At 42.1% G+C, this 126192-nt stretch overlaps 7 protein-coding genes across 14 annotated transcripts in view; 3 read left to right on the top strand and 4 right to left on the bottom strand.

The window, feature by feature from the left end:
• Nucleotides 1-4519: 4519 nt before the first annotated feature.
• Nucleotides 4520-25384, bottom strand: atg9a (autophagy related 9A). Of its 4 annotated transcripts, none has more exons than XM_062967271.1 (15): nucleotides 25256-25384; nucleotides 23888-24003; nucleotides 20432-20574; nucleotides 19046-19988; nucleotides 18394-18555; nucleotides 18013-18154; nucleotides 16092-16840; nucleotides 14517-14670; nucleotides 12462-12641; nucleotides 11359-11604; nucleotides 10132-10346; nucleotides 9546-9663; nucleotides 8564-8789; nucleotides 7782-7924; nucleotides 4520-7151 (listed from the first exon to the last, which is right to left on the bottom strand). In XM_062967271.1, the coding sequence occupies exons 4-15, from the start codon at nucleotides 19072-19074 to the stop codon at nucleotides 7146-7148; spliced, it is 2370 nt and encodes a 789-aa protein (XP_062823341.1). In that variant the 5' UTR covers nucleotides 19075-19988; nucleotides 20432-20574; nucleotides 23888-24003; nucleotides 25256-25384; the 3' UTR covers nucleotides 4520-7145. The 4 variants fall into 4 exon arrangements, with proteins under 4 accessions (XP_062823341.1, XP_062823342.1, XP_062823343.1 ...); XM_062967272.1 differs by having other exon boundaries at nucleotides 23888-24023; nucleotides 25256-25373; XM_062967273.1 differs by lacking the exon at nucleotides 25256-25384 and adding an exon at nucleotides 24219-24539 and having other exon boundaries at nucleotides 23888-24023.
• A 61-nt stretch (nucleotides 25385-25445) lies between these two features.
• On the top strand, nucleotides 25446-51980 carry ankzf1 (ankyrin repeat and zinc finger peptidyl tRNA hydrolase 1). Of its 3 annotated transcripts, none has more exons than XM_062967276.1 (17): nucleotides 25446-25586; nucleotides 29727-29844; nucleotides 31366-31463; nucleotides 31818-31920; nucleotides 32651-32856; nucleotides 33576-33691; nucleotides 34318-34465; nucleotides 34929-35151; nucleotides 37632-37730; nucleotides 38119-38283; nucleotides 38826-38945; nucleotides 39951-40206; nucleotides 40637-40748; nucleotides 42334-42501; nucleotides 43070-43140; nucleotides 43217-43356; nucleotides 50249-51980. In XM_062967276.1, exons 2-16 carry the CDS (start codon nucleotides 29730-29732, stop codon nucleotides 43335-43337), a joined length of 2121 nt encoding a protein of 706 aa, XP_062823346.1. In that variant the 5' UTR covers nucleotides 25446-25586; nucleotides 29727-29729; the 3' UTR covers nucleotides 43338-43356; nucleotides 50249-51980. The 3 variants fall into 3 exon arrangements, with proteins under 3 accessions (XP_062823346.1, XP_008110329.1, XP_008110324.1); XM_008112122.2 differs by lacking the exon at nucleotides 50249-51980 and adding an exon at nucleotides 43683-43832; XM_008112117.2 differs by lacking the exon at nucleotides 50249-51980 and having other exon boundaries at nucleotides 43217-43832.
• Nucleotides 43983-64645, bottom strand: glb1l (galactosidase beta 1 like). Of its 2 annotated transcripts, XM_062967277.1 has the most exons (17): nucleotides 64502-64644; nucleotides 61371-61529; nucleotides 59934-60106; nucleotides 59195-59345; nucleotides 57504-57564; nucleotides 54990-55084; nucleotides 52342-52522; nucleotides 52193-52251; nucleotides 51096-51217; nucleotides 50715-50755; nucleotides 48415-48536; nucleotides 47611-47685; nucleotides 47204-47293; nucleotides 46964-47077; nucleotides 46659-46790; nucleotides 45455-45658; nucleotides 43983-44471 (listed from the first exon to the last, which is right to left on the bottom strand). In XM_062967277.1, exons 2-17 carry the CDS (start codon nucleotides 61470-61472, stop codon nucleotides 44241-44243), a joined length of 1953 nt encoding a protein of 650 aa, XP_062823347.1. In that variant the 5' UTR covers nucleotides 61473-61529; nucleotides 64502-64644; the 3' UTR covers nucleotides 43983-44240. The 2 variants fall into 2 exon arrangements, with proteins under 2 accessions (XP_062823347.1, XP_016850300.1); XM_016994811.2 differs by lacking the exons at nucleotides 52193-52251; nucleotides 54990-55084 and having other exon boundaries at nucleotides 52342-52526; nucleotides 64502-64645.
• A 3262-nt stretch (nucleotides 64646-67907) lies between these two features.
• Nucleotides 67908-81682, top strand: LOC100561740 (serine/threonine-protein kinase 16). Its single transcript, XM_003214988.4, has 8 exons — nucleotides 67908-68034; nucleotides 73950-74062; nucleotides 76266-76485; nucleotides 77650-77783; nucleotides 78073-78193; nucleotides 80659-80754; nucleotides 80910-81031; nucleotides 81115-81682. Exons 2-8 carry the CDS (start codon nucleotides 73977-73979, stop codon nucleotides 81251-81253), a joined length of 918 nt encoding a protein of 305 aa, XP_003215036.1. The 5' UTR covers nucleotides 67908-68034; nucleotides 73950-73976; the 3' UTR covers nucleotides 81254-81682.
• Nucleotides 81683-83860: 2178 nt separating this feature from the next.
• Nucleotides 83861-93561, bottom strand: LOC100561212 (tubulin alpha-4A chain). Its single transcript, XM_003214985.3, has 4 exons — nucleotides 93405-93561; nucleotides 86901-87123; nucleotides 86252-86400; nucleotides 83861-84892 (listed from the first exon to the last, which is right to left on the bottom strand). Exons 1-4 carry the CDS (start codon nucleotides 93405-93407, stop codon nucleotides 83921-83923), a joined length of 1347 nt encoding a protein of 448 aa, XP_003215033.2. The 5' UTR covers nucleotides 93408-93561; the 3' UTR covers nucleotides 83861-83920.
• A 7990-nt stretch (nucleotides 93562-101551) lies between these two features.
• LOC134295290 (serine/threonine-protein kinase 16-like) lies at nucleotides 101552-110836 on the top strand. The gene is made up of 7 exons (XM_062967270.1): nucleotides 101552-101692; nucleotides 104764-104983; nucleotides 106804-106937; nucleotides 107227-107347; nucleotides 109813-109908; nucleotides 110064-110185; nucleotides 110269-110836. The coding sequence occupies exons 1-7, from the start codon at nucleotides 101607-101609 to the stop codon at nucleotides 110405-110407; spliced, it is 918 nt and encodes a 305-aa protein (XP_062823340.1). The 5' UTR covers nucleotides 101552-101606; the 3' UTR covers nucleotides 110408-110836.
• Nucleotides 110837-113253: 2417 nt separating this feature from the next.
• Nucleotides 113254-126192, bottom strand: part of LOC100561542 (tubulin alpha-4A chain) — an 18761-nt gene continuing 5822 nt past the window's right edge. Inside the window, exons 1-4 of one of the 2 annotated variants that reach the window (XM_003214987.3) lie at nucleotides 122931-123088; nucleotides 116295-116517; nucleotides 115645-115793; nucleotides 113254-114285 (exon numbers count right to left, since the gene is read on the bottom strand). In XM_003214987.3, the coding sequence (XP_003215035.2) occupies nucleotides 113314-114285; nucleotides 115645-115793; nucleotides 116295-116517; nucleotides 122931-122933 (1347 nt within the window). In that variant the 5' untranslated portion in view covers nucleotides 122934-123088 and the 3' untranslated portion in view covers nucleotides 113254-113313. Of the gene's footprint in view, nucleotides 114286-115644; nucleotides 115794-116294; nucleotides 116518-122930; nucleotides 123089-126192 lie in introns of those variants that run through there. The other variant, XM_062967269.1, reaches the window with a different exon arrangement.

Raw genomic sequence — 126192 nt, 5'->3', positions numbered from 1 at the left:
TACACATTATTAAACAAAGTTAAATAATACAATTATAACAATAAATCACACATGACCAGATAAAGGGGACGGGAACCATAAATCCAATATATTAAAATGTATCATTTTAGGCTAGGGAAATCTTATGCAATATATTCAGGCTCAGAAATCGGCGGTAGTCCAATGTAATTACTCAAAAACCTGCCGACACCACCAGGTCTTCAGTTCCTTACGGAAATTGGATAATGTAGGGGATTGCCTGATCTCTTTTGGCAATGCATTCCAGAGCCGGGGGACCACTGCCGAGAAGGCTTGTTCTTCAAATGCCTGCGTACATAGCCAGGTCTTCAGGTTTTTTTCTGAACCCCAAAAGGGATGGGGCCTGCCGAATGTCACTGGGGAGGGAGTTCCACAGCCAGGGAGCCACCACCGAGAAGGCCCTGTCTCTCGTCCCCACCAGCCGTGCCTGTGAGGCAGGTGGGACCGAGAGCAGGGCCTCTCCAGATGATCTTAAGGTTTTCGTGGGCTCATAGGGGAAGATACGTTCGGACAGGTAAATTGGACCAGAACCGTTTAGGGCTTTGTAGGCCAAGACCAGCACTTTGAATTGGGCTCAGTAGCATATTGGCAACCAGTGGAGCTGGCTTAACAAGGGAGTAGTACGCTCCCTGTAAGCCGCCCCAGTTAACAATCTGGCTGCCTCCCGTTGTACTAGTTGGAGCTTCCGGGCCATCTTCAAAGGTAGCCCCACATAGAGCGCGTTGCAGTAATCCAACCGGGATGTGACCAGAGCATGGACCACCGTGGCCAAGTCAGACTTCCCAAGGTACAGGCGCAGCTGGCACACAAGTCTGAGTTGTGCGAAGGCTCCCCTGGCCACCGCTGAGACCTGGGGTTCCAGACTCAGCAATGAGTCCAGGAGAACACCAGACTGCGAACCTGTGTCTTCAGGGGGAGTGTGACCCCGTCCAACACAGGCTGTAACCCTATACCCTGTTCAGCCTTACGACTGACCAGGAGGACCTCTGTCTTGTCTGGATTCAATTTCAATTTGTTAGCCCTCATCCAGTCCGACACAGCGGCCAGACACCGGTTCAGGACCTGAACAGCCTCCTTAGTGACAGGTGGGAAGGAGTGACAGAGCTGGACATCATCTGCGTACAGTTAATACGCAGATGATGTCAGTTCCTCATATTGTGGTGACCCCCCCCCCAACCATAAAATTATTTTCGTTGCTACTTCATAACTATAATTTTGCTACTGTTATGAATCATAATGTAAATATCTGATATGCAGGACCAGGTGTATTTTCATCCACTGGACCAAATTTGGCACACATACCCAATACGCCCAAATTTGAATACTGGTGCGGTTGGGGGCGGGGGATATTGATTTTGTCATTTGGGAGTTGTAGTTGCTGGGATTTATAGCTCACCTGCAATCAAAGAGCATTCTGAACTCCACCAATGATGGAATTTAACCAAACTTGGCAAACAGAACTAGTGGACCAAAAGCGAATACAGATAGGTGGCTATATTTTGGATAGTGGCTCATCTAAGTGCTAGCCAGGGCTCGCTCAACTTAGCTTTCAAAATCAGACAGGATCTGGTGGCTTTAAGGCATTTACCAACAGTTTATTCTCCTTTATCTGGGATTATGTGAGCCAGAGTTTGAAATAGATTTTATAAGATTTCAGTGGGTCTTATAAGGTTTGTAATGACTTTTAGTAAAATACAATAAATGATTTACTTTGAAGATTTTAAAAAATGAGGCAGAATTTGCATGCTTTGTATCATTGTACCTAAAGTGAATATGTCATGAAGTTTTTCTAGACAAGGTTTGTTTAAAGGAAGTTTGTCATTGCTTTCCTTTGTGGCCGAGTGTGATTTGCACAAGGTCATTTAATCAGTTTCCATGGCTAAGATGGGACTCAAGTCCTGTTCTCCTAGACTCCTCGTCTGAAACAGTTATATCATGATGTTCTAATAACTGCTTTTCAAAGTACTTGCCACCCTGTTCTCTTTGATGGGGCTATTTTTGTATTGGAAAAAACAGTACAATATTCCCATAGGTCAGAGGTAGCTCCCCAGAGGATGTAGCTTCAAGAGTCCCCCCCCCCCTCCCATTTATTAAACCGAATTGGGCTGGTGCTAGTTGCATTCTAAGAACATCTGTTGGGCCACATGACTCCAATCCCCATCACAGATAAAAACTGTAATATTACATAACTGGACTTATATAACTGAATATGATCCTACTCATGATGACACACTTCACTGATCAAAGCGGACACATTTCATAATTCTCCTGAGGGTACAAATTGTATGGCACCATTTTGATCCACTCCAGCAAGCCACTTTAATGCATAGAATCATTTTTCAAATGTAGCTTGTGGTTGTGTGACCCTGTTCAGGAGAAATACATAGATGGTGGCTGGAGCAGGAAGAATGGATGGCAACACTAAAGTAACATACGCTGTTCACTGGGATAGGCAATTTGTGATCCTACAGATGTAGATGGATTGTATCAGCCCTCAACATTAGCTATGGGGATGACAGGAGGAGTTGCAATCTTTGACCCATATCTGCAAGGTCAGAAGATACTCACTCTGATATAAGAAGATGGCAGAGCAAAGGAAGTATAATAATCAATACCTGTTGTACAGCTGTGCATTTGCAAAAACAACCCCTTTCCCTTTTCTAAACACCACCAAAACAAAAGCATGCTCAATTTGGAATGTGAATCTGGCGTAGAATATAGTGGGATGATTGCTTCCCTTGTCTTGGAAGCTATAATTCTAATAATATAGGCTGAAATATTTTTGCCTTGTTTACTTTGGTGCAAATGTGTTTCAAAAATCTATATGGAGTGGTATTTCAATATTTATTAATTATAGATATTAGTAAAAGAGAAAGAGGACATTTGGGTCAGATGTCTAAGAACTGTGACCATGGCCTATGTGAATGCTTTTGACTGATCTTCTTGATCCCCAGTGCCATTCTTAATCTGAACGATCAGCCTGCCTTTTTGGTGAAAGGTTACAGTTCAGACTTAGCTATGTAGGGGAAGGGATATAATAATTAGTTGTGTCTAGAAATAATGCCTTGTGATGTTCTCCTGATTGTCACAGAACTTTGGCTTCTAGTGAATTTAAAGCAGAATATAGTTCATCTAGATTCTAAAATACTAGTAGTTTTGAGTCCTGGAGACTTCATTTTAGGAAAGATATAAACAAGTTGGAACAGATTCAGACAGGGACAACAAAGATGATAAAAGGTATAGAACAAGGCTTCTTAAATGTTTCCCCTTGGGACCCTTTTTGGCAATGAGAAATTTTTATGTGACTCTAGTATATAGGTACATAAAATAAGTATATAAATCAAACATTTACTCATAACAAACTATTTGCAAGGCTTCCTTTATATGAAGTACAGCTGAAACATCTCCTGCAGAGTCTAGTGTAAACACTGCACAACATATTTGTGTAAAAGTTTAAAACAGCTACTAGGTGATGTTCAGAAATCTTTTACTGTTGCCAATTTTTTTGGGAACCTAACACTAAACTGAGCGGACCTCATTTAGAGTCGAGACCCACAGTTTAAGCGGTGGTATAGATGACAAAATGCTATGAAGCAAGGTTGAAGGAGCTTGGCATGTTCAACATGGTTAAAAGAAGACAGAGAGGTAGAATAATTATACTATTATAAATATCTAAAGGGCTGTTACAGAAGGAATGGTACAAGTTTGTTCTCTGCTGCTCCAGAGAATAGGAGGTCTAAGTTACAGGAGAATAGATTTTGACTGAACATTAGAAAGAACATAGTGACAGTTAAGAGCAATTTGGCAATTGAACTAATTGCCTTGGGAGTAAGAGGTCTCTTTCTTTGGACATCTTCAAGAAGCAAGACAAAAACCTATTAGAGGTGTTCTAGCTGGTTTTGCTGCACTGAGCAGGCATTGGACATGACAAGTTATGGGGCTTCTTTCAACTCTAATACAATCAGTACTGCTCAACACAGTGAGAGTTGGAATTGTTATTTGACTGAATGGAATTACGAACTCTAGTTCCAGCTTGGCTCTGAAAATATTGTTTACACTTAGTATTCTGAGATCTTGGAAAAGTTACTTTTTGGACTACGATACACAAAAACCCTGGCCTGCATTCTCAGTCAGTCCACAAAAATAAAATTTCTAAAATTCTGAGTATCCCAAATCAGTGATATACTGAAAGAAAGAAAACAGCCCAAAGTGAATGTTTTCTTCTTGATCCCAAAACTATAAGCCCAAAAGCCTCTTTTGTTCTCAGAAGTCACACATCAACTTTTCAAATTTAAATTACAGTATTTTCTTCCTCTAGGTTTTAATAGACAATGTAATGATACTCACTCCAGTGCTTTAACACAGATACTCTAATACAGCAATGCCACAAGCACTGTGGTGATGCCAGTGTCATTGGAGATATTGCTGGATTAAGTGTGTGTGTGTGGCAAGAAGGACACTCTACAGAAACACACAAAAGGACACACAAGACACAGAGTCATCAAAGAATTAAACACTTCTCTTTATTCAGTAGAAAGACAGTACTGCACAGGATGCCAGGCATAAGCTCTGTTTTACAAACCACTTGTAGTGCTCCACACACTCGCAGCCTAGCCTCTCATGTGCCATAAATAAAACAAGAGGCAGCAGGTGGCTGTACCATGCACATGGAGATGGGGCAAAGACAAGCATAATATGTGGCTGCAAGCACTCCCTCGCCATCTCAGTGGTTTGGCTAAAAATACTCCCTTTATCCTTAGCCAGACTGCCAATACTTCACTGAGAAGGAAGCGGGGCCAGGATAGATGCTTTGGAGCTGATGCCTGGCTGGCAGAGTTCAACGCTGCAAATTATGAACCACTTGCGCTTTACACAGTCTATTGGATATTGTAAAACAGCAAATCAATACTGGGCCACTCACTGCAATCTTTAAAATATGATGAGTAAGAGTACGCAGCCCTATCCATACTTCCAAATCTGCTGTCCCTCCAGATTAAAATGTACATCATCCTCAGCCAGAAGCCACCATGCTAACTGGTGATGATGGTCATCCTATACCTGCAGACAAGAGGAGGTAGTCTAGTGTCTATAGATGGGAGCAGAGGCCTCTTCTATACTTTTGACAGAAAGTGCTTTGAAGCAGTAGCTGACTTCCCTTTTGATACTTAGCCCCAAAGAATATTGATGCTCCCTTTATGAAACTAGCATGAGAGGAGATGGCACTGTTCCTTGCAGTGGAATCCCCAACAAGAAGTGGTAAACCAGCAGATGAAACAATCCTTTGGTTGTTGAGGGCATATAATCTTATTCCTAAAGCAGGGAGAAATAGTTCCAGGATTCTGGGCTCCTTAATCAGTTTCAAAGGCAGCCCATAAGAATAATGGGGATGTATGGACACTGTAGTTCGAACCCAGAAAAAGTAACTGCATGTTTTATATTTGACATCAAACCTCATCACAATTTCACAAATTAAGTAGTGGCTTTGGCAAGTGGCTGTTGGAGGCTACAGTAGGTATTGTAAAACAGCAATAGAAGTATTCTACTTTGGCCCCAGAGTCAATTTAGGTTACACTATAGTTTGATTGAGGCATGTGGGAGACCTAAGATTCTTAAAGTGGGTTAACATTAACCCATGCAATGATTGGCTAGATTCTATGAACTTTCTCGGGATGCTTTTTACCAGCTGACCAGAAAGGATTGTTTGTGGCATAAACTGTGCAAGCCACAAGATTTCCTACTTTGTCCTGGGGCCAGAGAGCAATTGGAAAAGGCAAGTAGAGCAGGTGTAGGAGAGGAGAGAATGGGGATCTTTAATGTGAGGAACTACTAGAGTCAGCAGGACTTCTACAGCCAAGGCTCAAGAGCACCTTGTCAAACAGGGTAGGAAGTCTAACTCTTTCTGTAAGAACCCAAGCTGGGCCCTCCCCATATAATTAAGATACTGTCGGGTTTTATTTTACTTTATTTTGACATGTAGCAACCCATTTCTTACTGGAACTTCCATGACAGCTGGAGACTTACCATCAAGGCACCTGTATAAAAAGCAGATATAACAAGTGGACAGCACCAGTTTGTAAAAGAACCCAAGCAGGGGCCAAGGATCTAAGAATTATTTAAATACATGATGCTGGAGAAATAAATACTGCCCTCCTCTATCCATTCCTCATGCACACACATGCACAGTATGTGGTGCACAGTCTCCTTTTCAGTATTAAGTCTAGCAGGACGAACAAGATGCGAGCAAAGGGCTTCCTCAGAACAAAGCCATATCCCCGGGGATGGAGGCTTTCAGCCATGGCATTAGTTGGTAAGTGGGACAACAAATTATGTCACTTCAGATATTGGCTCAAGTAAACTTCTGATTAGGGTCTGGATAGACTGTGCTTTAAATTGCAAGAAGGAGAGGAAAGAAAGGTATCCCTATGCAATGTGGTTGTGCCCACAAGAAGGCAGATTCTGCCATAATGGTGATGTTGGCACTGCAGGGAAAACTCCTTCTGGCTTGGCTTTGAAGTTCATGAGTGAATGGTGAAGTGGAATGGAAGTTATGATGTGGAAAGTATCATTTGAGTCAGGCTCGGTCACTGGAGGAAGCCTGTGCCCCATTCTTCTTACAAAAATAATCTCTCACAGCCCTTCTTTTCCTGAGTCCAGGTCTATCTCTTGATTGCATCTTTATTCATGTAACAAGTCTGGAGAGTGGAATAGCTTTCCTGCCTCTCAACAAGGTCAAGACAGCAGGTCTTCCTCCCATTCTGGAAAATGTCAGGCTGGGGAGAGCATCCGCCAGCCTCTCTGCTCTCCTGCGTGCTCCGTGGCGTTCTGTCTGGGTCTCAGATGATTCTCCAATATGGACGACACTTATGCAGACACGGACAAATATATGTAATCACACACATATCCAGCCTATGCACAGCTAGGATGCCACTGGGCATGATGCATGTCTGGATAGAGTTCTGCCTTCCACAAAGGCATGGCTGACCTCATACCTTCTTCCCTCTGATCCTGATGCCCAGCACATGAACACCTGAGTCAACCCATACCTTGCAGAGCAGGGTGATCCAGGGTCCCATTGGCCAAGGCAGGCCCAGAATTTGGAACCTTCACTGGATCTTCAGCCTTCACAGCTACACCTGTGGGAGATGGGGAACGTTATCTACGTGGATATAAGACTAATGTGTCCAAAAGGAGTAAAGCTATAAAACTCAATTCTAAATTGGGTGACAAAAAATCTGCATAATGAAAGTCTCATTATTTTTAAACAACATTTTATATTTTGTGAATGTAAGCAAGAATAGCTGAAGTTCAGAATGAATAGATGTAGAGAAAAATAAGCTTCTTCTGCCTTTCAGCTCTATATGGAAGAAATGTTTGCTCGTAGCAAGAAATGCATATATTGTTAGTGTATCTTTTAAGCTGAAGCTTTAAAAACATGGTTTTGCTACTGAAGCTTTAGAAACAAATAAAAATATCTCCTTCTAGATTTCTGTCCATCTTTCTTCTTCTTTGAACACTTTAGTAAAATGTGATTGTAATGTTTGATATGTCTGTTTGTGAACAGGTAATTAAGTGTCAAACTAAATAAGCTGAAGCATGCCTTTTCAAACACAGAATTAACTAATTTATGGACCAATTTTTGGACAGTATAATTTTGGTAATATATAGTAGTGCACACCAGCCAGTGAGGGGCTAAAGAATCTCTCACATTCCATGGTTCACGCAGCAAATCTATTGCCAGTGTTTCAATGTGAATCAGACTATACCTTGTGTATCTGAGGTGGCAAGTCATCTTCTGAGGGCTCTTCTGGGACAGGCTCTGGGTGCCGAGCAGTTTGGCCATCCTCAGCCCAGCCTCCAAGGGGCAGCCGAGCAAAGTGTGATGGGGCTCTGTTCACTATACCAGGATCTATGTAAGGATAAAGATAAAAAGTAGTAGGTGGTCACAGTAGAAGCCACATAATGTTAAATGAAAAAATCTTTTTGCAAGTTTGTTTGAGGTTTCCCATCTGCCTGTCACTTCTACCCAACAGAGATACAGTAGTGCAGTGCCATCAGAAATAAATAATAGCAGTGCATTAGAAATAAAAAAAATCTTGCAGATAATATTTACTTCTGAACTTCCTACCTGCACACACATTTATTCCTCTAAGATCATGCAATAGGATATATGTCATCTTTGGCTTTTGCCCTGATAACTTTCTAATAAAATAAAATTCAGTACAAATCACAATGTAAACAGAGCCTTCCTCTATAACACATACTGGCAGTTTGGGCAACACTACAATACTTAAAACTAATATGCCACATGTAACAATTCCCACTTACTCTTACTTCTGCTAAGCATCAATGTGTGAAACAGAGAGCATAGCAAAGAGCCTTGGGACGGCCTCTGGGAAGTATCAGTCTCCATATGCAATGCACTTTTTAAAATATAAAGATCCACCAAACGGTAATGCAACATTTTAGCACCCGAACCCATACACAAGACAACATTTGGCAAGGCTTTTCCTGACCAAGAACAGAGAACCATGACTCTTATACCCACCTGAGACTCCGCCATACCGGCGCTGGAACCCTGCTTGCAGAGCAGCAGTTTCATCTCCGGCTTGGCGAGGCGAAGCCAAGGGATAGCTGGCTGAACGAGGAATTGCGCTGCCAGGGGTGCTTCGCTGAACTTCTGGCTCATCTTGAGCACTCTCTCCACTTTCATCACTCTCCTGCCGGTGCCATAGGTGCCGCTCAAGGTCCAACTGGGCATGCTGTTTGTGCAACTGTGTGAATGACAGGGTAAGCTAATGAGATACTTCAGTTCCAACCTCAGGTAATTCATTCTATGTGCCACCAATGTGTTTCATGTTACCCGAGTTTAGCTCTGGAGATAAATATACATTGCAGGAGCCTCCGGTGGTGCCGGCAGGACTGCTGACAGATAAGTTGGTGGTTTGAATCCAGGGAGAGTGGTTGAGCTCCCTTATGTCAGCTCCAGCTCCCAATGCCGGGACATGAGAGAAGCATCCCACAGGATGGTAAAACATCAAACATCCGGGCGTCCCCTGGGCAACGTTCTTACAGATGGCCAATTCTCTCACACCAGAAGCAACTTGCAGTTTCTCAAGTCACTCCTGACATGAAAAAAAAATTGCACCTGCTTCCTCTTCTCCTGTGCCTTATGCAGGCACCTACAACTTTCCACCTGCAGCTATGAAAATCTTAGTTAAATCTTGATAGTTCAAATGTAAATTCATATCATATAATCATAGAGTTGGAAGAGACCACATGGGTCATCTAGTCCAACCCCCTGCCATGCAGGAAAAGCACAGTCAAAGTACCCCTGACAAGATGGCCATCCAGATTCTGTTTAAAAGCCTCCAAAGGAGCCTCCACCACACTCCTAGGCAGAAAGTTTGGTTTCTCATCAGAGTAGGCAGATCTGCATTTTCTATGCTAGGCTCTCATTTCCTTGGTGCTATTAATCAATCTCCATGATTCAGTATCAAGGTCAGTATGATTCTCTGGGCTTGACTCACCTCATGCATGTAGAGAGCATGCAGACTCATTTCAGTAGAGGCGTATTCTGACAGGATCAGGCTCTGGAGTTGACCCTCCCAAGCACTACTTCCAGAGCTAGCAGTCCTGGCATCAGCCCTGCAGCCAGAATGGAGAAAAGATTATAGATTGCAGGGTTAGAAAAGGTTCCCTCAGTATTCAGAAAGACTAACTACCTGGCCCTACCCCCACATGCTGAATACAAAGGCTTTTTATAAAGTAGGAAGAACACTAGCCACAGCTCCCAGATGAGCTAGAGGAAGGGACTCCAGAATTCACAGCAGGTTTTTGTGAAATTCTGCAAAACCGGATAACCTCAGAACTCTAGCAAGAAATGTATGCACTCATAAGACTGCAGGAGGAATTGAGGTAATAAAGGCCTTAGAGAGTCTCACTGTTGCTTTTTAAAAGTAACTGATAGACTGCTTCCCTCGAACACTAATGTATGCCTTTTTTTGAAAAAAGCATTACAAATGCAGCATAATCCTCAAAGATAGTAAGCCCAAAGCACAAGATGTTTAATCCTTGGCCTCTTTCTTGGGTTTTGTACAGCAAGCAACCTCTTACCCAGAGCCCATCATTGTGCCAGGGCCTCGAAGCTGGGAACCTTCAGCATGGGAACTCCCATGGGCTGTGTGAGTAGACTGGAGAGGGGAGAAAGAACGCAGGGCAGAGGCCACCTCAGATACAGCAGACAGATGCCGCGAGGTCTGGGCATCACGGACTGCCTGGTAGCCCAGGGCCGAGGAGCCTGCAATCACGTTGGCAATCAGGCTGTGAGGCTGCAGGGAGAGAAGAGAGAAGGGCACATAACTCAGGGAGGTATATACAAGTCCTGTTCATCACAGGTTCCAATACTGTTCCACCAGAAGCCATCTACACTACATTTTTACCCTGTAATTAATGTTTCAAATATCCTCCACATCCCCAAAGCAAGTTTGTCTATTTTCAGCCCAAATCTTTCTAAATGCCAGAAAGGATGTTATCTGTCTCCGGAAAGAAAAGATAAATGGATAATCTGGATATTCTGAGGATGTCAGGTTTATAGTTCCAGTCAAGTTACTACAGTAGAGTCTCACTTATCCAAGCCTTGCTTATCCAAGTTTCTGGATTATCCAAGCCATTTTTGTAGTCAATGTTTTCAATATATTGTGATATTTTGATGCTAAATTTGTAAATACAGTAATTACAACATAACATTACTGCGTATTGAACTGTTTTTCTGTCAAATTTGTTGTAAAACATGATGTTTTGGTGCTTAATTTTAAAATCATAACCTAATTTGATGTTTAATAGGCTTTTCCTTAATCCCTCCTTATTATCCAAGATATTCGCTTGTCCGAGCTTCTGCCGGCCCGTTTAGCTTGGATAAGTGAGACTCTACTGTATTTAGATACTGATGGCACCCAACTTCCCCTGAATATCAACCAGTAAGCATGACAAATATTCAAGAAAGATGGGAGCTGTAAGTCAGCAACAATTCTCCACTCCTGCTTTAAATGAATGCAACTGAGTGTTGACAAGAAGAGACAAGGTAGCAGCAGCAAGTTTGTGGCGGCAAAACAAAAACAAAAAATTGTCCATGCTTTTCATAATCTTCCCTAGGTACTCAAATGACTCTATGACTTGACAGCCTGTGCAGAGACATCAATACCCTCCTTTCTCATGGCACGACACACCAGGAAATAGGCACACCACAAAACTAGCTCAGCACCTGGCTTCTCTTCCCCACAACAGGCCAGGATCAAGTCTATTTTGCCATTTGCCAACTCCCTTCGCCTTCTGGGGAAGTACCTCAGATTCTGACTGCAAGGACTGGATGGAAGTGAAGAGAGTATTGTCAGGGAGGACGGCCTGCTGGGCCAATGCCAGGCTGCTGTCGCGATGCACACGTTCCTTAAGCAAGCCAATGAAGGCCGTGCTCTCCCGAGGGGGCTGCCAATGTGGGTTGGTGATTGCAAAGTGCATGAGGGACAGCTCTGTCTTGCCATCTTCAGCCTGCTGGTAAATGGAAGCCTCTGTCTTCCCAGCTGACATCCACTAAAAAAACACAAAAGATGTATCAGAATTTCCATCAACGTGCTCCCTCCATGAAATGCATCCAGCCATTTGTATCTGTTTAACTATATGGAAAAAATACGAAAAGGGAAAGGGCAACAAACACGCTAAGATTCACACAGTTCTCCACATTACTGTGAACAATATAGGCTAACAGATCCTCACCAGGCGCCCACAATGCTCCAGTAAGAGATTGAAGGTTAAGTGAGAACAGAATTTAATAAAAATATTTACTTAAAGCTAGGATCTAAACAGATTTGTTCAATCTTTCTCTACTAAAACCAGCGATTGGGCTCTAAAACCTGTATAATGGCTAAACCCCTGAAAGTATAGCCAGGGGATGAAAAGAGAAAAATTCATTTCTCTGAAGAGGTCATGACTGGCAAAGGACTCTGGTATATGCCAATACAAATAATATCATGGTTTCTCATTTAATTTCAGCCACTGATTTTCATTACAATATGTTATTTTATATAAGGAGTGAAGATTGCAAATAAGAGAATCCATGATGTCAAAATGAATTCCCACCCTGGAAAGACTTCATCTAAAACAAACAAACAAACAAACAGGCAACTGTTCAATGCTATAATGAAGAAAATGGTATCCCACTCCCTACAGAAAACTAAAGTAAAATGTGAAGAAAATTATCCATGCAACACCTCAAATAAACCAATTATTACTGACCGATTTCTTCAAGTCTATGCCCTATCACTGGATATATTGTGGCCACTATCTATTTGACATCATTTTATGGAAAATATGACATTCGCATTACGTCAAACAGACATCTGTTCTAAAATCCTCTCTTCCATAAGTGTCCCAGTTTTGCTGTGACCTACTGCAGGGTGTCCATGCTGGCGCACATCCATCTGGGCAAAAGAGCAGGTGTCTCCCACCCCCACCACCTCCACTGTGAAGTTGCGGAAGAAATCAATGATCTCCAGGGCTTTGGGCCTCAGGCAGAAGATGAGGATCAAGGGGGTCACAATGGGGCTAAGCAGTTCCTCAAGAATGAACACCTGGAGTAAGAGAGACAAAGACACACAATTCAAGAAACTCCCTCATTGCAAGAGCTCTACTCGCTTCCAATCTGTTTCCAGGCACAATTCAAAGTGCTGGTTTTGACTTTTAAAGTCCTATACAGCTTGAATCCAGGTTACTTGAAGGGCTGTATCTCCCAGTATGAGCCCAGCAGAATTTATTTATTTATTTATTTTTCAAACTTATATGCCACCACTCCCCTGGGGCTCGGGGCGGCTTACAAGAACCAGCTAAAATCAACAATTTAAAAACATCTTTAAAACATCTTTAAAAAAAACCTCTTAAAAACATCCTAAAAGCACCTTTTAAAACATTAATAACAGAACTCAAAAGCCTGTCGAAACAGGCGTGTCTTACATGCCCTGTGGAAGGCCGACAAGTCCTGCAAGGCACGGACTTCAGGTGGCAAGGTGTTCCAGAGAGATGGCGCCACTGCTGAAAAGGCTCTGCGTCTAGTTGCTGTTAGATGCAAGGTCTTAAAACTGGGGACTTCCAACAGGTCTTGGTCCTCAGAATGGAGGGATCTCTGGGGTTTGTAGGGAGTGAGGCGGTCCCTCAGGTACATCGGCCCTAGACCATGTAAGGCCTTAAAGGTAAGTACCATCACTTTGAAAGTGATCCGGTGCTCAATTGTTAACCAGTGCAGCTGCAGTAAGATTGGTGTTATGTGGCATCTCATCGGGACTCCCGCAAGGAGCCGGGCAGCTGCATTTTGCATCAATTTGAGCTTCCGGATCACCGACACAGGAAGGCCAATGTAAAGGGCATTACAGTAGTCCAGTCTCGAGATGACCGTAGCCTGGATCACCGTAGCCAGGTTGTCCCTAGACAGATAGGGGGCTAGCCGTTTAGCCTGCCGAAGATGAAAAAAGGCGGTTTTGCTAACGGCGGAGACCTGGGCCTCCATCGTCAGTGAAGGGTCCAAGAGGACTCCCAGACTCTTTACTAGTGAAGACGGGCGTAGCGCTTCGCCATCCAGGGTTGGCAACTGGATATCCCCACTGCCCGGTCGGCCCAGCCATAGGGTCTCTGTCTTTGCTGGATTCACCCTCAACTTACTGGAACGCAACCATCCAATAATGGCCTTGAGGCACTTAAGAATTCTTAAGATTCTCTAGAGAGGCCCTTCTTTCTGACCCATCTCAGGTTCATTTAGTTAAAACAAGGGCAAGATCCTTCTCATTGGCTGTTTCCAAATTTTTGAACTCTTCCCTAGGAAGACAGGGTCAAAATATTTTTGTGCTGACTTTTAATGCTGTACAGTGCTGTTTTAAAATATCATTCTAGGGGTTGTTTATACTCCTTTAATGATTTTCACTATTTTTATGTTTACACTTATACATTGTTTTTTTTAAAATCCCATATTTACACTTATATTCTGACTTTTGTATTACTTATTATTATATTTTTAAATACAGTACAATTCCCATATCTTCAGAACATATGTTTTTGAACTTTGTGTGGATATTAGCAAACTCTATTATTTTCAATGGAACAAATGAAGGAGATATCGAGAAGAGGGTATAGCTTTCCTACTTCTCAAGTTAATATATGAGAAAGTGAAACCATATATTGGATATGGGTGCCGCAATAAATATTGTTGTCTGCCTTGAGTCTCATTATTGGGTAAAAGGTGGGATATAAATGATGGTGATAGTAATTAGAAATTAACTGCCACACTACTATAACAGGACTTCAGATGCTGCCTTTCTTCCAAGTGACGTGTGATCAGGGAAACTTCGTAACTTCCAAAGAAGAAAATATATTTTGAGATGTAGTCAAGATCTCTGTCTAAGCCCAAAATAGCACTGATGCCATTTTTTGTCTTCCCACCCTGCCCAGCCCCACCTCACCGCCTTGTATTGGAAGAGCTGGGCGAACTCATCTCGGGTCTCATAGCGGTGGGCATTGCCTTGCCAGTGGTCAGGCATGTAGTGGATATGTGCCAAAATCACTCGAAGCAGCTGCTCTGGACAGAATACCAAGTGCTGATCTGGGATGAAGGATCTGCAGCCGAGAGAGGACACAAAAACACGTCAAGAGATCTGCATCCCTTGGAAACAGTAAGCAAATGAAAAAGCAGTGTCTTGAGAAATGCTGCATGACCTCATGATCTAGGTTACAAAATAGTGGAAGATCTCCACTGGAGGCTTATCAAACACAACATTTTGTACCTGCAGTAGCTAACCAGATCCTCTGGAAAGGCTGTAAGCATGACATTAGTGAATAGTACCTTTCTAATTATGTTCATCAGGAACTATTCTACTGAAGATTCTGGATTCTTTTTCCAATACTGGAGATAACAGAGAGCCAATGTAACTGGTAGCCATATCCTCCTTGAATGTGCCCAAATTAACAACCTCAGAACTTTTTAAAAGAAAAAACCGCTATACAGACATCTTTATGGAGAGAAACTCTTAACGGTTCTGAATGTGTAATTATTTTAACCAAAATAATTCACTTTAGTGGGGACAAATCTATTTTACATTTTTGTTTATGTGCTGCTTTGGAATATACAAGTCACTAGCAGATTATACAACTGTTTGATAAAAAATAAAATGCAAAATATAATTTTGTTTATCTAAGAGAATCTTGAAACAATTCCTCACAGACCCAGCAACATTCCTAGATTCTGGATTCTAATATCTCTATCAAGCTGCATATTTTCAGTGGCATGAAGCCAGCAGCAAGTTATACTATTTGAAAATAATGTCAGCAACAATATTACTTGCATTTTGAAAATGATAAAATCTCAGATTTTCACAACTAAATTTCAAAAATAAGTAATTTAAACAGCAAACACTCAGTTGTACCATTCCCATCATTGCTTTATTTGTGTTCTTTATGTTGTACAATCAGCCCTCCATATTGATGGATCTAACCTTTTGTGAATTTGATTATTTGTGATTTTGATTAATATGGACTCTCTTGGAATCTCAAAAGTCCACCATTTCAGCTCTACAGCCAACTTCTGCCAGAGGTTGTGCTGAAGAACTTTGAAATTCTTAAGAGGGTTTTTTTCCACTTTCATGGGGGTCTTGTACCCTTAACTCCAATGAGTGTGGAGAGCTCACTATATTTCAGTTTTTCTCCCCAATTTCAATGTGGACTATATTTTTGAAGCTGGTTGTGCACATCTGAATTTTAATGCCACATGCCACAAAATTTAATGCCACAAAATTAAAAATACACACATTTGGTAACAGTAAGCAACCACTGTTTCATATTCTGTAACCAAGCACCATGTTTCAGTATCTTCTACATATGATTGGCTTTGCTGTAGTGGCCTGCCATTCATCTACATGGCACCAAATATGATAACACTGGGGAAATGGGCTATGGTGGCTGTAAAAATAGATGGTCCAACAAAACAGAAAGCACTGGTCTCAAAAGCACAGCAAGGCTTCTGCTGATATGGCCCTGCTCACCTGCAGACAGTGACACCCACGCCCAGGATGGTGACAGTAGTGAGGACATGTTCCACGGCCAGCACATCCTCATCATAAATTGTAAGGGCAATGAGGACAGCTAGGATGGAGCCAGCAAAGAAGGCCACATTCTTGGCCACAATGGTGAGCAAAGGTGAAATGAAGCAGTTCATATACTTGGAAGCTGGCTTGTAGCCTTTGCTGAGCCGTGACTGTAACTCATGGTCCAGCTCGTTGAAGTGCCGCAGGTAGCAGCGGCCGTAAAGGGACCAACAGCGAGCTCCCAGGCTGCCTGGTTCTCGCTTGAGAATCTCTGTGTAGCTGAAGAAAGCATAGAGGATCTGCCAGATGAGGATAAGTGGGCAGAGCAGAAAGTTGGCAATGCCAATCCAAAGGATGCGGGTGCCTAATTTATCAGCCAGTTCCAGGCGGTTGCTGCCTCGCTTGTACTCTGCCTTAAGGCTCCACTCATTTTCAAAGAGGGAGCCTGGCCCCCAAAAAAAGATCAGCTCAAAGTTGTACTTGAGGCCACGTGTAAAGAAGACTGTGTCACCCAGCAGAGGAAGGTGGAAGCGCACAGGCAGAAGTGACTTGTTCACCATGGCCACCATGTAGTTCTTGAAACGTAGGATGCGATGGTAGACGTCCAACTCGGTCAGCTCCTTCTTATGGATGCAGATCTGGTGTTCCTTCTGGATTTGCACAATCCGTGCCTGCACCTCTTGCCATGTATAATAGGGCAAATTGGACTGTAGATAGAAAGAAGGGTGGTGAGATTATCAAGGTGACAAAGTCACTGTAATACAAACCTCTCTCATTACTTGCTGGAACGTATGTCATCCTTAAAGTCACAGTAATAATAGTAAACTATGTTCAGTAAAGTCTTTGCACTCTATCATGTTATCAGTCTTTCTTCTGGTTTTCCTTACACTATCTCTCCATGCAACATTTCACATTGATTATATAGTGCATCTCCATAGGGGTTCACATGAACCTCTGCTCTTCTTCTCACTTCTCCCCCATTTTCCACTTAGTTTCAAAAAAGGTTGAGAGGGGAAAAAAAGTTCAAATATGAAAAGTGTGTTGTAAAAAAACAACAACAACAGTAACTAGGACCAGATCAGGCCTACATAATAAAAGCTTTGTTTTCAAGAGATGTTTTTACATTTGTGTGAGTTTTCAGACTGGGGGATGACTTCAAGAGTCAAATATAAAATGAAACAGAAATATGCACAGGTAGGGCTAAATCTGTTGACCTATATTGCACAGCAAGAGAAAGACATACATAGCTTTCCTGTTCTGCAAACTATTATTGCTTTTTTGTTGGTCTTATAATTTCCTTTCAATGGAACTAAATCTCCCCTACTTCTAGAGGGCAAGGGGATTTGTAACACGGAGTCTCTAACACTCTTGGCCAAGAACCCAGGAGAAGGTCCTGGAAAACCCAGACAGGACAGCTGCACAGCATACCAGCCCTGCCACTCAACCAAGGAGGACCTATGAGGGTCCGAGTGAGCATCTGTAGGATTAGCACTAGACTGGAGAAATCAGCAGCACTGCATATCGATGCAAGAAAGTCAAGAAGGGACAAAAAACAAACAAATAAACAAAGAATTTGTGGAGAGGAGGAAAATTAGTAAGCAAAAGTTCTTATCTACTGTTTTCTCAGTGCTTTGAAAAGAATGTAAGAACTGCATTGCTGGATAAATGCAGCAAGTCCTTTTAGTTCAGCATTCTATTTCCAAAATCGGTCATCATGCACATGTTCCCATACATTTAGCAAAGAGTATCATGATTATTAACTGCAAATCCTCTAGTATTGTCCTCAAATGTGATGTTTCACTCTGGTCTCAATTTTTTTATTTGCATGGAATACTGATACACTCATGCACACATAACTCCCCTAATTCCAAAATCTTACCATAGGAATCTTGAGAGCACTGATGTAAAAAGAGTGGATCTCCCAATAGCAACAAATATTGTAGATGAATTTGATCAGCCGATGGATCCAGAAGACCCCCGCAATCACAAGGATGGAGAGCAGAAAGCCATTGGTCTGAATCCTAAGAGGGAGATGGGTTCACAGCAAGGATGGAAAAGCTTTCACCTTATGCTTTTAACAGGTTTTGTAAAAACATCTCTACCCCCAATTTCCCTTATTACCATAATTTATGGCCACATGCCCCTTCTGTTCCCAAGCAGAGGATGCTCCATATTTAAAAGGTCCCTTGGATTTTAAACCTCTCCAAGATAGGCAAAGACTGAACTGAAGTTAGTCAGGGATGGTGATAATGAACTTTACCTAGCACTGCACTCATTGGGAGGCAGGAAAGCATCTGGCAAGGTCACCTTGACTGGATCACTGGAATGCTGGCTGTGATTCACCAGCTTATTGGCAAAGAGGATGTCATAGTCAACACAACTGACAAGGAATGTGGTGAAGGCCACAACAAAAATGAATTGCCTGTGAGAAGAAAGGATATATATTATGAAGCAGAATGAAAGCTGAGATGCTTTGCTATCTTCCACCTTTAAACAATCAAATCCAGGCTATTTGAGTGCTTTACACCGAAGACATTCTGCATTTGGTTAGAATATCTAAAAATATACAGGAGACTAGAATTGACTTTTAAATTTTATTTATTTATTTATTTATTTTTCAAACTTATATGCCGCCACTCCCCTAGGGCTCGGAGTGGCTTACAAGAACCAGCTAAAATCAACAATTTTAAAAAATCTTAAAAACATCTTTAAAAACATCTTAAAAACATCCTAAAAGCACCTTTTAAAACATCAAAAATTAACTTGAGTGTCATGGAATTAACTGAATGTCAAGGGAGGCTCATCAGCCACCATGAAAAACCAACTCCTTTTGCTGCTCTGACAAGGTGCTCATGGGAAAAGCCATAATACAGACCCTAATTGCAGATAAGTGGGATGGTGTTTATACTCACATTAACTCAAAGATCTCACTGATGAGCATACAGGTGAAGCCATTCTTCTGGTGCAGGTTATAGACGTGAAGTCACAGTCAAGGAAAACAGCTTGAACTACTAGCTGTAGAACACACTGCAGCTTCATCTCAAATTTACAGAGAAGGCCTTTTCCCCTAGTTCAACCTGTCATGCCATTAGTACTGAGCAGCAATGTTAGATATAAAGATGTTATCCAAGTTATATTCCACTGGGAAGGTAAAGAACAAACCTCCTTGCAGTGTTTTTGTTATCATCTTCTCAGTAAAGCCTATGCATATTCCATGGTTTCTAGATGTGGAGGGAGCCCTAATTTCACTCCTTCCATAACATCTATTTTGTGCATTCTTCATCTAGTTTTGAGAAGTTGGGGAGGGAGTTGAGAAGTTCAGAGGGAGTGGAAAAGCTAAAATGCCACATTTGTGGGCATTTTATTTATTTATTTATTTATTTATAGCATTTATATACTGTCTTCCTCCCCTAGGGGACAGACGGTGGTTTTGGGTCAGATAGTGGGCAAAAAGGTCCTACCCAGAGATTAAATTATTCTTTTTAAAAATTGGATGTTCAGGAGATCTCTTGGGATGGTTACAAAAGTGGGGTTCAGGACAGACTGTGCCTTGTGTGACACATATTCATCATATCCGAACAAGAAGCTCTCTTCACAAATGTATATGGAAAACAATTATGCTTTTCCATGCATCCATTACATTTCTAAGTAAAAAGACTTATTTCGTGTGGTAGTTTTTGCATTGAGGTGAAGGTGAAGGTGAGCTGAGCTGAAGGTTTTACTAAGAAACATTATAGGGGATTCCCACTTTAGCTGCAACGAACCACTGCTGGCATGCCAGCACTAGTTTCCTTTCACCAAGTAAGGATATACGAGAGAAAAAGAGATCCAAATTCTCAATGTGATGCCAGGGAGCTATAACACAAGAGATAAGCAAGAGCAGATAAACAAACAAAGACATTATATAATTCAGCACAGAAGTCTTATAAGACAAAATGAAACATCCAAATAACTCTGTGAGATAGTCAATTAGCACGACAGAACTGAAGTTATTACTTTCAGTTAGATTTAATATGTGTTACTTTCTGGCCTTTGGGATCAACTTTGATGAACAACAGTTAACATTCCTACAGAAGCTGACTGTCCCAAGAGAATTAAAAACTGTACTCCTAAATATACTTGTTTTAAAGAAAATAGTAAATTTACAAGGATTTACATTTGGACAAAGTTACTTAGGATCATGCTAGAGAAAAAATACACGATTTTTCAATACAGAATTTCATTTTCTTAATTGGACTAGCTTTTCACCAAGCACAGGCAACCTTAGCAGTATTTTCTAGGAGCTTGACTGAACTCACATTTACTGCCCTCTGCAACATGAACCATCAAGTCTTCTTCTCCTGGGGGAGAGTCATTGTATGAGCCTTCCAGCCGTTGATACTCTGTATCAAAGTGAGCCATTCTGTCCCTGCGGCAGGTGTCATCCAGTGTCACATGGGCTCTGAGGGAAGACATTATAAAAAACAGAGTACAGAACAATTAGAAGACATCAGCAAGATTGGCATACTCAAGGGCATGCTGCAATACTTCTTTTCAGCCTTACTAGAAAATCACAACCTTTTGATGTGGACAGAAGGCCAAGAAGCAAGGAAAAACAAAGATTAAGGGCTATAAGAAAATAAAGACGTCAAATGAGCAGTAAAAATGAAAAATCAGGAAATAGTGGGATAACATCCTCCTCCTTCCTGTTCCCTCCTTTTCCTGTTAGCTTTGCAAGTTTCCTCTGAGGATGGAACAACAATAGAGGAAATCACTGACACAGCAATAAAGGAAATCACCTCCTAGTCACAAGAAGTCTTGAGCTCTGCTCTGGGGTTTGAATGTTTGCCTGATTTTTTCCCCATATTTATAATCCACTGTCTGTAAAAAAAAAGTTATAAATCTACAAAAAGAGACAAATTCTATTTTTGTAAGCTGAAGAAGTGCAGGTTTGATGCATGTTGTTATGAGAACATCAGTCATTTCTTTCTTACAAAGGAAAGTATGCTTCAAGTCAACTCACTTTCATCTTTGCAACAATAGTACACACTAACTAAAGCACATTTTAATGGAAGGAATATTAATAATTTCAACTATGTACCAAATATAATATTTTGAAATTGCATCATGCTGGCAAGAGAATGCCATGTAAAAGACAAAGCAAAAAGAAATGAATTTGACAAACAGTATATATTTGAACATTGATTCCCAACAGGGCTTCAATTGTACATTCAACCTACTTCATTCAAAGATTACAGAAGCTCTAGGAACTGTTGTTTTCTGTAGTTTTTGACAACTTGTGTCATCTTTTTTCTTTTCACACAAAACACCATTAAAGGGAGAAAGAGAGAATAGCTACACCATTTCTTTCAACTGGAACAGCTAGTAGTCATTCATCTGGAAGTATCCCACATCATCTTTGGATATCAAGTTTCCAAAATGTGGCAAGTCTTGAGTTATAAGGTATACTCACATATGTCAAATGCAAATACACGCACACACTATCAAATCGAATTAACCAATAATTGGTATAGTATTGAAAAAAATTATGATCTATTTGCAAGGGCTGGGTGAACATAAAAAAGAACCTTAATGTTTGATCAGAATAACACTTATCCAGTCCAGTACTCTTTCCACATCAAAAGGTGGTCAATCAGTTAATTCTGAGGCCCCTTCTACACTGCCAGATAATCCAGGTTATCAAAGCAGAAAATCCACATTATCTGATATGAACTGGATTATTTTAGTCTACACTGCCATATAATCCAGTTCAAAGCAGATAAAGCTGTGTAAGAGGAGCTTGAGAAAGTCAAATTCAAGACATGGGAGGGGGGGGAAATGCAACTTTCACTTTTGATACACTGGCGATATAGTAACCTTTTCCCAATCCTTTCTAGGAGCTTATCTTAGAAGATAATGTTATTCTAAGATAGGCAGCTACACATTTGAGTCCATTAACAACTGTCAGTGACATATTACTAGGATCTGGTAATTTGTTAAATTTTCATTTGTCAACAAAGCCTAAAATATGACATGCCTTAATTTTTCAGACTCCATTTTGAACAAGTGAATTCAGGCATGGGTATTTGTTCTATAGTCTTCATTTAAAAAACAAACACAAGAATTCATTCTGTTCAAACTTCCTTGTCCTCTAACAATCCAATATTGCATGATGTTTAGCCATTTTCTACTTCTAATGTATTTTTAAAAAATTATTGTTGAACCTAATATTTGTAGCAGTCAGTCCTCAAATTTCTCTCACACACACTTTTCCATCCCTTATTGCTTGCTTGCAGTTTCCCCCATTTTGTTTGTGGAAGGATTATTTTCATGTCTCCCAGCCTGACTTTGCTTTTTAACAATGTTGATATCTATTTTGGGCTGGTTGTAACTTTTGTGATCTGCAGAATATATGACAGCTCAACTTGTGATACCACTCAAGATCATGATTCCCTCTATAAACTTTTTTACTAATTCTCTAATTCTTATCAGTTTTGTCTTTGACCATGATTGCTTTAACATGTGTCTACTTCTTCATACATATGCTGAACATGAAAAACAGTAGTCACTCTTTCTAAATGATTCAAAAATTCTCACACCTTTTCAGATTATGTCAAGAATAACTTTCTTTTGTTGATTTCCAAGACCAACTCTTCTAATGAAGAATCCTTCAGGCATCTACAGATCGTACCTTCTTAGTCATGACTAGCATGTGAGATAGTTTTATGTATATTGTATTCCACCTTTCCCGAAATCATTGCGGTCTAGCAATATTGAACAAAAAAAGGATTCATACTCGGAGATCTTTCAAGAGGCATAAGCAATCTTAGGCCCCTTCCACACAATTGAACGGGATTATATGGCAGTGTGGACTCAGATAATCCGGTTCAAAGCAGATATTGTGGATTATCTGCCTTGATATTCTAAGTTATATGGCTGTGTGGAAGGGCCCTCTATAAGGTGATCTCATCTATCTTCTCTTTCCTATGACATGTCTTCCTAGATGAGCAAAAATGTTGTGTAGCTTGGCATTCTTTTAAAGAATTATATCAACCAGCAGTTTTCAATGATTTACTGCAGGGGTCATCAAATCTTTTAAGCAGATGAATGGTTCATGGTCCCTCAGACTGTTAGGGGATGGAATATAGTTTGGAAAAATGAATTCCTATGCACACTGCAGATATCTTATGTGTAGTGAAAAAGACATGAAAGAACAATACAGTATTTTAAATGAAGAATAATTTTAACCAACATAAACGTACACCAGTGTTTTCCAGTGGGAAGTGTGGGTCTGCTTTTGGCTGATAAGGGTGTCAAGTTAATTTGGATTGTTGTTGTTGTGTGCCTTCAAGTCATTTCAGACTGAGGGTGACCCTAAGTCTAAAGTTTAGGGTGGGGAGCCGGGTCAATAACCTTGGAGGGCTGCATCTGTCCCCACAGGACGTGGTTTGGGGACCTCTGGTCTACTGGAAATCAGCTTTTATCAACCTTCTGTCCACCTCTATATTAAGAATCCCTATACTACAACATGACACACAATCTCCCTTATGCAAAACAAGAATATTATTGCCATTTTAAAAAATAAAAACAACCACACCCATAACTGAGATTTTCTCCTTGTTTGTTTAAGGGCAAGCCCTATGCTTTGGCTGAGATTTAAACAGAGACCAAAGGTGGAGGGGCACGCCTAATTTACCTGATGTACAACTACCGCAGTGTAGCCAATAACAGAACAACAAAGGAACCCCACCCCACACCAAAACAGAGCCACTCACCTGCTCCATCCCCTCCTAATACCACAGGAAAGTGTGACTAGTGCTGTGACCTGGGCTCAGTTGCATGGTGGCTTCTCAGTTCTTCACTGCGCTTCCTCCTCCTTCTAGGGTTGCGTCTGGAAGAAAAAGGCATGGCCTACAATGGAAACATTCACAGAGAGTTGATCATAGTCAGCCCTCCACATTTTCTGGAGTTTAGGGGCAGAGGACCCCTGTGAAGGTGGAAAGCAGCAAATAAAGATATTGCTGTGGGGTTTTTTTGGGTTTTTTTAATGTGAGAGAACATCCCTCTAGGAATTTCTAGGTCTTCCAGTATGACTCTATGGTCTACCTCTGATGGAAGCCAACACAGAGAATCCTAAAGAGGTCTTGTCGAAGGCTTTCATGGCCAAAATCACTGAGTTGCTGTGAACTCTCCAGGCTGTATGGCCACGTTCCAGAAGCATTTTCTTCTGACGTTTCACCGGCATCTATGGCAGACATCCTCAGAGGTTGTGAAGTATGTTGGAAACTATGCAAGTGGGGTTTATATATCTGTAAAATATTATGGGTGGGAGAAAGAACTCTTGTATGTTTGAGGCACGTGTGAATGTTACAACTGATCACTTTGATTAGCCTTTCAGATTCAAGGTCTGGCTGTTTACTGCCTGGAGGAATCCTTTGTTTTTTAAAAAAAAACTCTAAAACCAGGACAATAAATAAAGAACACAACTCAGAAAACAGAGGAATTCCAGACATGAATCAATCAGAGCTAGCTAACACATCTAAACAAAGGATTCCCGCACGCAAGAAGCAGCCAGGCTTTGAAACTGAAAGGCTATTCAATGCTAATCAAAGTGATCAATTGCGACATTCACACCTTAGAATAACACTGAAGGGTGTTGAGACTCCTAGAATGAATATATTTAATCAAAACCATAAAAAAATCTGCTGAAGTAAAAATTACAAACGTGGAGGGCCAACTGTATAATCCGCAAAAGGGTTTAACACAGTGGCTCCCAAGCCTGAGGGCCTTCAGGTTTTGGGACTTCAACTCCCAGAAGTATCACACAGCTTGTCTAATTGTTAGGAATTCTGGGAGTTGCAGTCCATAACACCCGGAGGCCCGCATAAACTAGCTACAAATAGCCTTTGAAGGCAGGACAGGACTGGACTCTCCTGTTTATGATGCAACAGGCTCCCTGGCTCACTCGTAGCCTCTTTCCCCTTGACTTGGAGGGAGAGTGGGGCCTCCCGGGCCTCCCTCCTGGTTGTTTACACTGGGAAAGAGAAAGAAAGGAAGGCCCGCCGGAAAATGGCAGAGCGCCGAAAGAGGGAGTCTTTTCTTCCCCATTCCCTGCTTGCTCCCTCGCTTCATCCGGGGCTCACCTGTTCGGTCGTCCCTGGCAACCGGACCCGGAGCTCGTCCGCCGCCGCGACTTCCAGGGCTGCTGTCACTCATAGTCTCCCCGCCCCATCCCGCGCCGGGGCTGACCGCCGCCTCCACCAATCAGAAGCCGAGAAGGACTGAAGTGGAGGAATCAGCGTGGGCCAATGGGAAAGCGCCGGTGGGGAGGCAAGGGCGGCGTCCTAGGAGAAATCTGTGACGGGCGGAAGTGACGTAATTGCAAGTGTGAGGGACATTTTTGTATTACGATAAAGTGTTGTGGTCTCGAGGAGTGCCAACCCATCAACCAGTGGCTTCTCCATTCTGGGAGCGGTAAGCAGTCTCCTTTGCTGGAGGGGCTTCTTCAGGTGCTGGGCTTGCTATTGCTTTAGGGCAGCCATTCTTAGGGCCCTTCCACACAGCCCTATATCCCAGAATATCAAGGCAGAAAATCCAACAATATCTGCTTTGAACTGTGTTATCTGAGTCCACACTCAGATAATGTGGGATTTTCTGCCTTGATATTCTAGGATATAGGGGAGTTGAATAAAATCCCACATTTTCTGCTTTGAATTGAGATATATAGCAGTGTGGACTCAGATAATCCGGTTCAATGCAGATATTGTGGGATTTTTCTGCCCTGATATTCTGGGTTATATGGTTGTGTGGAAGGGTCCTCAGTCTTTGGCTTCCCATTGTTGGACTGGCATTCCTACCATCCCCCAAGAGCGTGGCTCATGGTCTTCCATGGCAAGAGTGTTGTAGTCCAGCATGGGGTTGGATATGAAGGCTGTATCTACACTGCAAAATGAATGTAGCTCCACACCACTTTACCTGCCCTGGCTCAATGCTGTAGAACAGGGGTTCCCAAACTAAGGCCCGTGGGCCGGATGCAGCCCTCCAAGATCATTTACCTGGCCCCCACCCTCAGTTTTAGACTTAGGCTCACCCAAAGTCTGAAATGACCTGAAGGCACACAACAACAACAATCCTAATTAACTTGACTATCTCATTGCCCAGAAGCAGGCCCACACTTCCCACTGAAATCCTAATAGATTTATGTTGGTTAAAATTGTTTTTATTTTTAAATATTGTATTGTTCTTTCATTGTTGTTGATTTTTTTTTTGCACTACAAATAAGACATGTGCAGTGTGCATAGGAATTTGTTCGGGTTTTTTTTCCCCAAAGAATAATTCGGTCCCTCAACAGTCTGAAGGATTATGGACTGGCCCTCTGCTTAAAATGTTTGACGACCCCTGCTGTAGAATCATGGGAGTTGGGGTTTTGTAAGGCCTTCAGCCTTCTTTAGAATAGAATCATAGAATTGGAAGAGACCTCACAGGCCATCCAGCCAACCCTCTGCCAAGAAGCAGGAAAATCGCATTCAAAGGGTAGCAGAAAACAAGCTTGCTCTCTCCTCCCTATTACTTCCCCTCACATATTTATACATAGCTATCATGTTTCCTCTCAGCCTTCTCTTCTGCAGGCTAAACGTGCCCAACTCTTTAAGCCGCTCCTCATAGGGCCTGTACTCCAGACCCTTGATCATTTTAGTCGCCTTCCTCTGGACACTTTCCGGTTTGTCGACATCTCCCTTAGAATAATAGAGTTGGAAGAAACCTCATGGGCCATCCAGTCAAACCCCCTGCCAAGAAACAGGAAATCGCATTCAAAACACCCCTGACAAATGGCCATCCAGCCTCTGCTTAAAAGCCTCCAAAGAAGAAGCCTCCACCACACTTTGGGGCAGAGAGTTCCACTGCTGAACAGCTCTCACAGTTAGGAAGTTCTTCCTGATGTTCAGGTGGAATCTCCTTTCCTGTAGTTTAAAGCCATTGTTCCATGTCCTAGTCTCCAAGGCAGCAGAAAACAATCCTCCTCCCTCCTCCCTATGACTTCCCCTCACATATTTATACATGGTCATCATGTCTCCTCTCAGCCTTCTCTTCTTCAGGCTAAACATGCCCAGCTTTTTAAGCCCCTCCTCGTAGAGCTTGTTCTCCAAATACTTGATCATTTTAGTCTCCCTCCTCTGGACACATTCCAGCTTGTCAACATCTCCCCTCAATTGCAGTGCCCAGAATTGGACACAGTGTTCCAGGTGTGGTCTGACCAAGGCAGAATAGACGGGTAGCATGACTTCCCTGGATCTAGACACTATACTCCTATTGATGCAGGCCAAAATCCCATTGGCTTTTTTAGCTGGCACATCATATTGTTGGCTCATGTTTAACTTGTTGTCCGCAAGGACTTCCAAGATCTTTTTCACATGTACTGCTGTCGAGCCAGGCATCTCCCATTCTGTATCTTTGCATTTCATTTTTTCTGCCAAAGTGAAGTATCTTGCATTTATCCCTGTTGAACTTCATTTTGTTAGTTTCGACCCATCTCGTCAATTGCGGTGCCCAGAATTGGATTCAGTAACCCAGGTGTTGTTTGACCAAAGCAGAATAGAGGGGTAGCCTCAATTCTGAATATACTGCAGAAGACTTATCTAGCCTGAAATGATTTATTTTAATATATTGGGTTTATGGTTCCCGTCCCCTTGATCAGGTTGTGTAATTGTTATTTATTGCTATTTAATTGTATAGTTTTATTTTGTTTAATAATGTGTTATTACGCTGTAATGTAATGTATGTGTTGTCTTTATGATTGGAGACCGCCCCGAGTCCCATCCGGGAGATAGAGCTGTATATAAATAAATTATTATTATTATTATAGCCAGAGACTGCCAGTTCCTCGCCAAATTACTAATCTCAAGATCCCATAGGATTGAGCCCTGGCAGTTAAAGTGGTGTTAAATTGCATTCATTCTATAATGTAGATACACAGCGTATTATGTTGTGCAATGTCTGTGTACATTGAACCATAAGAAAGCAAAGCTGCCACTCACTCAGTCCCTTCTATGGACAATTTTGGAATGTTTCAGATTTTGTAATTCCAGATAAGGGATAATCAAGCTGTGCTTGGATAGGAGGCTATCGACTAATGCCAGATGCCCTAGTACACTATCATTCAGAGGCAGGAACTGGCAAAACCACCTCTGAGTATTTGTTGCTTAAGAAAACCTTATGAAATCCATGGGTTCACCTTAAGCTGACAGGCAACTTTGAGGCACACACAAACAAGTATTGTAAAATGTGTTTTCAAAGGCTTTCATGGCCGGAATCACTGGGTTGCTGTGAGTTTTTAGGGGCTGTATGGCCATGTTTCAGAAGCATTCTCTCCTGACTTTTTGCCCACATCTATGGCAGGCATCCTCAGAGGTTGTGGGGTCTGTTGGAAACTAGGCTAGTGAGGTTTATATATCTGTGGAAGGTCCAGGGTGGGAGAAAGAACTCTTGTCTGCTTGAGACAGGTGTGAATATTGCAATTTGCCACCTTGATTAGCATTTAATGGTCTTACAGTTTCAAGGCCTGACTGGTTGCTACTTGGGGGATCCTTTGTTGGGAGGTGTTAGCTGGCCCTGATTCTTGTCTGGAAGCTCCCTGTATTCTGAATTTTTTTCTTTATTTACTGTCCTGATTTTAGAGTTTTTAATACTGGTAGCCAGATTTTGTCCATTTTCATTGTTTCTTCCTTTCTGTTGAAATTGTCCACATTCTTGTGGATTTCAATGGCTTCTCTGTGTAGTTTGACATGGTAGGTGTTAGAGTGGTCCAGAATTTCTATGTTCATCAGATGTCCAGGTTGGTTCATCAGGTGCTCTGTTATGGCTGACTTCTCTGGTTAAATCAGTCTGCAGTGCCTTTCATGTTCCTTGATTTGTGTTTGAACAATTCTGCATTTGGTGGTCCCTATGTAGTTTTGTCCACAGCTGCATGGTATACGGTAGACTCTTGCAGAGGTGAGAGGATCCCTCATGTCCTTCACTAAACGTAGCATTTGCTGGATTTTCTTAGTAGGTCTTTAGATTGTTTGTGTGATGTGTTTCTTCATCAGCTTCCCTATACGGTCAGTGGTTCCCTTGAAGTATGGTAAAAACAGTGCAGAAAAATTCCTGTCTAGATCCCTGCAATCCACAGGTGTTGTGCTTTGATGGGTGAGAGAGAAGACAGTGGCCAAAATTATGGGGATTAAGCCTTTACAGACCACCAACTGCTTGTCAGGATGCCAGGTGCTTCTTCTATTACCAGCTTTCTGTGGCACCGTTTCTGTGGCTTTTTCTTAAAGCGTAGGAACTTCAAATTTCAGTTGTCCTAATTATCTGAGAATGTCTGCCAAGAGAGAGTTCACACACCTCTGAGGGTGCCTGCCACAGATGTGGGTGAAAAGTCAGGAGGGAAAGCTTCTGGAATATGGCCACACAGCCCAAAAGACTCACAGCAACCCAGTGATTCCGGTCATGAAAGCCTTCGACAATACAAAGAGAGAGTTGTCAATTTCTCTATTAAATCTGGAGGCTTACAACCATGAAGAAAGGTCTTCTTGCTCCATTTAAGACTTGTTGGTTCTTTTTTCCTCTACTCAGATCATGAAGCCTGCTGAGACGTTGTCCGTGTTTGAGGCTGCTCAGAACATGCTTTTAATGGATGGACTTCGACTTGTCACTGAGTCAGCAGAAGATGTCACCTCTGTTACAGTTCCAGGTTAATATTTTCTAAGGACTAAACAACTGAGTAATGTTCTGCTCTAGGCCAGTGGTAAACACAAGTGTTTTGGTCTACAACTCCCAGAAATCCTAGCAAGTTTACCAGCTGTTAGGATTTCTAGGAGTTTAAGGCCAAAACATCTCACTGGTTTAACAGATTTGGGGGTTCTTTATTCTTGAATTCTCTAGTATATATAGTATTTTACTTTGTAAGGGGTTTATATCTCAGTTTTAGTGGAATGAAGGGGTATAAATGTAAATAATTGCCTCATTGCAGACAGTTGGAACTAATCAAAGAGGCCAGATCCAAAAGTACGCAAGAGCTGCTGTTTTCCCAGAATAAGAATGAGCTATTTCTAATCAGCTCATTCTCCATGCCAAAGAAGTGTTTCACTGGAATCAGAAGATAATTTTTCTAAACTTTTGTCTCAGTACATTTTTATCAAATGGAAAGCTGTACTTCAGTTTATTATATCTGTGGTACATAATATTATTGGTATAAAGTGCACCAAAATTCCATTTTAGATGTTATGATGAATAATGGTTTCTGATCTTTGTCTTCCCCTTTCTCTTTCTTGAGACGGTCATGGAGAGCTGTAACTTTTACTTTAAAAAAATCACAGTTCTCTCTGATGTCTGAACTCAAAGAAAAAGCTTGTTTGAGGACATCTAAGAGGAGCAGGTTGTCACTGCTGAATGATTTCTTCTGTAGAAATATCATGATGTAAAAATCCTGTCATATGTTCTCAGATGAAACTAGTTAGAGTGATCAAGCCACAATGAGCCTACAGTTTCACATTCAGGCTTATTCTTAATTTAAATCAGGGCCTGAGAACCTAAAGATTCTAGAAGTTGTTAATCTCCCAACTTGGATGTAGCCTGCCTTTTCAATATGAATAACCATGGGAGTAATAATTTATCAATATTTTGGGGACCAGAGCTTCTCCAACTCTAGTGTGAACAAATAACTGCTTCAGATGCCATAGAAACCCTGGTTCATCTAAAATCAAAACCAAAAGTGTTTTTGTTTTCTCATTACTACTACTACTATATATATATATATATATATATATATATATATATATATATATATATATAGCACCATTCATGTTCAGACATGGCATCTCAAGCAAGAACGTAGCAAAAAGTCATGTCTGGACTAGGTCATAATTTAATATTACATACTAATGATATCATATAGTGATATCATTAGTATGCAACTTTAGTACATTGACATCTTGATGTACTGGAGTTCAAACCAGTTTGTAGTTCTCTCAAAATCTGGTTTTCTCTTCTGGATGTTAACATATTCCACCTGGAATACACATTCTTTTCCCAGATTCTGTTTTCATGTACTAATCTTTGTATGCTGCTTTCATAAAATGATAATGGCATTCTTGAGACATTCTGAAAGAATGTGCATCTCATATTGTGCTTGTGAATTAAATTAGGTTTCCATCACTTACATGTAAAATTTGTATTTATTCCTGTATTCTGGCTAATCTTCTGTTGTCCACAGTAACTAAAAGTCCGGATCAATCTAGCATGGTCTTGGAAGTGTCTGACCGGATGTATTGCTCTGCCTGTTCAAGGAGTTTTGACAGTCGAGAAGAGCAGGTAGGCACTGATGGATTATATCTTTTGAAAAGAGGGTTTTTTTGTACAAAAAATTAATAAAAATCCTGTCATATCCTATTCTCAGATTAAATTCAAGAACCTCTTGTCCTAACCTTCACTGCAAATATAGGTCACTATATGATAAAAATTGTAATTCTGTAATCAAAGGACAGATAAGTGACATGTTTTTGGGGCTGACCATGGTGCTGTTTGTTCTTACTCAAGTATTAGGTGCTCTGACCTTATTGCAGAGAGATTAATTTGCCTAGTTCAATTTGGTATATATAGCCAAACATTGAACCAATTACTATTGTCTCCTACATGTGGCTTCTGTCATTTCTCTTTTCTACTTAGACTGAGCATTATCGCCTAGATTGGCACCGCTTCAACTTAAAGCAGCGACTCCTGGGCCGACAGATGCTCACAGTTGAAGAATTTGAAGTGAAGACCCAGGCAGGTATATTGTTTGGATTTGCTATTGCTTAAGCATTTTTTGCATGTGTTGATTCTCATGATAAACTATTGCCCTGGCCTAAACAAAAGGTGGAAGTTAAGTGTGGAAGTTAAGATAACCCAAATGCATGTCTCTTTTTGACTGCGACACAAGAATGTGCTTCATACAACATCTGCTTTTCAGTGGGAAGGGCAGGGATGAGAGAGGCAAACCAGATGAAGAAAATGCAGCTGCTTTGTGCTCCCAGAGAATCGTGCACACCCCTATTTCTTACTCTTCCAAATGTAGACGAGCTGTTTTTTTCATGGCCTCTATGCAACATCATTCAGTAGTAGCCAATCCCAGAATTTGACTGCTGCTGGGGCTAGGAGTGGGATACAGAACCATGCAAGTGGAGCATTGTACTTTATCTGATAGAATCTCAGTAAAAGACTCCAAGTCGCTCTAGAGTCATTCATTTAGATGGATGGAGTGACTACCTAGTCCCTGATGCCTGCTTTTACACTTAATTTTACTCTGTGTGAGGAATTCATGTAATTATTTCTTATTATAGAAATTCTTGCACCTTTTCCATTTAACACTGGTAGAGATATTGAATGCAATATGCAATAAGTTTTCCGTTCTTCCTAATTTGGGCAATTTTCCTTGTGCAGGAACAGTTTTTCCCCTCTGACTAAAAAGTAAAATTTGAGCAGCACAATTTGTGATCTTCTGTCGCTGTGTTGGTACACAGGTGATGTTTCCAGCATCTCTGGCTCGGATTCCAGTGACTGTGACTCAGACGGTGAATCTGATCCTGCAGCTTACCAGAACAATGAAGACAAAGGGAAAAGAAATCAAAACCTCTCAACATATCTTCCACGGTCTCAGCGAGTTCTGTTCAGAAATTCCCAGTGCCAACTTATAGCAGTCTATCGCTGTGTGCTGTGCACTACAAAGGCATGTTGCAAAGCAAAGAACTTACTGAGCATCATTCCTTTCCTAGGTTTCTTCATCTTCATACTGTAGTTACCAGTTGCCTGTGATGATCCCAACAGAGGATGACACTATAGCCAGGTTTCAAAAAGCTGCTTGTCTGTGTTGCAGCATAGCTTTACTCCTACACTGCTTACATCTCTTGCCCTCCTTCCTGCTTTACTTGCTAATATTCCCCTTCCAAAGTATTCTGAGTCTTAGTATGATATTGTGATTTCAGCTAGTTGGGGCTGTTCCTGAGCTCTTGGTCTTGTTGCTGTTAATCTATGAGGCCAATCCCTGGTTGCCCTACTCACCTGGCTTTGACCTTTCCCTAACTATCCAGTTGTAATGCCACACTGGTTCTTCCTCTCCTGTATTTGCTGTTTCCTGGAAGGTTGGGACTATGTGAAACGTATAAAGATAAACATATCTCTGCTTTCAAAATTTTTCTGGGGAGGAACAGTCCTTTTCAATTCTTATCCTTGACCTTAATTGTACAATTTTTTAAAAGGGATCTCATTGGAACCCTTGGCAAGCAATACAGGCTGCAAAACAGGTTTTTTTTTTTTTACAGTACTGTCAACTGTCTTCTGCAGGCCCATATATCACTCTGCCCATTTCTGTATAACAGCTAGGTTTAAAATGTCCCATCACACATTCTGTTTCTCTTCCTTATGTGATAAGTAACTGTGTATCTCCAGGACATCGTGGAACATCCTGCAGAGTTAGTGGCATCCCTACAGAGACAAAACCCCAAGATCACCTGGGTTATTTTGATGGCTGGTGGGGGACATTTTGCTGGAGCAGTATTTAAAGGGTAAGAATGCTGGCTGTCATGGAGAGCCTTGCTGAGTTGTATAATCTCCAGTAGAGTGTGGCCAGCTGAAAGATACTATGATTTGAGGTATTATTAAGGAAATTAAGAACCTAGGGGTGAATCAGGCCTTATGGTATTCTGGATTGGCTTTCTAGAGTCTCCAGATGGCCAAATTCTTCTTTCCATGACACCATTGTTTCCTGGTTTCTTAGCTTTGAAATGAGGTTTCGCCCATTCTGAAAGACTGAGTACCTTTCCTAAGGTTTAACTGCTATCAGAGCATTTACCTAAAATATGCTGGTCTTTTTGGTCCTACCTTTTGGGCTTTTGCATTGCTAGAATTCCCTGAGAATTTCTTGGAAACTGAATTTGCTCTTAAAGCTGCTAAAGATTCCTCAGCCTGTTCTTGAGTAGCTCATCACAGTTCATGTAGAGGTTAAGATTGGTGAGGTAGGAAAGGATGTGTATGTTACACATATTTACATAGAGGATGGGTCCCACTTGTCTATGTACTACTGGACCACATTCAAGTTCTAGATAAATCCTGAGTCCTTCTGAGAGTATAGCATTCCTAAGTAATGTGGGTATTGGCTTTTGCTGTATGCTTATCTTCACTTTGTTCCTAGGAATGAAGTACTGGAACACAAGACTTTCCATCGGTACACAGTGCGAGCCCGCAGGGGTACAGCCCAAGGAGTGAGGGATGCTCAAGGCTCCATGCCTAAATCAGCTGGGGCTTCATTGCGGCGCTATAATGAGGCTGCTCTGCTCAAGGTGAGAAATGTCCCTTGACCAACCAAGTGAGGGCAGGAGAGACTTTATTGCTCATACGTTTTCTAGCCACCTTTTGTCTTTTAGAGTGAGATTGCATAGACATAATCTGCCTTCATAAAGGAAAGACACAGTTAATTTCCTTTTGCCAATTCATATTGATTATTATCAATAGCATTTACATCAGGGTAATGCACAGAAAATAAAGGAGGCAGGCTGTTACAGTTCTAGCAGGATAGATTCTCCTTTTTCTTGTCAAAACATGCATGTCAAGGAACATGATTCCTCACCATGCATAAAATGAGGATTTCATGTGGGAAAGACATCTGTCACAGAAGTCTCTCAGACAATTAACCAGATGTTGCATTGAGGCCAAGCATCACTTTCATTGTATTCCTGCCACAGGGGCATACACTGAGATAGAAACTTTGTGCATGAAAGGGTTAACCATTCTCTTTTCCTGCAGGATATTCAGGAGTTGTTGGTCAATTGGGCAAGGCATTTACAAGAAGCAGAGCGTATCTTCCTTCGTGCCCCTCGCACCAACAGGGCTCAGTTTTTTGGCAGCAAAAATGGCCCTCTTCAACGAAATGATCCCCGGATTCGGGGCATTCCTTTTAGCACTCGGAGAGCAACCTTCCATGAAGTGCAGAGAGTGCATGGGGTCCTGAGCAGTCTGCAAGTATACGGTGAGCATACCTTTTTCAACACTTTTGGCAGAGGGGGTCGTTTTTAGCAGTTATGGATATCTGTACTTCCTATACAGTAATACAGGGGTCCCCAAACTAAGGCCCGGGGGCCGGATGCGGCCCTCCAAGGTCTTTTACCTGGCCCCCACCCTCAGTTTTATAATATAATATTTTTATATCAGTTTTAATAATATAATATATTGTATATACATATAATATTGATAATAATCTTATGTTATACAATATAATACTAATAGTTATACCATATAATAATATTAATTATATGTTATATATTACATATTATATAATAGTATAGTGGTATACTTCAATATAGTAATATATAATGCTAATATTGTGCTATGCTAATAATATAATATATTGTATGTACATACAGCTGCTCTGAGTCCCCTTTGGGGTGAGAAGGGTGAGATATAAATGTAATAAATAAATGTAGTAAATGAATAAATAAATAATTTTAGACTTACGCACGCCCAAAGTCTGAAATGACTTGAAGGCACACAACAACAACAATCCTAATTAACTTGACTATCTCATTGGCCAGAAGCAGGCCCACACTTTCCATTGAAATCCTAATAGGGTTATGTTGGTTAAAATTGTTTTCATTTTTAAATATTGTATTGTTCTTTCGTCGTTGTCGTTGTTGTTGTTGCACTGCAAATAAGACATGTGCAGTATGCATAGGAATTTGTTTGTATTTTTTTTTCAAATGATAATTCGGCCCCTCAACAGTCTGAAGGATTGTGGACCGGCCCTCTGCTTAAAAAGTTTGGGGACCCCTGCAGTAATACATTTGAGGGTTTGCTAGTCAGAGGACTAAGTTTTCCTTGGAACTCTTTTTGATCCTAAAGAACTCCTTTTTGAAAGTTTCATATACATTTTCCAAATCCTCAACTGCTCACGGACCTGGTTACTTTTGTCCTTTTTACTGAAATCAGAGCCAGCTCTGCCTTTAGGCTATGTAAAATTGTTGCCTTGGGTGGTGGGATGGTAGGAAGTACAAATTTGCTGCTCTCTCCTCTGCAGGGTCCCTGCTATCCTACAAAGCTATTTAATGAAGCTGCTTCTGCTCACCCTTCCCAAAAACCCAGAAAGCCACCATTGTCTGTTGTCTCCATCATTGCAAAAAGAGAAAGAGCAGGGCAACAGCCGATTTGCTACCGAGCACAATTCAAAATGCTGGCTTTAGCCTATAAAGCCCTAAACGGTTCTGGCCCAGCTTGCTTGTCCAAACATATCTCCCTTTATGAACCATCTCGGAGTTTAAGAACATCTGGAGAGGCTCTGCTGTCGACTCCGCCTTCTTCGCAGGCATGATTGGCAGAGATGAGAGACAGAGCCTTCTCAGTTGTGGCCCCTTGGCTATGGAACTCTCTCCCCAGAGAGATAGGATCAGTTTCCTCCTTCCTGACCTTCCACAAAAAAGTGAAGACATGGCTCTTTGACCAAACCTTCGAAAATCTAGTGCAACAATTAGATACGAAAGATGTGTAATTGACTTATGGAATGGCCCCGGACTATGCCTATAAATCCCATGATTTAACTTGTTGTATGGATTCAAATGCTTTTAATTGTTTTAATGGTGTGGTTGTTTTTATTGTACTATGTTTTTAAAGGCATTGCCTATACTGTGAAGACGCCTTGAGTCTCCTCCAGGGTTGAGAAAGGTGGGATAAAAGAGCCGTAAATAAACAAAAAAATAAACAGTCTCTACTGCACCATTGGAAAATGATGCAGTGGCAGCTTTTGTGCCCCCTACAAAGAAAAAAGCTTTGCTGCCTCCCCTTCTTGAGGCAGAGGTCAAGAGTGGTGTCCCAGGTCCTCTATCACACAAAAGGGGCATTAAAGAAGTCATTAATCTTGTAGAAAATCTATAGAAGAACAATAGGGTGCAATAGGGTTGCAGAAGTATTGCAGTCACATTCTCTGAGGGAATCACCATTTTTGTCTTCTCTCTTCCTTCAGGGCACAAAAGTAGCCACTGCATCTGTGTCCGACAGCATGAGGCATAGACTATAATACCACCTTTCCTTCTTGCATCATTCTCCCATTCTTTTTGAAGCTATCAGGGGAAACAGTGGCCACTTTATTCAGAGCTAGCATTGCAAGTGTCATATTTTCTCTGGTGAGGAGTTTGTATTAACATACTGCCTCATCTTCCTCCTTCTCGAGAACAGGATTTTCCCTTACCTCCCCCCCAAGTGGATAGGTAAGGATTCCACCACTTCAGTTTCTACCTTAATAATTCATATAATTTTAGCTGCCCTGGTTGAAGTTTTTTCATTGTGACTTGTGAGCTGGAGATGTGACATTGGGATACTCTTGGCAGTGGAGTATATTGTGTGTAATCCCAATTGGGTATTTTTAATTACAGTGTGAAACCAAGAAGACTTTGTTAATGAAAATGTTGATGAGGGTTCTGGACTCTTAAGTGGTTTTTCCACATTCTGCTTTTTTGACAGAAAAAGACACAGCAGTAACAGATCTCATTGGTTCTCCTCGAAAGAGTTGGAAAAAGGTTGTTCATCAGGATGAAGCCTTTTCACAGGATCAAGATACTAGTGAGTTGAAGATCTTTTTCTTGAAAAAAAGGAATGTAGAACTCTCTGAGCCTTTTTGTCTGAAGGACAGGATGTAAATCCTCTAAGTAAAGGTCCCTGCCTTGCTATCCCTTGCCTTCTAGCCAATGCCTGTGCTTTCTTAGTTTTTCCAATCCAGCTCTTAGGCCACTGAGTAGAAAGAAGGCACCAAGGCTTCAGGCATTCTCCCTGCATTTGGAAAATGGTTTAGTAAGGAGTTCCTGGAAAAAGACTGGGCACAAAGACCTTCAAATGGGGATAGAGGCTGGTAATATGAAGGATGTGATAACAGTCATGGTTGTAGTAAGAATACGACTTTTGTTCATTTGGCAGTAAGGATAGACTGATCCATGTCTCCTTTTTCTTATAGTCTCACCAGCAAAGACAGAGGAAGAGGAGGAAGAAAATGAAGAGCAAAGCCTGAATCAGCTAGAAATGGTGGAGATGACACTGACTACACTGGAACTGCGTGAAATGGAAGTGGCACCAAAACGAAACCACAAGAAAAAAAGGAAGAAACCAAAAACTTTCAGAGGTGGGTGGCTGAGATAATGGAACTGTTCCTGGATAGAAATAATTCATTTTTGGCCCATTTTTACTGACCATTTTATATTTTAAACAACACATTCTATTTTAAAAAGCATCAAAGGATATGCTGTTAAGAAGACTGTCCATTAATTACAGTTTTTGTATGCCTATACTTTGTTAAGTGGCAAGGTCTGTTGTAATGAATAGTTTGGGCACTATAATGTTACCATCAGCTTGAAAGAAATTCTGAACTGAGAGGTATATCACTGGTATTTACCATACTAGTGATGTACCTCTCGCCATAGTTCCCTTAATTGTATAAGCTAAAAAGGAGAGGGGTTACTTTCTCCTCATTCTACAGCCGATTCCTGGGGCTCTTTCTGTGCAAGGTGGAGAAGGGTCAACTTCTAGAAACATCATTTGAGTATTCACATCCATTTCTGGGTTGTACTGAGACAGCTCAAAAGTGTGTTGAATAAGAATGGTACTGCGACACTAACGAGTTGCCAAAAGTACACCTTTTAACATTTGGTCTTTCTTTTGAAATAGAGTCTTCCAGAGAAACTTCAATAGGGGCTGAAGCATCTGAGGCTTTATTGTCTAAAAGTGAGAAATCATCTGAGTCCCAAAAAGAACTGGAAGATCAAGATGAGTCTAAGGTTGAAATGTGTGAGTATATGTGTACATATGTGTGCACACATACACACAGAGACATATGCTAAAGTATGCACAGAGATATTGTAGCAGAGACTAACTGAAAGATTGTTGTATGCTTTCCGGGCTGTATGGCCGTGTTCTAGAAGTATTCTCTCCTGACATTTCGCCCACATCTATGGCAGTCATCCTCAGAGGTTGTGAGGTATGGAGAAACTAAGCAAGGAAGGTTTATATATATCTGTGGGAAGTCCAGGGTGAGGGAAGAACTCTTGTCAGTTGGAGGCCAGCGTAAATGTTGCAGATAATCACCCTAATTTGCATTGAATGGCTACATCTACTAGCTACTTTCTGCCTGGGGGCATTCTTTGTTAACTGCTCCTAGTTCCCATGTCTCAGTTTTGCTTCTTATTTACTGTTCTGATTTTTGAGTTTTTTAATACTGGTAGCCAGATTTTGTTCATTTTCATGGTTTCCTCCTTTCTGTTGAAGTTGTCCACATGCTTGTGGATTTCAGTGGCTTCTCTGTGTAGTCTGACATGATAGTTGTTGGAGTGGTCAAGCATTTCTGTGTTCTCAAATAATATACTGTGTCCAGGTTAGTTCATCAGGTGCTCTTCTATGGCTGATTTCTCTAGTTGGGTTAGTCTGCAGTGCCTTTCATGTTCTTTGACTTGTGTTTGGGCGCTGCGTTTGGTGGTCCCTATGTAGACTTGTTGACAGCTGCATGGTACACGGTAGACTCCTGCAGAGGTGAGAGGATCCCTCTTGTCCTTCGCTGACAAGAGGGATCCTCTCACCTCTGTTTTTTTGACCAGATAAGGATTGCCATCCCAGAGCCCCGCTCTATCCCTCTTCAGTCTCCTCTCATGTTTCTGAAGGAGTCTACCGTATACCATGCTATTCTATGATTCCAAGTTCAGCAGTCAGCAGTTCAACCCACTGCACCACCAGGGACGTGGGTGTATATACTCAGGTATTAATTACTTGGCTCATGTAAGAATTTCCTCTCCCTTCCAGATGCTCCCAGTGTATCTCTGCTGGATACCTTGTTCACCGCCTGTAAGGCAGGAGACCTAGGAGCACTGCAACATCTTCTGGGAATAACTGACAGCACAGAAGAGGAACAAGATGAATGTAATGGTTCAGCCTCACAACACTTGCTCAACACACCCTTAGATGAGAGTGGCTGGACCCTTTTGCATGTGGCTGCGGCAGCAGGAAGGAGTGGAGTTGTGCGGCTGTTGTTGGAGATTGGAGCTGATCCTGCCCTCAGGTAAGGCCTACTGTGAGAGTGACTTTCTGCTCTGTAACCTCCAGATAAGGCTTTTGATTCACACTTACTTTCTGTATGGATCCAGTATTTCTGTCCTGCATTTGGTTAGCAGCTGCTCTTGGAGACCATAATACCTGTATCAGTGGACACACGATTCACAGTACACTCTGAGTCCAGGTCCCTCAGCAATATTAGAAATTAATTGGACTAAAGGAGCCATATTGCTTAGCAATATAGAAAGCTGTGCAACGAATCAGGCTGGATTACTTCCAGGAACAAAAGTAAAACTTGTTGATCCCCTGGATTGACTTAGCATCCTTTTCTTGGCATAGCCACATTGCTTCATCTATCAACCACAAGTTAGCATCTGTAGTGCTTCTAAAACCCCTGGATCCTCATTTATGTGGCACAATCACATTTCCCATTGCAGGGACAAGCAAGAACAACCTCCATACTGTGTATCTGCAGATAAAAAAACTCGTGCTGAATTCCGCAGGTTCATGGGTGAACATCCTGAGAAATACGACTACCTCAGGGCTCAGGTGAGTGGGAATGGAGTCCTGGATGTCTGCGCTGATAAATGCTTTTTTCTACAATATTTATTCAGTGGATATTAATATACTAAGTAGATATCATGTTTATATCTGTATGGAAGGCAGCTTTGGATGTTTTAGTCACCTACAATTGGAATCAAGTGAGGAGAAAAATAATTCGGATAATATATATTAGGGCTAAACAAAAGTCCTAGTGGTTCAGTTTTGTGGCCTTTAAATCCCTCATGTCCAACCTCATTTCATTTTAAAAAATCTCAGTGCAACTTTCAGGCAATTTTTGTCAACTTATAATGCCCCCAAATGAATTAAAACTGCAAAAAGTTCACCCACAAACACCTCAGAGCCCTATAATATCCCAAAAATTATTTTCTCCTACAGCCATTTTCAAAATGGCAACGGGAAGAGAAGCATCTTCACCATTTCCAGAGTAGCTGCAGGGGAAAAAAATGTCAGCCTTGAGTCCTGGGGGGAAGACTGGCCCCCAGCCCTCACATAATTGCCCACTTACAAAGGAAGTGTGCACCTGGTAGCAGAGTATAAACGTGTTTCCAAGACAAGTAGGTGACTTGAGAGTTATTTTTCAGAACTGTTCATAGAATCATAGAATCATAAAATAGTAGAGTTGGAAGAGAACTCCTGGGCCATCTAGTCCAACTCCCCCACTAAGAAGCAGGAAATCTCATTCAAAGCACCCCCGACAGATGGCCATCCAGCCTCTGCTTAAAAGCCTCCAAAGAAGGAAGCTCCACCACAGCCCGGGGAGAGAGTTCCATTGCCAAACAGCCCTCACAGTGAGGAAGTTCTTCCTGATGTTCAGATTCCTGAAAGGTGGAATCTCCTTTCCTGTAGTTTGAAGCCATTGTTCCGCGTCCCAGTCTGCAGGGCAACAGAAAACAAGCTTGCTCCCTCCTCCCTATGACTTCCCCTCACATATTTGTACATGGCTATCATGTCTCCTCTCAGCCTTCTCTTCTGCAGGCTAAACATGCCCAGCTCTTTAAGCCGCTCCTCATAGGGCTTATTCTCCAGACCCTTAATCATTTTAGTTGCCCTCCTCTGGACGCTTTCCAGCTTGTCAACATCTCCCTTCAACTGCGGTGCCCAAAATTGGACACAGTATTCCAGGTGTGGTCTGACCAAGGCAGAATAGACGGGTAGCATGACTTCCCTGGATCTAGACGCTATTCCCCTATTGATGCAGGCCAGAATCCCGTTGGCTTTTTTCGCTGCCGCATCACATTGTAGGCTCATGTTTAACTTGTTGTCCACGAGGACTCCAAGGTCTTTTTCACACACACTGCTGTCAAGCCAGGCGTCCCCCATTCTGTATCTTTGATTTCCATTTTTTCTGCCGAAGTGAAGTATCTTGCATTTGTCCCTGTTGAACTTCATTTTGTTAGTTTCGGCCCATCTCTCTAGTCTGTCAAGATCGTTTCTGCTCCTGTCTTCTGGAGTGTTAGCTATCCCTCCCAGTTTGGTGTCGTCTGCAAACTTGATGATCATGCCTTCTAGGTCATTTTCTCTTGGAACTTTCTCTTGTTGTCTTTGATCTCCATTTCAAGTCTGACCACAGGTACCTGGACCCTTAACAGCTGAAATGGAAGCCAGACAAGCCGAACGCCGACGCACCCAAAAGGCACAACGGAAGCAGCGTGAAAAGGAGGAACGTGAGGCATTACAGGCGCAGAACCAAGAAGAGGATGAGAAAAAGCGTTTTGCTCTCCTGAGTGACCGTGAAAAGGTGAGGATGTTGCAGTTCTAAGGAGAGACAGGGTAACTTGACAGAGGTTGTCACTAGTGGGAGAGCAATACATTACACAGGGAATGTAGAAGAGGGCCATCTCTGCTGTGGTGCTATATCTATGGAATGTCATCCTTTTGGAGGCCCAATTAGCACCAGTGCTGGTTTCTTTTAGATGTTAAATTAAAGCAGAGCATTTTATTAAAGCATTTGGAAGCCTAATCTTATTTTTTCAAATGTGCATGTGCATAGTTTCCACTGTTTTAGCCCTTTCTACATTTTAACAAATTTTAATGAATTGTTTAGCTTTGACTGTTCTAAACATCAAGCAGCTCATGTGGAAAATACATTCACTTTGTTTGACATATTGGCAGATTCTTTTCATGTAGTTTGACCCACCTCTGGGATATCGCTACGCAATCATCTGCCCAAAGTAACTTAACCAAAACCTCGTACGCTTACTTTAACCAGAGCTCTGTAGAAAGAAATCAATCCCTTTTTCTATATTGACTCTGCTAGCAAGTTGTTTCCCTTTCCTAATGGCATGTTTGTTTGTTTGTTCTTTTAGCGAGCCCTGGCGGCTGAGAGGAGACTTGTTTCTCAGTTGAAGGACTCCAGTGTATCTTTGTCCAATACCAGGTATGTTAGGATATGATGCCTCCTTTTGATGTACTTTAGTTGAGTCTACATGATGTTGTTTCTTTTGTATCTTCAGGCGCTGCTGGCTTTGTGGGGAGTCGCTCCTGGGACATATTCCTTTCCATTACCTCGACTTTTCCTTTTGTTCTACAAAATGTCTCCAAGCTCACCGTCAAGGGAAAGCTGCCCCATCCTAGCTGTGCATTTTTTGCATAGGTATGAGTAGTCTATGTCTATAAGAATCTGAATGGAGATCCTGCTCTGTGGTTGTGAACACTTAGGTGGTGTAAGAAGATACAGTGTTTTTAAAAGAGGCATAGACATAGAGCAGGAGCAATTAGGTTGTCACTGGAAATGGTAACCTTTTCTGAAGTTACCTTTCCTTTTGAAAGACAAGTTTGATGTGCAGGAAATAATAAAATGTCACATTTGGAAATGAGCCTCATCTCCTATCATAATATTGAATATATCAAAGCTGAGAAAATATTGCCAGCAAGGTCAAGGAGAAACAGTATCTGATCAACTAATGTTTCTTTACACAGAATGATGGCTGCAGCAACATGAATCGTCTGTGAGTTTGTTGACTGTTGCTTCAGAAGGTGTGAAAGATGGTTGAAGGGCCATAATAAAACCCTTGTCCTTAATGTGCAATGTTCTATTGGTGAATAAAGGTGTTTCTGCTTGCTACAAAATGCTCATTTTTATGTGTCCAACACACATATAGTAAACCCATATTTAATGTCTTTCCATTGCCTGCTTAGCTTCCAACTAAAACCATGACATTTTGTTCTCTCTTCATTTTCTGTTCACGGCCCTTGACTGTGTTGTGAATTACAGCCATACCAGATTTGTCTATTTATTTTGGAGGGAATTTTATAAAATACTGAATTTAGACATGAAGCTTTTGTTCATGTTGAAAACCTGTTTGCAACATGAGGTGTGAACAATAATTATGTTTCTTTTTTCTACATAACTTATAGTTCCCTTGGATAGTTCTTGTCTTAAATCACTACTGGACATATCTTTATCTGAAGAGTTCTCTGTATTTGTTTAATTCCATGGCAGCTTTAGGGCAAGGGTTTCTCTTTTCTTTCTTCTTTTTAGAGCCATATCTGCATTTGGTTCTTGTGGGTGGAGATCTGGGTACCATTGAGAAGGGGCCGGTCAAGGAAGAGCAACTTGGGCTTCTCCGGAGCATTTTGCAGCTCCAGAACTACAACAGTGTTGATAGTTGAAGAACTGAGGATGGACCCAGGCACAAAAAGAGTTTGCTGAGGTCCACGGGTTGGCCAGAACCGCCCCAGGTTAAAGCCGTTAATCCAAATCTGGCCCTGGGTGAAAAAAGAAAAACAGTATTAAGGATTCTATAAGGCAACATTTCTGTTAACTAGCATATTTCACCCAATGTAAGGTGCCATCAAATGTAAACTTCAAGTTTAGGAACAAACTATTTTCTTAGAATTTCTTTTAGAATTTGCTCTACATGCATAATACCATTTTTGTTTGTTTCTTTGTTTCAATATGGCTTTGCAGTGCAACCTTTCCTGTGGAGTGAGGAGGGAATGTAAAGAGACCCACAAGTCATCTGTCTGCATGAATCTATAAAGTAATAAGTCTATGGGCCTGTTGGGGAGACAGCAGAAGCAGGAAGTGGTGCTTAGCAAAAGTATCAGTAAACAGCCATCTAGCTGGGGCTCAGAACAAAATGGTGGGGATGTGACAGTGCTGCTTGGGACTGGGGCTGTTTCTCCTCCTTCTCCCTCTTGAAAGATAGCTTTGCAGGAAAAATATGGTGAATTGAAGGTGCCAGTGAAATCAAGTCGCACCCTGTTGCTGAAGCCCCTTAAATGAGAAAAAGTGCACCTTAGATTCAGTGAAATATGGTCTTGCTGCCTCTCCCAAAGAGTAAGTAATCTGCAGTGCCAGAGGAAAAAGAAAATGCCCCAACATATTTTCTTTGGTGACAAGTGTATTCTTTCAAAAATAGTTCCACTGTATCTTGCTAGAGTTAAATGGTCTTGGAGTGCATTCCTGTCCATGCTCATAGAGCACAATCTGTTGAGTACTGATAATACTGATAGTATAGCTGATAAGGAAAGGAATAATTTACTTGGAGACTTTCCCCTTCAGTCCTCTGCACTTTGATTATCTAATGTCAATGTGGCGTAAGATCTGCAGTTTACTCAACAGGGACATCCCTCTCTTCAAAACTAGAGCTGAAGAGGAAAGGGATGCTAAGAATCTGGGGAAGTAATATGGCTGCCAGATGGAAAATAAGGCTTAGTTATATTGGCCATCTTGAGATATGCAGTACCTTGTTCCAACCTGGGAACTTCACAAAGGAGTCCTGTGCGATGCCAAGTGTTGTGAAGAATCCAGTGTAGAAAGCAGGCCCTGTCCCATTGCTGAGTGGGGCCACTGGGGGCCATGAATGAGACACAGCTTTGTCAATGCCCAGGGGATAGATGAGCCAGTCAGTGACTATGTTGGAGCCCAGTGTGAGATTCTTGACCAAACCCTGGACAGGAAGGTAAGGGAAAAGAGAACAGTCAGCTGCAACTAGGAGTGGGGCAATTATAGTTCAGTTATGGTTATTATATATACTCATGTATAAGTCTAGACATTTTCATCAAAACATGTCCCCAAAAACCTGGGTCAGATATCCACGAATCAATGTAAATACTGTACCTTACCTCTTTTTTTTTTAAAAAAGGAACAATTTCATTCTCTTGAGTAGAATGTCAAAAGGCAAGAGCTTAGTCTGTTCTGGGAGAAGTATGGTTCCGCTCTACTTTTTTCACTGCAATGTCACTTCCAGCTTTATTCCCAGGCGGAAAAATTGCAGCAGCGGCAGCCAGGAAGACTGCGCTGGCATTTCCCCCTCTCTGCAGAATGGGCCACATCAATATCCATAATTCTGGCCCTTGCCCTCAATGAATACACAAGCATAAAAAGTATTTTAATTCAAATTTGCAAATAGTACCATAATTCTCCATTACCTGTGCATATCCAGTCTCTTCCTATTTGATTTTGAAATATCATTGCAAGGTCTAATCTTATTTCTCTGCATTATTTGAATTTCTGGGAAGAGCAGAGCTATGTATAGATCTAGCAAGAAACCAGTTTTGCTAGGCTCCCCTACTTTAAGGGCCAAGGTAGCTTTCTGGTCCTTTCCGAGTTAAAAAAAGATGAAAAACAGAGCTACACATAACTCTACTCCTCAGCCTGCAAGACTGCTCTGTGCTAAAGAAATGCCTAAGGCTTTCTTTGGGGGTGCATCTGCAGTATAGAATTAAAGCAGTCTGACCGCACTTCAGCTGCCATGGGTAAGTGCTAGGTCTAATTTCTGCCAAAGAATGGTGGTGCTCAGCAAATTGCAATCCCCAAGATTCCATAACATTGAGCCATGGCAGTTAAAGTGGAGTCAAAGGAAATTCATTCTATAGTGTAGATGCATCCTTATTGACACAGAAAGAATTCAGAGCACAAAGCTGGCATAGGGCCCTTTCAAGATGTACCTTAAAGTCACTCTCATTGGCTCCAAAGTTGATATGGCCCATGCTCTCCACCAGCAGATCCAAAGTGTCCCCTAACTGGCCAGATATATTGATTCCATTTATTTTGTTCCGTTCCAGTGTCCCTTTATATACCTGATGTAGTAAAGGGAGAAATAAGTTCAGAAGGTGTTTTAGCTAAGGAGTCATTCATTCTTCTGCAGCCTTTTCCCATCCCAGTAAATGTCTGGGTGATGTGACAGTCTGCAGTTAACTTCAGTGAAGGCTCAGCTTCCCTATACAAGGAAGATTCCAACTTTCCCTCTTACTCCATTAAGCAGAATGTAGGCAAGATCATGGATTCCATCCTCGGGGGCACTGAGCACAACTGGCTCCAGGATGTCATGTGGGAGAAATGTCCGATACAGCATGAAGCCACTGGGCTGCAATATAAAATAGAAACCACTTCATGGAAATGAATCTAGGTGATAACAGGAGAAGTTAAAGCTTATTGGGCTTTCTCAGCACTGCTAATGGAAATAGCTACAGATTCCTGTTCCCGTTCTTACCTGCTTGAGGGCCTCAAAGGTGGCTGGGAAGGAGGAATAGAATGGCAGGGATGGTGAAAGAAGGCCTAGAATATCCAGTAGGGCCACACACTATAGAAGAAAAAGATATGATATATCCTGCTTTTTAAATAACTTTTGACAAAGTTGTTTACATCTCTGAAATTAAGCATACAGGCACATAATAAAGTCAGAAAACACAGTGATAAAATGATTTAATCTTTTTTTAAATCTAAAAATGAAAAAAGGAGTCTCCGGGGAGCACTGAAATCTTCATAATGGTTATACGATTGTAAAAAGTCCAATGGAAAGTGTTTCCTATATCATAAGTATTTAAGGAGCAGCAGGAGGGAGGCAGGGCCAGTCAAAGACATTAACTTATGAAGGAATGTTTTCCAGCTCTGACTCACCTGTGGTAGGAATACATATCCATATGCAAACTTCGGTGTAGGGGGTGGCATTGGTCCTGCAGGAAGCACCTGAAACTGGGTTTTTTTAAAACAACAGATGTTAAGGGGGCCAACCACACTTTGCAGGTGAGGACAATACCTGAAGTACCAATATACAAATTACCCTTTTGATCTAACATACCTTAATATAAAGTGGGTTGGGGTGAACCCTGTAAATCACTCATATTTCCTTGGTAGAATAAACAATGAAAATTAGTGCACCTCATGCTATTCTGTTCCAAGGGAACACTGACAGGTATCCAAACAATGTAAGCACGGGATGAATTAAATGGGACTTTTATATGACAATGCAGTGCTATTAAAACATACACACCTTTCTGCTCTTCTCCAAGCCAGCTGGATACTATGTAATGTGTGCACAATTTGAAATAGAAGAGACAGTGGATGAGCTATAGATTGGGACAGCTGCTAGAATGATTTGCCACCCACAAACTAGTTTGCCACTATGCTTCCCAGTTAGCTACCTAAAACTGATGACTTTATGCTGAGACAATCCAATAGCATGAGTCCGTGTCCTGAACTAGTACACATTATATTGTTCCATTCTCAACAACTGAATTGAGCTGTAAGTTCTGATTTTTACAAGTAGTATGTTATGGAACTGACTCCAGTGCAGATCTAAACGTTTAAGTCATATCCTGACTGTGTATTAGAATACACACTTTAATATTACTGCAGGTTCAGTGATAAATAGCTCCTTTTTCAATAAGGTTTTGCACTGTCTTCCAGCTGGTGGACTGCTACCTTGCCAATGACTGTCCGAATAGCGTACAGCTTGTCAGTTGGGTCTCCAGCTTCTGAAAGAGGTGCATCATAATCATAACTAGTAGTGATGGGATTGTAGATGCCATTGTTGTAATCAGCACCTGCACAGAAAAGAAAAAAAAATATGGCAACCTAGACCTTTTACCACCCCTGAAATGACCTTTTCCTCCTTCATGGTCAGCTGCGAAATACGCACATATGGTATCCCTCAGCCTATGCTGACAGTTCACAGAATCTTCTAGAGCTCTCCCGGCGGAAGCCCCGCCCACTCTACCCCATAACCTATATATAGCCAGTCTGGGGCTGCCACCCAGTTCCCTTTTTTCCGCTTGACAGTTGAGAGAATCCTTTCTCTGCTCTCCACTTAAAAGAGTAAATTTTGACTAATGGCATCAACTACTGCCTTTAAAAGATGTACCTCTTGCAGAGAAAAATTACCAGACACTGATGGGCACACAATGTGCCTTCTCTGCCTAGGAGAAGGGCACATAGTGCAATCCTGTGCCATCTGTCAGGCATTTACCCCCCAGGCAAGAAGAAATAGAGAATCGCATCTAAAAGTGATGCTCTATGAACAAGCATTGCTGCCTTCCTCAATTTTGGAAAGTCAAAACACCTTATCTGAAGTTTGCCAAAATCCTGCAGTTCCTGAGAGAAAAAAATCCAATTTTCTGATCAGAAGTGAGGCCTCCCTAATGGCAGCAGTCCAAAGGTCAGAAACTATTAGTAAAAAATTATAGTAAACCAACAGATAAGAATTCAGTCCTACATTTTTTCCAGTTTTCATTATCCTCTTAAATCTAATTTACCATTCTCTCAGTTCCTAAGATTGAAACGTAATTCTAGCACTCAAGAGGACTTTGATTCTACGGCAGGTATCCTGAAAAAATAACTCCGAAAGAGAGGATACCCTAATAGGATACTCAACACAGCCATGAGTAAGGCTAACTACAACAACAGAAGTGAGCTACTACAGGAACGCCCTAGGAAGCATAATAACCGCATAATTTGGCCTCTAACTCTGACACAATATTCATCTAAAATCTCTAAGATTATTTCAAAACACTGGCATTTATTAGAAGACATTCCTGGATGCCAAAACAAACCAATAATTGCTCATAAAAGATCCAGAAATTTAAGAGATCTTATGATCCATTCAGAATACAACTCTCCTACTACATCCCATAAACTTACCACTAAGGGTCACACTAGCTGTGGCCACTGCAACTGTTGTCAGCAATCGCTTAAGGGCAAAATATACTCTCATCCAACACTTAATATCACATTGCAACATTTGACAACATGTTCTACTGATAATGTAGTTTACCTAATACAATGCCCCTGTAAACTGTTATATATCGGAAAGACCACCAGACCCCTTAAAACTAGGATAAACGAACATCATTCATGCATAAGGAATGGGTCCACTGACTCTTCACTGTATATACATTTTAATGAAAAAGCCCATACGTACTATAGCTTTAAATTTTGTGCTTTGGAAAAAGTATTGCCCAGACCAAATGCAGATGTGAAAAAACTTCTACAAAGAGAATCTTTTTGGATTTTCAAACTACAAACACTATTTCCTCTGGGGATAAATGATAGAATTGAATACACCTGTTTTCAGTAACATGTAACCTTACTTAAGAGGCATCCTGGAAATCTTTCATTTGCTCGTTATAGAGCTACAAATAAGAGTGTAAGTAGAGAAGAGTGTTTTTTACTATTATTTTTAAAAAAACCTTTCCATAGCAATATTAATATGGGAGTTTCATATATCTATTGTGTATGTTATTTTTACTCCTTTATCTAGCGCACTAAGTACAACATAATTAAAACAGACACAACACCCGAGGAAGTGATAACGAAACAAGGGGAACAACCCGGGAGACCTTGTTGTGTACCAGTTCTTGGCGTTGCGAATCAAACGAAGAATTCCTTTGAATATAGAAACTATTATTTTGGAGACTGAATATCTTTACTACAATTGACATTGGCCCAAGATTCCACGCACTCCAGGAATAATATGGACTTGGTTGTCTCTTTATGTCTGTTATTTACTCCTTAAATAGTATACTTTGTTAGATTATGACATGGAAATTGTACCTTTGTTGATGATATCTTGAAAGCTATTTTATTATATGCAATATAATTTGAAGAGAAGTACTCTAATATAGAGTTGTAGAAACCTGATTTGTATTACATTTTTGGGAGTTTTACAAGAGTGTATATACACATACATTTTTGTTCTGTAGCAGTCCAAAGAAGCCAAAACTTACCACTCCAGTAACCAAAGTTGGTACCACCCTGAAACATATACCTGTAAGAAAGTCAGATATCACAATAAGAATCCCCCTCCCTTCAAAATAACAAAGCAGTGATTGATAGGAAAACAAAATATAAATTGGGAAAGGACCAATAGCAATAGGTCCTTGTTCTGTATGAAACTTATATCAGCTATTCAGACAGCTAAAGATACTGTATTTCTGAGATGTCTTGATTTATGCACATAGTTCCTAAGGGCAACTTAAGAATTGTGGTAAAGAAGGTGAAGCAAAGGCACAGCTTCTATCCTCAAGGGGGTCCCTGCTTTTTCATCAAGTAATCTGACCCATTGCTTCTGTCTCACAGCCCACACTCCCCTATGGTCTCACGGTTACATGTTGACGTTGGCTCCCAACTCTAGCATCTTCTCTAGGCCACGAGCCACGTCCTCAGCACTTTTTGTAGAATGTGGTTCACCCCAATAATCCAGCCAGCCTGTGTAGTACTCTGAATTCACCTGGGAGGAAAGGAGAATTTGCACACTAATGGAGAAGTAGTAGAAGAAGCTTCCAATGAAGCATCTGGAGGTCAGATGTACCAATTTTGCTCTCTTTCCTGTATTGGAAGCTCCTTGAACATGATTAATATCTTGCACCTGCAATGGCAGAGCAGTCTGTATATTGTGAAAATGTTTTATGTACGAAAAATATGTATCTTCTGGCTATTTTGTCTGATAAGGACCCCAGAAGCAGGTGCCAAAAGGCAAGATTGCCCTAGATCACTGCTTCTTAAATTGTGAGTCCCAACTTTAAATGATTCCCCTTAACACAAGGTTGGGGTCCTGAAAAATTTAGCAACACTAAAAAATTTTCTGAACTTTTGGCTTTTTCAGACATTTACATGAATCTGTTGTGCAGTGTTTGCTGTGGACTCTGCATAAGATGCTTGGACTGTACTTTATAAAAAGGAAAAACAACTTGTTTAGCAAGCCTTGCAAATGCTGATTTGTTATCTGTAAATGTTTGATTTTTTACCTATTTTACATACCCAGGGTCACATAAAAATTTCTCAGGCCAAACGGGGTCACAAGTGGAAAACGTTTAAGAAGCCCTGCCCTCTGGTATCATTAGTAGGGGATCTAGTCAGGGGATGCTATGGTTTTTTAATTTTGAATATGTTTTGATGGTTTTTAACTGAATTTTTTAAATGTTGTCTGTGTTTAATTCTGTTTTAATGTTTATATATTTGTATATTTTAAATTGGATACCAATGCTTTTATATCAAGTTGCTTTGAGTCTGCTTTGGGGAGATAAAATGAGGTATAAATAAATAAATATAATAATAATAATAATAATAATAATAATAATAATAATAATAATAATAATAATAATGGGTAAACATTCAGAGTGACTAGGCAGAGGGAACAAAATTATAGCTTAAAGCACTGAATTGCAAGCTTCATGGCCTCAGCACCAGATAAGTAGCCTCTCACCAGTGGACCATTCGGCTCATGTATGCGCTGCTTCTCAAATGCCTCTGTCACATTTTCTTCTGTTAAAGGACAGAGAATTGAACAAATCAAAACAAGATTCCTTCCTGGCTCCTGCCAACCCCATCATTGTTCACCCAGTCTTAAACTACCTGGCCCAAAGTCCACAGTTGTATAAAGACCGTGCAGTGTCCCACATAGCAGTTCAGACTCTTTGGTGCCATCGGTGGTGAAGAGCACAACTTTTTTGCCCAGGTAGGAACGAAAGACAGCCTCCAGGTGGCGCAGATAGTCGTAGTCACAGGCATAGTAGCTCCCATATTCATTCTCCACCTGCCTGGAGAACAGAAAGTGTTAGAGAGTGGTGACTCAGAATCTGCACCCTACTCCTATTTAAAGTTGTTTTAATAAGCCTTTGTCCGGACTTCATCTGTGAAACAGTAAGAGCAGCATTGTGTAGTGGTTAGAATCCATGCTCAGTCTTGAAACTCACTAAGTGACCATATACTACTCTATCTAAGCCACAGAAGAAAGCAAAAGGAAACCCCCTCTAAACAAATTTGCCACAAAGCCTCATATTAGAGTCACCATAAGTTGGAAATAACTTAGGAAAGAGACAAATACCTAGGCTCTCCATGTGTCTGAAGGACTTTAGTTTTAACAGTGCTCCTTATGTTTGACAGTGAATGACAGATGTGAAGCAATGATTTCAGAATGTGACTCCTATCTGGTAGTCCCTGGTACCTCCCAAGCTTTCTCTACACACAATCAATGCTCTTCTACCATTTGTAATAGTGTTTCCTAGGGAATGTTGCCAAAGCCAAAGATTAAGCATGTCCTTGTTGTCTATTCCTTCAGTCACTTCCAATTCTTTGTGACCTCATGGACTAACCCATGGCAGAGCTCCCTGTCAGCTCCCGCCAACCCCCAGTTCCTTCAAGGTCAAGCCATTCACTTCAAGAATAACATCCATCCATCTTGCCCTTGGTCTTCCTCTTTCCTTCCATTTTCCCCAGCATCATTATTTTCTTCAAGCTTTCCTGTCTTCTCATTATGTGGCCAAAGTATTTCATCTTTGCCTCTAATATCCTTCCCTCCAGTGAGCAGTCAGGCATTATTTCCTGGAGTATGAACTGGTTTGATCTTCTCACAGTCCAAGGCACTCTCCAACACCACAGTTCAAAAGTGCCTGTCATCCTTCACTCAGCCTTCCTTATGGTCCAGCTCTCACATCCATAGGTTACTACGGGGAATACCATTGCTTTAACTATGTGGACCTTTGTTGCCAATGTGATGTCTCTACTCTTAACTATTTTATCGAGATTGATCATTGCTCTCCTTCCAAGAAGTAAATGTCTTTTGATTCCCTGGCTGCAGTCTGTGTCTGTAGTAATCTTCTCATTTAGAAATACAAAGTCTGTCACTGCTTCCAAGTTTTCTCCCTCTATTTGCCAGTTATCAATCAGTCTGGTTGCCATCATCTTGGGTTTTTTTATGTTTAACTGCAAGCCAGCTTTTGCACTTTCTTCTTTGACCTTAGTTATAAGGCTCCTCAACTCCTCCTTGCTTTCAGCCATCAGAGTGGTATCATCTGCATGTCTAAGGTTGCTAATGTTTCTTCCAACAATTTAACTCCAGCCTTGGATTCATCAAGCATGCCTACCCATTGCTATTTCCATGGCTATATTCAGGAAGTTGGGGCCTTGAAGCAGTTCACATATGACTGCCATTCTAGAAGTGGTGGCATAGAAATTAAATAGAGTAGTGACACAAAAATCTTTGTATGCGAACTCATTTTTAGCCCTGCAACTACAGCGAAACAACAGCTTGATTCTGTACATAGTTTTTAAAGTTATACACAAAATGTTCATGGTAATAGAAATGCTGGGAGGTTCAGGATGCAACTGGAGAAGATACTATTTTTTTCCTTCAACACTTGACTCATAGGAAGTGAGAGGCCTGGAGCAACTTCACCTTTAAATATTTAGCCCAGGTCAGTTCAGTTACACTGTATTGTCACTACCATATTTCTCTAGGGAAACAGAAGCCACAAAGGTAAAGGTAAAGGTTTCCCCTGACGTTAAGTCCAGTCATGTCTGACTCTGGGGGTTGGTGCTCATCTCCATTTCTAAGCTGAATAGCCGGCGTTGTCCATAGACACCTCCAAAGTCATGTGGCCGGCATGACTGCATGGAGCGCTATTACCTTCCCGCCGGAGCGGTACCTATTGATCTACTCACATTGGCATGTTTTCAAACTGCTAGGTTGGCAGAAGCTGGAGCAACAGCGGGCGCTCACTCCGCTCCTGGGATTTGAACCTGGGACCTTTCGGTCTGCAAGTTCAGCAGCTCAGTGCTTTAACACACTTCGCCACCGGGGCTCCACAAAGACAGTATATCACTAAAATCCAAAGTGCTCAGGTAGTGGCAGTGATATGCTACTTGGTTTGTCCATCCCTTTCATATACATCCTGTTGATGGCAACATGGGGTTAATAATGCTGAAAACAGAAGGAGACTGCCACTCTGTCTTTTTAGCTTTACTCAAGTAGATACTGTATTCCTATGTAGTCCAGCACATCTCTAGTTTGCTCCTTGATCTGGTACATGCTTCATGTTAGGGACACCCTATAGCAGAGAGGGCAATTCCAACTCCTGTCAGCCACAGCCAACATAGGCAGTCATCATGGACTATGGGGAGTCAGAGTGAACAACCTCTAGAAGCCATTGCTTGCCTCGCCCTGCTTTAGAGTTATGGCTAGGGACAATGTGTTACAGAAAGAGGGTTTGCGCTGGACGCACCTGGACACTGATGATGTTCCCTCCATTGATGTAGAGATGGGGCTTGATCTTGGGCAGGAGTACACTAAACCATTTGTCCACAGCTTGCAGGAAATCTGAGAGCAAAAATCAACTAACTTAGTCAAAACTGGGGCTCCTCTCTGCAGTTTAAAACAAAATGATAGGACAGTTGTTGGAGACTGTGAAATCTGAAAGGAACCTTTGATCCATACGCAGTATTTATTCATAGGGGTTTATGTTTATATAAGATACAGTGGGGAAACAAGTATTTAGTCAGATACCAATTGTACAAGTTCTCCCACTTAAAAAAGATGAGAGGGGCCTGTAACTGACATCATAGGTAGACCTCAACTATGAGAGACAACATGAGAAAACACATCCAGAAAATCACATTGCCTGATTTTTCACGAATTTATTTGCAAATTATGGTTGAAAATAAGTATTTGATCACCTACAAACAAGCAATATTTCTGATTCTCACAGACCTGTAACTTCTTTTTCAAGAGGCTCCTTTGTCCTCCACTCATTACCTGTAGTAATGGCACCTATTTGAACTTGTTATCAGTCTAAAAGACACCTGTCCACAACCTAAAACAGTCACACTCCAAACTCCACTATGGTGAAGACCAAAGAGCAGTCGAAGGACACCAGAAACAAAATTGTAGCCCTGCACCAGACTGGGAAGACTGAATCTGCAATAGGTAAGCAGCTTGGTGTGAAGAAATCAACTGTGGGAGCAATCATTAGAAAATGGAAGGGATACAAGACTACTGATAATCTCCCTTGATCTGGGGCTCCATGCAAGATCTCACCCCGTGGAGTCAAAATGATCACAAGAACAGTGAGCAAAAATCCCAGAACCATACGGGGGGACTTAGTGAATGATCTGGGACCAACATAACAAAGGCTACCATCAGTAACACACTACGCCACCAGAGTGACAATCCATCGATTGTCACCTTGACGTGGTGAGGGGGCTTGCGTGTTCCAATGAACCTGTGGGCACAACCACGGGAGTCACACACTCGCAGGAGTGGCCACAGGGGAGAATCCAGACCAAGAACAATCCGAAGACCCAAAGACCCCAACAGCGGAGCAGGCGGAGGATAACATGGTACATGTTACAACGGCTGTGAAGGCGAAAGAAGGCTGCAACAGACTGAGAAGCCACTCTCATTGTGTTAAGCACACCACTGCTAGGACCTCAATCTGTGAAGACTGTGTGTTGACCGGCTGTGCACCGGCCTCCACACACAAAAAAAAATCACGCACAGGCATCTTCCAAGAAATGGAGGACCATCATCCTCGAACTACGGGGAATCGTCTAAGTAAGTATGCCACCAGGGACTCAGATCCTGCAGTGCCAGACATGTCCCCCTGCTTAAGCCAGGACATGTCCAGGACTGACTGAAGTTTGCTAGAAAGCATTTGGATGATCCAGAAGAGTATTGGGAGAATGTCATATGGTCAGAGGAAATCAAAATAGAACTGCTTGGCAGAAACAACTCGTGTTTGAAGGCGAAAGAATGCTGAGTTGCATCCAAAGAACACCATACCTACTGTGAAGCATGGGGGAGGATACATCATGCTTTGGGCTGTTTCTCTGCAAAGGGACTAGGGTGACTGATCCGTATGCATGAAAGAATGAATGGGGCCATGTATCAAGAGATTTTGAGTGCAAACCTTACATCAGCAAGGGCACTGAAGATGAAACGTGGCTGGGTCTTTCAGCATGACAATGATCCCAAGCACATTGCCAGGGCAACAAAGGAGTGGCTTCGTAAGAAGCATTTCAAGGTCCTGGAGTGGCCTAGGCAGTCTCAGATCTCAACCCTATAGAAAACCTTTGGAGGGAGTTGAAAGTTTGTGTTGCCCAGCGACAGCCCCAAAACATCACTGCTCTTGAGGAGATCTGCATGGAGGAATGGGCCAAGAGACCAGCGTGTGCCAACCTTGTGAGGACTTACAGAAAACATTTGACCTCTGTCGTTGCCAATAAAGGATATATAACAAAGTATTGAGATGAACTTTTGTTATGGACCAAATACTTATTTTCCACCATAATTTGCAAACTAATTCGTGAAAAATCAGACAATGTGATTTTCTGGATGTGTTTTCTCATGTTGTCTCTCATAGTTGAGGTCTACCTATGATGTCAATTACAGGCCTCTCTCATCTAAGGGGGAGAACTTGTACAATTGGTATCTGACTAAATACTTCCCACCCACCCCACTGTATGTGAAAGTTGGGAAGCCCAGATGACCAGCCTTCTAAAACCTTGCTGTAATCAAAACAAAACTGCAGTACCAATACCAGAGCTGCAGTCCAGCAGCACCCCAGGTAGTGTTGAACTGCAACTGCCATAATCCCCGACTATAGGCTTTGCTGGTGGGACTGTTGGGAGTTCTGAATTCCAAAAATATCTGAAGAGTCATGGGTTCTCCACTCCCATTTCATGGAAACTGCTCCCGGAATCCAGGGGCAAGGTCTCTGCTCTGAGATATCCCATCTTACCTGGATCAGATGTGCGCAGGATAATATTTGGCTTTGCTAAGAGCCAGGATGGAATGCCACCCTAGGAAAGAAAGAAAACTAAGAAACCAGCATTGCAAATACAATTCTGAGCGTATATGTGCCAATAAGCAAGAAATAGTAGATCTACAAAAGCATGTTTGAAATGTGTATAGAGGTAGTTACTGAAGCATTATAACAAATGCCAGAATCCACAAAAATATGTAAAGTAATCCTGTGCGCAGGCCTACCAATTAAATTTGGAGAACGAAACAGTGATTTAAATCTCATCCCAATTTGCATAGGATCAGTCCAGACCCTAATCTAAATCAAGATATAAGAATTTAGATTGGAAGTCCTTTCCCATTGGAAAACCAACAGCTATTTAAAAATATGTACATGTCTGCATACATCCAATGGTAATTCATCTACGAGATGGTATAGCCAGGAATCTAAAGAGTAGACTCACTCTATAAAAATGTATGCTACAAACTTATTTTCTTCAGTACTCTCAAAGGTGCCCTTTGCATACTTCAACAGACTAACACAACTGTGTCTTTAAGTCTGCATAAAGATGAAGACACGGGGCACTCTAAAGAGGGAATTAAACCTCCTTGTTTGTAAAAGCCGTTGTGTACTGTCCTGTCTCGAGAGTTTGTTCCATATTGCTTTTGCCTTGACATTGCCCTTCTAAAAGATCAGTAAGGTACAACTGTTTGTGCTGTATCTGATTTTCCTACATCTCCTCAAGGCATTAAGGGAAATGGGAAACTTCCCTCTCATAAGTTCATACTCTCCCCATCCCTTCCAAAGCTGCTAACCCAATCTTCTTGCAGAGGCAAGGAGATAGAGAATTTCTGTTGACACCACCCTTTGTTCCTGCCTTACAAGTCTGTCCCACTGTCTGGCATTTCTTTACTTCTGCCCCAAGCAAGACTGCTTGGTGCTGTTTCTTAAGGTGTGTAGCAGTCATTTACCCTAGTCCCCACAGTGACACCATAGAACAACACTGGGATCCTCTCTTATCTCAATATTGTTACAGACAATGCTTTGCTTTTTTTTTCTTCCTTTTTTTGCAGTAACTTAAATTGCCTGCTTCCATCAAACACTAGGGACAATGGGCACAGGAGGAATAAGTGTTACTACCTAAAACAAATGGAAATTACAAAAGAAAATTTAAAAAGACTCAGTGAGACCAAAAACATTCCACCCCTCACAACAGGCCTTTCATAGTCTGCTACTAATTGAAAGTGAAGAACCAGGGGAGGAGAATGATTATACAATAACTTCAATGCCCATGCATAATCCCTCTGCATAAAATGTCTAATTGGAGACTGTTAGTGAGATTCATGCCTCTCATTATACTCATTGTTATCAGAGCTCCTACTCTCCTCATTACATTTCCATATCTTCTTTATATGGCACACATTGAATGGGTTCTCTCCATTCATTTATGAGGTTCAGATCTATGGATCAGTTTGAAGTGCTTTGGACCTTATCACTTTGGAAATGAATTTGGCCAATCCAGTAAACTAAAATAGTTCAATGACTAATAAACACAGAATAACAGAAGTCCTGTGTAGAGGAGATTCATGAAAGAGCAGCAAACATTAATGTGAAAGGTTTATATTAATGTAGCATTCAGATGCTGAAAATAAGTCTCCATCCATCTGAATCTTTTACAAATCCCTTACCATCTCCCATTCAGCACAGATGTAGGGGCCAGGTCGCAAAATCACCAACAAGTCAAAATTGGCAGCCAGATCCAGGAATCCTTCCAAGTCTCTGTCACCATCAAAATTATAGACACCCGACAATGGCTCATGGTAGTTCCAGGGTATATAGCTAAGGGAGTAAAAGTACACATTTCAGTCTGGAACATTTAGAGAAAATCTGGAACATAAAGAATACTCCCTGAGAAATATCTATGGATACACAAAGCAGGAGTGTTTTGTTAATAGTTTCCTTGACACAACCTGGTGTTTTGGGGTTTTATCATAGTTTGCCTTAAATCTTTCATTTTTCATTCTCAGGCCAATATGTCAATTAGTGTAGTGTGATACAGGACCCATGTATTTGTCCCCGCCCCCAGCCTTAAAGTGAGGATCAAGACCAAAATTTATTTCCCCAGTCATCAAGAAAAGGGAAATAGTAACATGCAGAAGACAGGCCTGTATAGGACTTGTATCCTGTTGCATTTGGGCACCAGTCTAGAGTGTTCTACATTTTGGTGATATCATGTGATACGTACAACGGTTTCGGTTATTTTAGACAGCTTCATTATCTCTGATCTTGAGCATTGGGTGCTGAAGAGCCTAGTTTTTCTAATGTGTAAGCTCAGTATTAGAAGGCTGGACCTCTTAGGGGTAGCCTTCAGTCTCCAGGCTCTACTGCACCAAATAATTTTCCCCATTTCCACTTCCAGTCACTTACATCTGCACAGCATTAAGACCACTCATGTACATCTTAAGAAGTCGATCCTTCCAATAGGCACGTGGGATACGGAAGTAATGGATACTGCCTGAGATATAGCGAAACTTAACGCCATCCTTGAGGAAGCATTTATCTGTGTAATCAATGCTGAAGGAAGGGGCTGCTGCTGAAGGCTGGCATCCAGGATGAGAGGGAAAAGACAACAACCATTATTTTAATACAGAACTGCAACCCGCTGCCACATCTCTAGCTAAGAGGATCAGTTAGGCCCCAACACTATCTAGGAGGACCATACTCATCTTCCACAGAATCAGTAGCAAGATTGATATTTGATTTTTCTTTGGGAATATTTCTGTAATGAGGATGATTACCAGAGAAGCCTTGATGCTTACTACACACATAATGTAATGTGTCATTATCTAGACACAGAATACAATCCAGAAGTCATGTATGTAGTTATGTGGTGCACCTTAAAAGTGCATGTCACCACCTGTTTGTTTTCTCCTGTCCCACTCCAAACTCTGCAAACCCAAACCTAATGTTCCACTCAATATTTGCTTCTCGGGTCCAGGTGAGGAGCAAAAAGCCAAGGCATATCCCATATATAGCTGAATGATTCAACTAAGATTCATTTGTTGAATCTATCAGATTTTGCACACATTTTCTTGTCCTGTCCCAAAACTACTTTTGCTATAGATCAGGTATGGGCAAATTTCAGCCCTCCAGGTGTTTTGGACTTCAACTCCCACAATTCCTAACAGCTGGGAGTTGGAGTCGAAAACCTGGAGGGCTGAAGTTTGCCAATGCCTGCTATAGATTGTTCTTCATTGTTGCCTTAGTGTCTGGACACACGGCTATTCTCCCCCTTTCAGAATGAAGGAACAGCTACTATAGGTGCATCACTGAGCAATGTATTTTCAAACCGACATTGAAGAAGGTGGTTTCACTATACAGATGATTACATAGAAAATCCTGGAACTGAATTGAAGCCTTGACAGTGATTACTGATTAACACTGGTGTGCATTCAGTGCTTTCTTTCGCACACTTCTGTGGATGTTTGCTGTTTCGCTGCCACAGTTTGAAGCTAGCTTCAAACTGCATTCAACACTTTGAAATGGTCAATGTAGATGAGGACTGTTTTAGTGCTACCAGAAATATTCAATACACAGCATGGATAAACTTCATTGGGGGGAACTTTCAGATAATTATATCACTTAGGAACCCAGTTCCACAACACAGCAGTAGTCCCATGGACAACAGGCAGAATAATAAGAGGGACAGAAAGGAAGGACAGGATAACAAGATCTAAGGGGGAAAATATGTTTAACTACATGGAGAGTGGAGGCATCACAAGCAAAAGAATCTCTAACTTTTCCTTGGATGCAATGAGACAGCTTTTAGGAAAGTGCCCTCCCGCTCTCCTCTGTCTCCCTTACCTGGAGCCGCAGGCCCCTCAGCACCAACACCAGCACACACAGCCAGAGCCCCATCTCTTTGGTTGTAACTTCAGCCTGGGCCAAGGAGCTGTAGGAATTCATCACATGACCAGCTAGTGGGCTGGCTCTGGTGCTTCCTCCAAAGTCTGTGGACAGTGTCTGTAAGAGGAAGTAAGGACATACATGAGTGATTTTTAAAAAAAAGAAAAGAAAAGAAAGGAGGCAGTCATAGTAAACCAGCGGAAGAAAGCACAATTCACCAAGTTCGTTCTGAAATGAGAAAGGAGAGAATAAAGAATTAACACAGAGCAAACGCTACAGAGCTTTGTGGAAAGAGGTTACAAGGTAGCAGAGCAGAATTGTCTTTGTACTGCAGGGTTGTTCACCGCAGAGGTGTGACTTACTTTACTAAATAGAATAGCATCATTAATTCAATCCAATCTTACTCTTTAAGGCTTTTAATTTACCTTGATATTAAGCAATACTAGAGCAGTTTCCAGAGGTCTGCAATGAGACAGTTAACATTGAGTGATTAAACAGGATCCAAATGGAACATACCCATCTAATTGAGGGAAGCAAAAGGATCAGTGATAGTATCTAGTCTGATTCCCCTTAGATGTCCTTCTCTTAATATTGTATATGCTATCACATTACATTTAACCAAATAATCTCTTTGTTTTGTTCAGAAGACTGTGACTAATGGAAAACTCATCTTCCTTCTGTCTACCAGACCCCCCCCCCCCACCGCAAATGATTAATCTGATTCGTTTAGTAAATTGTGAAAAATCACTTCTAACATGAACCAACCTGGACCCAGCATATCATTTGAGAACACAAAGATGTTGGACCACTCTCACAACCACCATGTCAGACTATGCATAAAAGCCATTGAAATCTATAAGCATGTGGACAATTTCAACAGGAAGGAGGAAAGCATGAAAGTGAGCAAAATCTGGCTATCAGTATTTAAAAATTGTAAAATCAGGACAGTAAATAAAGAACAACACTCTGAAAATGGGAATTTCAGACATGAAACAACCAGGGCCAGCTAACACCTCGCAACAAAGAATTCCCTAAGGCATGAAGTAGCCAGGCCTTGAAGCTGCAAGGCTTTTCAATGCTAATCCTTGATTAATTGCAACATTCACACTTGCCTCAAACAGACAAGAGTTCTTTCTCCCAACCTGGACTTTCCACAGATATATAAACCTCCCTTGCCTAGTTTCCAATATACCTCACAACCTCTGAGGATGCCTGTCATAGATGTGGGTGAAACATCAGGAGAGAATGCTTCTGGAACATGGCCACACAGCCTGGAAAACTCACTGCAACACATTCTAATTTTGACTTCCAGCTGTTTAATTAAATTGCATTTTGATATGAAATCTGCCATAATTAATTAGTGATTTGTTTTCCACTCAAATAAGATGGAAGATTGTTCTCTTTTAACCTCCAATGTATTTCAGCATCTAATTGTGTATATACTGGTACTACAAAACATAGTACCCTTTGGATATAGACTTATCCTTGTTGCTTTGTAACTTCCTCTCTGAGGTTTTTAGGAATTGCAATGCAACCCCTGTATCCACAGGAGAAACGTTCTAGGACTTTGCAAGGATAATAGTGTACCTTAATGAAATAAAGGACTTTTGACCCAAGAATACAATAGAGTTGTACCAAAGGGCCTGGGAAAATACCTAGAAGGGATATATTTTGTCAGACATGGATAAATGAAACTGGATATTGGACCTGGACTTGAAGAGTACTGACATGCAAAACAGGAAAGATTTCCTTACCAAAACTAACTAAAAGCTTATATTTGGACAGCCTCAACCACAGTGTTACACAAACATTAGAAAATACCTTCTAGTGAATCTCACTACAGATATGCACAGCCTAAATAGTCATAGAATCATAGTCTATTCTGTAGTGCTCCATCACTCCAGACTGAAGTTTTTCTTAGCTCTGGTTCTTGAAAATCCTTTTAACCAGAGGGTCTAGGAATGAAACCAGGGAGCTTATATGGGCAAAGCTGGGTCCCCATGAAAGGGCCCTATAATGTAGGGATTTCTAAAAATCCACCTTCTAAGATATGTCCCTCAAAAAGATAATGACACATCAAAATATAAAAAAGAAATATTATAAATAAAGATGTTAGCTCCGCAATAAAAGAAAGGTGACATATCTATATGTATGTACAGTATATAATAAAAGTGAAAGTATCTACCTATCATCTATCTATCTATCTATCTATCTATCTATCTATCTATCTATCTATCTATCTATCTATGTTTGTATGTATTTTCCAAGATGGTTACCATATCCAGAGAGCCCTCTGAACCCCACCAACAATGGATCTGGACCAAACCTGGCACACAGATGCCCCATGACCAACATATAATATTGGTGGTGTTTGGGAGGGGATTTGGGGGTGGGGGTGGACTTGGGATAAAATTAGTTGCAGTCCACCCACATCTATGGATGATTGTGACCCTCACCAATGATGGCTATTAAAAAAACATGGCACACATACCCACCATGATCAACTTTAACTACTGCTGGTGTTTGAGAGGTCGGGGTAGACCTGGAACAATTGGAGTTGCAGGTCTCCCACAGTCAAAGAGCATTGTGAATCTCAGCTATAATGACTCTAGACCAAACTTGGCATACATACCCATCCTGACCAGCTGTAACTGATGGTATTGAGGGGAGATGGACCTGGGATGATGGAGTAGTAGTTTATGCATTTTCTAATGAAACTATTCATAAATTCTAATATGAGTGTACCTAATTGATCATCACCCGGTACCAAAACTAGTAAAGAAATAGGTTTTAAATCCAATTCTAGCACAATAAAAATAATTTTTAAAACAAGTTTTGAATCAACACATTGGCTTGTTAGTTTTTGTAAACAATTCAAAGCAAGCTATGTTCTTATTATCATCACAGAATTTAAAACCTTGGTAAAACGTGATGCTCAGACAGACATTTTTTTAAAGACTGGATATAGTTTCATTTAAGTAATTGATACATGTAATTGCTAAACTGTAATTATTTTACAGTTTCACTGTTTAATTTTACACATTTGCTCTTTTGGTTGGCATTGGAAAAATTAATATTGTGATGCACACCTAAATCAGTTTTATCCAACATTCAGCAACTTATCTGTGGCAGTTACTGTGCCCATTCAGCAACAGGAACCTTTTGTTTCCACCCAAAGTGATCTCTGTGCAGCGTGCACCATGCCAAGACCACACCATCACTGGCATCACTGCATTCTGCACCATCTCACAATAGGAAAGAATGTTCTGCATAATATGGACTTCGCCAGCCTCACTGAATGGTGCTATTGATTTAAAAATTGTCAAATTCTCAGCATAGAGGGGGTTTACTTGGTCAGTATTTGAACATCTCACCATTCTAATATTCATATTTGAGAAGATAAAAATATTAATATTAATTATCAAGTTTCCATAACACTAGTCAAGTTCATTTTTCTTTTTGGTGTTTTTCCCCCCTTTCTTTTTGATGCCTTCAGTGCTTGAATTTCAGAGAGGTGAAACCTGCCTCCAATTCCTGACACAAACAGAAAATAAACTGACAGCTCTAGAGACTACTGCACAGGGTTTTTTTTTTTGTAAAAATAAAGCTGAAAGTGCAGAGAGACAATATGCATATTGAGGTCCTTGAGAAAAGTGCCTTTGTTGTTATTGTGTGACTTCAAGTCACTTCTGGCTTATGACAATCATATGTTGAGCCTATGATGGGTTTTTCTGTGGCTTAAAGAGTGTGCTTCATCCAAGGTCACCCAAGGGGTTTCCATGGCCAAGAGGGGATTAAAACATAGTCTCCAAACACATGGTGATGTCGTACACAGACTTCCCACTCCATGTCAAACTATTAGTTACCTCAAACAGAACCATGGCAGAGCATTCTGCAGATGACCACGGCTGTTTATTTGGATCAGTTAGCTATATGAATGTTTACATCACTGAAGGAGCCTGGTAGCAGCTAACGGTGCACAGGATACCTTCCTTGAAACAATCTTTCCCTTTTAGTTATATTGTTCCCTAACCCTAGAATAAATATACTACTTTGTGTCTCTTTCTGCCTCCCTAAGCCTATTCCTTCTATTTTTGCCTCCAACAGCTGACCCCGGTGGCCTTCCACAGCCCTTGGAGCGGGGCTTATTTTCTCCCTCTCCCCATCAACCACCCTTTTGTCTCCCTGAACCCCTTCATCGTCTTCTCTCCCCCGTGGGTGCCCCAGTTCCCTTGATGGGAGCCCCCAGTAGCCACAGATTCCTATTTTTCCTATTTAATGTGCATATTTTATATTTCTACTAGCTTGGGGACCTGGCGGTGCCCGGGTATTTTGAGAAACTTGTGTGACAAGTTTGGTCCAGATCTGAAGTCGGGTGGGTTCAGTGCTATCTGTATAAGGGTGAACTACAACTCCCAGAGCCAAAGGACAATCACCCCGAAACCCTGCCTGTATGCTCAGTTGGGCATGATGAGGCAGTGTGCTAAGTTTGGTCCAGATCCGAAGTCGGCTGGGTTCAGTGCTGTCTGTATAAGGGTGAACTACAACTCCGAGAGCCAAAGGACAATCACCTCGAAACCCTGCCTATGTGCTCAGTTGGGCATGATGAGACAGTGTGCCCAGTTTGGTCCAGATCCGAAGTTGGCTGAGTTCAGTGCTGTCTGTATAAGGGTGAACTACAACTCCCAGAGCAAGAAGTGAGTGAAGCTACTTGGTTCATCCTCCCCCAAGGATGAGATTTTCATTTGGTGAGATTTTCATTTGGTAACATTGGGCTAGCTTCTTAGTCTTGCTAAGTGCATGGATTCACAGACGGCGTGCAGCTGGTACCAGTTATCCGCTTTTCGGAACTCGGTATCCGCTCTTCAGGTTTCAGTATCCGCGGCCTGGATCTCTCTATCCATGGCTGTTTTAAATTGCTCTATTTCAATAGTCCAACGCCCAAACCGCAACACTGTACTGGCTCTCAAACTGCATTTACTTAGAACTTTATTCTACCAGGGGCCCAGCAGAAAAAAGGTCCTCACTCTATCCTGTCTCTGATGTGGCCTCAGAAGATGAGACAATATCTGCTGATCTGCTGTCACTTTTTTCTTTTGTGTCAGTCTTAATTATTATCAGTTTATTAAAGTTTCCAACACAATGAAGACCAACCGGCAATGACATCATTAAGAATAAAGCTTTTCAATTTGCCTTCAATCCATCTGTGCTTCATCCGGCCTTCTGGGAAGCTTGACATACCAGGCCCCGAACCCATTGTTCTTGGAGAAGCTGAAATTCACATAATATTAGGGTGCATCTGAGGGGGATGTGGGTTTAAAAAGAGAATTTTCAAAGATATTTCTAATGACTACAAGTCCCATATGTTTTGCTTGACCTAAGTTGCAAAAGGCCTATGTTTGCGGAAAGCCTATATTTGAAAGAAAATGCTGATGTTTGGAAAAAGAGTTGTTCCAGAGAAAAAGAAGATACTTTCAATAATAACAATACATCAAGTCAGAACCGGTTAACCACTACTCCCTAGGATTCACATACGGTTTCGAACCTATACTTGCAACAAGAGAAAGATAAGCAGGTACTGAGATCAGGGTCAATAACATGAAAAGCACCATTGTCTAAAGAGTCACATGTTGTTACAGCATAGAAAACCAATGGAATTGCATGATGGTTAAGATGCTTGTGATGTAGCCAACATTAGACGAATGGGGAAAATTATCTTTGTAAGCCAATAAGGATATGCTTACTACTTTCTGTAGAAGTGATAAAAAACCTTTGCAACCATTTTCAAGAGTGACAAATCCTTTGATTGCATGTATGCATGTTTTTGTTGTTATTGCTAAGCTCACAATAAATAGTTTTTTTGCAGTTTGAAGATCCAACTTTCGTGGTGTCCTTCCTCGCCCTCTCCACAGAAAAGGGGCCTCCTGCTTTTGACTTTAGATTAAGAGGAGTATTTTTGTATCTTTTACATCTTTGCCCCTTCACATCTACACCCGGCATGACAAACTTGGGCCCTCCCTCCAGGTGTTTTGGAGTTCAACTCCCACCATTCCTAAAAGCCTCAGGCCCCTTCCTTTCCCCCCTCAGCCGCTTAAGCTTAACAGCTAATGCAGTTTGACACACTTGAACTGCCCTGGCTCAGTGCTATGGAATCATGGGAGCTGTAGTTTGGTGAGGCTCCAGCATTCTATGGCAGAGAAGGATTGAAGTCCTTGTAAATCCACAATTCCATAGCATTGAGACGGGACAGTTCAAGTGGTGTCAGGCCACGTACATTCCACTGTGTACGTGTTCCCTGAAATTGTAGCCCTGAGGTCAGGGAAATATTTAGGTGTTCTTAGATAAACGATAAGAACAACTGAGCCGCACTGATGTGATCAAAGACTTCTGAATGTTAAAAAAAATGCAGGGGACCAGAATGAGCTGAGCTCACTGCTGGCCTGTCTTCTCACCCTCTCATCATCCTCCGCCCCCCGCCCTCGAGAACGGTTGCTAGGCAACCTCCGCCAGGAAGGCTGGCAGCAGCGCAGAAGGCGCAGGGTAATGACGTTGCGGGGCAGAATGGACGGCTGACGTCGCACTCTATGTGCGTAGGCACCCTCCGCGCTCTGGACTGGACCCGGTGAGTGGATGGCCGCCTGCTCTTTTCCCTCCCGCCGGGCCTTGCCGGGGGGCGGGGCATCGGGAAAGGCCAAACATGGGGCTTCCGTGCTTCCTGTCTCCCGGGCGCCTGAGGGCCGGCAAAAAAGGCCTCGGGGATTCCTTAGCAATAGGGGGTTCTTTCTTCCCATTTCCTCTGAGCCAGATATAGGATGGGTGACACCTAGCATGGCAGCGTTGTGTGCCAAAGGGAATGTAGGGTGCATTCGCACTGCAGAATTAATTCGGTTTCCGGGCTGTATGGCCATGTTCCAGAAGCATTCTCTCCTGACGTTTCGCCTATATCCATGGCAGGCACTCTCAAAGGTTGTGAGGTCTATGTATTGTCGAAGACTTTGATGGCTGGAATCACTGGGTTGCTGTGAGTCTTTCGGGCTGTATGGACATATTCCAGAAGCATTTTCTCCTGACTTTTTGCCTTCATCTATGGCAGGCATCCTCAGAGGTGATCCATTGCAACATTCACACTTGCCTCAAACAGACAAGAGTTATTTCTCCTACACGGAATATTTCACAGATATATAAAACCCACCTGACTAATAATAATAATAATTATTATTATTATTATTTTATTTTTATACTCCGCCACCATCTCCCCAGAGGGACTCAGGGCAGCTCACAGATATAAAATAAGCATACAGTGGTATCAAATACAAAAACAACAACAAATAAAATTAAAATAAAATCACAGTCATTATAAAACACATGATAACACACAGCAATAAAATCATACAATGGACTGGGCAAAGTGCACTGAGTGAAACTTGTAAACATGAAGGAAGTTAAGGTGCTATAAGATCATGGGGAGAACCTTAAACTGGGGTGAACTCTGTGCCTATGTCAAGGAGTTAACCAACAGGTACAACTGGTCAGAAGTAACCGCTAGTATAAGGGTTTAGCGTACAGTGGGTGGTACTTATTCAAAAGCCTGTGTGAAGAGCCAGGTTTTCAGGCTCTTCCTGAACACTTCCAAGGTGACAGCTTGCCTAATTTCCCCCGGGAGCGTGTTCCAGAGCCGGGGGGCTGCCACGAAGAAGGCCCTCTCCCTCATCCCCACCAACCGCACTTGTGACGGAGGCGGAAGCGAGAGGAGGGCCTCCCCCGACGAATGAAGGGATCGTGCAGGTTCATAAGGGGAGATGTGGTCAGAAAGGTAAGTGGGTCCCAAACCATTCAGGGCTTTGTAGGTCAACACCTGCACCTTGAATTGGGTCTGGAAAATAAACGGCAGCCAGTGGAGCTCCTTAAACAGGACTAGTTTCCAACAGACCTCACAACCTCTGAGGATGCCTGCCACAGATGTGGGTGTAACATCAGGAGAAAAAGCTTCTGGAGCATGGCCACACAGCCCGGAAAACTCACAGCAACCCAGCAATTCCAGCCATGAAAGCTTTTGAAAACAGAATTAACTCTGTTTGGCATTTCTTTAACTGCCATGGCTCGGTGCTGTGGAATCATAGGAGTTGTAGTTTGGTGAGCACCAGCTCACTTGGGAAGAGAGGGATGATAAAGGCTTTGTAAAACTGCAGCTACTAGGATTTCATAGCATTGAACCACAACAGTCCAAGTGGTACCAAACAGTGTAGGTGCACCCTTTAACAGACTGGGGAGCAGAGCTCAAAGCAACGCAATGAAATTCAACAGGGACAAGTGTGAGGTTCTGCATTTAGGCAATAAAATGGAATGCACAGATATAAAAGGGGTGACACTTGGCTTGACATCAGTCCATGTGAAAGGGATCTAGGAGTGTCAGAGGAACCACAAGTGCAAGTCAGCAGTGTGGTGCAGTAGCTAAAAGCGCCAATGTGATTCTAGGCTGCATCAATAGGAGTATAATGTCAAGATCGAGAGAAGTTGTAGTCCTACTCTATTCTGCTTTGGTCAGACCTCACCGGGAATATTGTGTCCATTTCTGGGCACCACAATTCAAGAAGGAAGCATGACAAGCTGGAACATTTTAAAGAAATTATCAAAGGTTTGGAAACCAAGCCCTATGAGAAGCAGCTTAGGGAGCAGGGGATGTTCAGCTTGGAGAAGAGAAGACAGAGGGGACATCATGGCCATGTTTAAATATTTGAAAGGATGTCATAAGGAAGAGGGAGCAGACTTGTCTTCTGGAGACTAGGACACAGAGCAATGGAATCAAATTGCAGGAAAAGAGATTCCACCTAAATATTAGAAAGAACTTCCTTATAGTAAGAGCTGTATGGCAGTGGAGTATGCTGCCTCAGAGTGTGGTGGTCTCTCCTCCTCTGGAGGTTTTTAAGCAGAAGCTGAATGGCCATCTATTGAGGGTGTTTTAATGCCTGCATGGCAGGGGGTTGGACTGGATGGCCCTTGTGGTCTCTTCTAACTCTATGATTCTATCTGTTTCTAGAGTGCTTTCACTTTATTTCGTAATGATCAGTCTTAGTTTACTGAAATGGTGTCTCTCTTTTTCAAGAATGAGTTATTAACAGTTAATTTTTTGTATTTCTTATGGTTCTAGGGACTTCATATACACTATACACACACATATACAGGCAGTCCCCAAGTTACGAACTAGATAGGTTCTGTAGGTTTGTTCTTAAGTTGAATTTATAACTCCAGCGAAATATGCATGTGTATATGATCTAGAGAGCATAGGGAAGAGTTAACACCGCTGTCTTGTTTGGTTTGCTGTCTGTGACCCTGTTCATAAGACTTCAAGTCACTTTCTGTCCCTGTGATAATTGGATTTGAAAGATTTGGCTTGCTGTGGCAAAAAGGATTGGCGATAAAACTTCAGTGGAGACCCCTTTTCCTCATAATAACTCTTTCAGGAGTGAATTTCCCTTCCTAGGGGTAGATTTCTCTCACTTCCTGTTGCTTCACCCCTGTTCCTAACTATGAGTTGTATGTAAGTTGGATGTTTGTAATTTGCAGACTGCCTCTATATATGTGTGTGTGTGTATGTGTGTGTGCTATATATAGTGACATACACATTTATAAAATTAAAATCAGAATGTACATGGGGGGAAGCCTGCTTATAGAGAGAAAGGAGTGGGGAGAGCATAGAGCAGTGGATCTCAACCTGGAGTCCCCAGATGTTTTTAGCCTACAACTCCCAGAAATCCCAGCTAGTTTACCAGCTGTTAGGATTTCTGGGAGTTGAAGGCCAAAACCATTTGGGGACCCCAAGTTGAGAACCACTGGCATGAGCACAGAAAAGGGAGGCTACTTTCATGCCAAACACCTCACTCAGTGTTCTTTTAACATTACAAGCTATAGTGTGTGTGTCTTTTTGTTCTGTACATGAATGCAGCAATAAATCTGTAAAAAAATCCAAAGCATAATTATTATTTTCATAGGTAAGTCAATATGTTTGTATGAAAAAAATTACAAAAGATTATCAGCCGCAAGAAAATTAATGTCAGGTGACAGGATATTCTTGCATATTCTCACCAAATACCCTGTTTCCCCGAAAATAAGACATCCCCAGAAAATAAGACCTAGTAGAAATTTTGCTGAATTGCTAAATATAAGGCCTCCCCTGAAAGTAAGACCTAGCAAAGTTTTTGTTTGGAAGCATGCCTGCCAAACAGAACACCAGAGCATGCAGGATTGGTAAATATACGTACCATAGATTGCTGTACATGAAAATAATGGTAGTAACAAGAAATTCTTGATATGATTCACAGTTTGTCTCGTTATGCTGGTTTGTGATGATATCTACTGTACAGTATATAATAAATGTTCTTTTTTTTGTTCAACAATAAAAGTGAATTTTTCTTCATGGAAAAATAAGACATCCCCTGAAAATAAGACCTAGCACATCTTTGGGAACAAAAATTAATATAAGACACTGTCTTATTTTCGGGGAAACACGGTACATGCCATGAAGTTGAACATTTAAGTTACCCTGAATTCAGTGCAGATTAGTCAAATCAATTTGTTCTTTAATTTTTATCTTTTATGGATGCCATGTTTTTGGAAGCTTGTTAAGGCCTTTTAGGCTTCCTCTATGTAAATAGAGTTCATTTTTTAATAATAAGAATTATATGTCATGGGCGGGGGGCATCAGGATTTAAGATATGCTTAGGTGGGGCATGGCCAAAAAAAGATTGGGAACCACTGACTTAGATAAGGCATTGTTGGAAACCATGTTTTACAAGTGCACACTGTAATAGGATGCCTGGCTTCTGTCCACCAGTGTTTGAAAAGCATCCTGAAATTCAATTTCCCCTCTTTCTTTGCAAGTTGTTAATATGTGTGAATATCCACTGCATACTGGTGAGGCTGTTTTCTTCTGATGGATTGAAGCCAAATATGTATCACAATAGGAATGTTGCAGCAAAGTATGCATAGTATGCCTATGCTGGGAGTAAACAGAAGGGGTTTGGAAGTAGTTGCATTTTGTCTGCTGCAATATTTCCCAATATTGATAATTATAGGAGTGACATTTTGTTCAGTTGGCACATTACTTGCAAATAATTCCTTCTAATTATCTGGTTCCAATCTTTAGTATGAATCATTCGCATTGAATTGAATTGTAATAGCTAATTTATTTTGGATTTTGTGTCTGTGATTTTTCCCCCTTTCCCCATAACTGTAATCTATCTGTTGAAATAAAATTTAAAACAACAATAAATACAACAGAAGTGTTTTACTTACGTACTTCCCTGTTCAAATAAATACTGGTGTTTCACTTTCCTTGGGCTGTGCAGAGGATTGCCGAAACTACAGACTCTGTTCTATGTAACCAGGATGTTTCCTTTTAGAAAATGAGTAAACATTTCTTCTCGCATTGCATATCTAAGTGCCATTTATGGCTTTGGAATTCACCCTCCCCCTCCTGATCTGCTCTGAGAATTTGCTAGTGATAGCTTGAAAGATAGAGAGTCCTTCCCCAAAACATCTGACTTGAGTCAGTTGCTGGAGTAGTCTGAGCTTATTTGATTATTGTGGATTGTTAACTTTAAAAGTGAATGAACTGCCGGGAAGGGGAAGCTGGTTGGTAGATAATCCCATTTGTGGCCAACAGATTAGAATTGTGTTCCTTTCCAACTGTATAACCTATTTGAAGAATGATTGGTCCCAATAAAAAGTCTCTTATTAATATCCTATCAATATATAAAATGTGATTGGTATCGTTGAGGGTCTTCTCAGTGGCTATACAATGTTCCCTCACTTATCGCGGGGGTTACGTTCCAGGACCACCCGCAATAAGTGAAAATCCGCGAAATAGGGACGCTATATAGGGACACTCCCGCTGCTGCCGCTGCCTTATGAGGCAAAAACAAAGCTGCTTCAGCCTCCTTTTCTCTCCCTTCGGCTTCTCCTTCCTTCCTTCCTTCCTTAGGCTTCTCCTTAGGAAGGAAGTAGAAAGAGGGATTTATAATATTATTTTAGTGTTTATAAAAAAATGCGAAACAGCAAGTTTGCGAAAAGTGAACTGCAAAGTAGTGAGGGAACACTGTATTTGGATTTTGAATCTTCCTTCCAAGGATGACTCATCATATCAGGGATAGACAAAGGGCAACTTGCCTTATGTTGGTGGACTCACACTATTCTCCACCAGTGGCTATATAGCTAGGACTGATGGGTGCTACAGTCCAATAATATCTGAGTGGTTGCACTTAGCCTATCCCCAATGTACATACTTCAGAAACAGCTGTTCACCTCCAGACAAATAATTGCTTCAGTTGGCTGAATCTTACCCATACTATTTTTATTTTGACTGCTGTCATTTTGTCTCTCTTTGTTGCATTTATTATATTTTTCTATGTTTGCATGTTTGGGGATTTTAATATTGTTGGCTGCCATGGATATTTACATATGAAATAGCAGGATGATGATAATAATACTAATAACAATAAATAGATTAAATATGATTTTGTGTTACCTTATCCTCTGTAGAGCCAGAAGGATGTTGGAGTGACCATCATGGGCCATGCCCTATGTATCTGTTCAAGGGGGACCATCACTATCAATAACAAACGTTACCTTTCAATTCATAGGCTCGGAGAAGGGTGAGTATAACACAGAAAAATCTGGGTTTTTGCATAACTGATTGTACACACCAAGTATGGCCACTTTATGCAACTGATGGAATTTGAAATTTATCTCATGTAGGATGGAGAAATGTTATCCCTCTATCCCTTTTTGTTGAATTGCAACTCCCACGAGTCTTAATAATCAGTCAGTTGTGTGGATTGCTGGGAGCTACAGTCCAAAAAGTCTGGAGAGTCACACTTTGCCTATCCCAGCTTAGTCCAACCCATTGGATTAGAGGTATTTGCAAAGTATGATAGACTTGTTGTAACCCACTCCCCATCATTTTCAAGCTTCTTTAAAATAGAGATGGGGAATATTGAACTCCCCATATGTTTTTATTTAGAATTCCCTTTTGTCCCACCCAGCATGGCCAATGATAAAGCACTGAGTGCTGTAGTCCAAACCACTGGCAGTGAGGGCAGAGGTTCTAAACCTCTGGCATAATGTTACAATCTTGTTCATGTTTGATGTGGGTTTATGCTCATTTGAGCTTACTGCTGAATAAAAGTATTGAGCTGGAAATCCCGTTAGAGAACATTACACCACAATCCCCCTAAGGCCACTCATTCCATTGCCTAGTCATTCATTACAGTTGGAAAGTTTAATCCTGGTATGTAACCAAAGTCTGCCTTGCTGTAACTTGAACCCGTGCTTGTCTTCGCTCAGTAGACTTGATAAATAGGCCATCTCCCTCCTGTTTATGTAATTTCTTAGCTATCTAAGGCACACTGAACTATTTGGTTGTCAAACCAACAATGTTTCTAGTTCTGTTTTGTATCTGACAATGGAAAATGTCTTGTCTCAGAAGAAACTGTGGAATTCAGAATGTGGAGTGAGCTGTCCCTGTTTATACCCAGTGGGTTAGAGATATTTGCAAAGTAGGTTATGGATTAGAATATTGTTATGCCTCTTTGCACTACTTGTCAAAGCTCTGATAAGTGGAAATAAGGAGCCACAGTAATAAGGAACCTGCATGCTTGTGCCATGGCATGCAGGTTGTCCCTCGTCTGGGGGCTGGAAGAGGAAAGGAGATGAACCTTCCTTTATAGTCCTCTCTTCTCTCAGTTTTCTCTAGGTCTGTGATGAAGGAATGCACATCTTGGGTTTTTTATTCAAGAGTTTGGGAACTCTGTGGGTCATGTACAGCCCCCAGTTCAGCCAAAGCTTCCAGTATGCCTTCAAAATTATGTGTTGGTGGGGAGGGGGGGGAGAGAAGACCCCAAAAGTTCAGTTAACACTGATTTTTATTTGGATTTATTTTACACACTAATCCATACCCAGATCCAGAAGTTGCACTAGAAATTCTAGAAATTAATTCTAGTTGTAATTTTTAGTGAAGACTCTTCTTCCGGAGCATTTGCTCACTGGTGTTCTGTGTCATCCCTAGTTTGTGCCACCTTTCCCTCTTGATTGTCAATGTTACGTCAAGCAGCAAAATATGGGATATGATTTTTTCATGTCAGGAGCAACTTGAGAAGCTGCAAGAGAATTGACTGTCTGCAAGGACGTTGCCCAGGGGACACCCGGATATTTGACGTTTTACCATCCTAGTGGGAGGCTTCTCTCATGTCCCCGCATGGATATGAATGGGAACCTAGGACTTTATCACACAAAGTTGCTTAAGTGCAATTATGCGAAGATAATAGCACCTTTTGATTGGGCTTATTGCATTTTGCTGTGGTTGTCCCATAGTTGCATTGTATCTGAATCAAGATTGTTTCTTTTCACTGATGGGAAGAATCCGTAAAGAAATCCGGTATTACTGTTGTTCCATCACTTTTCTTTGTATAATAATGTCCTTCCGCTGCAGTCCCAATCTTGTGAAGTGGAGGAAAGTTTTGCAAAAGAATGGGGGTGGGTATGGGGGGGGGGAAGCATTGCATATGCACTAGGTAGGGCAGACATGGATCGGAAGTGAGGCTGTGCAGAAAACTCAAAGTAGGATATTCACAACTAAGTACCAGCATTTGCACAATTGTGTTGAGGTGTAATATATATTGTTCCAATAACAATGTTTCCATATGTTTACATAATGTCATTGTGATAAGACAACAGGCTAGTGTGATAAAGTCCTTAGTATGCAGACAGCAGGAGAAGCAGAAAATAATCTCAGCGTAGTATGAGCTTCTTTCCATTACCAACCCACTCTGTTCTTGACCCAATTCCTCTCTGACCCAGTGGCTTCAGCTATGTAGATCTTGTAGAGGGGCTGCATGATGGACGCTTCTATGCACTGAAACGCATCGTATGCCATGACAAGGATGATCGCCAGGAAGCCATGCATGAGATTGAGATGCATCAGCTCTTTGATCACCCAAATATCTTGCCCCTATGTGCACATGCTGTTGTGGAGAAAGGATCCAAACACGAGGCCTGGCTGCTACTACCTTTCCTCAAGGTGAGAGATAAGTGGCTTCATACCTAGTGTTTCTGTTTGAGATACATATGGGTTCTGCTTAGCATGCAGAGGAATGTGTATTTGTGGATTCACACAAGCATGACTGAGATGTGCACAGTATACTGAGATGCCAATAATAGAGGCTAATACCTTCTGACAGTGGCTCAGCCTCCTGGGTTCTGTGTTTTTTTTTTTGTCTTGCATGGGCTTGTGACTAAGATGAATACAGAAAACAGTTTTCTAATATCAAAACAGAATCAAAACAAGAACCAACTGAAACAAAATTCCTGACAAAATAAGTCAGTCTAAAAGCTTTAACTAGATTACTGAAATATAAACGCGATGGAAGAAACAAAATTCCTAGGATATGCTGTTTTGCTTTCCATCATCCTGCTACAATTGAGAAATTCTAATAGTTTCTTTTGCAAATAAAGACTCTGGTGAAGATGTCAACTAGTGTGGGAAAAGATGGCTATTCATTGTTCTGGTTCCAAGCTATTTGGGGATTTACAGGCAATAAGCAGCACAATTTGAAAAAAACTGTGCTTGGAAATAAATTGACATGATGAACAAAATAAGAATTTATATGCTGTGAAAAAGAAGTCCAAACAAAAGCCTGATGGCTTTAGTTATTAATAGCAGAAGTATTCAAAAATGCTTTTCATACCATGCATTATCATACCATGCATGATAATACTCTAGGTGTAACCTATGTGTTTGTTATATTAGAGATACCTGCTTTTTCCAAGGAACAGTGTTGATGGGGTACCAGCCAAAAGTACTCACAGCTATTATTGCCACGTAAACATTACTACTTATCATGCCTCATTCTTGGTCAGACTGTCTAGGACTGATGGCAGCTAGGGTTCTGGGATGGACAAAACATCTCTCAGGCTTGCTTTGGTTGCTTCTTCTTGTTTGGGGATATGGAGCATGTGACTCTCCAAGTGGTAGACTAACTCCATTAATCTCCCCTGTATATGCTGATTTGTGCTGATGGAAGTTGTTGTTTTGCAATATTTAAAAGACCTCATCCCATTCTGGAGTGTATTCGGACAGAAGCAATGAGGGTACTCAAGGATAAATAATCTAAACCTCACGTAGTAAATTTGAAAAAAATATACCTGATTCAAATCACCAGAGTTGCTGTCCTTTTCTTTGTAGAGAGGAACTCTTTGGCAGGAAGTTGAAGCTCTGAAAGACAAAGGTGCCTTCATGCCTGAGGAGCGGATCCTTGCCATTCTTCATGGTCTTTGCCGAGGGCTGCAGGCCATTCATAATAAGGGTTATGCACACAGGTGAGAAACTGGTTCTAAAGCAGAGATTGTTAGCAATGATATTGTGGGACAAGCCATGTGTAGGCTGGGGTGGGGGAGCCATAGAGTGAAGATACACAAGTGCCATTAAGAGCACAGTGAAGGAGTGAATAGAAGTAAGAAACTGCATGCTGGTGTGAAGCATCCCTGGCAGTATTGTCAATAGGAAGAAATCTGAGGTTGAGAAATCAGGAGATTAAAAGATAACTTCAAGTAAGAAACAGAGGGCCGTGACTGGACAATTCTGGAGATTCCATTCTGCTTCTTTCAGAGACCTGAAACCAACAAATGTGCTTCTGGATGACGATGACCAACCATTGTTGATGGACCTAGGCTCTATGAATCAAGCACGCATTGAAGTACGGAGCTCCCGGGAAGCCATGACATTGCAGGTACAAGAGTCGCCCAGTGAAAAGGATGTGGGAATTTCCAACAAAGATAAGAGGGAAGAATCTAAATTAGATTAACTATGAAAGCTAGATGCATACCTTCCCACTCCCATAACCCGGAGTGCAAATTTAAAACTCATAGAATTGTAGAGTTGGAAGAGACCTCATGGGCCGTCCTGCAAGAAACAGGAAAATCTCATTCAAAGCACCCCGACAGATGGCCATCCAGCCTCTGCTTAAAAGCCTCCAAAGAGGGAGCCTCCACCACAGTCCAGGGCAGAGAGTTCCACTGCCGAACAGCTCTCACAGTGAGAAAGTTCTTCCTGATGTTCAGGTGGAATCTCCTTTCCTGTAGTTTGTTCCGCGTCCTAGTCTCCAGGGCAGCAGAAAACAAGCTTGCTCCCTCCTCCCTATGACTTCCCCTCACATATTTGTATGTGGCTATCATGTCTCCTCTCAGCCTTCTCTTCTGCAGGCTAAACATACCCAGCTCTTTAAGCCACTCCTCATAGAGTTTGTTCTCCAGACCCTTGATCATTTTAGTTGCCCTCCTCTGGACGCTTTCCAGCTTGTCAACATCTCCCTTCAATTGCGGTGCCCAGAATTGGACACAGTATTCCAGGTGTGGCCTGACCAAGTCAGAATAGAGGGGTAGCATGACTTCCCTGGATCTAAATGCTATACCCCGATTTATGCAGGCCAGAATCCCGTTGGCTTTTTTCGCTGCCCCATCACATTGTTGGCTCATGTTTAACTTCTTGTCCACGAGGACTCCAAGATCTTTTTCACACGTACTGCTGTCGAGCCAGGCGTCCCCCATTCTGTATCTTTGCATTCCATTTTTTTCTGCCGAAGTGAAGTATCTTGCATTTGTCTCTGTTGAACTTCATTTTGTAGTTTCGGCCCATCTCTCTAATTTGTTAAGATCGTTCTGAATTCTGCTCCTGTCTTCTGGAGTGTTAGCTATCCCTCCCAGTTTGGTGTTATTTGCAAACTTGATGATCGTGCCTTCTAACCCTTCGTCTAAGTCGTTAATAAAGATGTTGAACAGAACCGGGCCCAGGACGGAACCCTGCGGCACTCCACTTGTGACTATTCACATTATTACATTATCACATTATTCAGGGCTTTGGAGGGAGGATATTGCATCTGAATTCAAAAAAATAACTGTATGCATTATGTGTTAAAATGCTAGCACTAACATTGCTATATTAAAAAAAAACATTGTTCTACTTTTAGAAAACAACCTACAACTCTAGGGAACCTTAGAGATATTGCTCTATGGAGCCCTGATGTGGCATTACCAGAGAAAAATTGATATTAACACATCATAGAAGTATCTCACATTATTTTTTCTGTGAACATGAATATTTTCTACCTAGGTTGAGTTTTAGAATTAAAAACAAACAGAAATCAGCTAAGGTGGCAGCTGGTAGTGGGAACCATATTTGGTAATATTGAGGAGTTTGCTCTCATTGCAGTGTGAATAGAATGGGCAACAGGTTTGTTACATTAATGAGGCTCGAACAGTGCTTAGTAGTCATTGCTACTGGATGTTATTATGAGTTACATGTTAGTTTCTTGGACATAGAAAATAGAAGATTTAGATTAATTCTCCCCAAACAAGGCTGATTAATGACTTAGGGAAGGAGAATGTTAACAAGATGTTAGCACATGCAAAAAGAGAGGTGTGATCCTAACATGTGTTTCATTATACAGAGGAGCACGTTAAAAGAGGAATCAGTGAAAGACAATGTGTTTTACATGAAGAGTTCATGAAGCAGAGAGGAAGACATAAGATGATACCCTGTACAAGGCTATAATGCTGATCAATCCATGCCAGTATTGTCTGATCCTATTCGCAGCATGTCCCTGACATTTCAAACTGTCTTGAACCTTCTTCGTGCAAAGCATGTGCACATTCCCACTGAGCTACAGCTCTTTCTCAAGACCTCAGCTGCTTCTGCTCAGGTCAAGGATGTCATTCAGTTTAAAAGCTATTTTGTGTTCCCACAAGCTACCTCTCCCTATTCCTCAAAATCCTTACAGACTGGATGTCACATAGGCTAACCAGCTCCAGCTATGATCCAAAAGGAAACCAATTTCACCAATTTTTCAATTTCCTCATATCTAATGCAGCTATTATCTTAACAGAGACAAAGAATTAGCAAATCAACAAACAAAAATAGATGCTTAAAAGAAAGAAAACACTTTCTATTAATGTATTATAAGGCTCATAAGCAGCATGCCTTGCTGTCTGGTGGCTGTGCTGGATTTCTGCTCCCCTTTTTGATTTAATGCTAGTACCACTGCACTGAAACATCTTCTTGTGGCTGTTGCCACATAACCACCAAGGGGCATCACAGGAATAGTCCAGGGAGAAAAGGTGGAACTGAAGACTTCTGATCATGCCCCTACCCTACTAATGTTCTGTAGCTGAAGTTCAGTTTTGTCTCTTTATCTCACAGGACTGGGCTGCCCAGCGCTGTACCATCTCTTACCGAGCACCAGAACTGTTCACTGTTGAACGTGACTGTGTTATTGATGAACGTACTGATGTCTGGGTAAGGGCCTTAATTTCCACTTAGAAAAGCACATCTGCAAATGCTCTAAATAATGTCATGTGGTTTATTCCTATACAAGGGAGGAATGTTCTTGTGGCCTCTCTCCATTCTAGGGCCAGCCTTCTGCTACATATACTCATCTTGCCTTTCCTTAGTCCTTAGGCTGTGTTCTGTACTGTATGATGTTTGGTGAGGGGCCTTATGACATGATCTTCCAAAAGGGGGACAGTGTGGCCTTGGCTGTACAGAATGATCTCACTGTGCCCCAGAATACAAGGTAAGGAAGTGCTGCATGAAAGGGAAGTTCAAAGCTGCCCAGATTTCAAGGAAGATCCAATGTGAATGGCCTCTAAATTACAGGTATTCGCCTGCCTTGGAATGTCTCCTCTGCTCGATGATGATAGTGAATCCTCAACAGCGCCCATACATTGCTGGCATTATCTGCCAGCTTGAAGAGATACAGCCACCACCTGCTGGACAGGACACCACACGCATCTGAGCCCACTGAATGTGTAGTAGAGATGGGGCCAGGAGAGGCGTTGCCGCCCAAATGGGACCTCAAGAGGTTAAGTTCAAAGCCAGGACATGGTATGTTCTGTTCTGTGCTTGCCACTTTCCAGAGTGGGGCCACCTCTTGCTTTGGAGCTGATAAGTTTGGGACTTTCTTGGCAGTTACCTTGCCATTCTCACTGGTGTCCAAGCATGCACCTCAAGAATATATTTGGGTCTCAGCTGGTCTGTTTGGCAACTTACCAGCTCCCTTCATAGGATGTTGTACAAGGGACCTCAACAATAGATGGGGAAATGGCCAGCTTTTTAAAAATCTTAAGTATTGCTTGCGGCTAATTATTGAGGGACTGGCGCCCTATTTATTTTGGTGCAGGCACACCCTCAGTGCCTATGTGTTCAATAAAGTCTTTACAATGCAGCTGCATCAGTGGTTTTTAAGTTGAGGAATGAACGGGATGACCTAACCATACTGTTTTTTTCTTACCTATTCATTTCACTTCGGTCAGTTTCCTCTTCTACATCAAGTGGCTTCTATATCATTGTGTATTAGCCATGTTTGTCTAATTTTTGCTAATCTAATTGTTTAGGTGAAGGGAGGTTGAGTGGTATAGAATAGGAAATCTTGTTTAACTGACTCAGGTTCCAGTGATTTCCAATGAACACGAACTCCAGACAAATGTATAATATCCAATTATAGTATGTATTCTTCACACAGTCCAAAAGGTTAGTTTTGTGTAGAGCTGCCACACCTTTGTCTTAAGAATTCACTCATAAGACAAATTCAGCAAGTGCAGTGGCTGTTCTTGACAAGGTTAGCAGATAGAAAGCATTTGTATTGAAAGAAAATGGTGCCAGGGCGAGCATCAGTGTGTAAATGAAAGTATAGAAAGGCCAAGGAGGTTCATACCATAAACATATCACTCACCTCCGTTTATGAGGGTGGATGAAGACTGGCACATCTCTTTTTATTCTTGTGATACTGTACTTGTGTATACAGAAAAAAGTGGAGTGGAAGAGGATTGGATCTCCGCCTTGTATGGAGGAGGGTGGATCATAGGTTGGCAAGGCTACTGGAGACTAACTTGGGGCCAGAAGATTTTTTCAAGTTGGACTCTCTTCTAAGTAGCCCAGCAATTGTGAAATTCATAGATGAATGATTAAGCAGTTTTAAAAAACAGCAGGTAGAAAAGGGGAAGCTATTGCTTTTTCTCCAGATTTTAAATTGTTCTGTGAGCTGAAGATTTTTCCCCATATAATTTATATTGCAAATATACAAGCAATGTGGAAGGGTACAATAGTGAATATAGAATGGGCATTTTAACACCTTACACTTTCATCTTCTTACATTGTTATCTAATACAAAAAGGTTTTTATGATGTTAAAGAAAACATTTCTAATCTAAAACAGGATAGAAAAGCAGATGTAGTGTTTTAAGAGATAGAAAGGTTGAGAAATGGAAAATAGAAAGCCTTAACTAACGCTTTCTAGCCTGGCTCTGTTGTTTTCCCAAAGACTCTGTACAACCTCATCACAGGCCACTGCCGCAACAACACGTGAGCCTTCCTGCGATGCCTTCCTTTCAACTGGTGGGGGAGCTGGGCAGCAACATTTTCCCCCATGGGATAAGGAACATGGAAAGTTGGGCAATGCGGGGTGTGAAGCGGCAGCTTCTCCATGCCCCTCCCCCAGGAGCCCATGGAATCGCCCTGATGCAGGGCAAATCCATGAACCTTTATAATGTCTTTTCATCGCATTAAGCATTACCTGTCATTAGCCCAGCTGGAAGTGGATATAGGGTTATGTTTTTGTTTTTGCATATCCAATGGTTCTGATTTATGAATGTTTTCATTCAAAATTATATCTACGGACACAATGCTGTAAACTGCCATATTTACTTCAGTAAGGCAGCCAAAACCTTCTGAGTACTAGATGTGACACACATACAAAATGCTTCTTTTCAAATTAAGCCTTGGCAAAATTCTCCTAGGCAAATCATGAGTGCATTAGAAAAAGATTGATGTGCAGTGAAATGCTGCTCAGCATTTTGGAGAAAGAGTGCAATACAGGCGTTTTGATGATCTGCATCTGAAATCTTTACCAGAATGAGGGAAGTAGATAGAGATACCCATAGATTTCTTTAGCTCCCACTGACTGACAAACTTATTGGCTAATCCTATTCTGCTTATCTTATTTAAAGGAGTTTATGAGTTTTCAGGGAACTGTATGAAGAGTCACAAAATGGCTGCAAGAGTGAGTGTGGCAAGTTGCAAAATAGCAGTCACACAGTGGGTATAGCCTGTCACAAAACATCCAGACCAAAAGAAAGATACTTTCCCAGGACCTTGAGAATCAGTGTTTCACTTTATCATGTTCCAGTAGTAAGGGTTTAAAAAAAAAAATCAGAAGCAATACTGTTCCACAATGTTGCTCAATTTTCGCTGCTAAGAAATGTACTTCCCATTTTCACATCCTGCCACAGAGCAAGGAAACAGCTATTACTACTTGGTGACACTGAAAAAGAACTGTATTCAGTGGAGCTACATTATGAGAATGGAGAAACCACAATCTTGGGCAAGAAAGACACTTTTGACAGGAATGCAATTAAAGCCAAGCATACTTTAATGGAAAAGAAGGTCCAAACAAAGGCCATCTGTAGTTATTCTTCTCCCTCTTCTTCATCTTCATACGAGTCAATTCCCACCTCTTCATAATCTTTCTCTAGGGCAGCCATGTCTTCTCGTGCCTCAGAGAACTCTCCTTCTTCCATGCCTTCCCCTACGTACCAATGCACAAAGGCTCTCTTGGCATACATCAGATCAAACTTATGATCCAGCCGGGCCCAGGCCTCCGCAATGGCAGTGGTGTTGCTTAACATGCACACTGCTCGCTGCACCTTGGCTAGGTCGCCACCGGGAACTGCAGTTGGAGGCTGGTAATTGATGCCCACCTTGAAACCTGTAGGACACCAATCTACAAACTGAATGCTGCGCTTGGTCTTAATGGCAGCAATTGCAGCATTGACATCTTTGGGCACCACATCACCCCGGTATAAAAGGCAGCAGGCCATGTATTTGCCATGACGGGGATCACATTTCACCATCTGGTTAGCAGGTTCAAAGCAAGAATTTGTGATCTCAGCCACAGAAAGCTGCTCATGGTAAGCCTTCTCTGCAGAGATGACTGGGGCGTAAGTGGCCAGAGGGAAATGGATGCGAGGGTATGGTACAAGGTTGGTCTGGAACTCTGTCAGGTCTACATTGAGGGCACCATCAAAACGCAAGGAAGCTGTGATGGAGGACACAATCTGGCTGATAAGGCGGTTGAGATTTGTGTAAGTTGGACGTTCTATGTCCAGGTTCCTGCGGCAGATATCATAGATGGCTTCATTGTCCACCATGAAAGCACAGTCTGAGTGCTCAAGGGTGGTGTGAGTGGTGAGGATGGAGTTGTAGGGCTCCACCACTGCTGTGGAGATCTGCGGAGCTGGATAAATAGCAAATTCTAGTTTGGACTTTTTTCCAAAGTCAACAGAAAGACGTTCCATCAACAAGGACGTGAATCCCGAACCAGTGCCTCCTCCAAAGCTATGGAAGACCAAGAATCCTTGAAGTCCTGTACATTGGTCAGCCTGTTGGAAGAGCCAAAAGAAAAACTGTTGCTAAAGGGCAGCACGCTCTTTTCACCCTGATACTCTGACCTGGGGGTTCTACATGAGGGATCTATCCTTAATCATAGGATTGATGCAATCAATCATATGGTTGTCTGTTGGGAATTTGTATTTGCTAAGTCTCCTGTTTCCTCCTTTTTCCAATCTAGAAGAAGCAGCAGTGTACTTGATGGTTAGAAGTCAGTGTATTATATTACACTTGTAGTAGTGAAGCACTGCCGTGAACAATACATGTGACCCAGGGCAAGCTACCATTCTATCCTCTGGCTAGAGATCAAAAGTATGGAGATATCTCTCTTAACAAAGGGTTGTAAGGAAGTTTTTTTTAAAAAAATCCAGCTTCCCCTTTTCAGTTGTCCATGCAAACTGAGAAGATCATAAACCATTCTTCCTAATCATTTTGTGTGGAGTCACTATGTTGGGGAAAAGTCTTATCTTTATCCCAACCTCATCCATAAGGATAATTCGTCAGAGAGCTTTCAAATAAGAACACATAGGAAGTTGCCTAGTATCAAGTTAGACCATGAGCCATGTAGCCCAGTATTGCCCATTCTAGTGATCTTCAGCTGGCATACTGAGATCCATTAGTTAACCTAGGCAGGTTACCACATATGGTGCTTCTGGGGAGACCCATCCTATGCATGCTTGCCCTAAAGACAACTCAGAGGTCTGAAGAGGGCTCCTTATCTATTCATACTAGCAGTCTTGTGGAATCAGGTATTCCAGGAAGAAATAGGGTCACTAAAGCAGTGAGATGAGGGTGACAAGGCCTAAAGAAGTAGTGGGTAAAGAAGCAGCCACAGCACACATAGTTCTTTCTCTGCTCAAACAAGAAAGAAGTGGGTAGACAAAAAAAATCAGAATGACATTATAGATTTAAAACTGAACTTGAATGGTCAGATCATAACATGTAATGATTTCTACCATTCCTAAATTGGCAACTGTATAAGGTGGAAGACGTTACAAGAGTAAAGTAGCGAGACGGTGGTCGCTCTAAATTACACACTGATTTGTTCTAAATGCCTTTGACTACAGAATCTCTAGCACAACTGTATTTGGTTTAAAGGGAGATTGGGTGGAGTACTGAAGTAGAATGAGGTGTATTCATCCATTCCCTTAAGCTCTATGCCATGAGGCTACATGTGACAGTATTATATCCAGAATTAGATCCTCAGCAGAAATTCTATGAAACAAAATACCCTTCTTAAATCCTTGGCCTCCTAAATGCCTCCCTCCAGCCCCAAGTTCTAGTTCAAGACTGCCTGCCACCTTTCAGCAGTTCCTTCTATTCTTCCCCTGAGCCTTTCTCCATAAGTATACCAGTTTCCGGATCCTGTCCAACACCAAATCAATTATCTCTTTGCCAATCGTGTAGTGCCCACGAGCATAGTTGTTGGCGGCATCTTCTTTGCCAGTGATCATCTGCTCCGGATGGAAAAGCTGGCGATAAGCACCAGTACGAATCTCATCTAGAAAAAGATGGGGAGGGGGATTAGGAGGAGAGGATGCCAGAGAAATGTTAAGTCACTGCTACCAATATGTCAACAGGAATTTGGCCAAATCATTTACCAAATGGAAGAGAGAACCTGATTATAGCCCAAATGCTGTGGAAAATCCAGAATATTCCTAGAATTGCTCCACTTCCTGACCAACATTACTAACAGTTTGAATTGCCACTTGCACTTCCCAGGATAGTAAATAGTTTTGATGGGATCGTCTCTTAGTGCAAGAAGATAAAAAAGTTCTTCCTTTCCATGATATGTTGCTAAGTTCCTGTCATCGTTGCTACTCACCCAGTCTTCTGGGGATTGTCAACTGTGGAATTAGACTACATTCTTCTTAAAGCCAAATTTGGCCTTGCAGCTAGATTTTGGTGATTCTATAGTTGAAGGGTTCAAATCAATACCAATATAAATGGATGCTGAGCTAAAGAGAGGCCAAGTGGCAGAGAAAATGCACATCCACTCACCAATCACAGTGGGTTCCAGGTCCACAAAGACAGCCCGAGGCACATGGTTCCCTGCGCCAGTTTCGCAGAAGAAAGTGGTGAAGGAGTCATCCCCACCACCAATGGTCTTCTCACTTGGCATCTGTCCATCTGGTTGAATCCCATGTTCCAAGCAATATAGCTCCCAGCAAGTATTGCCCATCTGCACCCCAGCCTGGCCAACATGGATGGAGATACACTCACGCTGCAGAAGAAAAAATAAAAATTATATTTTTATCACACGTTATCCTCAATGAGCTCAAGGTGACACACATGCCTCTTCTCTCCCCACTTATTCTCCTAACAAACTGACAATGCAAGTCATACTGAGAATAAGGTTCTGGCCCAAAGACTTGCTAGTGACTCAAAGAGAAAGCCCAATCAAATTACTACAGCCTTGCGGTACTGGCTTTTCAGTATCCTTCCAGCAAAATGTGACCAGAAAGATAATAGTCAAAAATTCAAAGCCATGGACTCCGATGAAGCCAACGTGGAACAACCTGAATACTTTTAGAAATGGCCGGGCTTTTTATCTGCCCCACTGGTTCAGCTGAATATTTCTAATTTACCAGTAAGAGACAATCAAGCTGTTTGGAGAGGTGTGGCCAAACAGTGTATCTAGAACATTTCATAACAGCATGTCAGAGAGAATTACATGTGGACCAGCCTTGATGCACTTCTACTTCTAGTTCCATTGACCCAAGGAACAATAACAATGCTGTATGGGACAGACATGTCATAGCCAAATACTGTACATGCATGTACACAATGCAGTTTGTGGCACCTGTGCTGCAGATTGACATTTCACATTTCAAGTGGTTACATAACACAATAGCAAGATCAATGATATTCACCTGTAATGGTGGCAACATCTTTCTGACGTGAACAGAAAATATAACAGGATTGTTAAGTCACTAAGTGTTACTGAAAAACTGCCATTTAGTGACTTTCCATATATTATGGTACATGTTCAGAGAACATTTCCCCATGACACCCACACAGGCTGCAATCTATAAAAATGCATATAGGCCTTTTCAGTGTGCTTTTCTCCTACCCACCACTGCAGTTCGTTTCACTGGATGACGTACCACACACATACAAGCTGGCAACACCCTAACTAGGAATGCATGCTGGAACATGACAAGAGCATTCCCCAGGACAAAGGTATCCACACACAGAGATTACGATCCATAGTAGAATGAAGGAAGAGTACTTTCACATTCTGTCCATGAATAAATCTATAAATCAGAAGGCCATGCCAAGGCTGCAACTGACTATAAAGTAGTTGCAATCTCATCAAAATGAGGCATCAGCAGGTCATGCTGCAGTGTCTAATTTAGTGGCCAGGTTGGCACAGAACAAGAAAGAAAAATTTCAAAGTGCTCATGCAGCAGGAGAGTTTATACTAGCTAGTATTCAGTCGATCACACCATCACAACTAAGTCAGGGAAGGTGGCTATTTACAGACCCACCCAGCCTGTTGGGCAACCCAGCCCATAAACTGACAATATTCATGCTGCAGCAGTCTGACTCTGTGCCAGCACTTTTAAGCCAGGTGCTAAATGAGTCAGGGCACCAACAACATTATCCTTTCAATGAGAACCCATCACTTCTGACTTCGACCATCAAGAGGTGATATATATTTATTCCAGATAGAAGGAACCAGTTAGCTGTTCTCAGCAAGAGAAACTGGCAGAGATGGACTGACAGACCCAGGAAGGGGGAATCCCAGTTTGTAAGTATGGTATCCTCAGTGCTACTGGCTATTAAAAATAAAATGGTCTTCACCTAAGTGGTAAGTTCTATTCCATGTTATATAAAAATGTTGATTATAAATAAAAACTCAAATGATAAGTTAGTTTTTTTTATCCCCTGTGCAAAGAATCTCTATCCTCCCATATAGAAAACAAAATAATGTGGGTAAGCAGTTAGACTATTAATAGTGTTCCAGGACCTTCGGTGCTGCTGGCCCACATGCACTCACACCTCTTGTTCTGTGACATGGTTGAAACTCTGGCCTCAATCATGTCAGAAAATAATTAACGAGTTTGTTTGTTAATCTGCATGTTCCTAACACCTCCTGTAATATCTGCAAAGAGACATCTCTCAACTAGCCATACTTAACGCCTTCTACAACATGTTTTTCCTTGAACCATAATTCCAACAGCTAAAGAAAAAAAAATCCTGATTGCATCAAGAGGGTACAGTTTGAAATGTCTTCAGGCTGGCAACTCTTACAACACAATGTGGTCACATTTTGTAATGGCCAATAGCTAAACGGTATAAAATGACTGAACATAATTTTCAAGTTTTTCCTCTTCTAGATTCACCAGATGGTCATAAGCAGGATCCTCCCATTAGAAGAGTGACACACCTTACAGAGCTTAAGATAAAAGGTCTACTGAAAAAATTATCTGGAGGATTTCTCAAAGTGAAGACAATCTGTTCCTTCCTCTTAACAGCTCTTTTGGGCTACATCTAATGTACAGTATACATTGTAGAAATATAGATAATTATAATACCTTATATTGACAGCAAAATGTATTATTTACAGTAAATAATGTGGATTATATTAACTATATTATATAATGAGAGCCATTGTTGTATAGTGTTTTGAGTGTTAGACTATGACTGCAGACCAGAGTTCAAATCCCTGCTCGGCCATGGAAAGCCACTGAGTGACCATGGGTAGCTCCACACACCTTCCACAATGCTTTATTATTAGCCATACTGGCTTGGGGTTTGGGGTACCATAGTCCAAAGTTGTGTCCCCATCCTCCCTTGAATCGCTGCTCACCTTCCCTCCTACATGATGCAACACAGGGCTTTTCAAAATGATGGACTCAAATTTCAGAGTGATATACAGTATTTCACGATGGCAATGTGTTACAATTACATAAAAAGTTACAAACCACTTTAATGAGTTACCAAGTGTTATGAAACACTTCTGATATTGTTGGAAAAGTTTCAGCTGGGTGCTGCTCTGTTTCAGTTAGCCTAATATACTCCAATAGCTGGCATTGGCATCTAGCAGCAATCATTTGAAACTCAAGGGATAAGGGCTTTATTCATGCGTGGTTTGGGGTTTCACATCAGGTCCATCTTTTTGAAGCACCTTGTATATGGAGATAGTCTCCACAGTGAGATGAGCTCTGATGCCAAACAAGCATCTACACCTATGGTGTCAAACCCGAGACCCTCTAAGTGTTTTGTACTTCGGCTCCCAGAATTCCTGGCCATTGGACAAGCTGGCCAGGGCTTCTGGGAGTTAAGTCTGAAACATCTGGAGGGCCACAAGTTTGACACCTCTGACCTCCACAGTAGAATTAATGCAGGCTGGCATCGTTGTGGCTCAATGTTATGTGGGAGTTGTAGTTTTACAAAATCTATAGCTTTCTTTGCCAGAGGGGACCAAACTCCAGCTTCCGGGATTCCATAGTATTGAGCTGTGGCAACTCAAGTGGTGTCAGGGGAGGCCCTGCTCTCGGTTCCACCTCCCTCACATGTGTGACTGGTGGGGATGAGAGACAGGGCCTTCTCAGTGGTGGCCCCTTGACTATAGAACTACCTCCCTAGTGAAATTAGATCATCCCCTCCCTCTTGGCCTTCAGAAAACAACTAAAACATGGTTTTGTGATAAGGCTTTTGGTCAATAATGGGAGCAGCACAATAATACCCTATAAATTAATTTAATGACAACCCAGGCTAGCCCTGGAATATGACCTGGATTATGTGATTTTAATTCTTGCTTTAATGTTTGTCTTTAATATTTTTGTTTATTCATTGATGTATATATACACATGGCACCGAATTGTTGCCTTTCTAAAGCTGCCTTGAGTCGGAGTTGAGAAAGGCAGGATAAAAGTATGGTAAGTAAATAAATAAATAACTGCATTGGTTCCATAGTATTTTGTAAAGGTATAGTTTTCCCCCTGACATTAAGTCTAGTCGTGTCCCACTCTAGGGGTTGGTGCTCAACGTAGACACCTCCAAGGTCATGTGGCCGGCGTGACTGCATGAAGTGCTGCTACCTTCCCACTATTGATCTATTCACATTTGCATGTTTTTCACATCTATTGATCTATTCACATCTATTGATCTATTCACATTTGCATGTTTTTGAACTGCTAGGTTGGCAGAAGCTGGGGCTAACAGCGAGAGCTCACCCCGCTCCCCAGATTTCAGTCAGTGAGTTCAGCAGTGCAGCGGTTTAATCCGCTGCACCACTGGGGCCCCCATCATAGTATAGATATTTGTTTTCCAAACTCTGGTCAGCCAGGCACTTTGGACTTCTCAGAATTCCAGAGGATTGACTGAGGCATTTGTGAAGTTTCGGGGAGTTTAAATCAAAATACCTGGGAGGGCCGAGTTTGGGAGTCACGGGTAGATGCCCCCTAATTATAGCTGCAGGCCTAAGCTCCTCCCTTAGGCTATGGACTCCATAAAAGCGGGAAGGAAGCTGCCCTTTGGCTTCCTTGCTGGGGCTCAACATGGAAGTGCTCCTACTACAGGCATGAGGCAACTTGGGCCCTTTAGGTGTTTTGGACTTTTAACTCTCTCAGTTCCTAACAGCTTCAGGCCCCTTCCTTTCCCTCCTCAGCCTTGGAGGGCCGGTGTTTGCCCATGCCTGTCCTACTACATCAGGCATGGGCAAACTTGGGCCCTCCAGGTGTTTTGGACTTCAATTCCCACAATTCCTAACAGCCTACCGACAGGTTGGATAAGAGATGGTGCCATTCATAAGAGAAGTCAAAGCGCAATTGTTCATCCCAGGCCCCTTCCTTCCACACAGCTGTATAAAATCCACATTGAACTGGATTATATAGCAGATGATGGAAGGAAGGGGCCTGGGATGAACAATTGGACTCAGATAATCCATTCCAGAGCAGATATTGTGGATTCTCAGCCTCGATATTCTGGGTTATATGGCTGTGTGGAAGGGCACGAAGGCCCCTTCCACAGCTGCATAAAACCCACATTGAACTGGATTATATGGCAGTGTGGACTCAGATAATTTATTTACAGTAGAGTCTCACTTATCCAACACTCGCTTATCCAACATTCTGGATTATCCAACGCATTTTTGTAGTCAATGTTTTTAATACATCATGATATTTTGGTGCTAAATTCGTAAATACAGTAATTACAACATAACATTACTGCATATTGAACTGCTTTTTCTGTCCAATTTGTTGTATAACATGATGTTTTGGTGTAAAATCATAACCTAATTTGATGTTTAATAGGCTTTTACTTAATCCCTCCTTATTATCCAACATTCTGCCAGCCCGTTTATGTTGGATAAGTGAGACTCTACTGTATTTATTTATTTATTTATTTATTTACAGCATTTATATTCCGCCCTTCTCACCCCGAAGGGGACTCAGGGCGGATCACATTGCACACATAAAGGCAAACATTCAATGCCATAACATCGAACAGAGACAGAGACAAGACGCAGGCACGGGCTGGCCTCGAACTCATGACCTCTTGGTCAGAGTGATTTGTTGCAGCTGGCTTACTTTCCAACCTGCGCCACAGCCCAGATAATGCAGTCCAAAGCAGATATTGTGGATTCTCAGCCTCGATATGCCGAGTTATATGGCTGTTATATTGAAAGGGCCCCCAGATCCAGAGGGCACCCTCTTTTCCAGGGTTTTGAAAGCCCAAACTGGAGGGAAAAAAGGGCATGACTTTCCGCCCCGATTTTTTAAAATGGCTCTCTTCCGCCTCCCACACCTCGGCGAGGCGCGCATTCAGAAAGTGACGCAGCCCAAAGGGAACTTCATGGCGTCGTGGGCCAAAACCAAAAGTGGGGAGCCGGCCCCGGCCTCCTTCCAGCCACTAAATATAGGGCGAAGGGCGAAGATTCCCCCGAGATGAGACGGGAGATGCGATTACCTCCTTTGGACCCGAGCCCGGCTATTTCCAGCCCCGGGATTTGGCCGGAAAGCGGGCGCAGAGAGAGAGAACGAGAGAGAGAGCCCGCTCTGCTCCGCCTCTTAATAGCTTCTCTCTGGCTCTGGGCGGCGGAGAGGGCGCAAAAAGGGCACTGGCCGCGCGGCGCACGTCTACACTGCAGAAGAGGTGCCGCTTTCGATCCTGGGAGGTTCAAACTCCCGGCAGAATCCCGTGAGAGCTAAACGAGGCCACGGATTCAACCCCAAGGCCCCATGCAAGGCGCCCCGGCACAACCTCGGGCCCTTCCAGACAGCCAGAATATCAAATCCCACGATATCTGCTTTGAACGGGGTTATCTGAGTCCACACTGCCTTGATATTCTGGGACATATGGAAGGGCCCCTCGTGGCGGGAACAGGAAGGAGCACAGAAGCCTAGTTAGAGCAGGCCACCCACCCGCAGTCCCTTCCGCCACGCAATCGAAGCCCTCCCGACAGATGGCCATTCAGCCCCCGCGTAGAAACTTCCTTCCTGAGAAAGAGGCGCCATCTCGCCGCCTCCTTCCTTCTCAGATCCCTTCACTTACCATGGTGCAAACGGCGGGGCTAAGCTCTCACTTCAGAGTACGGGCGACGATATCTCTATGAGAAGCAGCAACGCCTAGTGCCCGCTGCCCTGCCGCATTGGTCTTATAAGGGAGGGGCGGGGCCTCTCGGGAGGGGGCGGGGCCAGGCAATGCCCCGCCCCTCAATGCCCTTAAAGGTTGTTTGTTGATGGGAGGCTTTTGTCGTGTTAGCTCGGCAGCTTACTCCCTGTAAATCCCCCATCTCCGCCGTGCTGGCTCTTTCCACGCCAGAGAGACAGAAATAGACAAGCATTTCGCAGTGCTGGGAGCCCAGACTCAGAGGCTGGGGCAAACTTGGGCCTTCCCGCCAGGAGTTTTGGACTTCAACTCCCACCATTCCTAACAGCCTTAGGCCCAGCTGCCGTCAGTTCATGGTGTAGATGCACCCAGAGAAGGTTCACGGACCTTGGAAAACTGCAGTTCCCAAGACCATCTCATGCTGACATGGCATTTAAAGTAAGGTCCAGCTGCACAGTGTAGATACACCCAGAGAAGTGCATTGACTTTGGGAAATTATAACTCCCAGGAGGACTCCATTGCATGGAGTCATGGGATTTAAAGTGGGGTGCAAGGGCATTCACCCCGTATTGTAAATGCACCAAAAGAATGGTATGGACCTTGGAAAACTCTTACTCCCAAGACTGCACAGCATGGAGACATGGAATAATAATAATAATAATAATAATAATAATAATAATAATAATAAATACTTGCATTTAAAATGGGTCCCTACTGCATTTATTCTCCAGTGCAGATGGACCCAGAGAAGTGTATGCACTTTGGGAAACTATAACTCCCAGGAATGCATAGTATGGAGCTATGGTATTCAAAGTGGGGTCCAAGAGCATTCATTCCATAATGTAAATGCACCCAGAGAAGGGTATGGACCTTGGGAAACTAAACTCCCAGGAATGCATAGTATGGAGCTATGGTATTCAAAGTGGGGTCCAAGAGCATTCATTCCATAGTGTAAATGCACCCAGAGAAGGGTATGGACCTTGGGAAACTATAACTCCCAGGACTGCACAGCATGGAGACATGGCACAATACACTTTCTCTAACAAGGCTATCTTGGCACCTCCCACGATTTCCCCTCCCACAAATTGGGGACATGTCTCATTTTAATCCTGAGAGCAATGAATGCCATCACATTACTGAACTGGCCATTCATCCGAATCTTTTCCCAAAATCCACTTTCCCACCACCTCCTGAAACATTTGAAAAGAATGCTGGCCTCATGCTTAAAATATGGAAATAATGCTCTGCTCTACACTTGAATCCAACCTAATGTGATGAACACAGTGGGTTACCAGATTTTAAGTATAAGACCCAGTAGAATTTAATAAATGTGATGAAGTGAGAAAGCAAAAGAGTGTGCAAATTCCCAGGATTCCATAGCATTGAGCCATGGCACTGAAAGAGGTGTCAAACTGCATTAATTCAACAGTATAGATGCAGCCACAGAAATGGTTTTGGGACCTAGGTGTTGAGGACTCCTCTCAACAATTTAAGGATCTTAATTATTTTCAACAAAAATAATAGTACTTATAACATGAAATATTATAGTTTCTGTTTTCAGTTTTGTAGAAAAATATGATTATGATAAAATACAAACAAAGCAGGCAGCTACCGATGTCAGAAATGCATAGGAGCTCCTCCTTGGCTTCTAGTCCCAGACTGATGTATAAGCTGAAGTCCTCTCTCATTGGCCCTGGCTGGTGCTAGGGTCCATCTTTGGTAAGAAAAGTGTGCCAATATCCCATCTCATCTTTAATTTGCCACCCTAAAAAGTACATGATCTACATATTCTGTGCCTGGTTTTGTAGGGTGCACCTACATTGTAGAATGAATGCAGTTTGATACCATGGCTCAATGCTAGGGGATCCTGTGAGTTGTTGTTTTACAAGGCCTTCAAAGCCTTCTCTGTAAAAGATTGCTGGTACCTCAAAAAACTACAGCTTCCATGAATCTACTGCATTGAGCCATGGCAGTTGAAGTGGTGTTAGATTGCATGCATATTTAGGCCCCTTCTACACTGCCATATAAAATCCAGATCATCTGCTTTGAACTGGATTATATGGCAGTGTAGACAGTGGAAATGAAGCAGCTGAATTATAACTAAGGATTTGTGTAACGTGGTAATTGTGTACTAGATTATGTTTAATGCTGTTGGTTTTAAATTGTTTATGTCTACTGTTTTAATGATGTTATGTTATGTTTTTAATAGTTGTATAATTGAGGCATTGAATGTTTAATGTGTTGTTGAAGGCTTTCATTGCAGGAATCACTGGGCTGCTGTGAGTTTTCCGGGCTGTATCGCCATGTTCCAGAAGCATTCTCTCCTGACGTTTCACCCACATCTATGGCAGGCATCCTTCAAGGTTGTGAGGTCTGATGGAAACTAGGCAAGTGAGATTTATATGTCTGTGGAATCCCCTGAATGGGAGAAAGAACTTTTGTCTGTTTGTGGAGAGTGTGAATATTGCAATTGGCCACCTGGCTTAAAATCAGGACAGTAAATAAAGATCAACACTCAAAAAACAGAGGAACTCCAGACAGGAAACAATCAGGGCCAGCTAACACTTCCGAAGGATTCCCCCAGGCAGGAAACAGCCAGGCTTTGAAGCTGCAAGGCTATTCAATGCTAATCAAGCTGGCCAATTGCAACATTCAAGGTTGTCTCCAACAGACAAAAGTTCTTTCTCCCACCCTGGACATTCCACAGATATATAAACCCCATTTGCCCAGTTTCCAACAAACCTCACAACCTCTTAGGATGCCTGCCAGAGATGTGGGTGAAACGTCAGGAGGGAATGCTTCTGGAACATTGTCATACAGCCCATAAAACTCATTGAATGTTTGCCTAAATATATGGTGTACGCCGCTCTGAGTCCCCTGCGAGGTGAGATAGAAAACAAACAAACAAATAAATAAAATCCAGTTCAAAACAGATAATGTGGATTATTTGCTTTGTTGATCTGGATTATGTGGCAGTGTGGAAAGGGCCTTAGTGGTAGGGCCCCCTATGCTATAAGATCATGGGGAGAACCTTAAACTGGGGTGAACTCTGTGCCTATGTCAAGGAGTTAACCAACAGGTACAACTGGTCAGAAGTAACCGCTAGTATAAGGGTTTAGCGTACAGTGGGTGGTACTTATTCAAAAGCCTGTGTGAAGAGCCAGGTTTTCAGGCTCTTCCTGAACACTTCCAAGGTGACAGCTTGCCTAATTTCCCCCGGGAGCGTGTTCCAGAGCCGGGGGGCTGCCACGAAGAAGGCCCTCTCCCTCATCCCCACCAACCGCACTTGTGACGGAGGCGGAAGCGAGAGGAGGGCCTCCCCCGACGAATGAAGGGATCGTGCAGGTTCATAAGGGGAGATGTGGTCAGAAAGGTAAGTGGGTCCCAAACCATTCAGGGCTTTGTAGGTCAACACCTGCACCTTGAATTGGGTCTGGAAAATAAACGGCAGCCAGTGGAGCTCCTTAAACAGGACTAGTTTCCAACAGACCTCACAACCTCTGAGGATGCCTGCCACAGATGTGGGTGTAACATCAGGAGAAAAAGCTTCTGGAGCATGGCCACACAGCCCGGAAAACTCACAGCAACCCAGCAATTCCAGCCATGAAAGCTTTTGAAAACAGAATTAACTCTGTTTGGCATTTCTTTAACTGCCATGGCTCGGTGCTGTGGAATCATAGGAGTTGTAGTTTGGTGAGCACCAGCTCACTTGGGAAGAGAGGGATGATAAAGGCTTTGTAAAACTGCAGCTACTAGGATTTCATAGCATTGAACCACAACAGTCCAAGTGGTACCAAACAGTGTAGGTGCACCCTTTAACAGACTGGGGAGCAGAGCTCAAAGCAACGCAATGAAATTCAACAGGGACAAGTGTGAGGTTCTGCATTTAGGCAATAAAATGGAATGCACAGATATAAAAGGGGTGACACTTGGCTTGACATCAGTCCATGTGAAAGGGATCTAGGAGTGTCAGAGGAACCACAAGTGCAAGTCAGCAGTGTGGTGCAGTAGCTAAAAGCGCCAATGTGATTCTAGGCTGCATCAATAGGAGTATAATGTCAAGATCGAGAGAAGTTGTAGTCCTACTCTATTCTGCTTTGGTCAGACCTCACCGGGAATATTGTGTCCATTTCTGGGCACCACAATTCAAGAAGGAAGCATGACAAGCTGGAACATTTTAAAGAAATTATCAAAGGTTTGGAAACCAAGCCCTATGAGAAGCAGCTTAGGGAGCAGGGGATGTTCAGCTTGGAGAAGAGAAGACAGAGGGGACATCATGGCCATGTTTAAATATTTGAAAGGATGTCATAAGGAAGAGGGAGCAGACTTGTCTTCTGGAGACTAGGACACAGAGCAATGGAATCAAATTGCAGGAAAAGAGATTCCACCTAAATATTAGAAAGAACTTCCTTATAGTAAGAGCTGTATGGCAGTGGAGTATGCTGCCTCAGAGTGTGGTGGTCTCTCCTCCTCTGGAGGTTTTTAAGCAGAAGCTGAATGGCCATCTATTGAGGGTGTTTTAATGCCTGCATGGCAGGGGGTTGGACTGGATGGCCCTTGTGGTCTCTTCCAACTCTATGATTCTATCTGTTTCTAGAGTGCTTTCCCTTTATTTCGTAATGATCAGTCTTAGTTTACTGAAATGGTGTCTCTCTTTTTCAAGAATGAGTTATTAACAGTTAATTTTTTGTATTTCTTATGGTTCTAGGGACTTCATATACACTATACACACACATATACAGGCAGTCCCCAAGTTACGAACTAGATAGGTTCTGTAGGTTTGTTCTTAAGTTGAATTTATAACTCCAGCGAAATATGCATGTGTATATGATCTAGAGAGCATAGGGAAGAGTTAACACCGCTGTCTTGTTTGGTTTGCTGTCTGTGACCCTGTTCATAAGACTTCAAGTCACTTTCTGTCCCTGTGATAATTGGATTTGAAAGATTTGGCTTGCTGTGGCAAAAAGGATTGGCGATAAAACTTCAGTGGAGGCCCCTTTTCCTCATGATAACTCTTTCAGGAGTGAATTTCCCTTCCTAGGGGTAGATTTCTCTCACTTCCTGTTGCTTCACCCCTGTTCCTAACTATGAGTTGTATGTAAGTTGAATGTTTGTAATTTGCAGACTGCCTCTATATATGTGTGTGTGTGTATGTGTGTGTGCTATATATAGTGACATACACATTTATAAAATTAAAATCAGAATGTACATGAGGGGAAGCCTGCTTATAGAGAGAAAGGAGTGGGGAGAGCATAGAGCAGTGGATCTCAACCTGGAGTCCCCAGATGTTTTTAGCCTACAACTCCCAGAAATCCCAGCTAGTTTACCAGCTGTTAGGATTTCTGGGAGTTGAAGGCCAAAACCATTTGGGGACCCCAAGTTGAGAACCACTGGCATGAGCACAGAAAAGGGAGGCTACTTTCATGCCAAACACCTCACTCAGTGTTCTTTTAACATTACAAGCTATAGTGTGTGTGTCTTTTTGTTCTGTACATGAATGCAGCAATAAATCTGTAAAAAAATCCAAAGCGTAATTATTATTTTCATAGGTAAGTCAATATGTTTGTATGGAAAAAATTACAAAAGATTATCAGCCGCAAGAAAATTAATGTCAGGTGACAGGATATTCTTGCATATTCTCACCAAATACCCTGTTTCCCCGAAAATAAGACATCCCCAGAAAATAAGACCTAGTAGAAATTTTGCTGAATTGCTAAATATAAGGCCTCCCCTGAAAGTAAGACCTAGCAAAGTTTTTGTTTGGAAGCATGCCTGCCAAACAGAACACCAGAGCATGCAGGATTGGTAAATATACGTACCATAGATTGCTGTACATGAAAATAATGGTAGTAACAAGAAATTCTTGATATGATTCACAGTTTGTCTCGTTATGCTGGTTTGTGATGATATCTACTGTACAGTATATAATAAATGTTCTTTTTTTTTGTTCAACAATAAAAGTGAATTTTTCTTCATGGAAAAATAAGACATCCCCTGAAAATAAGACCTAGCACATCTTTGGGAACAAAAATTAATATAAGACACTGTCTTATTTTCGGGGAAACACGGTACATGCCATGAAGTTGAACATTTAAGTTACCCTGAATTCAGTGCAGATTAGTCAAATCAATTTGTTCTTTAATTTTTATCTTTTATGGATGCCATGTTTTTGGAAGCTTGTTAAGGCCTTTTAGGCTTCCTCTATGTAAATAGAGTTCATTTTTTAATAATAAGAATTATATGTCATGGGCGGGGGGCATCAGGATTTAAGATATGCTTAGGTGGGGCATGGCCAAAAAAAGATTGGGAACCACTGACTTAGATAAGGCATTGTTAGAAACCATGTTTTACAAGTGCACACTGTAATAGGATGCCTGACTTCTGTCCACAAGTGTTTGAAAAGCATCCTGAAATTCAATTTCCCCTCTTTCTTTGCAAGTTGTTAATATGTGTGAATATCCACTGCATACTGGTGAGGCTGTTTTCTTCTGATGGATTGAAGCCAAATATGTATCACAATAGGAATGTTGCAGCAAAGTATGCATAGTATGCCTATGCTGGGAGTAAACAGAAGGGGTTTGGAAGTAGTTGCATTTTGTCTGCTGCAATATTTCCCAATATTGATAATTATAGGAGTGACATTTTGTTCAGTTGGCACATTACTTGCAAATAATTCCTTCTAATTATCTGGTTCCAATCTTTAGTATGAATCATTCGCATTGAATTGAATTGTAATAGCTAATTTATTTTGGATTTTGTGTCTGTGATTTTTCCCCCTTTCCCCATAACTGTAATCTATCTGTTGAAATAAAATTTAAAACAACAATAAATACAACAGAAGTGTTTTACTTACGTACTTCCCTGTTCAAATAAATACTGGTGTTTCACTTTCCTTGGGCTGTGCAGAGGATTGCCGAAACTACAGACTCTGTTCTATGTAACCAGGATGTTTCCTTTTAGAAAATGAGTAAACATTTCTTCTCGCATTGCATATCTAAGTGCCATTTATGGCTTTGGAATTCACCCTCCCCCTCCTGATCTGCTCTGAGAATTTGCTAGTGATAGCTTGAAAGATAGAGAGTCCTTCCCCAAAACATCTGACTTGAGTCAGTTGCTGGAGTAGTCTGAGCTTATTTGATTATTGTGGATTGTTAACTTTAAAGTGAATGAACTGCCGGGAAGGGGAAGCTGGTTGGTAGATAATCCCATTTGTGGCCAACAGATTGGAATTGTGTTCCTTTCCAACTGTATAACCTATTTGAAGAATGATTGGTCCCAATAAAAAGTCTCTTATTAATATCCTATCAATATATAAAATGTGATTGGTATCGTTGAGGGTCTTCTCAGTGGCTATACAATGTTCCCTCACTTATCGCGGGGGTTACGTTCCAGGACCACCCGCAATAAGTGAAAATCAGCGAAATAGGGACGCTATATAGGGACACTCCCGCTGCTGCCGCTGCCTTGTGAGGCAAAAACAAAGCTGCTTCAGCCTCCTTTTCTCTCCCTTCGGCTTCTCCTTCCTTCCTTCCTTCCTTAGGCTTCTCCTTAGGAAGTAAGTAGAAAGAGGGATTTATAATATTATTTTATAATTTATAATATTATTTTAGTGTTTATAAAAAAAATGTGAAACAGCAAGTTTGCGAAAAGCGAACTGCAAAGTAGTGAGGGAACACTGTATTTGGATTTTGAATCTTCCTTCCAAGGATGACTCATCATATCAGGGATAGGCAAAGGGCAACTTGCCTTATGTTGGTGGACTCACACTATTCTCCACCAGTGGCTATATAGCTAGGACTGATGGGTGCTACAGTCCAATAATATCCGAGTGGTTGCACTTAGCCTATCCCCAATGTACATACTTCAGAAACAGTTGTTCACCTCCAGACAAATAATTGCTTCAGTTGGCTGAATCTTACCCATACTATTTTTATTTTGACTGCTGTCATTTTGTCTCTCTTTGTTGCATTTATTATATTTTTCTATGTTTGCATGTTTGGGGATTTTAATATTGTTGGCTGCCATGGATATTTACATATGAAATAGCAGGATGATGATAATAATACTAATAACAATAAATAGATTAAATATGATTTTGTGTTACCTTATCCTCTGTAGAGCCAGAAGGATGTTGGAGTGACCATCATGGGCCATGCCCTATGTATCTGTTCAAGGGGAACCATCACTATCAATAACAAACGTTACCTTTCAATTCATAGGCTCGGAGAAGGGTGAGTATAACACAGAAAAATCTGGGTTTTTGCATAACTGATTGTACACACCAAGTATGGCCACTTTATGCAACTGATGGAATTTGAAATTTATCTCATGTAGGATGGAGAAATGTTATCCCTCTATCCCTTTTTGTTGAATTGCAACTCCCACGAGTCTTAATAATCAGTCAGTTGTGTGGATTGCTGGGAGCTACAGTCCAAAAAGTCTGGAGAGTCACACTTTGCCTATCCCAGCTTAGTCCAACCCATTGGATTAGAGGTATTTGCAAAGTATGATAGACTTGTTGTAACCCACTCCCCATCATTTTCAAGCTTCTTTAAAATAGAGATGGGGAATATTGAACTCCCCATATGTTTTTATTTAGAATTCCCTTTTGTCCCACCCAGCATGGCCAATGATAAAGCACTGAGTGCTGTAGTCCAAACCACTGGCAGTGAGGGCAGAGGTTCTAAACCTCTGGCATAATGTTACAATCTTGTTCATGTTTGATGTGGGTTTATGCTCATTTGAGCTTACTGCTGAATAAAAATATTGAGCTGGAAATCCTGTTAGAGAACATGACACCACAATCCCCCTAAGGCCACTCATTCCATTGCTGTGATGTCTCATGGGCCTTGTAGTCCCGTTCCTAGTGCTATTGTGGCAGATGAGGAGGAAAACATGGGATTTCCACCGGTTCAGCTCGAATCGGAGCCTCGCCACCTGGAAGATGTTTGTCCTCAGGAAGTTAACCAAACAAGCCTTGGGCAGAATTCTCCCCCGTTTTCCCGAAAGGACAATTATAATAGAGATAGAGGAGTCAGGGAGGCTAATCGCCGGAGCCTCAGAATCGCTGCCAGACAATTAGCTGATTAGGTCTGCTTCCCTTGGGAAATTCTAAGAAGTCATGCATCTGGACAGAGTTGGGTTTCACTTCTTGTTCTCCAGGGAAAGTGTTCTGTTGGCGGGAAAACAAGACCCTATATAGGGGTTTTGCCGCAAGGGGAACCTTGCGGAGTCAATTGTTCAGCTTGAGGAGAGAGATCGTGTGTGGACTTCGTATTCCTTGTTCCCTGCTTCCCGGATCTAGTTTCAAGTCTTGCCTTGCTTCACGTTTAGCCACGGACCTTGTTTCATGCTTCAAGTTGTCACGTTCCAAGTCCTTGATCCAGCCAAGAACCAAGCCTTTGATCCAGCCTTGTTGTCAAGCTTCAATGGACTAAAGACCTTGTCATCTCCCCACACTATTGCTTGGCAAAGTGTGTGTTTCGGTTAAAGGATTATAACTTTGAACTCTAATATCTTATATTGGACATTATTTTCCTGGACTATATTTGGCCTTTCCTGAAAGGTCTGCTTCTGAACTATATTCTTCACTTGTTTTTATTGACTTTATATATTTCTTTAATAAAGATATTAGATAGATTCTGGTCTCTGCGCATGGTTATTGGTGCTCTGCAGCCTGGACCCTGACAATTGCCTAGTCATTCATTACAGTTGGAAAGTTTAATCCTGGTATGTAACCAAAGTCTGCCTTGCTGTAACTTGAACCCGTGCTTGTCTTCGCTCAGTAGACTTGATAAATAGGCCATCTCCCTCCTGTTTATGTAATTTCCTAGCTATCTAAGGCACACTGAACTATTTGGTTGTCAAACCAACAATGTTTCTAGTTCTGTTTTGTATCTGACAATGGAAAATGTCTTGTCTCAGAAGAAACTGTGGAATTCAGAATGTGGAGTGAGCTGTCCCTGTTTATACCCAGTGGGTTAGAGATATTTGCAAAGTAGGTTATGGATTAGAATATTGTTATGCCTCTTTGCACTACTTGTCAAAGCTCTGATAAGTGGAAATAAGGAGCCACAGTAATAAGGAACCTGCATGCTTGTGCCATGGCATGCAGGTTGTCCCTCGTCTGGGGGCTGGAAGAGGAAAGGAGATGAACCTTCCTTTATAGTCCTCTCTTCTCTCAGTTTTCTCTAGGTCTGTGATGAAGGAATGCACATCTTGGGTTTTTTATTCAAGAGTTTGGGAACTCTGTGGGTCATGTACAGCCCCCAGTTCCGCCAAAGCTTCCAGTATGCCTTCAAAATTATGTGTTGGTGGGGAGGGGGGGGGGGGGAGAAGACCCCAAAAGTTCAGTTAACACTGATTTTTATTTGGATTTATTTTACACACTAATCCATACCCAGATCCAGAAGTTGCACTAGAAATTCTAGAAATTATTTCTAGTTGTAATTTTTAGTGAAGACTCTTCTTCCGGAGCATTTGCTCACTGGTGTTCTGTGTCATCCCTAGTTTGTGCCACCTTTCCCTCTTGATTGTCAATGTTACGTCAAGCAGCAAAATATGGGATATGATTTTTTCATGTCAGGAGCAACTTGAGAAGCTGCAAGAGAATTGACTGTCTGCAAGGACGTTGCCCAGGGGACACCCGGATATTTGATGTTTTACCATCCTAGTGGGAGGCTTCTCTCATGTCCCCGCATGGATATGAATGGGAACCTAGGACTTTATCACACAAAGTTGCTTAAGTGCAATTATGCGAAGATAATAGCACCTTTTGATTGGGCTTATTGCATTTTGCTGTGGTTGTCCCATAGTTGCATTGTATCTGAATCAAGATTGTTTCTTTTCACTGATGGGAAGAATCCGTAAAGAAATCCGGTATTACTGTTGTTCCATCACTTTTCTTTGTATAATAATGTCCTTCTGCTGCAGTCCCAATCTTGTGAAGTGGAGGAAAGTTTTGCAAAAGAATGGGGGTGGGTATGGGGGGGGGGGGAAGCATTGCATATGCACTAGGTAGGGCAGACATGGATCGGAAGTGAGGCTGTGCAGAAAACTCAAAGTAGGATATTCACAACTAAGTACCAGCATTTGCACAATTGTGTTGAGGTGTAATATATATTGTTCCAATAACAATGTTTCCATATGTTTACATAATGTCATTGTGATAAGACAACAGGCTAGTGTGATAAAGTCCTTAGTATGCAGACAGCAGGAGAAGGAGAAAATAATCTCAGCGTAGTATGAGCTTCTTTCCATTACCAACCCACTCTGTTCTTGACCCAATTCCTCTCTGACCCAGTGGCTTCAGCTATGTAGATCTTGTAGAGGGGCTGCATGATGGACGCTTCTATGCACTGAAACGCATCGTATGCCATGACAAGGATGATCGCCAGGAAGCCATGCATGAGATTGAGATGCATCAGCTCTTTGATCACCCAAATATCTTGCCCCTATGTGCACATGCTGTTGTGGAGAAAGGATCCAAACACGAGGCCTGGCTGCTACTACCTTTCCTCAAGGTGAGAGATAAGTGGCTTCATACCTAGTGTTTCTGTTTGAGATACATATGGGTTCTGCTTAGCATGCAGAGGAATGTGTATTTGTGGATTCACACAAGCATGACTGAGATGTGCACAGTATACTGAGATGCCAATAATAGAGGCTAATACCTTCTGACAGTGGCTCAGCCTCCTGGGTTCTGTGTTTGTTTGTTTTTTTGTCTTGCTTGGGCTTGAGACTAAGATGAATACAGAAAACAGTTTTCTAATATCAAAACAGAATCAAAACAAGAACCAACTGAAACAAAATTCCTGACAAAATAAGTCAGTCTAAAAGCTTTAACTAGATTACTGAAATATAAATGCGATGGAAGAAACAAAATTCCTAGGATATGCTGTTTTGCTTTCCATCATCCTGCTACAATTGAGAAATTCTAATAGTTTCTTTTGCAAATAAAGACTCTGGTGAAGATGTCAACTAGTGTGGGAAAAGATGGCTATTCATTGTTCTGGTTCCAAGCTATTTGGGGATTTACAGGCAATAAGCAGCACAATTTGAAAAAAATTGTGCTTGGAAATAAATTGACATGATGAACAAAATAAGAATTTATATGCTGTGAAAAAGAAGTCCAAACAAAAGCCTGATGGCTTTAGTTATTAATAGCAGAAGTATTCAAAAATGCTTTTCATACCATGCATTATCATACCATGCATGATAATACTCTAGGTGTAACCTATGTGTTTGTTATATTAGAGATACCTGCTTTTTCCAAGGAACAGTGTTGATAGGGTACCAGCCAAAAGTACTCACAGCTATTATTGCCACGTAAACATTGAAGATAAGGTATTCAAGACAAAACTGTACCAACGTATCTCAGAGCTTCTGGTATTCAGTCATTTTACCATGTTCAAATCTATAGTAGCAAACTGAGAACAACAGATGCCATTACTTTTTTCCATGTCAGGAGCGACTTGAGAAACTGCAAGTTGCTTCTGGTGTTAGAGAATTGGCCGTCTGCAAAGATGTTGCTCCTATGGGACACCCGGATGTTTTACCATCCTATGGGAGGTTTCCCTCATGTCCCCGCATGGGGAGCCAGGGCTGACAGACGGGAGCTCACCTTGCTCCCTGGATTCGAACCGCCGACCTTTCGGTCAGCAGTCCTGCTGGCACAAGGGTTTAACTCATTGCACCACTGGGGGCTCCATGCCATTACTATATTAGTATCAAATTATTCTGCCTCTCCCATATTTCTGATGTGTTTGCATTTTAGAGTCTTTCACAGCAGCAGTCATCTAAAAACTGCAGACTGTAGCAGGGTGATACAATAACTTCAGAGATACATGCATAATGATCCCTGGTAAAACAAGAATAACTGCATATAAGTGTGTTGGAATAGCACTGCTGCAAATCTGTTGCCAAGCTCTTCCCTGAGTAAACTGGTGCAGGAGTAGGGGACCGTAAGCCCTTCAGATGCTAAATAAATACTACTTATCATGCCTCATTCTTAGTCAGACTGTCTAGGACTGATGGCAGCTAGGGTTCTGGGATGGACAAAACATCTCTCAGGCTTGCTTTGGTTGCTTCTTCTTGTTTGGGGATATGGAGCATGTGACTCTCCAAGTGGTAGACTAACTCCATTAATCTCCCCTGTATATGCTGATTTGTGCTGATGGAAGTTGTTGTTTTGCAATATTTAAAAGACCTCATCCCATTCTGGAGTGTATTCGGACAGAAGCAATGAGGGTACTCAAGGATAAATAATCTCAACCTCACGTAGTAAATTTGAAAAAAATATACCTGATTCAAATCACCAGAGTTGCTGTCCTTTTCTTTGTAGAGAGGAACTCTTTGGCAGGAAGTTGAAGCTCTGAAAGACAAAGGTGCCTTCATGCCTGAGGAGCGGATCCTTGCCATTCTTCATGGTCTTTGCCGAGGGCTGCAGGCCATTCATAATAAGGGTTATGCACACAGGTGAGAAACTGGTTCTAAAGCAGAGATTGTTAGCAATGATGTTGTGGGACAAGCCATGTGTAGGCTGGGGTGGGGGAGCCATAGAGTGAAGATACACAAGTGCCATTAAGTGCACAGTGAAGGAGTGAATAGAAGTAAGAAACTGCATGCTGGTGTGAAGCATCCCTGGCAGTATTGTCAATAGGAAGAAATCTGAGGTTGAGAAATCAGGAGATTAAAAGATAACTTCAAGTAAGAAACAGAGGGCCGTGACTGGACAATTCTGGAGATTCCATTCTGCTTCTTTCAGAGACCTGAAACCAACAAATGTGCTTCTGGATGACGATGACCAACCATTGTTGATGGACCTAGGCTCTATGAATCAAGCACGCATTGAAGTACGGAGCTCCCGGGAAGCCATGACATTGCAGGTACAAGAGTCGCCCAGTGAAAAGGATGTGGGAATTTCCAACAAAGATAAGAGGGAAGAATCTAAATTAGATTAACTATGAAAGCTAGATGCATACCTTCCCACTCCCATAACCTGGGGTGCAAATTTAAAACTCATAGAATTGTAGAGTTGGAAGAGACCTCATGGGCCGTCCTGCAAGAAACAGGAAAATCTCATTCAAAGCACCCCGACAGATGGCCATCCAGCCTCTGCTTAAAAGCCTCCAAAGAGGGAGCCTCCACCACAGTCCAGGGCAGAGAGTTCCACTGCCGAACAGCTCTCACAGTGAGAAAGTTCTTCCTGATGTTCAGGTGGAATCTCCTTTCCTGTAGTTTGTTCCGCGTCCTAGTCTCCAGGGCAGCAGAAAACAAGCTTGCTCCCTCCTCCCTATGACTTCCCCTCACATATTTGTATATGGCTATCATGTCTCCTCTCAGCCTTCTCTTCTGCAGGCTAAACATACCCAGCTCTTTAAGCCACTCCTCATAGAGTTTGTTCTCCAGACCCTTGATCATTTTAGTTGCCCTCCTCTGGACGCTTTCCAGCTTGTCAACATCTCCCTTCAATTGCGGTGCCCAGAATTGGACACAGTATTCCAGGTGTGGCCTGACCAAGTCAGAATAGAGGGGTAGCATGACTTCCCTGGATCTAGATGCTATACCCAGATTTATGCAGGCCAGAATCCCGTTGGCTTTTTTCGCTGCCCCATCACATTGTTGGCTCATGTTTAACTTGTTGTCCACGAGGACTCCAAGATCTTTTTCACACGTACTGCTGTCGAGCCAGGCGTCCCCCATTCTGTATCTTTGCATTCCATTTTTTTCTGCTGAAGTGAAGTATCTTGCATTTGTCTCTGTTGAACTTCATTTTGTAGTTTCGGCCCATCTCTCTAATTTGTTAAGATCGTTTTGAATTCTGCTCCTGTCTTCTGGAGTGTTAGCTATCCCTCCCAGTTTGGTGTTATTTGCAAACTTGATGATCGTGCCTTCTAACCCTTCGTCTAAGTCGTTAAAAAGATGTTGAACAGAACCGGGCCCAGGACGGAACCCTGCGGCACTCCACTTGTGACTATTCACATTATTACATTATCACATTATTCAGGGCTTTGGAGGGAGGATATTGCATCTGAATTCAAAAAAATAACTGTATGCATTATGTGTTAAAATGCTAGCACTAACATTGCTATATTAAAAAAAAGCATTGTTCTACTTTTAGAAAACAACCTACAACTCTAGGGAACCTTAGAGATATTGCTCTATGGAGTCCTGATGTGGCATTACCAGAGAAAAATTGATATTAACACATTATAGAAGTATCTCACATTATTTTTTCTGTGAACATGAATATTTTCTACCTAGGTTGAGTTTTAGAATTAAAAACAAACAGAAATCAGCTAAGGTGGCAGCTGGTAGTGGGAACCATATTTGGTAATATTGAGGAGTTTGCTCTCATTGCAGTGTGAATAGAATGGGCAACAGGTTTGTTACATTAATGAGGCTCGAACAGTGCTTAGTAGTCATTGCTACTGGATGTTATTATGAGTTACATGTTAGTTTCTTGGACATAGAAAATAGAAGATTTAGATTAATTCTCCCCAAACAAGGCTGATTAATGACTTAGGGAAGGAGAATGTTAACAAGATGTTAGCACATGCAAAAAGAGAGGTGTGATCCTAACATGTGTTTCATTATACAGAGGAGCACGTTAAAAGAGGAATCAGTGAAAGACAATGTGTTTTACATGAAGAGTTCATGAAGCAGAGAGGAAGACATAAGATGATACCCTGTACAAGGCTATAATGCTGATCAATCCATGCCAGTATTGTCTGATCCTATTCGCAGCATGTCCCTGACATTTCAAACTGTCTTGAACCTTCTTCATGCAAAGCATGTGCACATTCCCACTGAGCTACAGCTCTTTCTCAAGACCTCAGCTGCTTCTGCTCAGGTCAAGGATGTCATTCAGTTTAAAAGCTATTTTGTGTTCCCACAAGCTACCTCTCCCTATTCCTCAAAATCCTTACAGACTGGATGTCACCTAGGCTAACCAGCTCCAGCTATGATCCAAAAGGAAACCAATTTCCCCAATTTTTCAATTTCCCCATATCTAATGCAGCTATTATCTTAACAGGAGACAAAGAATTAGCAAATCAACAAACAAAAATAGATGCTTAAAAGAAAGAAAACACTTTCTATTAATGTATTATAAGGCTCATAAGCAGCATGCCTTGCTGTCTGGTGGCTGTGCTGGATTTCTGCTCCCCTTTTTGATTTAATGCTAGTACCACTGCACTGAAACATCTTCTTGTGGCTGTTGCCACATAACCACCAAGGGGCATCACAGGAATAGTCCAGGGAGAAAAGGTGGAACTGAAGACTTCTGATCATGCCCCTACCCTACTAATGTTCTGTAGCTGAAGTTCAGTTTTGTCTCTTTATCTCACAGGACTGGGCTGCCCAGCGCTGTACCATCTCTTACCGAGCACCAGAACTGTTCACTGTTGAACGTGACTGTGTTATTGATGAACGTACTGATGTCTGGGTAAGGGCCTTAATTTCCACTTAGAAAAGCACATCTGCAAATGCTCTAAATAATGTCATGTGGTTTATTCCTATACAAGGGAGGAATGTTCTTGTGGCCTCTCTCCATTCTAGGGCCAGCCTTCTGCTACATATACTCATCTTGCCTTTCCTTAGTCCTTAGGCTGTGTTCTGTACTGTATGATGTTTGGTGAGGGGCCTTATGACATGATCTTCCAAAAGGGGGACAGTGTGGCCTTGGCTGTACAGAATGATCTCACTGTGCCCCAGAATACAAGGTAAGGAAGTGCTGCATGAAAGGGAAGTTCAAAGCTGCCCAGATTTCAAGGAAGATCCAATGTGAATGGCCTCTAAATTACAGGTATTCGCCTGCCTTGGAATGTCTCCTCTGCTCGATGATGATAGTGAATCCTCAACAGCGCCCATACATTGCTGGCATTATCTGCCAGCTTGAAGAGATACAGCCACCACCTGCTGGACAGGACACCACACGCATCTGAGCCCACTGAATGTGTAGTAGAGATGGGGCCAGGAGAGGCGTTGCCGCCCAAATGGGACCTCAAGAGGTTAAGTTCAAAGCCAGGACATGGTATGTTCTGTTCTGTGCTTGCCACTTTCCAGAGTGGGGCCACCTCTTGCTTTGGAGCTGATAAGTTTGGGACTTTCTTGGCAGTTACCTTGCCATTCTCACTGGTGTCCAAGCATGCACCTCAAGAATATATTTGGGTCTCAGCTGGTCTGTTTGGCAACTTACCAGCTCCCTTCATAGGATGTTGTACAAGGGACCTCAACAATAGATGGGGAAATGGCCAGCTTTTTAAAAATCTTAAGTATTGCTTGCGGCTAATTATTGAGGGACTGGCGCCCTATTTATTTTGGTGCAGGCACACCCTCAGTGCCTATGTGTTCAATAAAGTCTTTACAATGCAGCTGCATCAGTGGTTTTTAAGTTGAGGAATGAACGGGATGACCTAACCATACTGGTTTTTTCTTACCTATTCATTTCACTTCGGTCAGTTTCCTCTTCTACATCAAGTGGCTTCTATATCATTGTGTATTAGCCATGTTTGTCTAATTTTTGCTAATCTAATTGTTTAGGTGAAGGGAGGTTGAGTGGTATAGAATAGGAGATCTTGTTTAACTGACTCAGGTTCCAGTGATTTCCAATGAACACGAACTCCAGACAAATGTATAATATCCAATTATAGTATGTATTCTTCACACAGTCCAAAAGGTTAGTTTTGTGTAGAGCTGCAACACCTTTGTCTTAAGAATTCACACATAAGACAAATACAGCAAGTGCAGTGGCTGTTCTTGACAAGGTTAGCAGATAGAAAGCATTTGTATTGAAAGAAAATGGTGCCAGGGCGAGCATCAGTGTGTAAATGAAAGTACAGAAAGGCCAAGGAGGTTCATACCATAAACATATCACTCACCTCCGTTTATGAGGGTGGATGAAGACTGGCACATCTCTTTTTAGATTCTTGTGATACTGTACTTGTGTATACAGAAAAAAGTGGAGTGGAAGAGGATTGGATCTCCGCCTTGTATGGAGGAGGGTGGATCATAGGTTGGCAAGGCTACTGGAGACTAACTTGGGGCGAGAAGATTTTTTCAAGTTGGACTCTCTTCTAAGTAGCCCAGCAATTGTGAAATTCATAGATGAATGATTAAGCAGTTTTAAAAAACAGCAGGTAGAAAAGGGGAAGCTATTGCTTTTTCTCCAGATTTTAAATTGTTCTGTGAGCTGAAGATTTTTCCCCATATAATTTATATTGCAAATATACAAGCAATGTGGAAGGGTACAATAGTGAATATAGAATGGGCATTTTAACACCTTACACTTTCATCTTCTTACATTGTTATCTAATACAAAAAGGTTTTTATGATGTTAAAGAAAACATTTCTAATCTAAAACAGGATAGAAAAGCAGATGTAGTGTTTTAAGAGATAGAAAGGTTGAGAAATGGAAAATAGAAAGCCTTAACTAACGCTTTCTAGCCTGGCTCTGTTGTTTTCCCAAAGACTCTGTACAACCTCATCAGACAGGCCACTGCCGCAACAACACGTGAGCCTTCCTGCGATGCCTTCCTTTCAACTGGTGGGGGAGCTGGGCGGCAACATTTTCCCCCATGGGATAAGGAACATGGAAAGTTGGGCAATGCGGGGTGTGGAGCGGCAGCTTCTCCATGCCCCTCCCCCAGGAGCCCATGGAATCGCCCTGATGCAGGGCAAATCCATGAACCTTTATAATGTCTTTTCATCGCATTAAGCATTACCTGTCATTAGCCCAGCTGGAAGTGGATATAGGGTTATGTTTTTGTTTTTGCATATCCAATGGTTCTGATTTATGAATGTTTTCATTCAAAATTATATCTACGGACACAATGCTGTAAACTGCCGTATTTACTTCAGTAAGGCAGCCAAAACCTTCTGAGTACTAGATGTGACACACATACAAAATGCTTCTTTTCAAATTAAGCCTTGGCAAAATTCTCCTAGGCAAATCATGAGTGCATTAGAAAAAGATTGATGTGCAGTGAAATGCTGCTCAGCATTTTGGAGAAAGAGTGCAATACAGGCGTTTTGATGATCTGCATCTGAAATCTTTACCAGAATGAGGGAAGTAGATAGAGATACCCATAGATTTCTTTAGCTCCCACTGACTGACAAACTTATTGGCTAATCCTATTCCGCTTATCTTATTTAAAGGAGTTTATGAGTTTTTAGGGAACTGTATGAAGAGTCACAAAATGGCTGCAAGAGTGAGTGTGGCAAGTTGCAAAATAGCAGTCACACAGTGGGTATAGCCTGTCACAAAACATCCAGACCAAAAGAAAGATACTTTCCCAGGACCTTGAGAATCATTCAGACATTAGGTCTTCATTATGAAACACAAAATCACCTTACCAAATCCAGGAAACTGATGAAACCCAGAGATAAGTAGCATGGCACAGATGTGGTCTAATCCCCAAAATGCCAAATTGGATACTTTGCTGTCACAAAATTAAATGAAACCCATCCCACAGAACGAAACCGGTGGTAGTAATCTCCCAGGATTGTATTTGGCTGACTAGCTAAGCTTCTAAACAAAGTCTACATTTCCATTTCTTAATGTTTCATGTTGCCTAGGGGCATTCTTGGATTTTGCAAAAAGCCAGTGTTTCACTTTATCATGTGCCAGTAGTAAGGGTTTAAAAAAAAAAACCCTGAAAATCAGAAGCAATACTGTTCCACAATGTTGCTCAATTTTCGCTACTAAGAAATGTACTTCCCATTTTCACATCCTACATTATGAGAATGGAGAAACCACAATCTTGGGCAAGAAAGACACTTTTGACAGGAATGCAATTAAAGCCAAGCATACTTTAATGGAAAAGAAGGTCCAAACAAAGGCCATCTGTAGTTATTCTTCTCCCTCTTCTTCATCTTCATACGAGTCAATTCCCACCTCTTCATAATCTTTCTCTAGGGCAGCCATGTCTTCTCGTGCCTCAGAGAACTCTCCTTCTTCCATGCCTTCCCCTACGTACCAATGCACAAAGGCTCTCTTGGCATACATCAGATCAAACTTATGATCCAGCCGGGCCCAGGCCTCCGCAATGGCAGTGGTGTTGCTTAACATGCACACTGCTCGCTGCACCTTGGCTAGGTCGCCACCGGGAACTGCAGTTGGAGGCTGGTAATTGATGCCCACCTTGAAACCTGTAGGACACCAATCTACAAACTGAATGCTGCGCTTGGTCTTAATGGCAGCAATTGCAGCATTGACATCTTTGGGCACCACATCACCCCGGTATAAAAGGCAGCAGGCCATGTATTTGCCATGACGGGGATCACATTTCACCATCTGGTTAGCAGGTTCAAAGCAAGAATTTGTGATCTCAGCCACAGAAAGCTGCTCATGGTAAGCCTTCTCTGCAGAGATGACTGGGGCGTAAGTGGCCAGAGGGAAATGGATGCGAGGGTATGGTACAAGGTTGGTCTGGAACTCTGTCAGGTCTACATTGAGGGCACCATCAAAACGCAAGGAAGCTGTGATGGAGGACACAATCTGGCTGATAAGGCGGTTGAGATTTGTGTAAGTTGGACGTTCTATGTCCAGGTTCCTGCGGCAGATATCATAGATGGCTTCATTGTCCACCATGAAAGCACAGTCTGAGTGCTCAAGGGTGGTGTGAGTGGTGAGGATGGAGTTGTAGGGCTCCACCACTGCTGTGGAGATCTGCGGAGCTGGATAAATAGCAAATTCTAGTTTGGACTTTTTTCCAAAGTCAACAGAAAGACGTTCCATCAACAAGGACGTGAATCCAGAACCAGTGCCTCCTCCAAAGCTATGGAAGACCAAGAATCCTTGAAGTCCTGTACATTGGTCAGCCTGTTGGAAGAGCCAAAAGAAAAACTGTTGCTAAAGGGCAGCACGCTCTTTTCACCCTGATACTCTGACCTGGGGGTTCTACATGAGGGATCTATCCTTAATCATAGGATTGATGCAATCAATCATATGGTTGTCTGTTGGGAATTTGTCTTTGCTAAGTCTCCTGTTTCCTCCTTTTTCCAATCTAGAAGAAGCAGCAGTGTACTTGATGGTTAGAAGTCAGTGTATTATATTACACTTGTAGTAGTGAAGCACTGCCATGAACAATACATGTGACCCAGGGCAAGCTACCATTCTATCCTCTGGCTAGAGATCAAAAGTATGGAGATATCTCTCTTAACAAAGGGTTGTAAGGAAGTTTTTTTAAAAAAATCCAGCTTCCCCTTTTCAGTTGTCCATGCAAACTGAGAAGATCATAAACCATTCTTCCTAATCATTTTGTGTGGAGTCACTATGTTGGGGAAAAGTCTTATCTTTATCCCAACCTCATCCATAAGGATAATTCGTCAGAGAGCTTTCAAATAAGAACACATAGGAAGTTGCCTAGTATCAAGTTAGACCATGAGCCATATAGCCCAGTATTGCCCATTCTAGTGATCTTCAGCTGGCATACTGAGATCCATTAGTTAACCTAGGCAGGTTACCACATATGGTGCTTCTGGGGAGACCCATCCTATGCATGCTTGCCCTAAAGACAACTCAGAGGTCTGCAGAGGGCTCCTTATCTATTCATACTAGCAGTCTTGTGGAATCAGGTATTCCAGGAAGAAATAGGGTCACTAAAGCAGTGAGATGAGGGTGACAAGGCCTAAAGAAGTAGTGGGTAAAGAAGCAGCCACAGCACACATAGTTCTTTCTCTGCTCAAACAAGAAAGAAGTGGGTAGACAAAAAAAAATCAGAATGACATTATAGATTTAAAACTGAACTTGAATGGTCAGATCATAACATGTAATGATTTCTACCATTCCTAAATTGGCAACTGTATAAGGTGGAAGACGTTACAAGAGTAAAGTAGCGAGACGGTGGTCGCTCTAAATTACACACTGATTTGTTCTAAATGCCTTTGACTACAGAATCTCTAGCACAACTGTATTTGGTTTAAAGGGAGATTGGGTGGAGTACTGAAGTAGAATGAGGTGTATTCATCCATTCTCTTAAGCTCTATGCCATGAGGCTACATGTGACAGTATTATATCCAGAATTAGATCCTCAGCAGAAATTCTATGAAACAAAATACCCTTCTTAAATCCTTGGCCTCCTAAATGCCTCCCTCCAGCCCCAAGTTCTAGTTCAAGACTGCCTGCCACCTTTCAGCAGTTCCTTCTATTCTTCCCCTGAGCCTTTCTCCATAAGTATACCAGTTTCCGGATCCTGTCCAACACCAAGTCAATTATCTCTTTGCCAATCGTGTAGTGCCCACGAGCATAGTTGTTGGCGGCATCTTCTTTGCCAGTGATCATCTGCTCCGGATGGAAAAGCTGGCGATAAGCACCAGTACGAATCTCATCTAGAAAAAGATGGGGAGGGGGATTAGGAGGAGAGGATGCCAGAGAAATGTTAAGTCACTGCTACCAATATGTCAACAGGAATTTGGCCAAATCATTTACCAAATGGAAGAGAGAACCTGATTTATAGCCCAAATGCTGTGGAAAATCCAGAATATTCCTAGAATTGCTCCACTTCCTGACCAACATTACTAACAGTTTGAATTGCCACTTGCACTTCCCAGGATAGTAAATAGTTTTGATGGGATCGTCTCTTAGTGCAAGAAGATAAAAAAGTTCTTCCTTTCCATGATATGTTGCTAAGTTCCTGTCATCGTTGCTACTCACCCAGTCTTCTGGGGATTGTCAACTGTGGAATTAGACTACATTCTTCTTAAAGCCAAATTTGACCTTGCAGCTAGATTTTGGTGATTCTATAGTTGAAGGGTTCAAATCAATACCAATATAAATGGATGCTGAGCTAAAGAGAGGCCAAGTGGCAGAGAAAATGCACATCCACTCACCAATCACAGTGGGTTCCAGGTCCACAAAGACAGCCCGAGGCACATGCTTCCCTGCGCCAGTTTCGCAGAAGAAAGTGGTGAAGGAGTCATCCCCACCACCAATGGTCTTCTCACTTGGCATCTGTCCATCTGGTTGAATCCCATGTTCCAAGCAATATAGCTCCCAGCAAGTATTGCCCATCTGCACCCCAGCCTGGCCAACATGGACGGAGATACACTCACGCTGCAGAAGAAAAAATAAAATAATTATATTTTTATCACACGTTATCCTCAATGAGCTCAAGGTGACACACATGCCTCTTCTCTCTCCACTTATTCTCCTAACAAACTGACAATGCAAGTCATACTGAGAATAAGGTTCTGGCCCAAAGACTTGCTAGTAACTCAAAGAGAAAGCCCAATCAAATTACTACAGCCTTGCGGTACTGGCTTTTCAGTATCCTTCCAGCAAAATGTGACCAGAAAGATAATAGTCAAAAATTCAAAGCCATGGACTTCGATGAAGCCAACGTGGAACAACCTGAATACTTTTAGAAATGGCCGGGCTTTTTATCTGCCCCACTGGTTCAGCTGAATATTTCTAATTTACCAGTAAGAGACAATCAAGCTGTTTGGAGAGGTGTGGCCAAACAGTGTATCTAGAACATTTCATAACAGCATGTCAGAGAGAATTACATGTGGACCAGCCTTGATGCACTTCTACTTCTAGTTCCATTGACCCAAGGAACAATAACAATGCTGTATGGGACAGACATGTCATAGCCAAATACTGTACATGCATGTACACAATGCAGTTTGTGGCACCTGTGCTGCAGATTGACATTTCACATTTCAAGTGGTTACATAACACAATAGCAAGATCAATGATATTCACCTGTAATGGTGGCAACATCTTTCTGACGTGAACAGAAAATATAACAGGATTGTTAAGTCACTAAGTGTTACTGAAAAACTGCCATTTAGTGACTTTCCATATATTATGGTACATGTTCAGAGAACATTTCCCCATGACACCCACACAGGCTGCAATCTATAAAAATGCATATAGGCCTTTTCAGTGTGCTTTTCTCCTACCCACCACTGCAGTTCGTTTCACTGGATGACGTACCACACACATACAAGCTGGCAACACCCTAACTAGGAATGCATGCTGGAACATGACAAGAGCATTCCCCAGGACAAAGGTATCCACACACAGAGATTACGATCCATAGTAGAATGAAGGAAGAGTACTTTCACATTCTGTCCATGAATAAATCTATAAATCAGAAGGCCATGCCAAGGCTGCAACTGACTATAAAGTAGTTGCAATCTCATCAAAATGAGGCATCAGCAGGTCATGCTGCAGTGTCTAATTTAGTGGCCAGGTTGGCACAGAACAAGAAAGAAAAATTTCAAAGTGCTCATGCAGCAGGAGAGTTTATACTAGCTAGTATTCAGTCGATCACACCATCACAACTAAGTCAGGGAAGGTGGCTATTTACAGACCCACCCAGCCTGTTGGGCAACCCAGCCCATAAACTGACAATATTCATGCTGCAGCAGTCTGACTCTGTGCCAGCACTTTTAAGCCAGGTGCTAAATGAGTCAGGGCACCAACAACATTATCCTTTCAATGAGAACCCATCACTTCTGACTTCGACCATCAAGAGGTGATATATATTTATTCCAGATAGAAGGAACCAGTTAGCTGTTCTCAGCAAGAGAAACTGGCAGAGATGGACTGACAGACCCAGGAAGGGGGAATCCCAGTTTGTAAGTATGGTATCCTCAGTGCTACTGGCTATTAAAAATAAAATGGTCTTCACCTAAGTGGTAAGTTCTATTCCATGTTATATAAAAATGTTGATTATAAATAAAAACTCAAATGACAAGTTAGTTTTTTTTATCCCCTGTGCAAAGAATCTCTATCCTCCCATATAGAAAACAAAATAATGTGGGTAAGCAGTTAGACTATTAATAGTGTTCCAGGACCTTCGGTGCTGCTGGCCCACATGCACTCACACCTCTTGTTCTGTGACATGGTTGAAACTCTGGCCTCAATCATGTCAGAAAATAATTAACGAGTTTGTTTGTTAATCTGCATGTTCCTAACACCTCCTGTAATATCTGCAAAGAGACATCTCTCAACTAGCCATACTTAACGCCTTCTACAACATGTTTTTCCTTGAACCATAATTCCAACAGCTAAAGAAAAAAAAAATCCTGATTGCATCAAGAGGGTACAGTTTGAAATGTCTTCAGGCTGGCAACTCTTACAACACAATGTGGTCACATTTTGTAATGGCCAATAGCTAAACGGTATAAAATGACTGAACATAATTTTCAAGTTTTTCCTCTTCTAGATTCACCAGATGGTCATAAGCAGGATCCTCCCATTAGAAGAGTGACACACCTTACAGAGCTTAAGATAAAAGGTCTACTGAAAAAATTATCTGGAGGATTTCTCAAAGTGAAGACAATCTGTTCCTTCCTCTTAACAGCTCTTTTGGGCTACATCTAATGTACAGTATACATTGTAGAAATATAGATAATTATAATACCTTATATTGACAGCAAAATGTATTATTTACAGTAAATAATGTGGATTATATTAACTATATTATATAATGAGAGCCATTGTTGTATAGTGTTTTGAGTGTTAGACTATGACTGCAGACCAGAGTTCAAATCCCTGCTCGGCCGTGGAAAGCCACTGAGTGACCATGGGTAGGTCCACACACCTTCCACAATGCTTTATTATTAGCCATACTGGCTTGGGGTTTGGGGTACCATAGTCCAAAGTTGTGTCCCCATCCTCCCTTGAATCGCTGCTCACCTTCCCTCCTACATGATGCAACACAGGGCTTTTCAAAACGATGGACTCAAATTTCAGAGTGATATACAGTATTTCACGATGGCAACGTGTTACAATTACATAAAAAGTTACAAACCACTTTAATGAGTTACCAAGTGTTATGAAACACTTCTGATATTGTTGGAAAAGTTTCAGCTGGGTGCTGCTCTGTTTCAGTTAGCCTAATATACTCCAATAGCTGGCATTGGCATCTAGCAGCAATCATTTGAAACTCAAGGGATAAGGGCTTTATTCATGCGTGGTTTGGGGTTTCACATCAGGTCCATCTTTTTGAAGCACCTTGTATATGGAGATAGTCTCCACAGTGAGATGAGCTCTGATGCCAAACAAGCATCTACACCTATGGTGTCAAACCCGAGACCCTCTAAGTGTTTTGTACTTCGGCTCCCAGAATTCCTGGCCATTGGACAAGCTGGCCAGGGCTTCTGGGAGTTAAGTCTGAAACATCTGGAGGGCCACAAGTTTGACACCTCTGACCTCCACAGTAGAATTAATGCAGGCTGGCATCGTTGTGGCTCAATGTTATGTGGGAGTTGTAGTTTTACAAAATCTATAGCTTTCTTTGCCAGAGGGGACCAAACTCCAGCTTCCGGGATTCCATAGTATTGAGCTGTGGCAACTCAAGTGGTGTCAGGGGAGGCCCTGCTCTCGGTTCCACCTCCCTCACATGTGTGACTGGTGGGGATGAGAGACAGGGCCTTCTCAGTGGTGGCCCCTTGACTATAGAACTACCTCCCTAGTGAAATTAGATCATCCCCTCCCTCTTGGCCTTCAGAAAACAACTAAAACATGGTTTTGTGATAAGGCTTTTGGTCAATAATGGGAGCAGCACAATAATACCCTATAAATTAATTTAATGACAACCCAGGCTAGCCCTGGAATATGACCTGGATTATGTGATTTTAATTCTTGCTTTAATGTTTGTTTTTAATATTTTTGTTTATTCATTGATGTATATATATACACATGGCACCGAATTGTTGCCTTTCTAAAGCTGCCTTGAGTCGGAGTTGAGAAAGGCAGGATAAAAGTATGGTAAGTAAATAAATAAATAACTGCATTGGTTCCATAGTATTTTGTAAAGGTATAGTTTTCCCCCTGACATTAAGTCTAGTCCTGTCCCACTCTAGGGGTTGGTGCTCAACGTAGACACCTCCAAGGTCATGTGGCCGGCATGACTGCATGGAGTGCTGCTACCTTCCCACTATTGATCTATTCACATTTGCATGTTTTTCACATCTATTGATCTATTCACATCTATTGATCTACTCACATTTGCATGTTTTTGAACTGCTAGGTTGGCAGAAGCTGGGGCTAACAGCGAGAGCTCACCCCGCTCCCCAGATTTCAGTCAGTGAGTTCAGCAGTGCAGCGGTTTAATCCGCTGCACCACTGGGGCCTCCATCATAGTATAGATATTTGTTTTCCAAACTCTGGTCAGTCAGGCACTTTGGACTTCCCAGAATTCCAGAGGATTGACTGAGGCATTTGTGAAGTTTCGGGGAGTTTAAATCAAAATACCTGGGAGGGCCGAGTTTGGGAGTCACGGGTAGATGCCCCCTAATTATAACTGCAGGCCTAAGCCCCTCCCTTAGGCTGTGGACTCCATAAAAGCGGGAAGGAAGCTGCCCTTTGGCTTCCTTGCTGGGGCTCAACATGGAAGTGCTCCTACTACAGGCATGAGGCAACTTGGGCCCTTTAGGTGTTTTGGACTTTTAACTCTCTCAGTTCCTAACAGCTTCAGGCCCCTTCCTTTCCCTCCTCAGCCTTGGAGGGCCGGTGTTTGCCCATGCCTGTCCTACTACATCAGGCATGGGCAAACTTGGGCCCTCCAGGTGTTTTGGACTTCAATTCCCACAATTCCTAACAGCCTACCGACTGTTAGGAATTGTGGGAGTTGAAGTCCCAAATGCCTGGAGGGCCCAAGTTTGCCCATGCCTGTATAAAATGCAAAGAGTGGTGGGAACATGGTAAATATTGAGTCTGCCTGTAATGTGAGAAAGCTGTCTGTACGGGTTGGATAAGAGATGGTGCCATTCATAAGAGAAGTCAAAGCGCAATTGTTCATCCCAGGCCCCTTCCTTCCACACAGCTGTATAAAATCCACATTGAACTGGATTATATAGCAGATGATGGAAGGAAGGGGCCTGGGATGAACAATTGGACTCAGATAATCCATTCCAGAGCAGATATTGTGGATTCTCAGCCTCGATATTCTGGGTTATATGGCTGTGTGGAAGGGCACGAAGGCCCCTTCCACAGCTGCATAAAACCCACATTGAACTGGATTATATGGCAGTGTGGACTCAGATAATTTATTTACAGTAGAGTCTCACTTATCCAACACTCGCTTATCCAACATTCTGGATTATCCAACGCATTTTTGTAGTCAATGTTTTTAATACATCATGATATTTTGGTGCTAAATTCGTAAATACAGTAATTACAACATAACATTACTGCATATTGAACTGCTTTTTCTGTCAAATTTGTTGTATAACATGATGGTATTTGTTGTATAACATGATGTTTTGGTGTAAAATCATAACCTAATTTGATGTTTAATAGGCTTTTACTTAATCCCTCCTTATTATCCAACATTCTGCCAGCCCGTTTATGTTGGATAAGTGAGACTCTACTGTATTTATTTATTTACAGCATTTATATTCCGCCCTTCTCACCCCGAAGGGGACTCAGGGCGGATCACATTGCACACATTGCCATAACATCGAACAGAGACAGAGACAAGACGCAGGCACGGGCTGGCCTCGAACTCATGACCTCTTGGTCAGAGTGATTTGTTGCAGCTGGCTTACTTTCCAACCTGCGCCACAGCCCAGATAATGCAGTCCAAAGCAGATATTGTGGATTCTCAGCCTCGATATGCCGAGTTATATGGCTGTTATACTGAAAGGGCCCCCAGATCCAGAGGGCACCCTCTTTTCCAGGGTTTTGAAAGCCCAAACTGGAGGGAAAAAGGGCATGACTTTCCGCCCCGATTTTTTAAAATGGCTCTCTTCCGCCTCCCACACCTCGGCGAGGCGCGCATTCAGAAAGTGACGCAGCCCAAAGGGAACTTCATGGCGTCGTGGGCCAAAACCAAAAGTGGGGAGCCGGCCCCGGCCTCCTTCCAGCCACTAAATATAGGGCGAAGGGCGAAGATTCCCCCGAGATGAGACGGGAGATGCGATTACCTCCTTTGGACCCGAGCCCGGCTATTTCCAGCCCCGGGATTTGGCCGGAAAGCGGGCGCAGAGAGAGAGAACGAGAGAGAGAGCCCGCTCTGCTCCGCCTCTTAATAGCTTCTCTCTGGCTCTGGGCGGCGGAGAGGGCGCAAAAAGGGCACTGGCCGCGCGGCGCACGTCTACACTGCAGAAGAGGTGCCGCTTTCGATCCTGGGAGGTTCAAACTCCCGGCAGAATCCCGTGAGAGCTAAACGAGGCCACGGATTCAACCCCAAGGCCCCATGCAAGGCGCCCCGGCACAACCTCGGGCCCTTCCAGACAGCCAGAATATCAAATCCCACGATATCTGCTTTGAACGGGGTTATCTGAGTCCACACTGCCTTGATATTCTGGGACATATGGAAGGGCCCCTCGTGGCGGGAACAGGAAGGAGCACAGAAGCCTAGTTAGAGCAGGCCACCCACCCGCAGTCCCTTCCGCCACGCAATCGAAGCCCTCCCGACAGATGGCCATTCAGCCCCCGCGTAGAAACTTCCTTCCTGAGAAAGAGGCGCCATCTCGCCGCCTCCTTCCTTCTCAGATCCCTTCACTTACCATGGTGCAAACGGCGGGGCTAAGCTCTCACTTCAGAGTACGGGCGACGATATCTCTATGAGAAGCAGCAACGCCTAGTGCCCGCTGCCCTGCCGCATTGGTCTTATAAGGGAGGGGCGGGGCCTCTCGGGAGGGGGCGGGGCCAGGCAATGCCCCGCCCCTTAATGCCCTTAAAGGTTGTTTGTTGATGGGAGGCTTTTGTCGTGTTAGCTCGGCAGCTTACTCCCTGTAAATCCCCCATCTCCGCCGTGCTGGCTCTTTCCACGCCAGAGAGACAGAAATAGACAAGCATTTCGCAGTGCTGGGAGCCCAGACTCAGAGGCTGGGGCAAACTTGGGCCTTCCCGCCAGGAGTTTTGGACTTCAACTCCCAACATTCCTAACAGCCTTAGGCCCAGCTGCCGTCAGTTCATGGTGTAGATGCACCCAGAGAAGGTTCACGGACCTTGGAAAACTGCAGTTCCCAAGACCATCTCATGCTGACATGGCATTTAAAGTAAGGTCCAGCTGCACAGTGTAGATACACCCAGAGAAGTGCATTGACTTTGGGAAATTATAACTCCCAGGAGGACTCCATTGCATGGAGTCATGGGATTTAAAGTGGGGTGCAAGGGCATTCACCCCGTATTGTAAATGCACCAAAAGAATGGTATGGACCTTGGAAAACTCTTACTCCCAAGACTGCACAGCATGGAGACATGGAATAATAATAATAATAATAATAATAATAATAATAATAATAATAAATACTTGCATTTAAAATGGGTCCCTACTGCATTTATTCTCCAGTGCAGATGGACCCAGAGAAGTGTATGCACTTTGGGAAACTATAACTCCCAGGAATGCATAGTATGGAGCTATGGTATTCAAAGTGGGGTCCAAGAGCATTCATTCCATAATGTAAATGCACCCAGAGAAGGGTATGGACCTTGGGAAACTAAACTCCCAGGAATGCATAGTATGGAGCTATGGTATTCAAAGTGGGGTCCAAGAGCATTCATTCCATAGTGTAAATGCACCCAGAGAAGGGTATGGACCTTGGGAAACTATAACTCCCAGGACTGCACAGCATGGAGACATGGCACAATACACTTTCTCTAACAAGGCTATCTTGGCGCCTCCCACGATTTCCCCTCCCACAAATTGGGGACATGTCTCATTTTAATCCTGAGAGCAATGAATGCCATCACATTACTGAACTGGCCATTCATCCGAATCTTTTCCCAAAATCCACTTTCCCACCACCTCCTGAAACATTTGAAAAGAATGCTGGCCTCATGCTTAAAATATGGAAATAATGCTCTGCTCTACACTTGAATCCAACCTAATGTGATGAACACAGTGGGTTACCAGATTTTAAGTATAAGACCCAGTAGAATTTAATAAATGTGATGAAGTGAGAAAGCAAAAGAGTGTGCAAATTCCCAGGATTCCATAGCATTGAGCCATGGCACTGAAAGAGGTGTCAAACTGCATTAATTCAACAGTATAGATGCAGCCACAGAAATGGTTTTGGGACCTAGGTGTTGAGGACTCCTCTCAACAATTTAAGGATCTTAATTATTTTCAACAAAAATAATAGTACTTATAACATGAAATATTATAGTTTCTGTTTTCAGTTTTGTAGAAAAATATGATTATGATAAAATACAAACAAAGCAGGCAGCTACCGATGTCAGAAATGCATAGGAGCTCCTCCTTGGCTTCTAGTCCCAGACTGATGTATAAGCTGAAGTCCTCTCTCATTGGCCCTGGCTGGTGCTAGGGTCCATCTTTGGTAAGAAAAGTGTGCCAATATCCCATCTCATCTTTAATTTGCCACCCTAAAAAGTACATGATCTACATATGCTGTGCCTGGTTTTGTAGGGTGCACCTACATTGTAGAATGAATGCAGTTTGATACCATGGCTCAATGCTAGGGGATCCTGTGAGTTGTTGTTTTACAAGGCCTTCAAAGCCTTCTCTGTAAAAGATTGCTGGTACCTCAAAAAACTACAGCTTCCATGAATCTACTGCATTGAGCCATGGCAGTTGAAGTGGTGTTAGATTGCATGCATATTTAGGCCCCTTCTACACTGCCATATAAAATCCAGATCATCTGCTTTGAACTGGATTATATGGCAGTGTAGACAGTGGAAATGAAGCAGCTGAATTATAACTAAGGATTTGTGTAACGTGGTAATTGTGTACTAGATTATGTTTAATGCTGTTGGTTTTAAATTGTTTATGTCTACTGTTTTAATGATGTTATGTTATGTTTTTAATAGTTGTATAATTGAGGCATTGAATGTTTAATGTGTTGTTGAAGGCTTTCATTGCAGGAATCACTGGGCTGCTGTGAGTTTTCCGGGCTGTATCGCCATGTTCCAGAAGCATTCTCTCCTGACGTTTCACCCACATCTATGGCAGGCATCCTTCAAGGTTGTGAGGTCTGATGGAAACTAGGCAAGTGAGATTTATATGTCTGTGGAATCCCCTGAATGGGAGAAAGAACTTTTGTCTGTTTGTGGAGAGTGTGAATATTGCAATTGGCCACCTGGCTTAAAATCAGGACAGTAAATAAAGATCAACACTCAAAAAACAGAGGAACTCCAGACAGGAAACAATCAGGGCCAGCTAACACTTCCGAAGGATTCCCCCAGGCAGGAAACAGCCAGGCTTTGAAGCTGCAAGGCTATTCAATGCTAATCAAGCTGGCCAATTGCAACATTCAAGGTTGTCTCCAACAGACAAAAGTTCTTTCTCCCACCCTGGACATTCCACAGATATATAAACCCCATTTGCCCAGTTTCCAACAAACCTCACAACCTCTTAGGATGCCTGCCAGAGATGTGGGTGAAACGTCAGGAGAGAATGCTTCTGGAACATTGTCATACAGCCCATAAAACTCATTGAATGTTTGCCTAAATATATGGTGTACGCTGCTCTGAGTCCCCTGCGAGGTGAGATAGAAAACAAACAAACAAATAAATAAAATCCAGTTCAAAACAGATAATGTGGATTATTTGCTTTGTTAATCTGGATTATGTGGCAGTGTGGAAAGGGCCTTAGTGGTAGGGCCCCCTATTTTAATACCACATATTCAATGTGTTACCATGTACTGGACTGACACCATTCAAAACGTTCCTGTGGGAGCTTCATATTTAACCAAAATAAACCTGGAGATAGCATGCAGTTATTCAAAGCACAGTATCTGTGACCTTGAGGAAAACAAGCAATCCAGTGTCTGGCTCTAGCTTCACCCATTTTTATTGGTTTATTTA

The sequence above is a fragment of the Anolis carolinensis genome, chromosome 1 (assembly GCF_035594765.1).
Source record: "Anolis carolinensis isolate JA03-04 chromosome 1, rAnoCar3.1.pri, whole genome shotgun sequence".
Taxonomy (NCBI): domain Eukaryota; kingdom Metazoa; phylum Chordata; class Lepidosauria; order Squamata; family Dactyloidae; genus Anolis; species Anolis carolinensis.
This window is presented reverse-complemented; position numbering and strand designations above follow the sequence as displayed.

Bases quoted from the DNA above. Each gene is read 5' to 3' on its own strand.
- LOC100561740 (XM_003214988.4), top strand. From the start codon at position 73,977: ATGGGCCATGCCCTATGTATCTGTTCAAGGGGGACCATCACTATCAAT. The intron at 76,486-77,649 runs GTGAGAGATAAG...TTTTCTTTGTAG, and splicing joins TGCTACTACCTTTCCTCAAG to AGAGGAACTCTTTGGCAGGA. The intron at 77,784-78,072 runs GTGAGAAACTGG...TGCTTCTTTCAG, and splicing joins AATAAGGGTTATGCACACAG to AGACCTGAAACCAACAAATG.
- glb1l (XM_062967277.1), bottom strand. From the start codon at position 61,472: ATGAATTCCTACAGCTCCTTGGCCCAGGCTGAAGTTACAACCAAAGAG. The intron at 52,252-52,341 runs GTAGTTTAAGAC...GTCCTTTAACAG, and splicing joins AACTGTGGACTTTGGGCCAG to AAGAAAATGTGACAGAGGCA. The intron at 44,472-45,454 runs GTACTGCATATC...TTTTTCACCCAG, and splicing joins AGTTCCCAGGTTGGAACAAG to GGCCAGATTTGGATTAACGG.
- LOC134295290 (XM_062967270.1), top strand. From the start codon at position 101,607: ATGGGCCATGCCCTATGTATCTGTTCAAGGGGAACCATCACTATCAAT. The intron at 106,938-107,226 runs GTGAGAAACTGG...TGCTTCTTTCAG, and splicing joins AATAAGGGTTATGCACACAG to AGACCTGAAACCAACAAATG. The intron at 107,348-109,812 runs GTACAAGAGTCG...TTTATCTCACAG, and splicing joins GGGAAGCCATGACATTGCAG to GACTGGGCTGCCCAGCGCTG.
- ankzf1 (XM_062967276.1), top strand. From the start codon at position 29,730: ATGAAGCCTGCTGAGACGTTGTCCGTGTTTGAGGCTGCTCAGAACATG. The intron at 31,464-31,817 runs GTAGGCACTGAT...TTTTCTACTTAG, and splicing joins TTGACAGTCGAGAAGAGCAG to ACTGAGCATTATCGCCTAGA. The intron at 43,141-43,216 runs GTATGTTAGGAT...TTGTATCTTCAG, and splicing joins GTATCTTTGTCCAATACCAG to GCGCTGCTGGCTTTGTGGGG.
- LOC100561212 (XM_003214985.3), bottom strand. The intron at 86,401-86,900 runs GTGAGTGGATGT...ATCTTTTTCTAG, and splicing joins CCTGGAACCCACTGTGATTG to ATGAGATTCGTACTGGTGCT. The intron at 84,893-86,251 runs GTATACTTATGG...CTCTTCCAACAG, and splicing joins TGGACAGGATCCGGAAACTG to GCTGACCAATGTACAGGACT.
- atg9a (XM_062967271.1), bottom strand. From the start codon at position 19,074: ATGCTCATCAGTGAGATCTTTGAGTTAAT. The intron at 14,671-16,091 runs GTGAGCAGGGCC...TCTCGGCTGCAG, and splicing joins GTGGGTGTCACTGTCTGCAG to ATCCTTCATCCCAGATCAGC. The intron at 10,347-11,358 runs GTACTTCCCCAG...CTCTCCCTGCAG, and splicing joins CCTTGCAGTCAGAATCTGAG to CCTCACAGCCTGATTGCCAA.